Source organism: Protopterus annectens, chromosome 6.part0 (genome assembly GCF_019279795.1).
Source record: "Protopterus annectens isolate FY-2018-M chromosome 6.part0, PAN1.0, whole genome shotgun sequence".
Classification (NCBI taxonomy): Eukaryota; Metazoa; Chordata; order Ceratodontiformes; family Protopteridae; genus Protopterus; species Protopterus annectens.
Window position 1 is genome coordinate 549,848,001 of NC_056737.1, and position 144,179 is coordinate 549,992,179.

A 144,179-nucleotide genomic window follows, 5' to 3' on the forward strand; every position below is an offset into this window, starting at 1 on the left:
CCAGTTGACAACCCATTGAGTGATGTAGGGATTAATGCCCAGCTTAGTAAGTTTATATATGATTCCAGAGTGGGGGATGGAGTTGAAGGCCTTGGCAAGGTCCAGATAGACTGTGTGGACTGCCCTACCCTCGTCCACAGCTCTGGAGACTGATTTGAAGAAGTCAATCAGGTTCAGGAAACAAGATCGGCCGTTCACGAACCCAGACTGGGTGGGGTCCAGTGTTTGATGGTTGCCAATGTCTTTGTTTATAAGTTCCATGATAATACATTCCATGGCCTTGCAGATCAGGCTCGTCAGACTGATGGGATGGTAGTTCCCAGGATCCAAGGTGGATCCCCCCTTGTGGAGTGGGATAACTGTAGCTGTACGCCACTCAATGGGCATGAAACCTGAGGTGCAAATCCCTGATTCTGAAATTCAGAAAAATGTTCAGAAGGATATAATTAATTTGTAGAAGTATGTATGTAGTATCCTGAATCCTAAGGTAGCATGTTGATCTAAGCACATGATATGTTATGCTATGTTGTGATATAGATTCAAATTGTAGTCAAGATGACTTATGACTGGATATGGTAATAGAGTGAAAGAATTACTTCAGCTAAATCATGTGTTTCAAATGTTGTTGAGGATGTTACATTTCTCACTAGCATGTTTCAAATTGAATATTAAATTGTGTAGCATGAGCATAGAAAATACATGGGCAAATGTGAGTACTGTTCGTTTGTAACATGAGCTCAGGAAATGCATGGCTAACAGTGCATGTTGAGTGTTTGGTTGTTTGTGAGGAGCAGCCATTTTCTAATGAATGTAGACTTAAACATTAGGAATGGTAGTATATTAGCCATACCTCTCAGCTCTGCAGTTTTTCACAGAATGTCCATATTTTTGCCTCATAGTTTTGGTTCATTTAAAAAAATGTGGTTTTCTGGCAAATTAGTGGCAGATCATTAAAGATTAAAGTTAAAAAATAATGACAGACATTTGAGTTTCAGATGTTATACCATTCAGGAAATCCATACTAATGTGAAACCTGTTTTTCTATTAACTTTCTAAGTTTGTAAGAACAATACTTTAAAATTGTCCCTATTGTTGGGGCTTTGTCCCACTTTTATTTATGGCTTTGTCCAGATTTTTTGCTCTAAGAGGTTGAGAGGTATGATATTAGCCATGGAACTTTCCAGGTCTCTGTGTCATGAAAATGAAATAATGAGGTAATCAAAAGAAATGCTCACATGTCTGCCTCATAAAGGTGTTGTTTTATGTTGTCAATCTGGCATGCATTCTCATTTGAAAACACAATTGAGTCAAGCTATGCTTAGAAGAAGAAGATAGGCGTTAGGTTATCAGGAGGGATGGCATATGAGTATCTCATTCAGAAATAATTTGATGAACACTCTTTATGGTAAACAAGTAAAAATATTGCATTTGATATAAACAGATGTGAAACTACGCATTTCAGTAAATAATAAACAATGTCTTTATATGTTTCCATTCATCTCACTGACAGCCAGTGAGATGAATGGAATCATATATATTGTTTATTATTTACTGAAATAATAAACAATATCTTTATATGTTTCCATTCATCTCGCTGACAGCCAGTTGACTGTTTTCTAATTGCCTGAACAAACCATGCCAAATTAACATTAAATTGTAAATCTGATCCTAGGACTGCTGTTTGTACATTATCACTGTACTCTGGTATGGGGAGTTTCTCCTTTCTCCTCTGATAAATGCCTTTGGAGCTCATATTTATGTGTTATTTAATGGGTAGAGGTTGTGTTTTTTTTTTTTTTACCCTGCTAAAATGTTTTCTTCAGGCTTTGCAGGTGTGTTGAAAGGTTATTTTTTGTCAACCTAATGACAACAAGCAATGTTTGTGTGTGTTTAATGTACATAGGAGAATCAAATTTATAATTTCCATTAGCAAGGTGGACAATTACAAAGATCTGATCACCACAATCTACAAATCTTCCTCATTTAAACATACTTTGAAATATATTTCTCTGATATTGCTAGCATTCAAATCTGTTTTGAAAGTAATTTCTTCAAAGAAAGTGCTCATGTTCTTTTATATACATCGCTAATGAGATCTATTATGGAACATAATTCCTCATTTTTCTCTTAGTTCTTTCCATGTAAAATTCTAGTCAATATGCCAACTTGCTAATGTGTGCTAACCCTAATGCTATATATTAACTTATGAAAAACTGTCCACTAACACTACCTAACAACACACACATTTTGCACACAGCAGCACTCATGTACAGCACTCAGTCTCTTTCCTTTCCTAGCTCTTATTTACTACACATGCACTTCCCCTAAAAGAGTCAGTATCGAGAGAATAGGAGCATACTGCCATAAAGTAACACAGCTTCCAGCCTAGCCATAAAATATTTACAGCTCCATCTTCTTGCTACGAAGACAGTCTTCTTCAACTCCACAATGGATATTCTACTCGCACTGCTTGAACTGTTACGGGATTTATAGAAAGGAATATTCAGGCAAAATTTTATCTGTACTTATTGAGAAATCACAAATATTCAATATTCCTCCTTTTAACATTTGACAGAATGCTTACCATCCATTTTCACAGCACAAAATGCTGCCATTTGAGTTGTTGTTCTAAAGAATGATAGACTCTCATATAATAAAAAAGTGAATAATTTGAATATTGCTTGAAAATCCATCTTCTGAAGTTAATGTTATTGATTGATGAAATAGTTTCCAAGTGTTATTTTTACCTTTGAATGACAGCATTTTAAAACAGCCAGGAGTCACTTAGAATAATGAGCTAGAGTCTGGTGAAATATTCCTCTTTGGGGGGAGTCACAGGTTTATAAGTGATTAGTAGGCTAATGACCCCAAGGGACCTTTTTCACCATAACCATGCTTCCCAAAGAAAGAATCAAACCCTGTACCTTGTGTCTCTAAGGTAAACACTTTAACTATTACTCCAACACCCCAAATGGCTGATTTTGTCCTGCTATAAAAGGGGGAGTGTTGCATTTAGTATCTAAATGATTAATGTTAGCTTAGCTCCATGGATGTGATGAGGTCCTAATTCTTACCTTACAATATAAGAGCAAATGGTGAATGACTTTGCAAGAATATGTTAAAATGTAATAGTGCATTGAACATGGAATAAATAATAATTCTGATCAACAATAGGCAGTGGGGAAAAAGTGCATTTATCTAGTATGATGTTGCTGTAGTTTTGACAGCAAGTAGTAAGGGATAGTGGCTGATATATGTGAACTGTAATCAGCAGTCATACAAAATAATTTTATGTGAGTGAGTCAGAGGAAGGCATCCAATATAGCATCTCAGAATAACTACAATGACTAATAGTTACACTGACCATCCCCAGATTGCATATATTTTCAAATGCAATGGTTGCTTTCAAAGTGTTTGGTAGAATCAATTTCTAACAACTGAAAAAGTCAGACATTACTACTAAATGACCAAGAAAAAATAAAAAGGAACTAGTAACCAGAAGCCACAATCAGGATTCTTCTATAAAATAAAATATATTATTTATTTATGACAAAACCGATTAAGCACTTTCTTCCTTAACACAAACAGGACTTCATCAGAATCAAACCATATCAGCAAAATGGCCTTTTTTATACAAAACCAATTAATAAACCACTTTTCCAATTAACCTAGAACAGTGGGGAAAAATAATTACACAATAAATAATAAAATTCAAGCAAAGCCTTTCTCACACAAAATACAAAGCATAAAACTTTTAGAACTTTCAACTCATTAAACATTATTCATCCTCATAATTAAAACAGACTGAAAAGAAGTACTATATATTTATTTAAACCTGGGTAAGAGGTTGCTAGCAGTTGTAACTGCCATTTTAATTCTTTGTTTCCTAGCAACACTTTGGCATCCCCACCCCTTGGATTATAGCCGAATGAGTCAATAATAACAAAAGAAAATTGAGAAAATGAGGAACAAACTATTGAATGTTTATGCAAGGCATTATTTTCTTTTTTGTTCTTAATATCATAAAGATGTTCATAAATACATTTACATAAGGTTCTTTCTGTTTTACCTTCATAAAAACTTGAACATCCTTCACATAAAGCAATGTATACAACCCCTTTAGTTACACAATTACCTTTTACAAAAAACACCTTTGATCTTAGGGTAATGTTTAAAACAACTTCCTCCTTTTTACATATATAAGGGCATTGATTCCACATTCCACATTTGGTAGTATGAACTGTTCCCCTACACCATTTTCTCATGTTAAAATTACCTTTATCAAAAAAGTCTTTCCATTTTTTTTCCAGTCTTGTATGTAAACAAAGATTCAGTTCCAACTATCCAGAAAAATGTCAGGGTTGGTTTTGAAAATATTCCAGTTATTCCTAAAATATATTTAACTGTCACTGTTTGTCTGGAATATTTTAACACCATGACATTCACAATTTTTTTTTCTAATGGGGTTTCTCCTTGTTCATCTTTGTTAACCTCCTGTTGTAGCTCTACCCCCAACAGTGGTAAATATTTATTTCCCCATTCACCCTGAACATATTCCCTAATACTTTTAACCAAGTGAAGGGGTAATTTATATCTAAAAACATTTTAGAAACCTTATCACATTCTGTTTTGAAGTCAACCCTATGTGAAGTCATCCTAGCAATTCTAAAATATTGCCCTTTGACAAGGCTCTTTTTTCTGACTAAGTAAATGAAAACTGTTAAAATCCAGTCAATCATGATGTCTAGTTTGAGAAAGGATGCAAGAAGTTACAGCCACATGCATACACATGTGTTCACACACACACAGACAGTATAACTGAATCATACCTGTTTTCAAATCAGGATAAGAATGTCATGTTACTAGGGTTCACATCTTAGCCAAGTTGATTATTACTATGGTTCATTGTGAATCAGAAGAATCAAAAGACAGAAGTCAATTAACATTCTTAGTACTAAGCCAAGACTTTATAGTCCTATTTGTCATATCTCCAAGAGATCTGCTCCCTTCCTTGGTGTGATGCTGTCCTTCTGATGCTGTAGTATATAGTATACAACTGTGTATTATGTGCAGAGGTGCACCATTCAGATAACACATTTCCTGTCATCATTACTGCATTCCATGTCTGTATATGAACCTCTGCATTGGTATAAACCCAGAGTATGTGATTATTCTAAACAACTGTGATTTATCAAAAAACACTCAATAGCAGCCAATAGCACTACAGTCCAAACAAAGCTTGAAATAACGCAGTATCTTCAGGATACCAAACTCTTTAATCCACAGAAACACAAAATAAACTCCAGTTGGTGCTTTCGTCTCGATCAACAGAAATAGAGACTTCTTCAGGTTGAAGTTTAAAATATAGTCCACCTTTTAAATACTACAAATTCTGTCACATGATCAATATTAAAACATGACATCATCCATCCCATACTTTTTCAAATATTAATAAAATGAATACAACAATTAATTAAAAAAGAAAACATCTCATATAATAAACCAGACTTTAAAATTCATTAAAAAAATCAGAGAGGAGAATAGCTCACAAGCACTTAATGTTTCAACCTTTTTCTCATTAAATACATTATCAATTCCTCTGTATTGTTAAGTCCTGGTGGGAAGCAGGCATTCAATCTGACTTTCCAGCAATACTCCAGCCATCCTAATTCCTCCTCTATATTAATTATGTTATGAGTATTTACCAAAGCCTCTAGAACAATAAATGTATAATTGATTTTACACCCTTTATTCTTATAATGCTTACTCATGGCATTTTTCTCATCTCCATTTTGGATGGCATACTTATGCTCATAGATCCTCTTATTAAGCTCATGAGTAGTTCGACTAACATAAAAGGATTTGCACTCTAAACATATAATACAATAAATTACATTCTTAGATTTGCAACTAAAAATTCCTGGTATCCGTACTCTACTGCCCCCACCTCTGACTCACTGCCTTTTATATATTAAAACTCGCACATATTATAATTGTAACATTTTGTCATTCCCTTTGTATGTCCCCTGTTTTTAGTCCTATTGAATTTTCCTTGGAAATAATTTTTGAAACTTTTTGCTTTTTTTTTTTGAACAAAACTAGGGCATTCACCTATCTTACTAAAAAGCTCACTATTGGATTTGAAAAGTCCCCAATTTTTCCTAATAACATTTTAATAGCTTGTGAGTCAACACTATTATGTATTGCCATTGATGTTTTCTATTTATACCTACCTGTCTTACCATCATTGACAACTTCATTTTGTTTTCTTTGGTCTAACTGTTTAAGTAAGTAATTATTTACTCCAAGCTCAGGATATCCCCTTACTTCAATTTTTTTCACACAAAAAAGATTTGCTTCTTCTAATAAATCTCTGTCATTCTTAGTTAATCTACTTATCCTATTTAACTGCCCCATTACTATATTCGTTTTGGTGTTTTTTGGATGCATGCTGAAATAATGTATATGCATATTATTCTGGACTTCTTTTTTTATATATCCTAGATGTTAACTTACTATTTTCTTTAAATATTTTTATATCTAAACAAATAATTTTGTTGTCATCATAATGATGAACAAACTTCAGATACATACTCACACTATTTATATACTCTATAAACCCTTCTAATTCAAGTGCAGAACCTCTCCACACCAAAAACAAATCATCAATAAAATATATCAACTTAATAATATTCATACTGTACCAACTTTCCTTTATGTTTGTTAATTCCCAACTATGCATAAACACATTTGCATAGCTGGGGGCTAATGCTGCCCCCATCACAACACCATTCATTTGTACATATATATCTTCATAAAAGGACAGAAAATTATAACTAAGAACAATTTCAATCATTTCCATTAGTAAACCAACTGTACTATTAGAAAACATTTATGTTCTTAACAGCTCAAGCCTCACAATGCCCATCCCTTCCTCATTCGGAATCATGGTGTACAGTGACAACATCTAAAGTCACTAACAAATCTGTTTCAGTAATAACTACTTCTTCAATTTTCTTCAGAAAATCATAACTATCTTTAATGTAAGTAGAATTATTCACCATGACTTTTTGTAAGTGTTTGTCTACAAACACTGATAGTCCTTCTGTTTTACTGTTCATACTGGCCACTATGGGCCTTAGTGGGGGTTCATCTAAATATTTATGGATCTTTAGTATTCCAAAGATCCTGCTTACTTTAGGATTAGTATTTATTAAATTTTTCCTTGTTTTATTACCTATTCTACCAGCTAGATACCGATCTTCTATACAGGAATCAATCATTGCATATCCTGTCTTAACTTCTGTCATAGTTATTTTCTTATAATAATTCATATCTAATAACAATTCATGCATCTTTCTTTCATAAACGTCCCTATCAAGCATTACTAAAGCCCTCCCCATCAGCATTCAAGAAAAAAATGTCATCATCTTTAAGTAACCTATCAAAACTTATGAAAGCATTATTTTTCATTCTTTGACATATTAAAATATCTAAACTGATTTTTAAATTAATTTTAAAGTATGGTTTATTATATGAGATTTTTTTTCTATTTTTTCTGATTGTTTAACTGTTGTATTAATTTTATCAATTTTATTAATTTTTGAAAAAGTATGGGATGTATGATGTCATGTTTTAGTATTGGTCATATGACAGTATTTGTAGTATTTAAAAGGTGGATTGTATTTTACACCTCAGTCTGAACAAGTCTCTATTTCTGTTGATCGAGACAAAACTGCTAACTGGGGTTTATTTTGTGTTCCTGTGGATTAAAATGTTTGGTTTCCTGAAGATATTGCATTTTTTCATGTTTTGCAAGTGTGATTTATGTTTATGAATATAGTGGCAATCTTTAATGTTCTGACAAATGTCTTGTGAATTACAAAGTTTCATACCTCTTCAAATGCTCCAGAAGTTTGGTGAAATCTCTATCTTAAAGTTTAATCCTGACCAATCCATAACTTATCCATTATATAGTAATAGTCTTTCCTTTTCTGTTTACCAGGTCTCACTCTCTAAAATGTGCTAACTCTGTAAAGTGAGATGGTACTATTTTTTTTTCAGAATAATGTACCATCCAAGGAAAATAACATTATTGTTGCACTGAATATAATTAAAATTTTAATTATGAGATGAGAGGACTAATGATTTTTTTGCATTTTTCTTAAACATCACCTAGGATTCAGAAAGATTATGAGCAGTGTAAAGGCCTTTTTACCACTAGCAGTAACTATTTCTGATTCAGACGCAGCCCCACCACAGTGCTGTACCATGAAGAGGTACAGCACTGTGGTAGGCTGTCTTTTTGGCCTACTGCAAATGTTTTTTGTTGTTGGTTGTCTTTTGGCTTTTTCCCGGTAAGGGGTCGCCACAGCAGAACTCCCATCCGCTAATGATTGGCAGTAGATTTTTACGAAACGCCAAGGTGCCAGCTCGACGCCCAACCTTCAATGAAGGCACGCCCATTTACACACGCATGTCTTTTGAATGCTACCCAACCACGGGGAGGACATGCAGACTCCACACAGAAGGCACTCCAAAGCCAAGCCGAGAATCAAATGGGAGAACCTCTTGCTGTGAGGTAACAACGCTACCGCTGTACCACCGCGGAACCTACTGCAAATAGTAATGAAAAATTCAAGAAGGGTGGCCTATGCTGATTAGCTATGTGTTCTACTCCATGACATCACTGTGGTAAGGTGTTTATATGGCTATGCTGGGTAAGTTAAGTTAAGTTAGACAGCTGAGTTAACAAAAGGTACCAAAACTGTTAACTGAAACAAAAAAACAAAAACAAAGGGCCCAACCAGCACTACTACCAACCATTGAAATTGAAATAAATACAATAAAAAACTGAGTGCTTACATCTAAAATCAACTTCACATAGACTTCATCTGAGTAGTTTTTGTCTACCTTTGATGATGCATTTAAGTATAAAATAACAGCCAATCAAATTGAGTGCATACCACAGAGAAGGTGATATCACAAGTAGGAATTATGAGAGATGTAGTATGTTACATTCATAAAGCACAGGAACATAAAATTCACACTCACACTTTCTTTGAACTGTTCATCGCCTTTGGCTGTAGCAAATTATTCTCTTTCAGTCTATGTCTACATTGTGACCAGCAAAAGCTTTCACCATTTCATGATTTCTTTCTTTCTGATGTTATCTTTCCTACTGCTAGCATCTGGTGGAAGAAAATGAGCTCATTCACTCCTTCTAACCTGCTCCCATTGTTATGTGACAGCAAAGTTTTTTTTTACTCTCTCCTGCTGTCTCATTGTATTATCTGCTTCGTTTATTGCTATTTCCCTCTCTTCTGCTATCTCATTGTTTATTATCTGCTTCTTGGCTTTGATGGCAGCAAAGGCTGTCTTTCTCTCTCTGTTTTAATGTGTTTTTGCCATTGCTGACATTAAAGGTGCTCTCTCTCTCTCTCTCTCTCTCTCATTCATTTTCTCAGCCATGATAATTGCCATTAGTGGCAGGCAGGATGAACTCTCTTGTGTGTCGCCCCTTCTTCATCAGTGCTGGGTGCTTTCCTCCAAATGCTTTCCCTGCTAACATAGTTTTATCACACTCACTAAACACATCCATGCATTTCTCACATTTGTCTCTTTTTTTTTCTTACAATAATCTCTTTACTACCACTGCTACTGTCAGTCCTCTCCTTCTGCATATGTATTCTTCAACCCTAATCCCACCCCTTTTCTCTGATTGGTTACAGCTTTGCAATTGTTTTTAAGCCTCAACTATTTTACCTCTTTAAATACCCTCATCCAATATATGTAACAGTCCTTTAAAAATAGTGTGAATGTATTTTTATTGCAAAATTCAGACTAAAATACAAAACATTTAAGCAGGCTACTACTTAGTCCCCACAAACACCTCTAACACTATATTTTCTCCTGTAAGCATCTCACCCTAGTTAGCTCTTTGAAATATAGCCTTCTGCTTGCAAAACAGTCTAACTATGGACCCGAAGGCCCCTAAAACTAATTCCTAAAATGGCCTCTCTTATAGCCCACCTTAACTCACACAGTAGCCAAAATAAATAGGACATCTTAGAGCCATGGATAAACCTGTAGAAACATAGCATTCCTGTTTTAGCTGAAGGTTGACTGAAATTTACTTTCCCTTCCACTTTTTTATAAACAACCCTTGCACCTTGCTTAACTGTAACTGCACTGAAAACAATGGGTGATAGATCAATGTTAATGACCCATAAGTCATGCCCTGCAACCTCCATATCTTACTCAGATTTGAAAATCCCAAGAGATTCTATCTGGATCATGACTACATTTACTCTTGGTAATGCACTAGTTTTTATATCAGTTCTACTTACATCCTGTTTCGGCATTATTTTACAAACTAAACACTATATTAGAAGCACCACCCACAGAGATCTAATAACATATTCATGGTGATTTCAAGACTGGATTAGTAATTTATGCTAAGGTCTTCAGTATTTTAAAATGTGCCAGTGAACCAAAAGGCCTACTCCCCTTCCTTCAGGAAGTACCTTGTTAGACCAAATACTAATATTCAACACATATTTTAATTGATTTGGGAACTACTAAACAACCTATCTGGCCACTGCCTAGTGATTATTCTTTGGCCATTCAAAACACTTACATTCTCCCAAATCATATGATGTCATCAATCTCCACCTTAAAAGAAAAACCTTTTAATATTCACAGTCCAAAATACAGGATAGACTTAAGAGTACATGAATTTTGACACCATTCTATAATTTTTCCGCGCTGTACTACCACCAGTACAGGATGAATGTTTTACTACTAACAAACATAGTGTAAAGTACTCGTGCTGTCCTTGGCTTGCCTCAGTCATCAAAATGAAAATAAATTTCAGGTACAAAACTTTGTCCATTTGGAAAGCTACTGATAACACAAAATTTCATTCTCATCATATAGATCTCAAAGGCAGATTAAGTGAGGTATTAACAAAAAATATATACCTATTGTAGAAAAAACATCTCCTTGAATTCACTTAATCGTTTTGGGATGAGAAAAAGAAATTGTCTGATCACAATCAAACCAAAACTTGTAGTATTACATTAAACAATAAGTAGACCATTCATGTTCAATAAACATAGTAGAATATTTTAAAGACTTAAAACTAAAGAGGACCAGCCACGGTTAGGTATAAAACAACTTTAATAAACGAGTAAGCGCTTTCATGGTCAACATGGACGATTCCTTATGATAGAAATAGGGAACTTAAAGACTAGTCTTTATAAAGAGGAATTGAAATATCCTTAAAGCCTCAGAAGAGTTGTCTGGTATAATCTGTGAGGCCCCTCTGTTTTCCTTTAAAAATAATATGTCTCTAAGGAGACGATTATGTTACAGGACGAGTGCAAGTAAGCCACTAGTTAAGTCACAGAGACAAGGAACATACTCATGTAGGAATTGTGCTGCATGTAGTTCAGTTTATTTATATCCTCCTTTCTGCCCATGTGTAAAGGAGTAGCTTTAGGACGTAACCTCTATGCAGACTGCTCTACTAGGAATGCCGTACACTACAGTTTCTGTATGGGAAGCAATGCATATAGGTAAAATGAATCATTCCCTAAGGGAATGGATTCTGGAGCATTTAAGGGATATCATAAATAGTAGCGACAGCAGTGCATTAGCTAAGCATATTAAGGAATATGGTACTAAACATGAATTTAGGTTTTTAGTACTAGACATTGTCAAAGAGAGCCTTAGGAATGGAGATAATAAAAACAGGACAGAGATGGCTGAACTAAGATGGATTTTGTATTTTAATGCAGATAAGGTACCAGGGATTAATGACACTGTCTCCATTAAACTAGCCCTATGAGCATGTAGGCTCCTCCACTGATATGATTTTACAAGATGTAGTTTAAATGATGTTTTCTATGCACTTTTTTGAATTTGCGTTGTTGTACTGTTTTTTAGTTATTGTATAGTTTTATATATGTACGTTTTAATGTATTTTTTTGTCTGAGTGTTTCTTTAAATCATTTGAAATTTGAATTACCTGGAATGTTTATTGAATGAGTTGATACTGTTTCTGATTGGTTTGCACATTTTTTAAATACTGAACTAATGACATTATTGCATTTGACTCTGAAGAAGTGGCCGTGTTGACCATGAAAGTGCTTACTCATTTATTAAAATTCTTTTACACCTAACTTTGGCTGGTCCTCTTTAGTTTTATTTGACATTGACTTTGCTGTGCTTATAGAGGACCTTTACCTGGTTTCACCTACTTTGTTTGCAGTTATTTTAAAGACTTCTTTCATAGCCCACTAAACAAAAAACACAACTCAATACACCTACCGTTCAATACTCCCATTAACACTGACTTGTATTATCTACATTTTTACTTTCTTCTTGTCTCTCATACAGCTGTTCTGGACATGTTAAAATTTCAAATAAATATTCATTCACCTTTCTTCCTTCTCCTTCTTCCCAGATTCCTCAAAAACTCTGCAAACTGTATATCTTAACTCCTCTCTCATATATTTAATCTATCAAAATTAATGGGTGCAATACACATAGCACAGATATTTGCCACTATAATCTCAATTCCTAAAACATTTCTCACTGACATACATGAGCAATTCCCCCAATAACTGTTCCCTCACCAACAGCTAAAGTGCTAGATCATTTGCTTTAAAAATAAAATATTCAGTATCACCAGAATATGAGTATACAGTCCCAAAGCAGCACACCTTCCAGCCTAGCCATAAAACATTTATAGCTCCATCTTCTTTCTACTAAGACAGTCTTCTTCAACTTCACAATGGATGTTCTACTTGCACTACTTGAACTGTTATGCAATTAATAGAAAGGAATATTTAGGCAAAAAGTTATCAATATTAATTTAGGAATGACTCCCTGTGCCTATTGTCTTTTTATCAGCTCTGCTGTCAACCTAGCTTCCTCTCAAAAGTCTCCCCAATACATCTTTTGCTAAGTATGTAAGTGGTTCTTAGACCGACACCTCATAATGAATGAGTAAAGCTAAAAGTTATGTCACTCAGTACCTCCAACATGTTACTCATTTCAACACCTTTATTCATTAGTTACCCCTTATCATCAACAATTGATCAACATAACAGCTACAAGTACCTTGGTGTGATGCTTGAGCTTTCCTTAACACTCAGCCTACACACAGAATTCAAAACAATTTCATTCCAAAACTTAACTTTCCTATAGAATTACCAAGCATTCCACTAAAAATCAGGTCAACCAGATCAAATACATTTATTTATTTATTATTTTATTTTCATTTCATAACTGTGTAGTATCCAACTGGGCCAGAAGCCTTTACATTGTTTTTACATTTGGCATATGAATATTATTGTGATTGGAGTGCATAAAATAATAGAAGTAGAGGCTCAGTTGCAGAGTTCCTAACATAGTGTCTAAAAGCAATTAACAATGGTAGCAATATACAAAAATACAAAAAAAAACAATATATAAACAGTTGTACAATATTAGGATTGATTAGTAGCAAATTTGGCAATTTTGTTATAGCAAGATCCAAGACGAGGTCAGTTTTGTGAAGACTGGTTAATATTTGGGAGGAGTAAAGAAGGGAAGATAATAGCTGGGTTCAAGCTGTTGTGAGTCTGGCATGGTCAGTGAGATATGTTTTTGCCTTATAGAGAAAACCCAGTTTGACATTAACTTTTTTAATTGTTAGAGCAAAGTGTTTTTCAAACTTAAGTCTGCTATCAATTGTGACACCAAGAAGTTTTGTATGTTCAGTGGGTTCTATATTTGTACCATTGGCAAAGGAAATATAGATAGGTGGTTGGGTGTTTGATATTGAGTTATTATAGAAGACAATAATCTAGGTTTTTTTGAGGGTTAACTCATTTTCTCCAGTACAGCTCTTTTGAGTGTGGACCTTTAACTCCCAGTGGGTGTGGCTTGAGCCTTTAAAAACTGAACTTATCACCTTACAGTTCTAACAAATATTCATAATCAGAGGTCAAATATCAATACAATTGTGTTTGCCATCATTTATGCTTCAAGATTCAATCTTCTGATACTCTGCATGTTGCATGGTTTTGGAATTATTAATGCTACTATGAACAAGCAATATTTTTGTCCTCAAATATTTTTTTTTTATTTTCAATTAAAATAACATTTACATAATATTTTTAAATATCATTTTAAACAACTATATACAATGTTTACAATGGCCTGACTTTCAATTATATACACTGTATGTTATTAAATATAGAATTAACACATTAGTTATCAGAGATACAATATTGATTATTGCAGAGTGTCCAACAAAGATATAACTTTCTTCCAAGGATTATTTACCAATGGCCTGGGATAGATTCTTAGTTCTTTGATTTTTATTTCCACCAATGCAGTTGTCTTCAGTAAAGTGTAGAATTCTTCCAAGGTCGGGGGTGTATTTGAATTCCATCTTCTGGTTACGCATTTCCTAGATATAGCAAGTATTGTCCATAACAAATACATATTTGTCTTATTCAGGTAGGGACCTTCATTTACATTTGGAATTATCAGTACTTTAGTTAAGGTAAAGGATTCATTAAATAAAGCTTGTAAAATGATTGATTCCATACCAATATGATTTAATTTTATTACATTCATAAAAAATATGAATCCAGTCTGCTTTATTTGACTTTTCACACCTCCAGCAAAAAACATTTGTAGTAGTACTGATCTTTTTAATTCTATCTGGTGTTAAAAATGCTCTATGTAAGTATTTCCAGTTAAATATTTTCTGGTGCTTGTGTTAGAGGTGTAATTAACTGATAGTAAGATGTTAGTTTTAATTTCTTCTGTTAACTGCAATGACTGACCTTTTGTTAAGAACTGCCAGTATGATGGTTTGGGAATTTTTTTTTATATGTTATTAAATCTTTATATAGATTTGAATTGGAATTTTTCTTTTCACAACTATTATTTCTAAATTCATACAGAAAAGTCATTAGATTTGGAATATCTTTAAATCAGGAATTGTTAATTAATATGCATAAATCTTGAGTGTACATTAGAATGCTTTGTAAGGTTAACCAGTCCTGTGCTGGAATATTGTAAGCAGTTTTTATCATATGTATATCTAAAACATTTCATTTGTTTACACATTGAAACCAGCATAAGAATCCATTTTGTTCCCAGGAGGTTACTGTTTCCCTATATATTTTGTGAGGAAAGTTCTTAGTGATGGTAACCAAAGTTTTAGATCTATGTTTGCATTGATCAGTGTTGTTTTAGAAGGTTTTGTTATATTATATTGTATACTTATGCATAGTATGTACCAGGGTTCGTTTGATTTGCTGCTATTATTTTTTAACAGATTAAATTCATTTGTTAATATAGCCATTGTTAAGTCTTTCTAGTTGGCAAAATAATCTGGGTTTATCCAGTCTATTGTAGTTTTAATCACATATGCTTTTATACATGTTTCTATTTCTGGAAAGTTCAATGCTCCTTCTTTCAAGGGTCTAATGTGATGAGTTAGAACAACTGTATTCTTTTTGGGATACCATAACAATTTTATTAAACATGAGCTTATTTCTTTAAGAATGCATCTTTCAGGAATTAACTGTATTGCTAATGCTACATATAGTAATTTTGGCAATAAGGCCATTTTATTCATTGCAATCTGTCTTCAAAAGTTAATATAATTTTGTTCCACTTTTCTATATATTTCTTATTGCTTCAATAATGTTGTCATAATTTATTAATATTGTTTTGTTTATATTTTTGCATAACACTATTCCTAAATAATTTAGCATAAGTTCTTGTTTTCCTATGATGGATTTATCTGTAACTTGTAGTTCTTTTTTCTTATTTAAAAATAGAAATTTTGATTTTGATCTATTAAAGTGTAGACCTGAAATCTTATAAAATGTCTCCATTACTTCTAGCGGTGGTGGTGCTGCGGTAGCGTTGTCGTCTCACAGTAAGACGTTGTCCTGTTCGATTTTCAGATAAAGCGTCTTCTGTGTGGAGACATGCGTGAATGGGCATACCTTCATTGAAGGTTGTGCGTCAGGGCTGGCAACTCGGTACGTAAAAATCTACTGCCAATCATTAATGGACCGGAGTTCCGCTGTGGCGACCTCTAACCAGGAAAAGCAGAAAGATACAACAACATTACTTCTTCTGGCTCTCCTAATAACTCTCTGGAGTTTGATAGGGTTAATAAAATATCATCAGCAAAAAGCATTATTTTAGATATGTACTGGTCATAGACTTCTATTCCTTTTATTCTTGGATTATTATGTATTATTTCTGAAAGTATTTCTATAGCCAAAGCAAATAAAATAGGAGAAAGGGGGCATCCTTGTTTACTACCTTTTGTTATATGGATAGACTCTGAGGTGAAAGGACCTAATTTAATGTAGGGTAAGTTATTAATATACATATGTTTTTAGTAATAACATGAAGGGAGGAGGAAATTCAAATAATGCTAAAGTTTTAAATAGATATTCCAAGTTGAGGGAATCAAAGGCTTTTTCTATGTCTAATCCGATTACAAGTGTTTCTCTATCTTCTTTATTCACATAATCTATAAGAGTATGTATCCTTTTAATATTATCATGTGTGTGCTTGTTATATAAAATTCCAGTTTGATCATTATTAATTGTCTTTGAAAGTGGGATTTGTATTCTGTTAGCTAGTATTGACATGAATATTTTGTAATCATTATTCAGTAATGATATAGGTCTGTATGAGGTGCAAAGGTCTGATGGTTTATTATCTTTTAGAACTGGTGTTATGAGAGAATATTTCCATGAGGGTGGTATTTCTGCTTCTGACTGGACTTCTAGAAAAGTTTTATGAAAAAGGGAGATTACTGTTGATGGGAAGAGTTTGTAAATTTCCGTAATTATATCATCTATCCCTGGAGCTTTGTTAGATTTACTTTCTTTTATCTTGTCAACAATTTATTTGTAGGATATAGGTTTTTGTAGGTCTAGTTTTAAGTTTTCAGGATTTTTTTTATATTGATAAGGTTTGTGTCAAAGTTTATTTGGTTAGTATCTAAATCTTCTTTTTTTTAAGTGTTCCATATAATGGAACCAAAATGCTTCAAGGATGTCTCCTATCTCTGATACTTTTTTCCCTTTCTTTTCATGATATATACTACTAATGTTATTTGCTTTAGATTGTATTTTAATTTTTGTAGATAAGTTATGTAGATATAGGGGGGATGTGCCTAATGAGTTTATTTTTAATTTTTTTAAGGTTAGACAAGTTTTGTGTGTTAGAATTTCATTTTTTTTTTGTTTAATTCCTCTATTTCTTTTTTGACTTCTGGACAATTCTGATTTTTTTTTTTAGATTTTGCTGTCAAGGGTCTGATTTGCAAGTATAATGATTCAGATTCCCACTCTCTAACTTTGTTTTTGTACTAGCTAAGGATTTTACCAAATAAATACGCTTTTAAAGTGTCCCAAACCATGACTCTACTGATTTCTGTTGTATTATTAATTTCAAGAAATAATTGTAGTTCTGACAACATCCAGGGTCTGAATTCTTTAATTTTTGTGATATATAATGGAATTCTAGTTGAGAGGATTAAAGGTTTAAACTGAATTTGGAGCTTCATTATCTGACAGTCATGATCTGAGAAGGGGCATGGAACTATTGAGAAGTTGAGGATTTTTGTTTGCAAATCTTGAACTATGAATAATTTGTCTATTCTGGTTTGTGTTCCAAATCTATGGTCTTTATGGGAAAATAATAAGGATTTATCAGCTTTTTCTTTAAAAGTGTCAATTAAATTAAATGAATCAATCCATTTTTAAGGATTTTGAAATAGTTGCTATGCAAAAAGACGTCTTGGTGGTTTCAGAAGCTTCTAAGGTATAATTTCCTTTATAATTGTTGAAAATAAAATCCAAGTGTTTTTTAACCATTCCTGCTCCAATTCTTGGGAACCAATATAGAATAGCTAAGGTCCATATTCTGTTATTAAATTTAATTATAACAAATTCTAGTAGACCTTCTTTGTCTTCATATTAATAAATAACTTTTGGACTGATTATGTTTTTCTTCCAGATAATTGATACTCCTTTTGTCTTTGTTCTATAGGAGGATTGAGCTAAGACTGTATAGTCCTTAGGGTTCCAAATAAAGCTATTGTTAGTCTTAAAATGCATTTCCTAGAGAAATACTACTTGTGCCTTATTTAGATTTAAATCTTTTAGTAAGTTTTATCTTTTATTTGCATTATTTAAGCCATTAAACAAAAAAATATATATCCTTGTTTCCCTCCTTTCCTGACCTAGAGTAGTCCAAATACAGTCTTTGCTGTATTCTGGACTTTTGGAAAGTTCCTGTGTTGCCCATTTCCTTTCTTGGATAAAGGGAGGCTTCTTTGTTCACCAGTGGGAGTGGGGAGCTTAGAGAAGCCTATCTATCCCTGGAGGAGTGTCCCCAGCACAAGAATCTGGTAGTCTATTGGCCGTTTTGGGCCAATTTCTAGCTCTTTCAAGTCCATCTGTATAAAACCCACTCTGGTGCGGTTTTTGCGCTTGTTACTACTCAGCTAAGCTCCTCGTGGTCCTGCAGAGTGGTGCTAGCAGCAGAGAGGCTAAAAGAGCAACTGCTTACCTGATAAAAGTGTTTTTTTCCTGCTACTACCTGGGTGACTGTCCAATCTAGCTAAATAGCAAGTATTTCTGCTTCTTTAATTGTTTTAAACTGTTTAAAGTTGTTTTTGCACCTGCACTTTTAAAGTTTGTCCTGTTTGTTGCATTTACCTGTTAAGGCTTCACACTCAAATGCACTAGCCTGTGTTACATATTTATTGCATTTTCCTGCTGTTTATTTGCAAAAAAAGAAAAAAAAAAAACATTATCCTTGTTTCCCACCTTTCCTGACCTAGAGTAGTCCAAATACAGGCTTTGCTGTATTCTGGACTTTTGGAAAGTTCCTGTGTTGCCCATTTCCTTTCTTGGATAAAGGGAGGCTTCTTTGGTGACCAGTGGGAATGGGGAGCTTAGAGCAGCCTATCTATCCCTGGAGGAGTGTCCCCAGCACAAGAATCTGGTAGTGTATTGGCCGTTTTGGGCCAATTTCTAGCTCTTTCAAGTCCCCATGTATAAAACCAGCTTTGGCACGGTTTTTGCGCTTGTTACTACACAGCCAAGCTCCTTGTAGACCTGCAGAGTGGTGCTAGCAGCAGAGAGGCTAAAAGAGTGACTGCTTACCTGATAAAAGTGTTTTTTTCTGCTACTACCTGGGTGACTGTCCGATCTAGCTAAATAGCAAGTATTTCTGCTTCGTTAACTGTTTTAAACTATTTAAAGTTGTTTTTGCACCTGCACTTTTAAAGTTTGTCTTGTTTGTTGCATTTACCTGGTGAGGCTACACACTCAAGTGCACTAGCCTGTGTTACATATTTATTGCATTTTCCTGCTGTTTATTTGCAAAAAAAAAAAAAAAAAAAAAAAAAATGATCCTTGTTTCCCGTCTTTCCTGACCTAGAGTAGTCCAAATACAGGCTTTACTGTATTCTGGACTTTTGAAAAGTTCCTGTGTTGCCCATTTCCTTTCTTGGATAAAGGGAGGCTTCTTTGTTCACCAGTGGGAGTGGGGAGCTTAGATCAGCCTATCTATCCCTGAATGAGTGTCCCCAGCACAACAATCTGGTAGTCTATTGGCTGTTTTGGGTCAATTTCTAGCTCTTTCAAGTCCCCCTGTATAAAACCCGCTTTGGCGCGGCTTTGAGCGATTTTGCGCATAGCGCAGCATTGGGTAGCGCCGCTTAATTGGGTTTAAATCATTCTCGGCTCCACAAAGTCTGCTCTTCACTTTTTCCCTTAGAACTGCTCTAGTTCTCATAATAAACACCATATTCCTACTCTAAAGCCTGGCACTTGCTCACTAAAGCAATTATATAAGTCAACACTAAACAATTAAAAGCACTACACCCTCACAAACTCCCCTTGAGTACCTTACTCCCCATTGGCCCTTTTTTCAATTTTAAAGGAGTTCCCTGTACTATTCTAGCATATCCAAAGGTCAGTTGGCTGTCTCCTCTCTGGTCCAGCTGGTGAAGCTGGGAATCTTGAGGCAATGTTACAACTGCCTCATGTACACAGACAACCCTCTCCTCCTCCCAACAAGTTCCAACATATGTGAGAGATGCAACCATATAGCCAAACTGGAGGCTAAGCTCTCTCAACTCAGTACTGGCATAACCAGTCATTAGCAGAAGGCATCCACACTCACTACAGTTCCAGTCTCACATAGACCTATCACAACAGCAAACCATTCACATAAACACACAAAAACATACTCGGAGGCTCGAAATAAAAATCTGCCTAAGCAGCAAAGACCTCCAAAACAGACACCCAAGCAACCGCTACCCCAAAACAAAACACATGCAACATATAGTTCACAAAGCCAGTGTGCCAAACAGTCACAGCCCTTAAGGCTAAACAACACACATGATACACTTGTAATAGGTGATTCTATCATCAGGCACACTGACGTCCTGCTCAGCAGGCTGAACAAGGAGAAGGTCACGGTGAACTGCCTGTTGGGCGCTAGGATCCGCCTCATAACACAAGTACTCAGGTCACTCCAAGGCAAGTACAAATATGACTCAGTCATTGTCCATGCTGGTGTGAATGACCTGAGACATACCTCCCTGGACTACATGAAAAGAGACATAGAGGAGCTCTCTGAGCATGTAGCCCAAGCCGGTATGACCCTGACCTTGAGTAGCATCTTACCCTCACCAAGAATGATGCCACAATATGAAGACAAGATGATCAATTTCAACAATTGGCTTAAGTATTGGTGTCATTCAACGGGGATCCAATGCCTGTCAGCCTGGGATGACATGCTCAACAAGCCACATTGCTTCGCTAGGGACGGCTTGCACCTGTCACCCCTGAGCTTTTGGATATTGGCAAAGGCTCTTGCCACCCCCATAGTGCCTTTTTTAGGCAAGGCTGAAAAGACAAACCCACCTCCATAGGTATCACAAGGGATAAGAAATTAAGAGTAATGCTACTCAACGCCAGAAGTCTAAACCTCAAGATGCACGCACTCAAAACTCTCCTTAGCATGGAGAGCATCGATATCTGTGCAGTAACAGAAACCTGGTTCAAGGCTCTCGTGAGCACCCCAGCACTACCAGGTTATACCTCATACCATGATTTTCGGACCCAAAACTCGGACAGAACCACAAAAGGAGGGGGAGTATCAATATTAGTCAAAGATACACACACCTCCAGGTCGGTGGCACAGCACAAAGCATCGGAGACTATCCATGTGCAACTAACAGTGGGTAAAACTGCCTTCCTGTTTATAGCCTGCTACAGACCACCCTCCCAAACCCAGGAACCCCACTTGGCCTTCCTGAGAACACTGGAAAATATGAAGGTCTCTCCAAACACCATTATATTGGGCAACTTCAACTACCCAAACATAGAATGGGAGCATTACTCTAGCTCGAACACCCAAGCCCAAAGGTTCCTAAAATTTATAAACTCAAATGCTATGGAACAAGTTGTGACCAGTCCCACAAGAGGGGAAAACATACTGACCTGATCATCACCAACATCGGGACTCTATGCTCCAGACCAGAATTGTATCCCTCACTGGAAAGATCAGACCATAAATTAATCTCACTGGATATCCACATCCCGACCACATCCCCTGCCCATAAAACCACAGTGAAAAACTTCTCTAAAGCAAACTTCACACTACTCAAAACTGAGGTGGAACCCTCACAGCCCCCGGGCCTGTGGAAAATACGGCCCAGACTGCAGAATCCTTTATAAATGCATTCTATGAACACCTTCAGGATTGCATGGATCATGCAATCCCAAATAAAACTAAGACCCAATCCCCCAAAGGCAGGCGTCTTGTCTGGTGGACCCCAGCTATAAACAAACTATACAATAGAAGAAGGAAGTTACTACATGATAGAGCAAAATCCCAAAAAGGGAAGGCATCTCTGATCAGTATTAGCAAAAAATTACGGACACTCATAAAATCATCTAAGGCCAGCTTCGAGAGAAAAATTGCACAGGACACTAAAGATAATCACTTAGGAACCTGGGTGGGAATTCCCAGATATGCTCACCAACTTTGACTTACACTTATGAAAAGACATGGCTTATCAGTGGTTTCTATCCTGACTCTGAGTAGAGGCGTCCTACATTCTAGTGTGCAGTGCTTTTACATATTTATAGATTTACAAAGCATAGTCTAAGAATGAACTATGATCACCCTGACAATTCTTATCCTGCATAGGGCACCTCCTGGTTCCAGAATGGGTAATCACATTAGGTCTAGAATGAATGAGAAGGTACCTATATGGTAATCAAGAATTACCTTAGGTAATTATTAATCAAATAGTATTTAAAGCATCTTAGAGAGTTCCCGGGGCAGTTAGAATACTCTTAAGCCTCTCCTCCTTTGACCAAAAACAGAGATTTCCCTTCCCTTTCTTTCCCTTGTTTTAAATCAGTACTAATGAAAGAAATTCAGCAAACATAGGTAAACAAAAATAACATTCAGTAGTCCATCTTGTAGAGGACTCACAATCCATTAAATAACTCCGTGACTAACATCACTTTAGCAAACATTATAAAGACAAATTAGAAATAATTTCCTAGCTCTTTAAATTTTCTGATAAAGCAAAATGTTAACAATAAGCTATTTTAACTAAAAGTATAAAGCATTTAAATTTTTCCTTACATGTATACATTTCTACTTATATTGTAGTGTCAATAGCTGTCTTTGAAATCTGTACAATACTTTACATCTTCAAATAATTCCTTTTTAATTCAGGTTTTGTTTTGTCAAAACTGCAACAATATTTCAAGGGCACAATTAATATTTACATTGATATTTCAAATAAATAACTTGCCAGTTGCCAATTGAATTAGTTTAGAATGTATGGTTAGTGCAAATATAGCATGTTGCAAAAATAATATGTATTTTTTTGTGTGCTCTAGAGACTGTCATATGCAAGTAACATATATATTGTAGCATATATAGAGCAGATAGTTTGGGCAGCCATGGTGGTGCAGCGGTTAGCATTGCCACCTCACAGCAAGAGGTTCTCTGGTTCGATCCTCGGCTGGGGTCCCTTCTGTGTGGAGTCTGCATGTCCTCCCTGTGGTTGCGTGGGTTTCCTCCTGGTACTCCTGTTTCCTACCACATCCTAAAGACATGCTGTAGGTGGATTGGACCCACTAAATTGGCCCTAGGTGTGAGTGTGTGCATGTGTGTGCCTTCTGTGGAAGGTTGGGCGCTGGGCTGGCAACTCAACACTGTAAAACTCCACTGCCAATCATGAGCAGACAGTGATCCGGTGTGGCGTCCCCTAACCGGGAAAAGCCAGAAGAAGAAGATATAGAGCAGATAGCTTATGGATTCTGGTTGTTAAAGTAAATTATGCTTATTTATCAGGCAGTTTCATTTAAATTCACAAGTAATATGGGGACATTTCAGTTGAGTTTCCAGGAATGTGTAGTCCAGTGTGAGTAATTGAGTCCACTTTTCCTCATAAACATATGTCACAATTCATTAAACTAAGCAGAGTCTAACATCTGTCTAGTAATCATTATAAAGACAAAAAATAGTTATGTCCTAGCTCTTCAAACTTTCTGATATCGCAAAATGTTGACAGCAAGCTATTTTAACTGGCAGACTAAAACATTTCAATACTTTCTTGTGAATATATATTTTTACTTTTACTGTAGTGTCAAAAACTGTCTTTGAAATCTATGCATTGCTTCACTTCTTTCAAGTCATTCATTTTAAAGTTCAGATTATATTTTGTCAAAATGTCAATAGCATTTCAAGGGTACAGTTAATATTCAAACTATTTTAAATGAATAGCTATCAGTTACCAAGTGAGTTTGTACAGTGTATGAGGCAACTGCCAAGATAACATGTTGCAAAAAGTAATATGTATCTTTGCATGTGCTCTAGAGACTGACAATTTCAAGTAACATACATAAAATGTAACCGTTACAGTGCAGACAGCTTGTGAAATCAGCATGTCAAAGTGAGCAATACTTTTTAATCAAGCAGCTACATTTCAGTGCACATGTAGTTTGGGAACATTTCAGTTGTGTTTCCAGGAATATGTAATCCTGCGAGAATAAATCATAAAATATTTACAAATAATCCTATTATGTATTTATTTTACCTTGTTTAGGTTGTTTTTCATTTTAATAACTAAACAACATTACTTTTTCTTATTATTTATCTGTGAGGTTAAATGCACTTTGCAGATTCACAGTGTCCTTAGAAACTGCAGCAGTTGGGGCGTGGCCAAGGATGAACACAGGATAGCAGCAGATTTCTTCAGCTCCACCAATTTCATTACACTGACAGGAATTAATTACTTAAAAAATTAATTTTTGAAGTAATTTTCTTTCTAAATATGTTTGTTTTATATAGTTCTTGAACTATATCTAAAAAAGAAAGGAAATCTTAACAATATTCCTGTCAGGAATCACTTTGGAAATTTTCCTGTCAGTTTATCAGTCTGAAATGAGTTCCAGTAAGACAAATTCTCAAGACTCCAGCATCAAGAAAGAACTTCAGTCTCTGATAATTATAATCCAGCAACTTACTGCTAAGATGGATAAAATGGATACTAAAATAGACACCTTCATAGAAAAACTACAAAACAAATAGACTTGTTACATATAGACCTGCAACAACAGAAGATCCAGATGACAGGCATAGAAGAAGCTGTGAATGACATGGAAAATAGAATACAAGAAGAGGAAATCAACATTGAGTTTCTGCTGAAACAAAATACACATTTACAAACAAAGCTGGATGACCTGGAAAATAGATCTAGGCAATAACATTAGGATTTTTGGACTGCCAGAAAATATTGAAGGTAACAATATTACTTCTTTTTAACAACATGGCTCCCTAAAACTTTAGACTTACCAGAAGCATTCTCTTTTGGTATCGAAGAGCACATAGATCTATAGCTAATACTAACTCTAACAAAACTATCCTAGATCAGTTATAGTTAGATTTCTATCATCTTTTGATAAAGAGATGGTTCTTAAATCTGCTTGGGCTAAAGCTCCTGTTAAGATTAATGAGACAACTGTGCGTTTTGACAATGACTATTCTTCCATGGTAATAGCTAAAAGAAAAGTTTTTCTGCCACTAATAAGGGAGCTTAAAAAGCACAGTTTAAAACATACCTTCTGTTTCCTGCCAAGCTTAAAATCTTCCTTCCTGATGGTCCTAAAATTTTCGATGACTTAGACTCTGCTTTACTGTTTATCAAAAAAATAAGATTTTGGATAAAATAGAAGAAATGGAATGGGCTAGTCCTTCATTAAAGAGACTGGCAACTGAAACTTCGTGGAAGACTTCAGAGAAGAAGAAGAGACTAAAAACAAATGATTTGTTCTAGGTTTTTTCTCTCATCATTTTATTTCATTATTAATCTTTTAAATATAGTTCCTGCATTTCCAAGAAGCAACAAATATTTTGAAAAGATTTAATCAAAGTTATTCTCTGTGTGCAAAGAAATGTTTTGTTTCATAACTAGTCAAAATATCTGGAGATTTAATGGCAAGTTGTGATTCAACTTGTTTCTCTTTCTGAAAAGGAGAAGTAAGGTTAGTAATTTGATACATTTTTTTCTTTATCTTTTTTTTTTCTTCTCCTTTTCTTCTTTTCTTTGTTTAAACAATGACATTCTATTTAGATTATGTAGTGGGTGAAGGGTGGGGGAAGGCAGGGAGAGAAGAGTAATGAAAATATGATTAATAGAATAACATATTTATTCCTTGTAAAAAGTTTATATGTTCTTCAAATTCTATTCCAAATTATACTTTCTTGATTACACTGCTTATGCTTGTTTGTAAATAATCTGTCATGCTTTAACTAATAATAATTAGAACTAAATAATAGTAAATAATATGTTTTATTTTTAACTCTATTAATATAAACAGTAAGCAATATTCCATTGTATATACTTCTTATAGCTTTCTCTTACATTTTTATTTCTGCCTTACACCCTTTTACTTTCTACTCTCTTTTTCTTTTCTTTATTAATATATAGAAATGCTTTTGATCATATAGACACAGTAAATAATAAGATTTGCATAAAAATTGAGTTGGGACAAAAATATTGAGTTTTATTACTTATTAATAATTTTGGGCTTAATTTCACTTACATAGAGGCTGTAATAACCTGTAAAATACATTGTGAAGGTTTTGTCATGTTTAGATGCATTTACACTGCTAAATGAATGTTTGTCACTAGTTTTTAATAAGTTTCCCGCCAAAATGTTAAGAGAGACAATCTGGGATGTGGGCTGTCTCATGCACAGTGTCCATGAGCTACTTCAAAAGCTTCAACTCTCAGAATTCTCACAGAAAAGCTGAAAGCAGCTAGTCTCACCTTTGACCTAGATATCACACTGACACATCACAGATTCAGCAATGACACTCTACCAGGAAATAGAAATGATACAAATGCGACTATGTGAAGGAAAATGAACTCTTTAACATCTAAATGTGAGTTATTTTATATAATTAATTAAATATCTATGTTATAATTCATAAAATATGTCAGTTATAATGAGTTTAAATGATACAGTTTCTTGTAGTAAGTAAATGTCTTATTTTAGAAGGCATAGAAAATGAAACATTTATTCAAGTGTTTTTGAAAATCTACTTAACAGCAGCTTAATAATCTGTGTTAAAAACTTATGTTCCAAACATATACATTACTATAACTCATTTAATTCATCTGATTGACAAGCATAAACAATTTTATAACTCTATACTGGAAGAAATTGTCATGTGATATATTTTAAAGCAGTAGTATAGCATGGTTGTAAAATCTGGTTACTAAAATGTGTTTGCTGTGCATTATTTTGTATAAAGCAGACAGATTTATTGTAGGGACAGCAAGTAAGATAGTGCTCAGTAAGGACATAACTCAGTGAGATCAGATATATGTGTGTGTGTGTGTGTGTGTGTGTGTGTGTGTGTGTGTGTGTGTGTGTGTGTGTGTGTGTGTGTGTGTCTGTGTGTGTGTGTGTGTGTGTGTGTGTGTGTGTGTGTGTGTGTGTGTGTGTGTGTGTGTGTGTGTGTGTGTGTGTGTGTGTGTTTGTGTGTGTGTGTGTGTGTGTGTGTATGTGTGTGTATACATATGTATGTATATATGTATATATATATATATATATATATATATATATGTGTATGTGTGTGTGTGTGTGTATGTATATATATATATATATATATATATATATATATATATATATATATATATATATATATATATATATATATATGTGTGTGTGTGTGTGTGTGTGTGTATGTATGTGTGTATATATATATATATATATATATATATATATATGTGTGTGTGTGTGTGTGTGTGTGTATATATATATATGTGTGTGTGTGTGTGTGTGTGTGTGTGTGTGTGTGTGTGTGTGTGTGTGTGTGTGTGTGTATAAGTGTTTCTGAGAATCTGCATAACTATGCAGTATGATTTATAACAATTTCTATGAATACAATACTTTATTGTATTGACAATAATGAGTTTGAGTAAATGCTCATATACAAGCAATTCAAGTTTTTTTTTGGAAGCTATTAATTGCATTTACATGACAGAAAATAGATGCATCTTAATATATGTAATGTCTGAATCATATTAGCCAAAGCTTTTGATTTAAATGAATGTTAGAACTTATTTTTCTCTCCTCTTGATTTCTAACATCAAGATTATTTGAATGCTATTTGAATACAAGTGTTTTATATTACATGGATGTATATAGTAGTATGAACAGTTTAAAAAAAAAAAAAAAGTTTATTTTAGTTTATATGATGCTGTTTTACCAAATGTGTAGTCTTGTCTTGCTAGATAATTGAACTGAAAACTGTTAACCTCAGTTAAATATAACTAGTATTAAATTGATAAGGTGGTAGCTGAGGTACTGCTGCTTAGGGTAGGGGTTAACTTGAGTGGTAAATACTACTCTAAGTTGGAGTTTATAACTCCAGGCTGGATGCAAGGTTTAATCCTTACATTATTTTCACTTGTTCATTGTTATTTGTATATAGTTTTGACATCCACAATATATTTTGTACATACATTGTCACTACAAACAAAATTGAATCCTATACGAAATCCCATAAGAGATTCAATAAATACAGATATATTTAAAGGTACACCTAAAGGAGGCGATGTAACATTACTTATCTTGTTATTTGTTATTTTGATCATAAGATTCTTAAGTTTTAAAAATGCCAAATGACATCTTTAAAAGGAATTTCTTTAAACATTAATGGATTGAATAATCCATGTAAAAGGGCAAGCCTAATAAGATACATTAATTTACATAAGGCCAACTTAGTCTTCCTGCAAGAAACCCATCTCTTGAAAAAAGATATTGATAAACTAGCCACAAACAAATATACAGTACTGGTTAGTTCAGAGCACACTCAGAAAAAAAGAGGAGTTACTATTTTATGGAATAAAAGTATGCCCATTCCTAAAACCATTAAGTCTTATCAGGATGACAAAGGAATGTTTTGTATGGTTACAATACAAATTAATGGGAAGACTTACACTTTAATTAATGTATATTGGATACCTGGAATTGGTATTAATACAGTGAAACATCATCTTGATAAGATCATATCATTCTCTATAGGAGATATTATTTTAGCTGGTGACTTTAATTGTATACTACATGAAAGTGATACTACCACTATAGGGAAAAGAAGAATTACATCTAATGCAAAACATTTAAATGATTTTGCTAATTCTTATCATTTGAATGATATTAATAATCAGATAGATTCAAAGTCATTACCATACACCTTTTTTTCTAACAGATACAACACTTATTCAAAAATAGATAGGGTCTTTATTTCTAACCAGATGGTAACAGATTTAATTAATTCCAAAATCATTTCATGTCCTATATCTGATCATAATTCAATTGTTTTTGAATTCATGATAAAAAATACTCATAATGTTCAGATCAAAAGGATACCAGCATACTTAACTCAACTAAAAGACTATAAAGAATATATACTTTCAGAAGTAAAACATTTTTTAGACATAAATAATACTCCTGAAGTCTCCATTGTTTATGTTTGGGATGCCTTAAAATCATATCTATATGGACAAAGTATCAGATGGTATAATAATAAAAGGAAATCTTGGGATAAGGAATTGTTAGATATTCAAAGAAAATTAGACTCTTATAAACATGATAATAAAGAAAATATTATGGACAAGAAAGTTATTGAAGAAATAAACAAACTAAATGAGAAATACAAAGAAATTTTAACTCATAAAGTTAAAATAACTTTAGAGAAATACAAGCTTTTGTCTTATTCAATAAGCCCCAAATACTTACATAGACTTAAAAATAAAACAAAAAGGTTGAATAAACAAAACCATATCAAAGAATCTTTTCTCTAAGGAAAAAGAAGAATGTTTCTAGTATACCAGAAATACTAGATGAATTTAGAAATCACTTTCACAAAATTAACCATAATAACATTAACATGGAACCTAAAGATAAAATAAAGGCGTTTATAACCACAAACATGAATAAAAAGCTTAATAAACAACAGATTAAACTATTGGACAAGAGTATTTCATATAAAAAAGTTATTACACAAATAAATAAGCTTAAATCAAACAAAGCACCGGGTAATGATGGTATTATACCAGAGATATATAAAATCCTTTCTAAAAGTACATATTCATTAATACATAAGGTTTTTATTTTGGCCCAATCTGAGTTAATAACCCCCCCATCTTGGCAATATACATTTATTTCGCCAATTTTAAAACCTAATAAAGATCCAACTAAATGTTCTTCATATCGGCCCATCTCATTACTTAATGTTGATTATAAAATGTTTATGAGTATCTTTGCTGATAGATTGAAGACAATCATTCCCGGCATTATAGATATAGATCAGACAGGCTTCATTGTAAATAGAAATACTTTTGATAATATTAGAAGAACTTTAACATTAATAGATTTTGCAAATAGGAAAAAGAAAGATTTAACACTTATTAGTCTTGATATAAGTTCAGCATTTGATTCAGTAAGTTGGGACTATCTGTTTACCTTAATGAAGTGCACAAACTTCTCAGATGCATTTGTAAATCTAATTGAGCATTTATACAAAGGAACGTTGGCTTATATTAATGTAGGAACATATGTTTCACAAAAAATACCCATTCTTAAAGGTACAAAACAAGGATGTCCACTTTCTCCACTATTATTCACTTTAGTAATGGAGCCTTGGACTAATTTGATCAGAAACAGTACTGACATAGAGGGTTTTGAAATAGATGAAAATACAACACCCAAAATTCAACTTTTTGCAGATGATGTTCGAATTACATCAGCAGGATCTAATTCTTCTATGCAGTCTCTATTTGATAAAATGATGAATTTTAAAAGTATTTCTGGTTTAATATTCAATGAAGAAAAAACTAAAATACTACCTATATATACACGAAAAAATATTCTCATTAATGATTTTACTAAATATGTACCCAATTCAGGTCAGATAACTTATTTAGGTATAATACTATCTAAAGATATTAAATCTATTATATATAATAATTATAATACCTGTTTTCTTAATATACAAAATCTTTTTAATACCTGGAATAATATGTTTTTTACTATGGAGGAGAGACTTACAATTATTAAAATGATAATATTCCCCAAGATTTTATACTTAATACAATCAATAATACTTCCACCTACAAAAATAATTATCAAGAAACTGAATACATTAATGTTAAATTTACTATGGGCACCTAATAGACCTAGGATTGCATTAAAGAAACATACTAATAGCTGGTCTCAAGGGGGTATTTCTTTTCCAGACTTTAATTTATATACTATCTCTTCTATTGTAAAAGTTATTACTTTATTAATAGATCAGTCATATGTCACAAAATGGAAAGATTATTGGGAGCTAATTAGTATGCACTTCATGAAAATCTCCTTAACACATAAAAATATGATTGTAAATAACTCCATGTTATGGTTACTAAAGGAATTTTGTACTTCACCTATTACACCTAAACATATGGTTTGTTACCCATTAAATATTATTATTAGTTATCGTAACTTTATATTCATGCACCCTAAGTATAGGGAATGGAATTTTATTGTATTCCCTATAATGTATACTCAGGGTATGCTTTTGTCATCTACTTCTGAAGGAACTCATTTAACTATAGATAATGATCTAAAGTACTGGTATCAGTTGATATCTGATAATAAAGTTAAAAATCTAGATTTCTTAAAACAAGAATTTGATCTAAGAGAAACTTGCTGGTTAGAGGTTCAGACCTTTAGACAACATCTCATTAATAAAATAGATCTAATGTCTATAGCAGTTAAAGAATCTATTCCAACACTGATTGATTACTTGATATTAAATTTACAACATAAAGTTTCTGATAAAGGTAAACTTTCATACATACATAAAATTATCACACAAGAAACTTTTACAGTGTAGATTCATACTGGAATTATTTCACTTCTATTAATGGGGACCCACCAAATCAACAAGATAAACAATATATATTGGAATCTGCTTATAGAACTACGTCTTCCATTGTCTGGAGACTTTATACATGGACATTTTACATAGATCTTTTTATACACCTTTGATGATGAATAAAATAAATAATAAAGATAATTTATGTAAGAGATGTAATGTAGAAATTAATGCTGACTGGGCTCATATGTTTTATGACTGTATAAAATTGAAAGAATACTGGAAGTCAATTAATGAATTTTGCAGGCTCTTTTACAGATAATTTCATTATTTCTAAATCTCTTATATTATTCAACACACCTGTACCTCAAAGTGTTAAAAGGTTAAGCTTCCCTTGTTATGGTCTATTCTAGCAGTGGCTAGGAAAATAATAACTAGAAATTGGATTTCAGATACACCTCCTTCGTTCAATGAATTTAAAAATGTTATGAATATAGTGTGCCATATGGAAATAAACACAATTAGGACAAGAACAAATAGAAAAACATCTTATTATATTGTATGGGATAATTTACAAAATTTGTTAAAAAAATTTTAATTTCAATAACATGGTATTTTAGTTTAATTAATTGATCTGATTGTAGTGGATGTCTTTGTAAATACTTTAGTTATTTTGTTGAATATTATAATAATACCTATTTTTAATTACTTGTATAAAATTGTTATGATATTTCTCTTATATGTTAAAATAATAAACCTGTTTTGAAAAAAAAAGAAACTGCAGCAGTTGTTTACTGTTGATATGGCAACACCAATAGAATGTGAAGAAAGCTTCATTTCTTTTAACCAACAGTACAGTTTCCCTCCTTTTTTAATGAATTTGTTAATGCTAAAAGGAAATAATTCAAAGGACATATGTACATGAATGGAACATTTCAGAGTTAATCACAAACATGTCCCCAGTCCCAATAAGCATAACAGTGACTATCATTAATCTAATAAATATTGCAATAACAATTAATTAAGTTCACTATTCCAATTAGTCTACCTTAAAACTAGATTATTTTAGACTATTATTTATCTATGTATAGATAGTGAGTTATTAAATATATACAGACTATATTAGTATAGTAAATTGGAAATAATTTAGAAAGGGAGACAAGATGCAGTTAAAATAAATAATGAGAAAAGAGAGAAGAGAGACAGAAAAGAGAAAATTAAGAGAAAATACACATATACTATGTATGTTGATTTCCAGTATAAATATTTTATGTGCTATGTAACCCTCCTTCTGTGAAAGAAAAGTACCCTGTTTTACATACCTCAGGTAATGTGAAAACTCTCATGTGTCATCTATTTTCAAAAAATATAAAGACTCCAGTAGTTAGTTACCTTTGTTTTAAAATTCCAAGCAGTAAAACTGATCCTTTAAAGTAATGTTAAAACAATTCATATCATAATAGATGCTTTGAGAGATTTGGCTGTAACAGTATCAGTCTTTTGCTTCTTTTTTTTGACATCTGTCCAGACATTTGTTTCTTGTTCTCTTTAGAGAAGGTGACATCCAATCCATATCTTCTGGTAAAGTAATCACATTATTAGTTTTAATAAATGAAGAGGCTTCCTCTAAGTCAGTAAAAGTCCTCATCTCGTTGGCACACAGTATTCTTACCTTAGCTGGATATGCAAGTTGTGTCTTGTTGTTATATTGTTTCAGAAACTTTATCATTGGCCACAGTTTTTTCCTTTGTTCAATTATTCTAGATGAATAGTCATTATCAAATCTTATCAGGCTGTGTTTATATTTTAGAGGTGCCTTCCTCCAAGCAGATCTTGAAATCAGTTCCTTGTCCAAGTATGAAAGAAATTTGATAATTATTGACCTAGGAGGAGAGTTTGAGTTAGTGTCAGGTTTCCCAAGAGCTCTGTGTGCCCTTTCAATGCCAAAGGAAAGTCCTTCTTTTAAATTTAAAAAATCAGGGATCCAACTTGATAAAAAGGAAATAATATCCTCACCGTCTGTGTTTTCAGGTAGTCCGAAAATCCTGATGTTATTTCTCCTCTACCTATTTTCCAAGTCATCTACTTTATTAACCAACCAAGTGTTTTGTTTAAGAAGCAGTTCTTTCTGTGTTTCCTCTTCCTTAAGTCTGCTTTCTAAGTCATTTTGAGAAACCTCTATTCCTGTTATCCTTGTCTGGTGTTGTTGCAGCATTTCTTTGAGGGTGTCAGCTTGTTTTTGACTGCTTGTTTTAAGATTTTCCAGGTTCTCTTTAAAATCATCCATCTTCAAAGACAAATCTTGCAGGGTAAATGCCACCTGTTGTAGTTACTTCTTTAAGGCAGCATCCTGGTGAGAATTCTTTGAGTTGCTCAATTTAGCAAGTGAATATATCTCCAAGCTTTTTGATTACTTGTAAAACTTCACCAAAGTTTCTAATTATGCAAATTAGTCATTCATCTATAAGATTTTATACTTTGAAGAAAAAAAAGAATATGTTTTTCCTGTCTTATTTAACTAGTTATATGGAGCTCTAAAATACTGCTGCTTTCAGTTAGCCATTCAGGCTCTGCCCCAACAAGCAATATTTGACACCTAGTGGCGAAGTAGAAGGTAACTGCAGATGCACCTGGAGGCATCACTCGGATGTAATGAGTAAAAGTTGATGAGTTGTTAGTTAGTTTTCAATATTTTGGAGAGCTGCCTGAATTTTTTCTTGAAGTTCTTTGATAGAGGGGGCAAACCTGATTAGGGAAGCATCATCAGCATATTGCACAATTGAGGCTGGGTTTGTGGAGGTGCTAAGGTCATTGGTAAAAATTGTGAAAAAAAAGTGGGCCAAGGATGGAACCTTGTAGAACTCCTACACTACAGGGAGCTGGGGTGAGAGTTTCTTATCCCATAAAGTGGCTTGTTTCCTATCTGACAGGTAACTATGAAACCACTTTAGCGTTTCAGGGCTGGAATGATAGTTTATTAAGAAGTATTTGATGCGATACAGTGCTAAATGCTTTTGACATATCTGGGAAGGTAGCAAAGACTAGTAGGTTTTTGTTTTTGAGTTGATTTATACTATTAGTAAAGCTGATTAGAGCTGTACTTGTATTATTCCTGGGCCGAAAGCCATGTTGTGTATTAGATAGTAGATTATTTGACAGGAAATGGTCTAAGATCTGTTTGTGTATACATTTTTTCTAAGATTTTGACAAGTGGAGGCAGAATGGCTATGGGTCTATGATATATCAGTAGAGGGACCACCTTTATGTAAGGAAATTATGTGGGATATTTTCCAGGGGAGTGGTATATACTATTCAGAGATAGATTGGTTGATGAGAATAGATATAGGGTAAGCGATGGACATCTTGTCTCTCAAAATTGAATACTGTCTTCCACTTCCACCATACCTCTCAACTGTGTAGATTTTCACCTCATATTTTTGGTCTGTTTTTCATAAAGTTGTGGTATTCTAGCAAATCATTGGTAAATCATTGAAGGTTGAAGTAAAAAATAATGACAGATATTTGAGTTTCAGACTTCATACTCTTCAGAAAATTAATGCTAATGCAACACCTGTCATTGTATCTACTTTCTAAGTTTGTAAGAACAATATTTAAAACTTGTCCCTATTTTTGGCCCACCCCCATTTTTTTATAGCCTTGTCCAGATTTCTTGCTCTAAGAGGTTATGAGGTATGCTTTCACATGTTGTCATAGGCAACCTAAAATAAATAAACATTGACCTCTTGCAGAAATCTTTAAACAAAAGGTGGTATTTCATTAACTTAGTCTACAACAGAACAAATCACTGCAACATAATCCTCATCACATGTCACATCAAACTTGCAGCAACCAGTCTCTTTTCAACCTTTGTATACAATCCAGTTTATTTCAGACTTCTGTCCCCTTGCACAAATTCTTATTCCTAGGAACACTGACTCCAAGCTATTCTCCTCCAATACTTACAATTCACATTACTCTAAACAGATCAAGATTTTATTAAACTTGTTCATCTCTCACCTTTTAAACTTGTTGAACAGACGTACAACTTCACATCACAAAAAATGATGGCATTCTGTTTGCATGCTGTACAATGCTACTGCTTTAACAAACCATCCTAGATCCATCATTTCTACAATATTTAATGCTGTATATAGTCGGTAGCCAAAGATGAGCAAATTCTTCAACGCTGTTGTAAATTGTCAGATATAAAATGAATAGAATATTAGTTTTATATGAGATGTGACATGCATCTGTCTTTTTGAAAGGGATTTTGTATTATAATATGTATGTAGATATATATATATATATATATATATATATATATATATATATATATATATATATATATATCTGCAGTTACAAGTCAGCCTGCCACAAGATGCATGCAGTCAGAATGCCCTTGAGCATATGAAAATGTTCTGTTTGATTTTTGATACACCAGTGAAGATGATAATAATGAAGATTTGAGCAGACATAATGCCTGTGCTGACAAAGATAGGTTAGTCTAGTAGTTTTGATGCTGTTTGTTTTGTGGATGTGCAAAAGGTTCATCAAAACAGGGTCCAGGGATGCCTTTTAAGCAAGACAAAGATCAACTGTCAGAAGTTTGTATAATACCAAGTAAAGAGACATGGCTTTGAGGTGATCAGTGCAGGACATTGTAAGGAAACTTTGTGGATGTTCCAATTGCTGCATGTGTCTGGTCATGTCACACCGAAGGGGGCATTATACTCAATGATGGGTCTTATGAGGGCCAAGTACAGTGGTATGATGTCATCTCTGGATCTAAGTGCCATAAGCTTGCTTAGAAGTTGAGCAACATATAAATAATTTCTTATTGCCATGGACACATGTTTGTCAAAGGCTAGGTTATCTACATGAGTTCCCAGATCTGTAATGAGTGAAGCAAATTTTAAGAAAGTTTTATTGATGACATAGTTACCAAGGTGGTAGACTTCCCAAAAGATACTATAATGCATTTCTTAGTACTGAGTTTTAAGCCATGGCTTTAGGACCAAGCATATTTCTGTATTAGGTCTCCCTGAAGGCTGTTCTTATCTTGGGGGATTCCATGACTGCTTCCAGTTTGCAATAATCTGCGCACTTGGTCAGCCAGAAGACTGTGACATTCTCTTTGACATCTGAAAATTAGATGCTAAAGAAAGACAGGCCCAGCACAGAGCCCTGGGGTGGGGGGGCTCCACTGGTGACCAGCCTGTTTGTATGGGTGGTCCCACCAATTCTAACCTCCTGGGTCCTATCAGTGAGTCAACTACCTATCTAACATGTTATAAAGGAATGTATACCTTGTGTCATAAGTCCATCGACAATGCCAGAGTGGGATATTATATCAAATACTTTAACCAGATCTGGGTAGGCAGTATGCACTATTTTCCCTTCATCCATTTCCTTACTGACCTTTTCAGAGAAGTCCCCTGGATTAAGTATGACCTTCCTTTGATAAAGCCAAACTGGGATGATACAGTGTCTGGAGGTCTCCTATGTCCTTGTTGATGATTTCCATGAACATTCTCTCTGTGGCTTTGAAATAAGACTAGTCAGACTAAGTATTTATTGAAGGTCCTCACTTATGAAGAGGGATGACTGTTGCAGTCCTCCATGTATGTGGCACAAAACCTTTTTAAAGACTATTCTTAAATAATGGCTTCATGAGTGTTGGTAAATCATATTTTAAACTATTCAGGAGGCATTCTGGGATGTTATCAGGGCTCATTGAGGTCATGCTCTTCTCTTTAGTAAGTGCAACCAGTATATGTTACCTAATTATAGTTGGAGAAGTTATATTTGAGTGAATGTTTAATGGGATGAGTGTGGGGAGGGAGTAAAGTTGGAAATAAATTTGTCTGCTAACAGATTCACTATAATGCCAGGCTCAGTTAATGCAGCACCATCAATCAATCAGTTCAGCACATTACTGTGAGCTGACCCTGGGGTTTCTGAGATAACTGTAGAAGGTCTTATGGTTGTTTTTCACCTGGACTGTTATCTTAACCTCAAAGTGGCTATGCAGCCATTGACACAGTTGTACAGAGTTTCTGAGAGCAATTCAGCATAGGCTGAGTTTGGAGGGGCATAGAATTTTGACAATCCATCACATAATAAAAAGTAATTTACATTAAAATAGTTCCTAACTTTTACTAGTTTTAACAGGATTACAAAGTTGATTTTGATTTCAAAGGAAACAGCTATATGGTTGGACCTTACCAGGGAGGATGAGACATTGAGAGTTGATGCAGCACTCTCCCATATTTGTTAGCATGAGGTCCAGGATGTTGGAGACTGCAGTAGGTGTATTCACTATTTGGTCAAGGATGTTTGTATTTATGAAGCGCAGTAATCTCTGTTCCAGTAGATCTGAGGCCATGTAGGTTCCCAGTCTAGAGAGGGTAATTAAAGTCTCCCATGAGTAGGGTTTTCAGTTGGATAATAAGTGTATCCAGTAGGTATAAGTATGAATTGAGAGCTTCTTAGGACATGGTGGGTGACCTATTGTTGGCTAGGATATGGTTCAGGATTTTGCCTAAGGTGATTTGCATGCAGAGGAACTCAATTGTATCTTCTTGTTTGACCACCCTAGATGGATGCTTGTTACTGATGTATAATGAAACATCTCTTCCTTTAGCTCTTGTCTGTACAGCTATTGGTCCAAAAGTGTGGAAGGCACTGAAACCATGCACTGCAAGGGTACTCTCTGCTGCTTTAAACCATGTGCTAGTAATTGCACGGATGCCTATAATCTTGTGTGTGAAGAAGGTTTGGAGGGCATGTAACTTTTCTGTTTAGGTTCCTGGCACTGATTAGTAACAATTGATTTTGATATGTTGGTAGGTTTGTCAATGTGGCATTGCCTAAAATAGGTACTATGGAGGTAGATAAAGTTTTAGCCAGTATTTGAAAGCCTAGATGGGAGAGGTGCAGACCATCCTTGGCATAACAATGTGGTCTGTTTACCATGTCATCCCAAGTTGACAAATATTGGAACTCCTTAGAATGATACCAGAAAGACAGCCAGTTGTTAAAATCATTTTTTGCTCATATTGCAGCATCATCCTTTGTGATGGTAATATGCTGCTCATTGCTAGTCTCATACAAGCCTGAGACACATAGTCTGAAAGCTCCATAATATTTCCCTTCATGGAGTGCATGGAAGTACATCCCAGGTCACTAACACCTACGTGTACTATGATGGAATCATACTGTTACCTGTGGTGCAATGACTTGAGTGCATTAGTGAACTGAGGGATTCTGGCTCCATATAAGCAACTAACACTTATATTTTCCTTGTTCAGCCTGGTTAGAGAGGCAACAGTATATCTTACAATGAAGTCCCCTATGAAGAGATTCTTGGGAAGTGTGTGTGTTTTCCTTAGGGACTTAGAATTTAAGGCTCCACTGAGATTGACAATACTTGTGGTGTTAGCTGTTATTTTGTCTGAGTACCTTTGGAATTGATGAGGAACAACTTTGACAACAGGTGGTTTAGGTGATCTTTGTTTAGGAAAATTGCTTTTAAGTGCCTCAGCATATGCTAGTCTATGTGTGTGTTGTGTACAATGTGAGGTGGGTGTTATGTGCATGGTTTCGATAATTTGAAGTGTGCTTGTATGTGAGAGTTTAGCATCTAGTGTCCGCTAACACATTTGCTATATTAGCCAAATCTAGTTAAGCAGGCATCAGTCTGACTGACTTGTGTTCCAGTTTATCCATGTAGGAAGTTGTAATTGGTGGGAAGTACCATGTTTTATTGGCACTAGTTGGGGCGCAGTCTGATCCAGAGGTCTGTATTGATGCAGTTAGGAAATCTGTATGTATACATGTTTGAGGATATAGAAATTTTCCAGTTAATGGAAGGCTAGTTGAAGTCTCCTAGAAGAATGACACTTAGTGTAATACATAAGGACTCCATATTGGTTAAGTAGTAGGTATGTGCCAATGGGTACACAGAGGTAGTCCTGTAGGTTGGTATGATGTGATAAGGCGTTGAGTTCATTCTAAGTCAGACATGGAGGAATTACAGATCATTATCTTGTCTAATGAGTCAGGATGTGAGATTTTTTTTAATAATACAGACACCACCAACTTTAGTAAATTTGTCTAATGTGGAAGCTCTGAATGAGAGATAGGCATTGAAGTCCTGCACTGATATAAAGTGTTTTAATGGTCATGAACCAGGTCTCTATGACAATGCAAATATAATCATTTCTAAGGTAAGTAAGGCTTGCATGGTGCGTTTTTTTTTTCTGTTTTTGCTCCTAGCAATAACTTAATGCTGTCTTTCTGTCTGGATTCTGTATAATTATGTTGGAAACTTAGAAGAATAGCATTGCCTAACAAAGGCACTATGGGAAGAACTAGGTTTCTGACCTGTATATGGAAGACTTGGGGGGAGATGAGCATGTCATCCCTTGCAAAGCAGTTAGGACTGTTTCCCTTCACTTCCCAGGAGGATATATACTGTACTCTCTTTGAATGGCACCAGAAGTTAAGACAATTGTCAAACTCAATCATGTTTTTTTTTTCCAAATTGTGGCTACATTATAAGTGAAGACAGAATATTTCTCAGAAAACTTCTCAAGTCTAGTTAATACATGTGTCATGTACATATTCTGAAAGGTCCAGCATGTCTTTATTCATATAATCCAGCAGGTATGTCTCAAGACATTCATAACCCCACGTACAATAACTGTATCATATGTGTGCTTGTGATAAAAGGACTTGACTGTATTTGTGATTGGTAAGTCTTTGTACATAACAGGTAAATTATGATGCTCTCCTTGCACAGCTCAGTGAACAGTGCATCTCAGTATGGAGTCACCTATGAATAGGATATTGGACTATGTAGAGATTTCCGTTATGGGCTATTGAACTGATTCGCTGTAACACCTAGATGCATGTTTCATGATGAGTGTCATTTTTGCTCTGTTTTTTGTGATGTGTGATTTGCTAGGGACACTTATTTCTTAGGCTGCATTTTGGAGGCCTTTGACATTTAGGTAGGTTACTTTTGAGATCCTCTGCATTTGCAAGTCTGTGTGATTGGTTTAGTGTTTTGTTGTGTGGCAGTGACAACCTGCATGTTATTTGTAGTAGTTATGTGATAGCTTTGCCACCAACAATATTATGTAGCTACAGCTCTTAAGTGTTGCGCCAGTTTGCGTAAGTATAAAGTAACTGTCATTAAGCATGAAAAAATTGCTATATTGTCTCAGGAAGCCTATTTCAACCAAGTCAACTGCAGAGACAAATGGGATGTGCAAATCCATTGTTCCAGATAATTATTAATGTGGACCAAAAAAGAGGTGAGGTAGTGCCTATGCAGTTTAGAGTTGATATAATGGAGTGCCTTCTGTCTGAAAAAAAAATCTACTTTTCCCCACAAGGATTCTCTTTGTACAACTGCTGAGAATGTTTCTGCTCATGATTTTAGGTATACTAATAAGTGTGGGTAGAAAATATTTGGTTTGAGCATAACACCAGGTAGGTAGCAAATTATTTATTTTCTAGGCTGCCTAAGAGATCTCCTTTGACATGCAACAATGTACCTATGTGGTTTATACAGCTATAAGTTCCTAAGACAGAATTTCAATATGAACAAGTTTACATCTGTTGAACAAAGAGTCGTGCAGCATTATGAAGTGTAACACCAGTCACTGTTTAAACTGAATGGCAAAAGTGAAAGAATCAATAGGAATTTAATTGGAGGTCAGTCAGTAAAGCCTATCCCTCAGACAACAGCAAATTACTCCTTGCCACTGAATAACCACTGCTATCCTCAGCAAGTTGAAACATGCAGTAGAAAAACAACCATAAAATGTACCTTAATGAAAAAAAAAGTTGGTAATGTAGGAGAAACTGTGGAAAGCTGCTGCTTTTGTTAGATGGAATTATATTCTAGCAAATTTACAAAGAACACACATTTTAACAAAATGGAGGACATATTAGCTACACAGCCAACCAGGAACCAAGAAACATACAGCATTAGCTATTTTAACTAAGATGCAGTTTTATGTAGAAAGAAGTGGTATAAGCACTGACACAAAATGACCAGCTAATTTGTATAACACTGTCAATGCTGTAACAGTATCATACTTGAATGCACTGACAAAGCTGTCAGTTATCAGATCAGCCTAGGCCACCATACTCCTCTACGGTCATTAGTTTTTATAGTGAACAGAGGATGAGATCATGCTGCAGACAGCAGTACACACACTGTGATATAGTGAGGACATTAAAAATCCAGTAGGGCCGTGAGAAAATCTACTACTCCACCATGCTGAGATGAATCACTTGAGGTTGCTTGTCATTTAAGAAGTATGATCCCTGGGTTCCTCTTACCAAAGGTTTACCAATCACAGGCCATTGGGCACTGGGCACATAGAAGAGCCAAGAATTTTGGAGAGTTATATCTCTCATCATGACTATGCATGCCTGGATCCCACATAGTGGTAGAGATTGTTGCTAAAGATAACAAAGTCCGGTCTACTCTGTTCAGCTCACTACCCCTGTAACACTCACCAGCATGAGTTCTCTAAAATGTGTGGATACTGGTGGGGAGTATTTTCTTTTTGTGCTTATTTATGGATATGCAATTGATACAAATATTAATTTTACAAAGTTTCTATAACTTGAAAATGTTCCATTTCTTGATTGCAACTATCAAAGATGTATTAGCAGTTAATGCATTATAATGGTAGTAAGCTGTTTTTGAATACTTAATACTTGGGTGCATTTACCACTTAATTTTTAAGGAACAATACAGTTAAATTCTAAATTCATGTAAAAGCAATTTATTTGAGCATAGGTAGCAATTGAAGTAATAGACATGCAGTATAATATTTAACATCTGAGTTGGTATTATCTGTGTCATTTCATTGACTTTTATTCTTAAATCTCACTTTCATGGAAGGTTTTTGTTATACTAGCTTTTCAAACTGATTGTTAGTAATACAAAAGTGTACTCATGCTAGTACTAAAGTTAGTATTAAAGTCAGAGATATTTAATTTAGACAGAAGCATTTCTTCAGTGGTGCTCCACAATTCTCTGTCCTGGGTCTCTTCCTCTTTGGTATATATATCAATGACGTTAATGCTGATATCATGGGGTTATGGCTAACCAAGCTGTTGATGAATGTGAAATGGAGGTGATTGCCAAATCCTTTTTGACCCTCAAATTATCCAGCATGAGCTAGACCAATCAGATACTTGGCATAATCATCATGAATTTAACATCAAATTCATGGAATCCAGTATTGTCTCTTTTGGTAAATACAACATGACTAGTGTTTATCATACAGCTACATTCCCCTTAAATTTGACAAAGTCTCCAAGGACATACATGCTCACATTGATAGCAGATTCTCCATTGACCACCATCTCTTTGTAGTGGTTAGAAAATACTTGTACCATGCAAAACGTATCCTTTGTGATATCTCGTCAAGATCCAGAGATGCTATAGTCCTTCTTTATTTATCCTGTTTTAGGTCCATCATTGAAGATATTTCACTGTTTGGCATGAAACTCACTACACACCTTAACTAGCTTGAGAGACTTCAAAGTTTCCTCACCAAAAAGATCTCAGATCTTAATAATTGTATCTACACTGATCGACCAAAAGCTTTGTTCCTCTACTGTTTATTAATACAGACTCCTAAGGCATGATCTCTGCTTACCCATGCATGCTATGAATGATGCAGCAATATTTGAACTCCTTCTCTTAAATATAAGTGGTGAGGCAAACACTCATTGTAGTCACCTAAATCATACAGCAATTGCACCAGATGGCATGACAGACACCTAACCCAACTTATACACAGTTTCTGGAATAGGATTTCCTTATGTATCAAGACCAGTAATTCCTTTCAAAGCAAGCTGGATGACTGAATAGGTAATCACACATTTTCATAGGTATGTGGAGAAAATCTATTTCTAGTTATTGTGGACATTGTTAGTCTCCCATCAGTACCATGTGGTATGTCTGTGTTTTTTTTTTTTTTTTGCAATAATCTTAGTAGGAACCTATGGATTTATACAAGTTGTTGTAAATGTATAAGAAAAATCTTAGTTTTGCAAATATACAAACTGTAAGCATTGTATGGTTATAAATATTTTGTCTACACCTGTAATTCATTTTGCAGTGTAATCCTTTCATCAGGTTAAATTCCTTATGCCTTTAATCATTAGCCATGATTGAAAAGGGTCATGAACCATTTCACACTATTGAAGACAATAAGTAAAGAAATAGATACATAAAATTAGTGAAAAGTGACAGTAGTTCATGAAACTCATATGCAAGTTTAACTTTCGCAGAAAGGCAAAGTGACGCTAGTGCATTGGCCCAGTAATCAAAGAGCCCCAATCCTCACCACTAGCACCTGTGAGGGGCATCCACATTGGGAAGGATAACAAGTACACACACACAGTAAAGTACAATTTCTCTTAAGAGCACACAGAGATCACAGTCAGCCTGGGGCTGGATTTTCCAGATCCCCAAAATGATTCCCCACTGGCACAGCTATAGGGTTCAGATCTCAGGAAAGTAGTCAAGCCAAAACCTCCAGTACCCTGTCTGTCCAACCAATGCTTCGTGTCCCTAACCAAGTAGCTGACACTCACACACTTTGAGATTTGGTTTATATACAAACTCACAGACACTCCTGGGGAAGGCTGACACAGGTTCTCCAGCTATGCCCCCTCCTGCCAGGCTATAAGGTAGCATCACTGCCACCAACTGCTCTTATCAGCTACTAATAAGGCCCTTCCCAAATGGTGACCAGTTTCACTGTGTAATATTACTGTTATCCAAATAAGTGTGACCCAGGGCTAAAGATATTGGAGTGGATGGAACAGTATCACCAAATACATGCAATGTACTCTAAGAGCTTAAATTACCTTTACACAGAACATCCACAGTTGAAAGGTTTAAACATATTTAATAATAAATAGCAAAAACACAAGACGATACTTATTACTTCAACACAATGGCATTACAGAGTTCAGAGATTACAGGAAACTTTTAAAATAATATTGTATGATAGTCTGACATAAATATAGAAAACAGCTAGACTAATCTGCCTAAATTTCTACATAATTCTAAGAGAAATACTAAGATCTAATACCCTACTTACAGAACAAAGGCAGAGTGCTGGTGAGTTGATGTGTTCAGGTTCAGACAAAACCAAAATGTTCTCTTCTCTCTCTGAGAAAGCCTTAAATTGATAATACGGTACTACTGAGTCATTAGACATTAATCCATTCTTGACACTTCTCTGGTTTAGTTTCCCAGGCTCACAGCACTTAAAATATTAAAATTTCTCTGATTTTGCAGCTTCCAGGAAACCACAGCAATAAAAGACATTATACATGTAAAAACTTAGTAATTATCTCTTAAATCAAAACAATAGAAAGATTTTCCTGGCCCAGATATCCTGTCTCCAAGCTTGAAATGAAACAGTCTACAAGACTTGACTTATCAGGTTTCTTCCAGCAGAGTGCACTGTGATTACATTTTTGAAGCTCATAACAACACACTTTCCTTACATTTGTTACACAAGCCTGTGCACCCTACTAATATTTACAATGACATAGAATTATTTACAAAATTCTATCTAGCTAGGCTGGCAGCCTTCACAGACAGCATACAGAATACTGAGAGAAATATGAAAAATAAGGGTGAGCAAAATATCTGCATGTTTAAGGATTACAGATATAGTATTATATAATCCATGTGAATATTATAATAGTTTTGCCATACTGTTACTATTTTTACTTTTCAGATTGTTATTATAAGTATTTCAGTGTCAATAAGAGATTTCTTTAATATAAAACACTGGCAGAAATTGATTCACAGACAAAAAGAAAATAATATTTGGTAAGAAACTTGAATAAGGAAATGTTTGGATGTGTCTAGCAGCACAATTTAACTCCATGTTTTGAAGAGTTTCCACTACATTTAATTGTTTCATGTTTCATTCAATTTAAACATTTTTATTTATATCTAGATGCTCATTATGTCATGTTTTATTAATGTCAGTAATTTGTAGAGTAATTTAGAAATCCTGATTATATATGGCTATGCAGGTAGTAATAAGACCTATCCAGTCAATTTAGTAAGAAAATGAAACTATGCATTCTTTCTGGATAAGCAATTAAAACTGCAAGGGGAATTCTACTTCCCACTGCAGTCAGGCATCACAGTACAAAAAAGCCTACTGAACATATTTAGTTAACCTTGTTAAGAGGAGAGACAGTGAATGAGTGAGTGAGAGAGAAAATAATGCAGTAACACTATTTTTCTCTTACATTTTTGGATTTGCTGCCAAATAAAGATTGTTCTATTTTGCAACATCTTTATATAATGTGAGATTTAAATAAATAAAATTCCTATCATTATTGCATGGTGTAATATTGTAATGTGGACTATAACTCCAAAATATCCGGATTGTAAGAACAGGATAACTAAATCACGTGGATGATCTGGTAACAATAGTCTAGTAATGAATTAGCCATGAGTAACTATAACATACAACATAAATAATGTTGTTCTGGGTCAAGTATATTTAACAGTTAAACATTTTAAGTAAGCCAGGTCTTAAGAATGAGGTCTAATGTCTGTTGTTTCCTGAATGTACATCAGCTTCAGAAGCATTACATAAAAATGAAGCTGAGAAAAATATTAAATTAAGTACTGACAGATACCATCCAATAAAATGCCTTGAAACAAGAAAGGAAAAAGCCAAGTCTCTGAATGTGACTTTTTTATATTCAGTCTAGTAAATCTAAAATGATCATGCATTCTACTAAGAGGAAGCAGCCTTTATAAAATCAAGATGGCTTTCATTCAATTATTTTCTTCTGCAAGGTAAAGCCTTTCCTCCATTTTTTGTACAGAAGTCTGTTTTCTGCATGCAGTAAATTAATACAAATCAACTCCAAGCACTACATATCAGTGTAAAAGGACATACAAAACAGTTTTCATAAATACTAAAGCATGACAGGACAGACCCGAGAAACTCTGGACCATTAACTCTGTAGAAGTTGGATAGAAAACGAGAACAGACAACACAGATCTCCTTACAAAATGAAAATCATGTCATCTAACACTGCTTACACACTATAAAATCATGTCAGCAAGCTACCAGATGGTCCAGTTCTTTTACCAGTGTAATTTCACTCAGTAATGAGGTTTGTGTCATATTTTCTTGTTTGGACTGAGCTACTATGGCTTTATAGGAATTTTGACATCTACCAAAATAGCTCTCCCATACTATAATTTGAAATCTTGATTGTCATCAAATGACCTGAAGAACTATGTTCATTTAAAGATTAAATATATATTAGATAGGAGTTTCAGTCCTAACCAACCAATGTTCTGCTAAATCATTTTCTTTTAACTAATTTGCTTTATTTACTTCTCCATTACTATAAAATGTAATGCAAAATGTCAAAATTCCATGACAACTACCAAATATCACAGCTCCAGTGAAAGCAGAACAGTTCAGAAGTAGAATATTTTACCACAAAATTATGCTACACTGTGTCTCATAAAATGGATGGTAGGATTTCAACAGTCCTGACTAGAAAGAAGAGTACACTGTCAAACGATGCTCTTCATTCCTATTTTAAAATACTGCATCATGTTTTTCCATTGTTATAAAGTGTGAATAAAAATCTTTATGGCTGCAGTCAGACAACCTATTCCATCAGAGAAGCACAGTTTGGGTATTTCATAAGTTCATAGGTGTTTACCAGGCTAACAACCACACTTTTTAAGCCTAGCCATGCATCCCAAATCTCTGACAAGTTCTGATACCCTTGATAAGTGTAAGCATGGGCCTGGGAGTTGAACCATTTACAGGTTACCTATGTCCATTACAGATATAGGTGCCAAACCAGGGATGAATTTCTGGCTCCCCATCCAATTGTCCAAGTTGTACTTGAATTGCTTTAGGGAGGAACTCTGCTTCACATGGATGGGGAGCCTATTCCATAGATGGGGTAGTCTCTGCGATACATACCTATCTTTCCAGCAGGTGCTATTTATATCACAGGCAAGGTTTAAGTCTTTGTAATGGGTAATTCTGGTGCTGTTTGTTTTGCAGATATGCAAGAGTGAGGTCTGACAATGCCCTGTATGCCAGGAGACAGAATACAGGGATAGGGTCTTGCGGTGGTCTGCATAGGACATATTACTTATGCCCTGTATTATTTTAGTGAGGAACCTCTGTGGACATTCCAGTTGTTGGAAATGCTTGGTTAGGTACATGCCAAAGGGGGCATTGTACTCAATGATAGGGCTGATGAATGCCAAATACAGTGGAACAATGACTTCCTTGGGCTTAGATGCCATACTTTTGTTTATAAGTTTTGCAATATAGAATGATTTCCTCACCATTGTAGATATTTGATGATCAGAGGCTAGATTACTATCTATGGATGTCCCTAAGTTCCTAATTACTGGGTCAACTCTAAGGGGTGTGTTGTCAATATGATAGTTTCCAGGGATGGATGACTTCCCAAAGGATACCATTATGCATTTATTGGCATTGACTGACAGTCTGTTCAGCTGCACATTCCATGCTCACATTCTCAGTATTAAGTAAAGGATTAATTACCTTCTATTTGTAGCATACAATCCACTCAGTCCAGAAATGCTAGGGAAGTAGAGCCATTTGGATTGTAATCAAGTTACAGAGATCCACCCTCAGCCATGGTCCGTGGCCCAGATACAAAACCAAAAAAGAAAGACAAGCCAATCTTGAAGGTCAGGAGGTCAAATACATGCAATTAACAGGAGATTTTGCTGATTTTCAAAATGGTTGCATATTTTCATGGAGTTCTAGGAGACACTCTGAGAATGAGCATTACCTTCTCAAATGATGTTAGCTCTGCCTGTGAAATTATTAAAAAATACTGGCATGTCCTTACATGTGCTGATAGAAACAGAACTATTTTAGGTGAGGTTCCTACATTTTGTTTTAAAAAAATAGTTCTTTGGGAAAAATGTGCTATAACCTGTTAAAAAGAAACCAAAGATTACTGATAGAATAGGAACTCACCCTTGTAGAGATTGTAATATGTGTCAGTTTATTGAAACTACTGATAGATTTGAGTGACTTGAGGCAAAGCAGGTTTATAAATTCAATTCCTTTGCAAATTATGAGCTGTAATCTTGTTTATTTAGCTAGCTGCACTGTTTGTAACAGTTTTTATGTTGGTAAAACTAACAGAGCTTTGAAAGACCATGTATGTGAACACATTTATGATGTGTCTAGATAAAATAAAAGAAATACACTGTCTAAACAGGAGCCGTTTATAATCTCGAAATACTGAAATGTCGAATTTCAGTATCTCGAGACTATAAACCCGAATGTTTAAAATAGCGAAAGTTCATAATCATGAATTAGAATATCTCAAATTCACGGTTATGGCCTTACGCTACATGACGTCCGGGATTGTGTGTTTATGGTGCGCGGTGTCATGTGTGGATCTAAGTGTTTTGTCAGGTAAGTGAGTGTTTTGTAAGGGATTTGAGTGGGGATTAGAGTGTGTTTGAGTGTGCTGATATTTTTGATGTGTGTGTGAGGGACTGGAGAATGTGCGTGTGTTAGTTTGCTTTTGTTTCCCGTTTGTGCGATCTCGGAGTTAGTATATATAAGTAAGGGTGTGTGGGGGGCACAGCTCCCCACATGGGGGGTGCAGGGTAGCTTGCCCCCTGCTTATGTGTGTATGAGTTGTATATGTGTGTAGTTTTTGTTTGTTTATGTTGTGATGTGGGTGTTGTGGTGTATGTATGGTGTAGTGTATGCGGTTTGTTCGGTCTTTTGAATTTCGTGGTTTTGGGCTCGGGTTTTGGAGTTTCAGTGTTTTGTGGATTCAGTTTCATAATTTCGAGATACTGAAATTCGATGTTTCAGTATTTTGAGATTATGAAGTGAATCCGTCTAAACATCTTTTAGTTGCTGGAAGTACCTATAAGTTTAAGTTTATCGTGCTACAACTTTTTAATGTCAGCATTTGAGGTGGTGATGTCAGCACTAAAACAGAATGTAATGAAACTAGATGGATTTTAGAATTACAAAGTGACAGAGGGAAGGGTCTAAATTACTATGTTCCCTTAAGACCACTGCTTGGGGCATGTAACCTTAAGAGGTAGACCTGAAACTGTGTATTTAGCAGCATTTTATACCTCTTTTATTAGATTTGAAGAAGCGCCTGGATAGGTGTGAAAGCAGTTGTCTTTTTCTTGGATGTTTTTAACATTTTTATGCTGTTTTAGTTAATATTTTTTATGCTGTTTTATCAAACTTTGGAACTGCTGCCTTATTGGATTCAGCAGTGTTGTTATTTTTCTACTTGGATTGTTTGGCATGTGTTTAAGCAGTCTTCATCCACCTACCTTGGTTTGCCTTTCTTGGCATTTCTACTGATCATACAATAAAAGCAATCATGAGGAATCTTCCCTTACATGCCATAATGTCTCTTTCCTTTTACAAAAAGGGGGAGCATTGGATTAGGTAACCTATCATCATTAATATTCTTCAAACTCTATTTTTTTATGACATTATATTCAAAAGCAAGGTAAAATGGTGTCCATTGTCTACATTCCAGGCTCTAGAATCAGTTTAGGAGAATGAGAAAAAAAATATTATCCCTATAATAAGCCTAGAATAGGCTTTATGCAAATATATGTGTAGAAAATAATGCAATATTTATGTATGAGATATTTCTGGATTAAAAGAGTAGTGTGTGTGTGTGTGTGTGTGTGTGTGTGTGTGTGTGTGTGTGTGTGTGTGTGTGCGCGCGCGCGCGCGTGTGTGTGTGTGTGTTTGAGTAGAGTGGTTGTGCATTTGTGGATTTGTCAGGTAAATTTACACCAGACTTATCATATAAGGCCGTACTCAGCTTTGTAAGGTAAGCAGTATTAAGTGCATGACGTGGTTGACAAGAACATTTATATTTATTTACTTAAAGATGTATATGACTTGGCATATTATGATCACTGTGATCACTTGCCATGCATTATTATGTTCCAAAAACTAGACATCTGCAGTAGCATATATAGCAGATATACAGTAGATGACAGATCCTCTAGGACTATAATGAGTAGACTGTGTGTGTGTGTGTGTGTGTGTGTGTGTGTGTGTGTGTGTGTGTGTGTGTGTGTGTGTGTGTGTGTGTGTGTGTGTGTGTGTCTATGTGTGTATGTGCGTGTGTGTGTCACTTTGACTGGTGCATTGTTAGACAAAGTCGAAGAAGGAAAAATACACATACATGTATGTCTTGGCATCGTAGGGTCCCTCTGATTTCTTGCCTAGTACTATTCCAGTGTTCATAAAGGTAGACATGTCTGTATATTCAGTAGTACACATAGCAGATATATAGTACATGGTAGACACCGGAGGGCTGTAACGAGAAGACTGCATGTCTGTTACATTTTTTTGTTTGTACACTGTCAGACAAAACATAGCTGCATAAATATGCATTTTTATATAGATAGATGATAATAGATGCGTGCTCACACAGACATACCCATATGAACATACACAACAAATGTCATATTTCTTCAAAAAGAAGATAGTTTAAATGGAAAATGCTACTCTTATTTAGTTCTTAAAGAAGCTTAACAGTTTTATTTTGCTTAGAAATGAATGCAATGCAGGATATTGGTTTGTTTTGAAGATCCAGAATATACATAAAATATATCGCCACCTTAATTAGAGGCCATACTTTTATTTGGAGGATGACCCTTTTCCTGATTCATTGACTGGTTCTGATATGACTTAGTAATCTGATCCTCTGCTGACAAAGCTTTCCATAAAAATTACTGATGCTTCTATGTGGAAGACTAGCTTGGAAATTGGAGTCCCCTCCTTTAGTCTATTTTTGCCTCAGTTTCAGGTTTTAAAGGCAGCATGTTTCTCTTCAAAGCAAGCCACTGCATAATGGAATTTAACATGCCATTGAGAACAATTAATTGACATACTCTGATACCTAGCTATGGTTCTCTTGAAGTGTAACTTAATTGATTAGTAATGAGGCAATTGAGCAATAAAAGGTACAAAGGAAAGCCGATGCAGACAGGTAAACAACACATTACGTATTTTGCATTACCAAATATTAGTTTATAAAACAATAATAAAAACAAAATTGAAAGGGCAAGGAAGCTAATGAAACATATGCAGTTCTAAACTATATTTAATTTATACATGACGTAATGCCAAAGTTTGAACAGGTTCATTTTTTATTAAAGGAGGCTGTTTAAAATGGTTTCTATGTAAATACTGACCACGAGAGTGGTGTTCCCATGAAAAGTTAAGATGAAACTGCAAACACAAGGAATACATCTGAAGTACAGGGACAAAATTCCTCGGAATATTTGACTTTGAGCTACAAAAATCTCAGAATTTATTTTTAGCAGTAATACCAGCGTGCCTTTGCATCAGGTTTTGAGATATCTGTTTTGCAAATGCAATTTATTTTTCTTAACTGTAGGACTCACAGTAACACTTTCATGTTTCTGAGAGAATTACTGCATACAGGTTTACTATCACAATCGTGAATCTCACAGCCTCAAAACCCATAATCCAGAGACGGAAACATCAAAAGATGCCTAAAAATCTTGAATGCTGAATTCTGAACCTAGGAAGAAGTGCTAACATGGTCCCAAAGGGAGACTAGTCTAGGAGTTCAATATTGTGGTCTTCAGCATTTTGGTCTTTCAAAATTATGGCCTCAGGATTATGGGCTTCAGGACTTTGATAGTAAACCTTGCAAATATATTCATGCAGTATTTATAATGATGAGCCTATGCAAGGTATAGGGACATACAGACAAAACTCTGGAAAGAATGTTGTGATATATGAAGGATAACAGACTAATGTGAGACCTACTCAGGGCAGAAGTAAATGCACTGTGAAAGACTAAAGCACATAGCAAGGAAAGGAGACATTACTTCTATCTGGTCTGTTATTTTTGTTGACTTTTGACAGTCGGTAAAAATGTATCTGTGGTACTTATGTATTATCGCAGCCAGATTTTTGCAGTAATAGCGGTTGCTTACTGTTCCTTGAATCTGTTCATGAATATTGAAAAATGTAATATAATGTGTTTTCTTTACTACAGCAGTTTGTTTTGGTCAGTGTTAGCAATAAAAAGTAGAAAACCTGGTGTAATTTCTTTATGCACTTTACTGCCAATATGTCGCTTATTGCAAGTCCACATAATGCACGTTCCTTTTCTCGTGGCAACAAATGTTGTCAAATTATTGTCATACATTTCTTTGGGTACCACAATTGTATCTTTATTTTCCTTTAAGTCAGAAAACACAGTATTTTGTTTGACTGAACATGTGTTTGTGGGATTTGCCTGCTACAGAGAGGGAGTCTGTAAAATTATTTCAAAATTAGGGAATTATTCCAGAAATTCAGGAATGCAGTTCAGGACATGTCATGAAATTATACTTTGGCAAGCAAATTTTTTGGAAGTGTAATAAAGATAAATGCTATCAACATGCTGGGGTTCAGGCAGGAAACTGGTTTGATGGTAGTAGGATAAGTTTTACTATCGTGGTATGTTTCATTTACTACTGGTGTAAGCAGTTGACATCAATTACTTTCTTTCAGGAAGAACATGACATGTCAGACAAGACTGTCATTTACTGGAATAATTACCTAAGAGATGTCTGTATAATGGAAATGGAGAAGCAAGAGAAGAAACAAATCAGAGGACCAGGGCATGTAGTATAAATAAATGAAAGTCTGTTTACCCGTCGGAAAAGTAATGCTGGACGTATCCTCCCTCAACAATGGATTTTTGGAGGGATCTGCAGGGGGACAAAAGAGACTTTTCTGATAATGGTCCAGATAGACGTGCCGCAACATCGTTTAGTAAAATGGTACCCTATTACATCCTCAAAGACGCACTTACCCGAATACATAAACACAGACACATCTCCATTGAACCACGCAAACATCATCCTGAAGCACGAAATCCGAAACGTTGTATCGTCATGGTTGGCCCTTCGGTGGTATAGCACAGTAAGGTAAATGTGCGATAGTTACGGACCTTAGGGTTAGGGTGCAGGTTAAGGTAAGTGCATAGATGGTAATGTATATGAGATTTAGTGTAGGATTAGATGTAGGGTTTTGTTACATGTGTGTGTGTGGATTATTTATTTTGTTTGGGTATAGCTTGTTAAGGTAAATGTGCGATAGTTACAGACCTTAGGGTTAGGGTGCGGGTTAAGGTAAGTGCATAGATGGTGGTATATGCGAGATGCAGTGTAGGGTTAGAAGAAAGGTTTAGTTTAGGGTTAGAAGTAGGGTTTTGTTTGGTGTATGTATGTGTTTGTTTAATTTGTTTGGGTAGGTAGTATGTAGCGAGCGGTGGGGTGGGACAAGTATGACGGTTCGAGCTTTTGATTTTCGTGGTTTAGGGCATTCAGTGTATTCACGGTTCACGGAATATGTGTCGGCGTTTTTGTATTCGGTTATTAGGGCTTTCGAGCTTGCAATATAGACCCCAGTAAAATAACTAAGTACATTAAAGAGGGCAGTGCTATTTATTCAGACTCCTGGTGAGCTTATCAAAACAAGCAACTTGAAGATACTGGCTTTACCGATGACAAAGTTACCAAAAGTAAAACTTTGTGGATCCTGATACACAACATGTCGAAAAGGATGTGGGGTTCAGTAAAGTAGAAGAATAAAAGACAGAGAGTGACTGCAAGCCACCATTGGGACTAATTTAGTGGAATACATCTGGCATGAAACCCAGCTTGCCCAGAAAAAAAGAGTGTTTCAAAGCACTATTAACTGCAATTGCTAACAATATACCCCCACACAGAAAGACAAAACCAGTGAATGATCACTCCACATTATTATAGCAGTACAAAAGTCCGTAATCAGTGAAATACAATTTGTATGTCTCTGAACATGCCACCAGCACAAAACCAAACCAAACTACTAATGCCAACTTCTTCCATGACAAACAACCACAGAATAAGCTGCCCACATAATCCACCCTCCCTTTAGAAAAGCATCACTTATTGCAAGTTTCTCACTGAAAGGGTTCTTTTCAAGCATGTTTACAAATTGTCAGAAATAAACAGTTTACCAAAAGCATGATACGTGTGTCTGTATTTTCATTCTCAGGATTCATTCCTCACAGTAAATAGTGTGGGAAGAAATAGCCAGGGAATTGTTATGGCTAGGCTTGTATAGGCCCTAGGGCCGATAGCCTAGTACCAACCTATGAACCTATGAAGAGTGAAAATATTCCTCTTGTTAGTAAGAGAGTAGTCATGGCAATTGAAGGATGCGTTTGTAATGCACACAAAACAGGAAGTGGAATTTTTCAGTTAGTTTTCAACCTGAAGGTAATCCAAACTTATTCTTTAACAGTAATGACTTACAATAACACCTTACAGTGTTACTGCACTCATTTGGATTTCAGTATGCGAATTTCGCAACCATTAAAATTTGGTTGCGATAATACATAAGTGCCGTATTAGTAGCTGTGATGTGTATCTTTTTAAATTTTGTTATACAGAAGACAACAGCTTTCCCTTTATACACCATACTTCAAAAAATCTATGGTGAATAAGTAAATTGCACCCACTCTGCTCAGACATTGTTTATGGGCCGGATTTACGAAAGCTTGCATGGAGTTGTAGAGTAGTGTAAGACATCAAACAGGCAATATGTCTGCCATGCGATCCAGGAACAGCCGGCAGGGGCGTGCACGAGAGCTGCTAAAACTACTTTTGCACGGACAGCGTCATGGTATGCAAATTACCTCATTTGCTGGTGAAAGCTATGCAAATGAGGTAAATTTGCAATCCAGGAAACACTAACCTGTCCATGGAAGATTAGTGTTATCTGCAGAAATGTACTTCGTTGGTAACAGAGTACTGTTCTGCAAATAGCTAAAAGGAGCTATGATAGCTCCAAATAAAGGATACATACAGTTGAGGAAGTATGCCAATAGCCAAGTATAAGGCCATTGGCATTTATAAATGTTTAAAAATATAAAAATCTAACCCCCCCCCGATCTCCGATGTTTAAGCATAGCACAGCACCGCGCAAACATGCAGCGCTTATAAAAACAAGAAAATAATAAAAAAAAAAGCCAAAAATAGGCATTTTCACTAAATGCTTATTCTGCCATGCAGGTGAAAGGCAGGCTGAAGACAACATGGCCACTGAGTAGTGGTTGCTAAGTGCGGGGGGGGGGGGGAGCTCAGTGTCAGAGATGTAGCCAAGCATTATTAGCAATCCTATGCAAATAAGGATAAGGATAGTGAATCCTAATTTTCCCCAGCATGTGAGCCATGTCCCAAGAGTGTAAGAGTAGGAGTAGGTGAGTAGTAGAGTAGAATATAGGTGACACCATGAGGGGGTGTGTCAGACAGGCTGTAAGCTAACTGGAGCACAGTGGCTTATGTTTGCTTTGAGTTGCTCAGGATTGCAAGAGGCATGCCTACAGTTGTCCTATTTGAAAACCTCAAACCAAAGGTGCACAATGTTAAAAGATAGGAAACTCCTTGCAAACATGCACAGCGTGTGTGTGTGTGTGTGTGTGTGTGTGTGTGTGTGTGTGTGTGTGTGTGTGTGTGCGCGTGTTTTTGTGCTTGTTTGTGCGGTGCTTCCCCCCAGGCAGAAACAGAAAGGCAAAAGGAAGGAAAAGAAGTAGTAGGAAGTTAACCAAGGAGAACTAGCAGAGCTGCCAGGTGAAATATATCAGAATCAGCCAATTACACAGGCAGCAGACTAGCCCAGCCCAGCATTTTAAACTCTGCAAACAGCATTCCACCCTGTTTTTTCCCAAGAACTCTTCAACACTGCAGTATGCAAACATGGAAAGCTTAAGTCAGACAAAATGTTAGGGGCTGCCCTTGCTATCATAAACCAACATGTGCAAGGTGCTGAGGGTGGTGATGTTGTGAATGCTGCTGAGCAACCCACAGTGAGGAGATGGAGAAGAGTGTACAGACCCAGGGTAACCTATCAGGGGCTACATGAGCTGGAGATAGTGGAGCGCTATAGGGTGGACAGAGACCTCCTACAGCAAATTGTTGAGCTGTGCCGGCCACGCCTCACATACAGAACCAACAGAGGGGAACCCATCCCATTGGATACCAAGGTATGTGTTGGCATAAGAATCCAAGCTACAGGTACCTTCCAAAGACCAACTGGTGATATGATGGGGATTTCACAGGCATCATCATCCTTGGTACTCTACCAGTTCCTGGATGGCATGTCAGCACATGCCGGTGAGCACGTATATTTCCCCAATTCCAGTGAGGCATTGGCCAGCAATATGCATCTTTTCCACCAAATAGCAGAATAACCTGAGGTAGTGGGTGCAATAGACTGCATGCACATATGCATCAAAGCACCACCCGGTAAGCGGGGTAGGGTCTACATCAACCACAAGGGCTTCCCCTCCATCAACTGCCAGGTCATGTGCGATGCCCAGGGCATAATAATGAATGCATGTGCTGGCTGCCCTGGAAGCTATCATGATTCCCACATCTGGCATCTGATGCAGCTGTACCAGAGATTTGCCAGTGGGGACATCCCTGATGGTCACCTAATGGGGTTGCTGGATACACACTTGAGCCATGGTTGATGACACCCATCAGAAATGCACACAAACCTGAGCAAGAACTCCATAATGAGACACACGCACAAACAAGAAACATAATTGAGCATGTGTTTGGGATGCTCAAGTCACGGTTCCAGTGCCTGGACACATCTGGTGGAGCCTTGCAGTACTCACCAACTACATGCATCCAAATTGTTATGTTATGTGCCATGCTACACAATACCATCCTGCAGAAACAGCTGCAGCAGGAACAGTATGGGGTAGGGCCAAACAGCCCCCCACCATTGCCAAGGCCTGCACAGGCACTGCATGACTCGGAGGAGGAACAACCTGAGCCTGCCCCAGTAGGCAGAAGGAGGCATGCCCAGTATGCCCTGGCCTTGGCAAAGAGGCAATGCATAGCACATACACTGACTCAGTAGGAACCCTGGAAATGACACTTCTCTCTGACTTGCACATACAGTAAAAGGGATGCCTAACTTAACACTACCTGTTTTCAAACATGTATAGGGAGTGTACTATGTGCATCCGACATAGGCAGCCCTGCAGCACCACCTGAGGCATGAGTGCCCTATTTTAAGCAATATAAAGCACTGCTAAGCACATTTTACCAGTATCGAGCATATTTAAATCCAATTGAGCATAGCTGCACACCACGCTAACCAGTGCAACGTTGGGCAAAGTCAGGCAAAGTTGGGCAAAGTTGAGCAAAGTTGGGTAAACACACTCACACCTGCATTACTGTTTCTTAACCAGTCAGGTCTGCCCAGCAGGAAAGTGACAGGGCTCAAACTCAGGATACTGTGCACTATAGTCACAGTACTGAACCACTAAGCCATGACAGCATTTCACTGGCACAGACACAACTTAAGTCACTCACACATACCAGTTGGAGGGGTCACATACCTAACAGTTAGTCAGCAGGACAATTGTAGACAAATGCAAACACAAAAAAATGATGTATCATGCCCTCTGAAGAGGCATATGAGTAACCTCCCCCAGGCCAATGCAGACAGATAACAGCAGGCCAGGCAGTGTGATGTGGGTCGGGTAGGCTATGAAGTCACAAACTATTATGTGTGTAATTGGAAGCTAAGGTCTGTAGTATAGTGGTATGCCTCAAGTCAGTATGATAGGCAACAGTACAGAATGAAATGGAGTACCTGACATAGCAGTGCAGGCCTAGCAAATGTGTATAAGTGTCAGGTGTACCCCTCATCCTATGTACACCCACAGTAACAATCAGGTGTGACCCCCCCGGGTAGAAATGTACAAATAATAGCTGTCCTCCCTGTATGTAGAAATGTTGATAAGTCTATGTAAATTGACTCATGGAAGCCCTGCAGGCACAGTGTGCTTCCTGTTGATGTACAACACAAAGGTGAGTCCTGAAGTAAAAAACAACTTGAATTTTCACACACATATATAGTATATATATGCCCATAGTGGGCATGCTCACACACTTAAACAAATTTAGCAAATGTCAGTCAACGACATACTGAAAGGTCATACTGGGCATGCTCACACACTTAAACAAATGAAGCAAATTTCAGTCAACACCATACTGAAAGGTCATACTGAGCATGCTTACACACACAGGCCATGTCTGAGTACAGCAGTGGGCCACACATATCTGGCAGTTGCAATTCTTACTCCAGACACATGTCACTATTCACCAATCCTGCCTTACACACACAGTGATATGAAAACAGACCCATATAATATATTGGACCCCTGTCATAATCAAACTATGTAATACAAGTACTTAAGTTGTTCAAAGAAAGTGAAAATCCAAAGAAGATCAATAAATCTCCAATCAGTATCATCAAGAAACAATGAGCTCTCCTAACATTATCCAAGCCATGTTCTGGCAAAAATATTGTCAAAGAGTCCATAGAGAACCATGAAGCTTTCTTTAGCTATGTCATAAATATAAATGTAAAGTCATATAAGTTCTGAGTCAGTGCAAAGTGTAAATGAATACATGTACATGACTGACATTGCCAACATCTTGTCAGACAGGTTCATACATATTTACCCCCCTTTCACTGACAAAAGGGCCCATTACCATACCTGGAGATTGTGAAAAGCCAGAAATCACATATACAATGGTTAACCAGCTCTATCCAAACCTAAAAACATGGTGAATATGGGATGACATGGTATCCCTGGCTGTGTCATTTGGAACTCCAAAACAAACAGACCCTGCACCTGAACAGTCTGTTGAGACTCACCCTCTGTACAGGATATAAAACTATTGAATGGGTTACAGCAACATTTGGCACACTCCTCAAGTGTTAGTGCACAACAGACCATGGGAACTATTGTCCTATAAGCCTAATAAGCCTGATCTGCAAGACCATGAAGTCCATCATTATGGAACTCATAAACAGAGCTATTGGGAGCCTATAAACATCCAACCCTACCCATTTTGGTTTGGTCAGGGGCAGATCATGGTCCCTAAACCTGCTAGGCAGTCTTCAAGGAAGTCACCCAGGATATACATCAATGAAATGAGCTCCACATGGCCTACATAGACATTGAAAAGCCCTTTTCCAACATCCCACATACATGTCGTATCCACAAAATCAACAACCTGTGCATAAACATGTATGTCATCTGATGGATTGCCAACTGGGGCACAGATAGATCCCAGAAGGTAAGAATTGTGGTGTCCCTGTTAGACTGTAAGCTGGTAACAACTGCTGTCCCCCATGCTCAGTCCTGCGACCCCTCCTGTCTGGTGTATACTTTTCAGAAATACAGTCAAATACATGAGGGCTATGGTTAGCAAAGTTTGTGGATGACTGCAAAAAAGGTTGTCATAATCGATGTTTGGGACAACAGAGACATCCTTAAAAGGGGTCTCAGTCAGACAGATGTGGTGTCAAAATTATGGCCTCAAGCTACAGTCATACAAATGACACATAAGTGGCAACACCCTAAATATGGAGGTAATAATAAGGGATTTATGGACACATGTGAATTGTCATCTGTACTTCCAGAAACACATTCACAAAGTGGTTAGAAAATCATGCTATGTGTTCCCACAAATTGCCATGGTCTTTGCATGTAGGTCAAAGGAGGTTCCCTCTACTCATCAGTCATCAGACCCATCAGAGAGTATCACGGCACACTTGTGATGAATCTGACTAGGCAACTTCAGCAGCTGGAAAGACCACTGAAGTACGTCAACAAGAGGATTACTGGCCTCAAACAGTTGCCCCATGCAACATGACTGAAGTTAACTCAATCTGTACTCTGTTGCATACTGTTTACTCAGGCGATCTCTACCCAACAGACAGGTCCATGTCGAATGCAGAACTGATGTACATGCTCTAACTGAAGTAAATCCAAGCTGACTGTGCCACATGCTCTAAGGATATCATCATCATCACAACAATAAACAGAACATGTTGGAGGGATACATTACTAACTCACAGACTTCCCTTGCTTTGGAACAGGCTCCCAACCTACATTAAGCTGAGTCCCTCACTGACACTCTTCCAGAGGAGCCTTGATGAGTGCATGTGAAACTGAACTGTCACACCATGGATCACTTCATCAGCTCTACTACACAAAGGCCTAGGGAACTAACCCCATGCGTGGTGATAGCTGCACACTCTGGCAATACTACTATATGCCTTCAGGCAGATAGCCTATTACCTACCTATGGACCTATATATATGTAGGGGGAACACAGTATAATAAGCTAAAGATGGATGGGCAGAGCTGTGTGTAAGAGGGTGACCATGACAGGGAGCCATCCAGGACTGTCCCACCCAGCACACATCCCAATGGCACAAAAGACATGAGGTGCACATCTCACCCACTGTACATAATAGCCACCAGTATCTTTAAGCATTACATTGTATGTGGTGCATGTGTCTGCTGTACAACATGACTATACAATGAAGTACACATCTACCAGCTGTAGACATGTACCTGTCACATAGGTTCATAGGTATGTAGTAGACTATCTTCACAAAGGCATATATTAGCCTAGGCAAGTTGTGCAGCTTTCACCACCCCATTGGGTAGTCTCCTAAACCCTAGTTCTAATAGTTAGTACCCTAATCCCCTTCCTAGTGGGGCTGCTGATGAGATGCCTAGTGTGAATTGTCTGTTTCCCATCCACTCATCAAGGTTCCTATTGAAGAGTGTCAGTGAGGGGCTCTGTCTGATGTACATTGGGACTCTGTTCCACAGTAAGGCAAGTGTCTGGGATTTTACTCTATCCCACCAGCATGTTGTATTCATTGTTGTGATGAGGTTCATATCCCTGGAGTGTAGTGAGACTCAAGTTTGTTATCCATAGATGGAGCATGTTCAACAGTTATGAGCTGACATGGCTCTGTATGTTAGGCAGAGTGTGCCTCTCAGTAGGTAGTATGCACCAGAGAACAGATTAAGTTATACCAGTTGTGTTGCATAACACAACTGTTTGAGGCCAGTAATCATCTTGGTGAGGTACCTCTGTGGTCTCTCCTGCTGCTGGATATGCTTAGTCGAGTACATCCAAAATGATGCATTGTACTCAATGATGGGTCTGGTGACTTAAGAGTAGAGGTCAACCACTACCTCTTTTGATCCTGATGCAAACCCTTTGTTGATTAGGTGGGCCACATAGGATTTCCTAATCACTTTGGTAACATGGTTGTCAAAGAAAAGATAACTATCTACATGTTTCCCCAGATCCCTTATTACCTTGTCAGTTTTTAGGGGGTAACACCTATATGGTAGTCTGTGGGTACTTTGTTTTCCCCAAAGGGGATTACTATGCATTCTTTCACACTGAGCTTGAGGCCATGATTCTGACACCGCACATCTGTCTCATAGAATCCCTTCTGGAGAATATTTGTGTCATCCGGGGAATCTATTATGGCAAACACTTTACAGTTCCCAGCAAAATTAGTCAACCACGACCCTCCTGTGTTGGCATGTACTTTTGAAAAGTCAATACCAAACAGGAGGGACCCCAGGACTGAACCCTGGGGGACACCAGTTGTTACCGGTGTAGAGTCTGACATGTAGCCAGCAACTCTTAATTTGTGGGATCTATCTGTGAGCCAGTTTGCAATCCATCTTGTGATGTATGGATTCATGCCCAGGTTGGTGAGTTCATCCATGATACCTGACTAGGGAATGGTGTCAAAGGCCTTAGCGAGGTATAGGTAGGCTGTGTGGAGCTCCTTTCAATCATCTGTAGGCTAGGTAACAGTCTCAAAGAAATCCATCCAGTTCAGGAGGCGTGATCTGCATTTGACGAAGCCAAACTGGGTGTGCTCAACTGTGTGAAGGTTCTCAATGTTTTTATTGTTGACTTCCATTATGATTGGCTACATTGCCTTGCAGATCAGACTTGTCAAGCTCATAGAGCATTTATGGAAGGGTCTTTTGTGGACCCACCCCTGTGGAGTGGGAAGAATGTTGCTGTGTAACATTCTATGGGTACATATCCTGTAGAGAGAGGTGTAGGTATCCTTAATGAATATGGATACATCCCCACCCTATGTTCTATGATATAGGTTCTGATGCTGGAAGGTATGGAATGAGTAGTATCCTGATAATGCTGGTGTGCTCTCTGGAGCCTTGAACTAGGTTTCTGTTACTGCACAGATATCAAATATTCTCCATACTGAGAAGTGCCTCGAGTGTGTGCATTTGGAGGCTGAGACTTCTGGCAATGAGTAGCATTTAGCTCACTTTGTGGTTATTTGTGTTGGTTATGGGGTTTGGTTTGGCCTGACTGACCGGTGTTCCACACCTGAAGTCAATGCCTCATTGGTCAGATCTGACCATAAGCTAATTACCCTACAATTCTACATTCTGCCCTCACCCCCCATTAAGGAAACCATGTTAAAAAGTGTATCCAAAGCCAACTTCATACTTCTTAAGATAGAAGTGGCGAACTTCATGACACCCATGCAGATGGACAATACAGTTACGACTACTGAATCCTACAGAATTGCACTTTATAAGCACTTACGTGAGTGCATGGATCGTGCTATCCCAAACAGAACCAAGATACTATCCTCCAAGAAAAGGAAGCCAATCTGGTGGTCCCCTGCCATAAACAAACTGTACAATAGAAGGAAGAAACTGTTGCAAAAGAGAGTAAAATCCCATGAGTGGAGGAGCTCCCTTGTCAGCCTCAGTAAGAAGCTGCGATCCCTGATAAAACCCTCCAAAGCTAGTTACGAAAACAAAATCACCACTGATTCTAAAGACAACCACAAAGCATTCTATAGCTATGTCAAGAATCTCAATGGCAACACTCAGATCTGTTCTGAGTTACAGCACAATGGCACTAAATATACAGACCCGACTGATATTGCCAACATCCTGGCAGATGGGTTCAGTGCTAACTTTACCCCACCCCTCCCACCCATAAAAGAGCCCATCTCTATACCGGAAGAAGGCAAAGCTCCTGTCATCACAGATGCACAGGTAAAAACCACTGTCTACACAGCCAGGAACACAGCATCCATGGGACCAGACAACATCACAGGCTGCATTCTACACAAACTACAGAATGAACTGGCACCACACCTAAGTACCATGTTCAATCGTAGCCTCACCTCAGGCTTTGTGCCTTCTGAATGGTGCACAGCGATGGTTAGCCCACTACAGAAGGGGGGAGCCACCACAGACCCTGAGAACTAGTGCCCCATTAGCCTGATGAGCCTGGTCTGCAAGGCCATGGAACGTATCCTCATGGAACTGATAAACAAATACATTGGTAGTCTCCGAACTCTGGACCCCAACCAGTTCAGGTTTGTAAAAGGCAGATCATGTCTCCTAAACCTGATAGACTTCTTTGAAGCAGTCACCAAATCTGTAGCCAAGGGTAAGGTGGTTCACACAGCCTATTTAAATCTTGTCAAAGCTTTCGACACCATCCCCTACTCTGGAATTATAGATAAACTCACTAAACTAGGTATAACTCCCTATGTCACAAGATGGGTTGCCAGCTGGCTCACTGACAGAACCCCACACTGTGAAAGTAGCAGACTCCAAATCCAACTTCAGACCAGTGACATGTGGAGTACCACAGGGTTCAGTCCTGTGTCCTGTCCTGTTTGGTATCTACTTCCCTGAAGTACAGGCTAACACAGGAGGTCTTTGTCTAATGAAGTTTGCAGATGACTGCAAACTAGGAGCCATAATCAAAACTCCTAATGATGTGGACATCCTACAAAAGAGCCTCACTGAGACAGATGGCTGGTGTCAAAGCCATGGCCTCAAGCTCAATGCCAAAAAGTGCATTGTCATCCCCTTTGGTAAAAACTCTGTACCCATGAACTACAACATAGGCGATAGTATACTTAACACTGAAAGTGTGATAAGAGACCTTGGGACACAGGTGAACAGTAGTCTCTCCTTTGATAATCACACCGCCACAGTAGTCAGGAAATCCCTCTACGTGGCACACCTCATCACAAAAGTTTTCTCATGCAGAAAAAAAAGAGGTAATTTTCCCCTCTACTCATCACTCATTAGATCTATTATAGAGTACAATGCCCCTTTTCGTATGCACCTCACAAGACATCTACAACAACTGGAAAGGCCACAGAAATACCTCACAAAGAGGATTACCAGCCTCAAACACATGCCCTACACAGACCGTCTCAAAAAACTCCAGCTTTACTCTGTCACATATCGCCTACTTAGAGGTGATCTCTGCCTAACATACAAAGCTATGTCAAACCCAGAGCTGTTGGACATGCTCCACTTAAAGAAATCCCAATCCCTCTAAGCTACCTGCTCTAGGGACCTAAACCTTGTCACCACAATAAACAGAACATGCCAGAGGGATAGATTCCTGCTCCAGAGACTTCCCATACTCCGGAATAAACTACCTATCTATATCAAACAAAGCTCCTCATTAGCACTCTTCAAGAAAAATCTTGATGATTGGATGGGAAATAAGAAATTCACCCCGGGGATCACTTCTGTGTCTCTGCTTGACAGTGCACAGGAAAATAAATTTCTTGGGTGGCAAACGCCAGGGTACCTTTTTGGCTGGGCTTGTATAGGCCCCAGGGCCGATAGCCTAGTACCTACCTATGAACCTATGAACCTTTGAGCCTTGCCAGTATTCAGAAGCATAGGGCGACAGGTGCAAACCATCTGTAGCGAAGCAACAAGGCTTGTCTAGCATGTCATCACAGGCAGACAGAGACTGGATCCCCTTTGAATGACACAAGAAGCTCAGCCAATTGTTGAAGTTTATCATCTTTCTGTTATATTGCAGTATCATGTAGGTGAAGTTAAGATGCTACTCAAGGTCAGGGTCATACCAGCCTAGGCTACACGATCATAGAGCTACTATATATCTTTTGTCATGTTGTCCTGGGAGTTATGTCTCAGATCATTCACACTGAAATGTACAAAGAACACATCATATATGTATCTGTTCTGGAGTGATGTAAGTGCTTGTGTTATGTGGCGGATCATAGCACCTGACAGACAACTGACAGTAACCTTCCCCTTGTCCAGCCAAGTGAGTGGAACATCTGTGTGCCTGACTATGACGTCACCTATTAATAGTGTGTTGGGTATGTTGTTTTGCCTTAGAGCCTGTTGTGAGGCACACTGCTTTGGTGTATTATGTGTTTTCTGGCATGTGCTTGGAGGTGCATGTTGCTTGCTTGTCTGGTTAGGAGGACACTCTCTCTTTTTCAGATTAATATTTGTATTCTCTGAGTATGGTAATGTGTATTTATGTGTGTGTTTTGCTGGTGCTTATATTGTAGGTCTATGTGAGACTGTTGGTGTTGTGGTTGTATGACCCTACTCCTCTTGACTGTATTGTCTAGGATTGGGTTGACAGAGCTTATCCACCGGTTTGACCCTGTGTGTGCCAGCCTATGGTGCATCAACCCATATATGATATGGTCATGGCCTATGCATACAATACACTCACAATACACCTAATATGATAAGCCTGCTGAGGTTAGCAAATGTGAAAAAAACTTTGGGCAAACTGTCAGCAAGTAATGTCTGTATTGCACCCTGCAACTCCATATTGCTTGCTGAATTGTAAAGACGTACTTAGTTTGGATTAAGAACCCTGCACTTGCCAACTGTGTGTGTGTGTGTGTGTGTGTGTGTGTGTGTGTGTGTGTGTGTGTGTGTGTGTGTGTGTGTGTGTGTGTGTGTGTGTCTCCCTAGGGAAAGAGCAACCTTTTTGGAGACTGCTCACACCCCTTAAAAGTGGTATACTCATCTTTGTCAAGTCTGATGATGTCACCATTCTACAAATATACCTGTGGAAAGGTGAAATCCCAGTAATGTGTATAGTGCGTTGTGTAAATGTGTACTGCTGAAGTATCAAAATTTAGTTAGGTAGGGATTTGAATCCTGCACTTGCCAACTGTGTGGGTGTTTGTCTCTCCCTGGGGAGGAGCAACCTTTTTGGAGAATACTCACAACCCTTAAAAGTGGTATACTCATCTTTGTCAAGTCTGATGATGTCACCATCCTACAAATATACCTGTGGAAAAGAGAAATCCCAGTAATTTGTATAGCGCGTTGTGTAAATGTGCACTGCTGTAGTATCATAATGTAGTTAGGTAGGGGTTGGCATCCTGCACTTGCCAACTGTGTGTGTGTGTGTGTGTGTGTGTGTGTGTGTGTGTGTGTGTGTGTGTGTGTGTGTGTGTGTCTCCCTGGGAAGGAATAACCTTTTTGGAGAATACTCACACCCCTTAAAAGTGGTATACTCATCTTTGTCAAGTCTGATGATGTCACCATCCTACAAATATACCTGTGGAAAGGTGAAATCCCAGTAATGTGTATAGCGCATCATGTAAATGCATACTGCTGTAGTATCATAATGTAATAATAATCTCGCACTTGCTGACTGTGTGCATGTTCCAGGTGTGTGAGAGTGTGTGACACCATTGGTCAATGTGAAGTGGGTTTTGATTTTTCTAGTGTATGACATATCACAATGACAACTGTATGTGCATTACACATGTAAGGTAGCTGTGGGGCAAAGCCATATACATACGTGACCTTAATTATTTCATAGGTGGTACTCTGTTTTCTTCATGAACGCATCTGTTATCTTTGCCAGAGCATGCTGGCACATTCCAGACCTTAGGTCACTTCTGTATGCTAGTGACAAGCTTAACCACTGCAGTGATCCCTGGGCTATGTCTTCTGTTTCACATCCACTCATCACGGTTTCTATTGAAGAGTGTGAGTGAGGGTTTATGCTTGAGGTATATTTGAATCCTGTTCCAAAGCAAGCAAAGTCTGGCAAAGATGACTACTCATGATAGGTGTGCAACAACCTCTGTGGATCTGCATGCAGACCCTTTACTGCTTATGTGCTCCACAGAGGGATTTCCAAAACCCTTTGATAATGTGATTATCAAAGGAGAGATGACTAAACACATGGCTCTATGTATACATTAGTACCTGTTCCACATTTTGGGGGCTACTACCTATGTTGTACTCTGGGGATACTTTGTTTTCTAAAAGTGGATTACTATGCTTTCTTTGGCTTATAGCTTTACAGCATGACTTTCACACCAGGTGTCTGTCTCTATGATACCCTTTTGGAGGATGTGTGTGTCATCTGGAGAATAAACTATAGCCCACAGTATGCATTTTCATCAGACGTGGACAGACATATCCCTACTGTGTTTGCCTGTACCTAAGAAAGCTATATGCCAAACAGGAGTGGTCCCAGGACTGAGTGCAGGTGAATACCACTTGTTACTTGCATAGAATTGTACATGGAGTCTTCAAATGTTACTGTGTGTCCTACATATGTGCATCAGTTGTCAATCCATCATCTAACAATCGTTTATGGTCAGTCTGTTGAGGTTATCTATAATACCAGAATGTGGGATGGGTATGAATTGCTAGGGAGCTATAGCTTGGCTGTGTGGATCTCCCCTCCCACATCTATAGCCTTGTTAACTGGCTTGAAGTCTACTAGGTGTAGGAGCCATGATCTGGCCTTTAGAGAACCTAAGTGGGTATGGTGCAGTGTTTGCAGGTTCATAATGTCTCTGTTAATGAGTTCCATAATGCTGTGCTCCATAGCCTTTGCGATAACATTTGGCTGGCTTATAGGGTGAGAGTTTCCAGGATCTGTTGTAGTTCTACCCTTAATCAATTTATGTTACCATTTGCACTGGGTGTGACGAGGGTGGACAGGTTAAGGAATAAGTATATTAGAGGGTCAGTCCAGGTTTGAAGGTTAGTAGACCAAGCTAGATAGGCAGGATTAAGTTGGTTTGTACATGTGCTGAGGTGGGATGCAGAGTATATTGTGAAATAGATGCTAAGGATGAAGCCGCCAGGTAACAGGAAAAGAGGAATGCCTAAGATGAGGTTTATGGCTGTGGTGAGCGAGGACATGCAGGTGGATGGTGTGACAGTGCAAGATGCAGAGGGCAGGAAGAAATGGAAACAGATGATCTACTGTGGTGACCCCTAATGGGAGCATCCAAAAGGAGAAGAAGAAGACATTGTAGCTCAACCCTTGTGGACTATGAACACCATTACCATGCGTCATTCCACAAGTATGTAACCTCTATAGAGGCTGCATCTGGACAGAGTGTTTAGGTGAGTGGTGACTTCATATGTCAGCTTATGTATGACACAGCAAAGTACACTGTCCAGTACCATTGCCACTGTGGTTTGGACTTTGGTAAAGAGATGTTTTAACTAGAGTGTCTGTGAATCATCAGGTTTTACATTCTTCAGGTCTGGAAATGTGGCCCTTGTGTAACGACAGGGTGGTGAAATCCGCACTCAAACTGTCTGACAAGAAATTGGTAATGTCAGTCAGATAAGTGTACTTTGTGACCATTTACATTAACTGTGAGCCGATCTGAGATTTCCCCTGTAGATTATACACACCACTAAAGAAAGCTTTAGTGTTGTCTTTGGAATCCTTGCCATTTTGTATTTTGAAGCTTGCCTTGTATGTTTATTGAGGGATTGTATTTTCCCAATGATACTGACCAGAAGGTTATCCCTTCTTGGTATGTAACTCTTTTTTGGTACAACTTCACACCTTCTATTATATATTTAGTTTATGGCAGGGGTCCGTGAGACTAATGCACTTTGCTGTATAAGTGAGAATTTCTTGTCTTTGTAATAGCACGGTCTATGCAACCCTGTAGGTGAACAGTGTGCATTACTAAAGGATTATGCAGCTGGGACAGTGTTAACCTTAGTAATGAAACCAATGACAGATAGCAACAACAGCATCACCCACAGCACAGTGTCAACCCGTGTCATACACACACATGCGTACTCATGTTCCAAAAGGTGTGTAGTACAATGCATACTGGCCATCAATAGAAACTATGGAGTGTTAACACTGGCCAACACAGGGTATGTCACCCTGCCCATGTGTCCAGTATGCATGTACATGCAGACAGTGCACCTCCACCATGTTCACAAATGGACACCTGCAAACCTGTGTTGCACACACCCCACACTTACTGTACACTGTATAATGCATGCTGACACAACTACACACATCAGCCAAGAGGCACATGGGCAAACAAAACACAATTGGAATAAACACTGGTGAAAACAATACAACATTGCTAATTACAGCTTTAATGCATCATGCCTTCTCAGCTACTCCTTCAAGGATATCATTACACTTTACTGCTGACAACATGCTACACATCCAACCATTGCTATACTTTATTAAAGTCACCCTGTGCATCAGCACCATGTTAGCCTGCATCAATGTTACAGATGACAGGAGGTGGCACAGTTTTTATCATATGCACAGGGTGTGTTGTTGGTTTGCCAGAGGCCTACACTGAGCCATACAATCGACATGTGTGCATGAGTGTGTGTGTGAGGGCCATGAGTACTGTTATGGGCCAATGTTGATGTAATGTGTGCAGGTATGTGTTTGCCCTATGTTTCTAGTTTATGTGTGTGTGTCTGCATGCACACAGTTTCACCATGTGGCTGCCATATACAGGGATTTGTGAGACAGCTACAGACTGTACCTGGTAGGCTTTACAGATCACCGTCTCTGGCCACGGATACGGAACCTGTGCCTGGCAGGGGTGCTACAGACAGTATGAAGTACTAATCCAAATTGGATACTATCTGAAGAGGTTGACATATGTCCACTGGATCGAGGTCCCTGCTGGGACTGGTCAGAGCCACATGCACGTGGTCTGCTAGGACGGTCCATGGACAACCCCCCCAACATTGCTGGGGCTGGTACTGGCACTACAGGAGTGGCTGTGACTTGCTGGACATCCACAGCGACCTCCAGCTGCTGATGTTGCTGGCATACATCCACGTCAACGTCTCATCTGTCCTGCACTGTCCTGACACATAGACATGACATTTTGGAGGACATCCAATGTCTCACCCCAAGGTCTATCAATGACCTCAGTGTAGTTACGTATGGCACCTGCTAGGTCACAGATACTGTCATTTACAGAGGTGTAATGAGCCTTCTGTGCCCTTAGCCCCTGTCTGGTGTACCACTCCATTTGTGTCTGTGCTTCCATGACAGCCTGGAACATGCACGTGGTAGAAAGAGGTGTGGCACATCTGCCAGGGGCATGATGACCAGCAGTGCTCTGATGAGAATCCCTGGGCATCTGCCTATGTGGTACCATTCCAGACATCTGGCTATGGCTGCTGTGTCCTGATACATGTGCCACAGATACCACACTGTCCTGGCCAGTGCCAGCCGTACACTGTCCCTCAGCTAAGGGTAATGGTGAGGATGGATGTACAGGCAGTATGACTGTGTGCATGGATGGGGTGGAGACTTGTGTACTGTCAATTGGTTGCCCAACAACAGACCCTGACAATCCTTCCTGTGTCTCAACACACCTATCTTCATCATCACTGTCTGTCTCAAGGTTCCCTGCTGTACTGAACCAGCCCCACCTCAGCACCTGTGAGAGGAAAACAGGAAACACACTTTAAGTCCTGAACATGACTTCAGACCACATGCACAGATGCACACACATGCACACATGCACACATGCACACATGCACACACACACAAAACTACACTCCTCCCTAAAGCAGACACACACATTACCAGCAATCACAGAACATACACAATAGCAGGTGATGGTGGGGTACAGTATCACAAGCAAAACAATCATATCACACATGTGTTGCTCAACAGCATGCAGTTCAAGTGTAGTCAGTCCTTGTTACTAACAGTATACATGGCTTTGATGCATGTGTTTTGTTATTAGGTGATAGCCCTCCCCCTGGAACACAGTGCATACATGGACACAACATTGCTGTGCAGGTATTCATAACCCTGTAATGTACTGTGCGCTATAACTCACAGGTGTACATACCATTGCTGGATGTGTATCTGTGTGTCAAATAGGTATCCAATGCTGATTACAGCCTCTGTGTCTTTAGCAAATAATTGTGGACACATTTTTAGCACATGCATGATGAGTATTCACACAACATCATCAGTGGTGCATGGATAATTGATGGAATACCATTCGGCCACATACCCAATGTACGGTACTTATGGTGAGTGTAGATCATATTGTGGACATGCCAGTCTCATCCATGACATGGCATGCTAAAACACAACTGCATATTTAAACACTACACATACCCGATATGTGTCATATGACCTAGCCACTCAATAGCATCTCAAGACATATATGTGTCAGTTTTGCAAACGGTGATTGGTATGCATACTGTTTAGAGGTGCATATGTGTGCACACACAACATTAAGATGTATAGCAATGAAAGTTATGTGTAGTACTGTGGTTGCAATAAATGGATGGGGTATAGTACCATAGGCCATCATCATGAAGTATCAGGTGGTCACTCAAGGCTACAAATGTTTCACAAACCAGCACTAATCATGCTGTGCTGGAACTGTACTACCTTGGCTAAATTCACCATTTCACAACCAGTTGTTACATGAGTTTATAAGGAGGCCAATAAGGAGCATTCCCTGACATGAATGTGTAGTGTGTTGCAGAGTGTTTAAATGCCCCATGATAGGCCTCTACCCCTCATGTATATTATGTGTAATGTGTGGATGAGATTTTGGATATTGGAGTGTGTCTTTACAGAGGGTTTGGGAATCCTTTATGTGTAGCATGTTAAAATGCTCTTGTATGACATAGATGTGTATGTTATGTGCATGCTGAGTATCAACTGTGCCTATCCAATGGTCACTACAGTCTAGCCACATTTGTTTGAGATGGTCTGGGTATTGCATGTGTTTGAGGCAGCTAATCACATTAGTGAGATGTGCGTGATCTTATACCAAACATACACAGCATGCATTATGGGTAGGTGTGTTACATGTGAACATGGCCTACACCTTAACTATGACATGCACTTTTTATTTACAATAATAATATATATATATATATATATATATATATATATAATATAATAAATAATAATAAATGTAGAACACACTCATGAGCATCTGTCCGCTGCCTTGATGTCACCCCAGAGGGACCTACATAGAGATAAGACAGTTTGTCAGTGGCCACAACTTTAGCATTGCAACTGTGTGTTTGCAATCTTAAAGTACAACAACAGTTTACATTCAGAGGACTACATATTATGCTCCAAATGATCAGTAATGCACAACAACAGGCTCCACATCTATGCCATGTTACTTCCATGTTCCATGTGTGCTTGCTGAGTGGCTCCAACCTCCATCATGGTATATGTCTGCTGCTGTTATTGTTGGGCAGGTGCCACCAGGCTCAGGAGCAGCTCCTCCACTCTGGTGAAGGGGGGATGGATATTAACACCACCTCCTGTTGCAAGTTGTTGTCTACGCACATCAGCAGCACACTGGCGGACATGTCTGAAAAGATCACTGCAGTGGTGGTGTACCTGCTCATATGTCCGATTATGCAGGCCTACCTAATTGACCCTGCGGACAACATCTTGCCACATTGCGGTACACTCCTGCTGGTCCTGGCTGGTTCATGAGAACATGAGACGGTAGTGCTGAATCATACTGCTAGTAATGATATCATCTTTAGCATTACTGTAACTGGGGTTCCTGCAATGGGCCATGATGGGCCATGATCCCTGGAAGACATAAATACAAAAATATGTCTGAGCAAGTCATATGGCACATTTAACATTATACAGTACAGATATCACTGAACTGCCATATATAGCAACCTATAAGTTAACCAACAGTGAAACACTGTAACTGCCACTAATCACTGCTCATCCCACAACTGCTTGAAAGTGCCTTGCTCACTCTCTATCTAATGAACCATGTTCTGCACAGCAACAAAATAAAATCACTATATAAGACTATACAAGAGTACCTGGCACACTGTATGCAACACGATGCACCACATAACCACAGCAGATATACATGAAGCTGATGTGTAAAGAAATATATCATCCATCACAATCAGTGTAAGGTCCAGTAAATGTATTACTATTATACCACACAACTTGTTAATGCCAAATCCGTGGCCAAAATATGTGCACAATTGGGAATATAGGTCGCATACTGCTGTAGTACACTATGAATGTTGCTAAATACGCAGTGATATGTTTTACCACACATATGTCAAAGGACATGTTACAGACATACCCACACACACATCAGACAATTACAGGACACAAAGGTATGACAACCCAGATAAGCTTTCAGTGTGTACTATACAGTACTGTGTGTCAGTACTTACACAACCTTAATCTTGAGAAATGTAATTTGTGATGAATACTGGCACTACACAAAACAGCATATGCAAGCAATGTGGACATACACCATACTTTGCTGTAATGGCCCAGAGCTTCAAGTAGTACTACAGTACACACAGGATTTGCATTCAACATTGGTAGCGATCAATAATCATAGCTGTAGTGCTTTAACCTCCAATGACACACCCTAGTTAAAACTAAGGGACTTAGTCACACTGTATGCAATAGCACTTGTTCTGCCTAGCAACAGAATACACAGCTTTTGCTAGGATCAAAGCAAGGACCCATAATACCATGACATAAACAATTTCCCACTATGCTATTCCACAGATACATATCTTTGATGTATTCACAAACATATTGACCATCACAGTCAGTCAACAGTACAGAGAATCTATTGCAACAAGTAGATGTAGGTGTGCATGAATATATATATATGTACATATATATAGATATATATATATATATATATATATATGTGTGTATATATACATATACACATCCATTGGTCTACATATACATATATATGTAGGCACTTATACATTTCACCTTTCATAGTGAGAATATCAATTATACAAAGGATGTAAGGTGTACAGTAATGTAATAAAATCGCACAGTCTTGGGATAAATGCATTGAAGTTGTTCACAGCCCAGGTAGCTTAACAGGCCTTACTGGCTTCAACATTGCAAACTGAACAAACCACCCACAGTGTTTAACCACCACATGTCATATATCAGCACTGTATGCTGTCTTGTTTGTCACACTAAAACCTACATACAAATATGCCCATACTAACCTTCACCAACATATATATCTGACCCCTTCACAAACAGTTGCAATATGTCCCCTGCTCTATGCACATATACAGATGTGAATATATATGACACATATATATTTCTCTGTATGTGTGTGGCATACATACACATGGTCCACAAACAGGTGTCACATATGAACACACACTAACATTGGGGGGGGTATATATGGCAACAGATGCTAGATAAGCATACTAGACTGCTACAGCAGTTGCCAGTGCTAAGCTACACTTTAATATGACTATCATGCATGTGTTGTTCTGTCAGACCCATGTTTATATAATGTTAGCGCTAATCCCCCCAACAGCCATTGGCCACACTACTGTACAGAACACAGATAACATGGATCAGATCTTTGACATTTAATGCTGAGCTACACATTTCACAGGTATGTCCCACTGCCCACAGGTACACACAGTATTGTCCATAGCAGTAGTTAAGCAGAACATCTGTGCATAAAGAAGTACTGCTGCCACATATGAATGGTTTACATTATGTAGACTATTCTTCAATAAAATCTACTACATGACAGTAAATACATATGTGTCACATACCTTTCCTTTGTATGATTTGGTAATATTTCTTTTTCCTTTTCTCTGTCTCCCTCTCTCTGTCTCTCTCCCTCTATCATTCTCTGCAATAGAGTTATTGAGTTTGTTGGCAGAGATTGCAGCCTTCTTTTGTAGGAATTTGCAGATGGGCATGTGATGGCCTCTGCACCAATTAGTTGCCACTATTTGCTAACTGCATGCAGCCTGCTGTGTAGTAATTGCAGTAATCACTGTCATAGCAACCCAGTACTATAAATTGCTGACTCATGTAGGCGTGGCCCTTTCAGCTTTCCAAGATGGAGATCATCCTTGTTTGGTGTGGACATCATTGTTTAAGACAGAAGGTTGGTATAGTTCTTATATCAGAAGCCAGGGGTGTAGCCAGAGATTTACATTTTGTACTCAGACCTAATGTTGCTGCTTCCAGTACCCACTTGTCAGTGTAGAAATGTACTCACCCCTCAAAATGCTACTTCAAGATACATGGAAAGATGTACTTTCTTTTCAACTGTTACAATTAACTGCCATACAAAGCTAGTTATTGAGATGTATTCCTTTGGCACAAGAATTGTTTGTGAACTGCTATACTGTGAATATTCATTTACTCAGTTCTAAACAGTTTGCACTTTTTTTAGTGTTGACATTAGCACGAGCTGCTCAGAAAAACTGGACACATTTCAGTACTGTGAGTATGCTTACCTACATCCTTGGTAGCCCCTGCACACACAGGTATATTCTACATTTGGATAGGGTTGCAGAAGTACAGAGAGTGTAAGTACTATTATGTAGATTTTATCTTACTGGACTTACAGGGTTGGTGTGTACATGTTAGTTTATCAAGGCAAGTAGTCTGTCTGCGTAACTCCCAACTGTGGACCTATCCACATGATAGCCAGAGACTAGCCTGTTATTTTTTGTCTGCGCACCACACGGGTCTTTTCAGCAATAGAGCAATGGCATTCTTACAGTTGGTTGCTACCAGTACATGGCTACATCCATTTGTATTTCAGTGTTGTATTCCTACATAAGGGTATGCTTCTGAAACTCCTTCCAAAGCTATTTGCACAGTGCGTAACAGCAGAAAGGCTGATATGCCTCTGTGTTTCTGCCTCTGCCAGACCTCTCAACCAGTCAGGTACATATTTGAACAGACTCAGGGAAAAGTCAAGAAAAAGTCAGGGACAATCAGGGACACCTTTAAAATATTAATGCCATTAAGTTGAGACATTGAGAGAATCAGAGCATATGAATTAATACACCTTTTCTGAAGTAAAAGAAGTGTCTAACTCTTAATTATTGTCATTATTCATTAAGTGTAATTCACTACCTTTCTGGCCAAAGTCAGTAGTTTTTGGAGGGATTCAGAGGGACAGAGCTAAAATTTGTGTCAAAATCACAGACATCCCTGAAAATTAGGGACAGTTGGGAGGTATGGCCTCTGCCCAAAACAGATATGCCAGTGTTTGTCCTGCAGTGATACTGTGTGGGGTTGTAAAGTGATGGTGTAACATTATTTCCTGCTAGAATGGCTGCTTCTCTTATCACAGTCATGTAATGTAATCCCACAACAACTGTTGGTCAACATCCACAGAACAAGTTATGTGGTATGGTATTCCTATTTTTCCTTTACATTCACTCATTCTGATGCATGGTATATTTTTAAGCACCAACATGAAGTATATATTCCGTGGCTTAGTGGTACTTCATGTTGTGTAGTGGGTGTGTAAGGTATGGGGTTCAAAACTTCCAGAGGTGTTTTATTTTGCTCCTGAGCAGAACAATGACCCTCACATACAGAGTGACTAAGGCACTTTTAAGCAGTTGTAAGTGGGTTTGCATGGGTTTGCGCATTGCTGCACATTGCTTAGCCAAGCACAAACAAGTGCAAACTCGTGCAAACCCGCTAACTACTGCTTAATAGTGCTTACTCCCGCTAACCCCAGCGCTCATTTCTTTGAAAGAAAAGAAAAATGGGGTGATAGGAAAGTGGTGAAAAAGGGGCAGAAAGAGGGAAAGACAGTATGGAAAACAGCTCAGGATGTGCAGGACAGGTGTAGGGAAGGTCCATAGCTGCTCATTTCTTCAACAGCAACAGCTGTGCATATGCAATAAATTTGGAGGTAGATATGAAACCTTCAACCCCTGAGAGAGGGGTGAGGACAACAAAGTATGTTGTAATGCCAATTAAATAATATTTCATGTGTCCAGTGGACATGTGTGCAAAATGGGCAGCTATGTATGGGACGTAATGTTTTTTTTTTGGGAGCAGATTGCCCTTTTTTTTTTCAGGTGAGAGTGGAATGTGGGGTAGGGGAAGTAGGCATATTTGGGGAGGTATGTTGGGGAGGTAAACAGACAAGACAAACAAGACACATACAGGGGCAGTATATGACACATGTGATGGGTGAACACCTTTGACGGAGAGGGATGTTTGGAAATCGCAAGCCCATGAGCCCCCAGATGGAAACAGTGGGACTGAGGTCCCCAGCCATGGGCAGTCACCACTGCACCTTCACGGCCCAGAGGGTGGTTGTGCTGAGGGCTGTGTATGAGGGGCAGGCTGACCTGGGATTTGCGCCACTTGGGCCTCAAGCTGGCGTAGAGATTCTGCAACAGAGCATTCAATCTTTCTACGCACCACAGCCCGGACCGTTCGAAGGGTGATAGGTGCCCCTCCTTCACCCACACTTGCACAGGGGGGCAGAGCCCCATTGCCTGCAGTGCTTCCACCCAACACAGGGCCAACGGAGGAGGAGGTCCCAGGCTGGGTACCAGATCTGCTCATGCCAGGTGCCATGGCCAGCTGAGGTGGGACAAGTGGGTCCGCTGGGACCGGCCTTCCCATACGAACTATGTTTTGGAGAGTTTAATAAAGATATGGGTTAGTAACAGTCAACAGCATTCCCAATTAGTTATAACAGCATGCAGAAGTATTCCCATTAACCCAACACACCAGATTTTCAACAGTTGAAATTCAAGCATAACACATTCATATATAAAACAATAGTGGACATTACAACAGCATACAGGTTTAATTGATGGCAACAGGCCAACAATATTGTGGTATTTTAACAGGGCACATGCATAGAAATAAATGCAAATATTTATAAACCAATAGGACATGTGTCCCAACAAATGTTTTGAGATTAGACATACCAATTGAGGTGTGAAATTGCATTTGTTATGCACATACAGTAGGGTGGAAAAAGATAGCTCAATTAACAACTTATATATCCTTCTAGTTTTCACTACATTCCTATTAACTGCAGTTATATGTCCCTTGTATGTATTATTATACTACCCAATGTCCTTATATTGTGCAATTGGATTTTGCTAGATCATTATATACATGAGCTGTATCTTACATATAAACTGTCCAAGATGCATATGTTACTGCAACATATTTTGAAAGTTGCTCACACACACTACTGCTAAAATGGTACACTGACAGCTCTACTTTCATATAATTATCTAGATATGTTCAGGTGAAAGTATCAGTTATATGTTAACAGCTCCATAAATTTCTGGCAGCAGACTGACATTTCTGGGGAACACAATACCAAGTTACTCATGTGCCAGATTAACCTGTGCATGCTGGGCATGAACCAACAGTTGAGGGCTGTAAATATGCATAAAAGCTACTGGCACTCCCTTCACATGTTATATGGGTCTACCCAAGTGTGGGTTGACACTGCTTAATATAACACCACTATTTGTAGAATGCAACAGTACAACAACATATCAAAGAAAATGACACAGACACACTTCAGGAATTATACATTTATTAATGGATTAGTACACCTTTATTTATTAGGTTAAAACACTTTTTGAAGGCTCTCTCATTTATTTAATATAACAGTACATGCAGAATAACAACTAACCTGTCTAATGATGCAGCCTTTGCAGCCTATCTTCATGGCCTTGCTGGATCATAGCCTGGACACCTGCAGCTGTGAAGTAAATGCAGTGATATTGAGACATGCCTATCCATAGTATTGACATGCATAGCAATTCTTAACTACTTAATACAATGGCTACTTACTCAGTACTGGGGCATTAGGCATTGCACGGGATTCCTGGATCCACTGGTCCAGTTGATCCTCCCTACATCACTTCAGGTCAGAATAATGGTGCCTGACCTGCTCACCAGTCCGAGGAACACCAGTGGCACTGGTGAGATCATGGGCAAGACTGTTCCAGGTCTCCATTTTATATTTGGTACCCTGGTACTGGCCCCACAGGCATCTTTCCTCATGATTGTGGACAAGCAGCCAAACCATTACTTTGGACTCCTCAATGCCCCAGCATTGCACTCTAAATCGAGTGTCTTCTCCAACACCGGCCATGCTGACTGCAGAAGGAAGCTACAACCAGTTATAGCAAGTATTCCCACTTGTGGAGCTTAAATATGCCTCATTTCCCACACTTATTTGTGATTGGCCACTTTTGGAAAAACTCAGCTGTAGGCACGCCTGCTTAGCTGATGTTGGCAATGTTTAAAATTCCTTTGACAGATATGTATCTGTTGAAAGTGTATGTTTATGAAATGCTGTCATGGCTTAGTGGTTAAGTACTGCGACTACAATGCACAGTATCCTGAGTTTGAGCCTTGTCACTGCTTTTTATTTTCCTACTGAGCAGACCTGACTGGTTAAGGTACAGTAAAGGAGGTGTGGCCATGTTTAACTGACTTTGCTCAACTTTGCCCGACTTTGCCCAACGTTGCTCAGCATTGCTCTACGTTGCTCAACGTTGCTCGATGTTGCTCGACGTTGCCTGACGTTGCTTGACATTGCCTGATGTTGATCAGGTTAGAGCGGTGCACAGCTACACGCATATACGTTATGATTGCGCTGGTTAGCACATTGCGCTGGTTAACGCGGTGCACAGCTACGCACAATTGGATTTAAATATGCTCAATACTGGTAAAATTTGCTTAGCAGTACTTTATATTGCTTAAAATAGGGTACTTATGCCTCAGAATGCATAACCATTTCACCTTCATATATATATAATTCGTTCACTACTACATTTAACATTTCAATGCTTTTTACAAAACTTATACATAAAAAATGTCAGGAAATATTTTTGTATACAGATTTTCAACAGAAAAAAAACGTGCAGTAGTGGGACTCGAACTGGGAATGCCTCCTCTTTGTGCGAAGGCTCTAACCACTACGCTATCGCTATTTTGCTTAATTTGCATATATTTTTCTTATTATCCTCTTGTGGTGTCTAACCTGCTAACTATAGCTAAGCAATGGGCAAACTTGTGCAAACATGGGCAGCTATATCGGATGAAATAAAAAAATAAATAAAAAAACTATTTTTATTTTTAATTTTGTCAATTGTTTAACATATGGGGGAGTGTAGTGTTACATTGTGCACATGTAAGCGGACTCGATCATGTAACTTGAAATTGCAGCATTTCTTCATTGCAGGGGCATGGATTTTTGGACTGCTCGACAGTCCGACATGCCCCCTACACTCATCCATGCTCCGTGTAAGCTTTAGAGTTAAGGCAGTGTGCCCTCATTAATATGCATGGCGCGCTGCCGTCATACTCTTAGACTGGCGCTTCCGTGTAAGACTAATCTAGTCTTACACAGAAGATTAGTAAATCCAGGAGTATGTCTTTTGCTTCTAGAAATGATTTATGGCCTCAGTTTTGCAGATTTTGTTCCTTCAGAGCCCTTGAAGTCACAGATGCAAGATTTTTACAATAAGAAACTATCTGTTTCTTTACAAATATTTTAAGATTGAAAAATTACAGTTTTTCAGTTCAGCAGCCCAACATGGCATATAGCTACAAAATGAGATAAAACCATAGCATGTAATGTTATATTGGATATAATGCAGTCATGTATAATAACCATCATCACAGCAATCTATTACCTTGAATAATTCTGAAAGACATATCTATGCAATCTATAGCAACAGTAGAGAATGCCTTCAGTTTGCACTATTTAGCAATGTAATGAATTATGAATGCTGCTTCTAAAATCTGTTCATATAAAGTAGGGCAACTAGCAGTTTTTTTCTGAGTTCTAAGTGTATTCATATGATAGTTCTCAGCTGTACAGAGACTTGTGATAAATAACCAGATATGAAAAATTGAGTATGTTTTTCAGAACATAAGTTTCCCATCAGCTACTACTACACAAGAAGAGAGACGTATGAACAGTTATCTTTTATTTTTCCCTATCCGTACCCTTTATAGCTGTGTGCAGGGTAATGTGAAATGCAAAAAAAGGCAAAAATAAGCTAACCACACTGTTAAAAGAGACTCACAAGCAAAACAACCAAACTGAGAAAAATAATTGTGAGTCAACCAACACGGTCCAGGCAGGATAAACTTCTGTTGAACACCAAGAATGTATAAAACAACTGTTTTAATTAAGTTTTTTATACATTCTTGATGTTCAGCAGATGTTTATCCTGCCTGGACTGTGTTGGTTTTCTCACAATTATTTTTCTCAGTAATGTGAAATGCAGCAAGTGCTGCTGAGTTCTTAGGATGACAATAATAAGACCTACTCACCTGTGCTTCCCTTTGGTGGTACTTGGCGTGATATGCATATTTTGTACAGAACTTAAATTGTGCATATTGTTTGCCACTAAAACACTTAATATTGTTAAATTCCTTTAATGGATTAGTTATATAAAAGACTTTTAAATGCTGCCTGAATATAGGTATTCCTACTCTAAGTCTTAGACTATATTGTGATTACTCACCAAACAAAGGATAAATCCGAACAGCCAAAGAAAAAAAAACAAATAATTTATTTAACTTTCCAACCCTCTAGTGCCTCGGCAAGAAACCTTCAAGGAGTAAATGCACAGTACAAAAAACAGACAATATATATTCAAAAACTAATCAAGCAATCTATGCAAATTAATTAATTAATTAATTAAATATTTCTGATTGCACTCAGTATTCAATCCAGTTGGAACATATGCATTATATTTTAAAATATACATAAATTCCTTATACAACAGTTTATCCTTAAGGAGAGTCAATTCACCCATATTAATAGGAATTTGTTCCAAAATACTCTCCTTTAAACACTCTGGATCACTTTGACAGTACGTGTTAAAATGCATAGCCAGAGGACTTTCAACACATACATTTCAAATATGCCTGACATGTTCTTGCAATCTAACTTTAAAAGTACTCTGGCTTTCCCCTATGTAAAACAACTCACATGGACATTTTAAAATATAAATTATTCTTTCTGTATTACAGAAAAATCTCGTCAAAGGTATAAAACCCATCCCATTAATTTTAGAAAAACTATTAACTCGTAAACTGCATACAGAGCATTTGCCACACTGAAAGGTACCCCTTCTAGAAGAAAGTAATGTACAAATTCTATTATTTGGCATAACAAATTTACTATGGAGTACCATGTCAGCTATGTTACGGCCTTTTTTAAAAGAGACATATGGCACTGTGATAATTATTTTAGATAATTCTGTATTCTTTAAAAGCATAGGCAATACTAATACAAAAGTTGAGTATTTTGTTCACTCATAATATTAATACCTGTCACAAAATGAATATGCCTTTTATCACTATTATTTCCACCCATATTTAAAAGCCTCTTGGGATTATAAGCAAGCTGTGCAGATATTTCTTTATTACAATTATCTGACTTTGTAACATATTTCTTAGAAATCCCCCCAAAATAGTTGTTACGTTCTGCTGAAACTTTTTGAAGAGCTTCTATTACTTCTTCTTTATTATAAGCCCTGCCAATAAACATATTTTAAGATATGGTGCTAGAGGGTTGGAAAGTTAATTGTTTTTGGAAAGCTAAGTAAAGTATTTGTTTTTTTATCTGTGGCTGTTGTTCAGATATATTGTACATAGTTTCATAGGTGCGAACTAGGCTAATGGCACTGGAGCCTTTACGAGCCTAGCCCATAGAAGTGCCCTGGTTATTGTCCTGGTGTTTTACCAATTTGGCCAATTAGGGTGGATATTATGAGAGTATAACCACAGTTTCATTGTTGAGAAGTTGACAAGGTGAGTCTAAACATTTCAATATCATCATATAAAAACAATTGCTAAACTCCCTCCTCCCCACACAACATGGCTTCCATTTATCCCATAGTGCTAACACTGCACTTATAACCTGTATAGATACCGTCAATAAAGCTAAAGATAACAGCAAGCTAGTTTCTTTCTTATTTCTTGACATGTCTAAATATTTTGTCACAGCAAACCTTTACTTCAATTGTTCTCAATAGATCTATCTCAGACCACCATTCTGTGGTTCTAACACTACTTGTCCAATAGTCATCAGTAAGTAAAATGGCAGTCCACAATCCCCACCATACCTCACAGTCACCACCGGTGTACCGTGAGACTGTATCCTTGGTCAACTCCTCTTTGAAATGCTCACCAGCACCCTCCACACATCCACAAAATAGGTCTCCCTAATACCATACTCAGATGGCTCCATACTCCAATGCACATTAGGCAATCTGGCATATTTTCAAAAAAAAAAATACTCAGGAAGTTTTAACAGCCACTAAATAACTGAATTCACTGAATAACTATATAATTCACTACTCATGCTCAACTCCCCAAATAACAAACAATTACCTCCCCAAAAAACAAACAATTACTTTTCCCCCAATCTCCCTCCCTCATATAAAAAAAACAAATCTTCTCTCTTGATATTACAACCATTGGTGTCATGTCTCATAGCAAATTATTAGGGATGATAATCTTAAATTTGACTTGTACATAAAAAATTGCAAAAAAAAAATTACCAAAAATTAACGATGTTTCATGGGGCCAAAAACTTTCTCACCAACACAACTAAAACTGCACTTTTCACTACTATCCTCCTGCTCTCACTACTTTATGGCACACCCATCCTTACTAATCTGTACACATCACAAAAAAGCAAAACTTGAACAATGCTATAATAAAGTGGCTACATTTTCAGCAAATTCCCCTTTAAGAAGCCACCACTGTATAGCACTAAAAAGACTAATTCAGTTCGAACTACACCATTAACTATCAAAGGCACAGCTTCTTACCACCTATAAAATTACCCAGAATCCATCTGCTTGTTAAGCACTAAATAACATTCTGCACAGCTATGTTCCCACTCAGTCATTAAAATGCAGTGACTAAAACTTCTCTCTCTCCGCAAAACTATGAGATCTGCTGAGCATGGTCTACAGTCTTACCATGTTTCTAAGACATGGAACTCCTTATCTATATCCACCAGGCGAGTATCCTCTCTCCTGTCTTGTAAAACCATTCTGAAAGAATTCTTAACCAAAACCTGTCTCTGTTCTTCCTCAGCTCCCGGGATAAACTATATCCCTAAATGTGAACAAGTACCTATTCATACTTTACACTTCCTTACTCCCCCTTCTTCAATTACTTCCTAACTTCAGTAATTTTCTCTCTCCTATCTATCTAAATATACTGACCCTATTTTTCTCTCACTTGATATTACTATTATTGTTTATATTATATTAACACCTCTAATTTCTCTAAATTGGCTAAAATGTCTCTAAGTATTAAATCATTCTTATATAAACTGTACCTATTTGAACCAATTTCATCACATTATTTCTAATTTAGTATAATTATTTAAACTGTAGATGTCTTTGTGTTATTTGTGAGGATTGTAAAACTAATCCAAACAAACTGTGCACCCTGGGTAAATAGGAAGGAATGTACACTACTTGTGAAAAATACCAAAGTCATCCAGGGGACCAAAAACATAAAACAAACAAAAACTGCAGTAAGCCTATGATAAAAATCCAGTCATAACAAAAATTAAAAACAACCTTTAAAACAAATTATAAACTCAGACTATGCAGTTTGTTTGAATTACTGGTTGCTTTTCCTGTGTACTCTTTCCTTCAGTGATTTTTTGTTAAGACTGTAAAACTATTGCTCCTAAAATGTTTTTCTAGCACTTTGGAGCTTTTTACCCCTTGGCCTTCATAGAAAATGAGCACTTACCCAGTTGGACTTTCCTGGCAGTCAAATGTCAAAAAATAAAATCCCCTCCGGTGCACCCTAATGACATTTATTTCATTTGTGAGTGAGTGAGCATGTATATTTTTGTCAACATTAAGTACCATCTATTCAACAACCAACAGAAGAAAACGTTCCCACTCATGTTAGTGAATTCAGAAATGAGCACTAACATGAGCCTTGCAGGGAAGATTATCCAGTCTCTCAATCCTTGAGTTTGTTGACAGTCCCAAACTCAGTAAGGGAACTTGATTAAGTGATTGTAGACAAGAACCATAGTACACATCTTCTTACATCTATATTTATGCAATATGTATAGATAAAGTCATATGTATAGATAGAAATACAGATGTCCATACATGGTGGTAAATGGTTTAATAAATGAAATACTTGGCACTGTGAATTTTAGGAAAACATTTATTTGTATTTCACTCTGCCAGGAGTGATAAACTGCATTCCCATGTTCTACAGTACCATATATCTCATTTATTATGCCCTAGTACTCTAAATATATACTTTCCATTCATTTCAAGGGATGCAGTTTTGAACTTATTTTGGTATAGGCACACAGGTCTAGTGCTGTACATAAATTGCAAATCCAGTTTTGTCTAAGACTGATATAAAATAATATTGGAGTCTACTTTCAGAAGTCCGACTTTAAATTCCTAGTTAAGTTATTCTTTCTACAGAGACAGTGTTAGTTAGCTTCCTCAGGATGTAAACTGAAGCCTCTAGGTTAAGTTTTTCAACCGGTGTTTATAAAATAAGATATGCAGACACTTGTTTGAAAAGTAGCTCTGCAAGCTCCATTAAGGCAACATAATATGTTTGGTAAAGCTATTTTAATCTTTAAGAGAATTTATTAAGAGAATGCATGGTGCACAAATTAATAATGGTCATAAAATGCAAATGGCAGTCATTGTGAATATAGTCCTGTAGTTACAGAGTAGATACTTAAACAAATAAGCAAGAAAGTGAGAGATTGTAGGATAACAATTTACATGTTTATCTAGACAGCAATTATAATACTGATGCTAAATCTTTCTCTTTAGGTATATGCTTATTCCCAAAGGGCTCTTTTTACTGTAGATGAATATATTTATCTGTTAGATGCTGTATATCTGTGCAGCTTTATTATAATGTCTGCCTTATGTCATTATTGGTACTACTCCTGTAACCTGCTTTGTCTGATGATCTTAAACTGTGTGTCATTGTTTGTATATTCACTCAGAGACAGACCTTGAATAGTTCTTGATGGAGAAATGTTCCCCCCTCATCATCAAATTTAAATAAATAAATACATGTTTACAGATTCTCATTCAATCATAATGCTAGAGAGAGTGAGTTCAAAACTATATAACAGAAACAAAGAAACAATTTAGAGAGAAAGACCTTTTAAAAAATGAATACGTGTTCACAGGCAACAGCATAAGTGATTAACCATGAGCACCACTTAGGTGTGAATGTTAAGCAGTCTGAGCCTGCAGAATGGGAAAATTAATTAGAAGCATGATGTAAGACAAAGAGTAAATCAATATGACCCTACATGACCTTAGCAATAGATTCTGAGGGAACATTTTCCATTTTATACAGTAGTAGTAGTGATATACACAAAATTATTATCAGTGTTTCATGCTAATGAGGGATTTTTGACAAATTAAAACAGATTAAGCAGTTTTTATACTATGCAAAGTTTTTTTTTCTCTAAATCATTTTTACTGAAATTACATACTTCACAAGAGAAAAAATGCATCAGCTCAATCCTTGCAAAATCCTATCCAGTTCCATTAAGTCCCATTGCTTGCACCAATATAAATTTAAAGACAATTTTTTTTTGTACTTATAGGTTCATAGGTGTGTACTAGGCTAATGGCCCTGGGGCCTTTACAAGCCTAGCCATAGGATTACCCTGGCACAGTGCCACCCGACCTTAGTTCCCAGTACCTCTGTCAAGTAGAGCCACTGGTGTTATCCCCGGGGTGAAATTTCTGTTTCTCATCCACTCATCAAGATTACTCTTGAAGAGGGTCAGCGAGGTGCTCTGCTTGACATATATGGGAAATCTGTTCCATAGCATGGGCAGTCTCTGGGTTATGAATTTGTCCCTCCAGCATGTTCTGTTAATTGTGGTAATGAGGTTGAGGTCTCTGGAGCATGTGGTATGGATGGATTGAGATTTCTTTAGATGCAGCATTTCTAACAGAGCTGAGTCAGACATGTTTTTTTAAGTCAAGCAGAGATCGCCTCTAAGTAAGCGATATGAGACAGAGAATAGTTGGAGATTTTTGGTCTGTCCATATATGACAAGTTTTTAAGGCCTAAGATCCTCTTTGTGATGTACTTTTGCACCCTCTTCAGTTGTTGACAGGTGTCTAGTGAGGTACATGCCAAATCGGGCATTGTACTCGATGACTGGCCTAATGAGGGAAGAGTAGAGGGAGACAATGACCTCTTTCTTCCTGGATGCAAAACCCTTAGAAATGAGATGTGTCACATAGAAGGACTTTCTGACCACAATGGCAATGTGGTGATCAAAAGAGAGGTTGTTGTCAACCTGTGTTCCCAGATCTCTTATAACATCTTCTGTGTTCAGTGGACTACCATCAATGTGGTAATTCATGGGAACTGGGTTTTTCCCAAAGGGGATGATGACACATTTTTTGTCTTTGAGCTTAAGGCCATGGTTCTGACACCATTCGTTGGTCACAGTGAGGCCATTCTGTAGGATGCCAACATCACTTGGGGCGTTAATAATAGTTCCCAACTTGCAATCATCAGTAAACCTTGTCAGCCAGAGTCCCTTTGTGTTGGTCTGGACTTCAGAGAAGTAGTTACCAAACAGGAGAGGACCCAGGACTGAACCTTGCGGGACTCCACTCGTGACAAATCGGCAGTCTGACTTGGAGTTAGCTACTTTCACACTGTGGGTTCTATCTGTGAGCCAGTTTGCAACCCACCTAGTGATATAGGGGTTGATGCCAAGCTTAGTGGGTTTTTCTATGATTCCTGAGTGGGAAATGGTATCAAAAGCCTTAGCCAGATCAAAGTAGGCTGTATAAACCACCTTGATTTCATCCACAGCTCTGGTGACTGACTCAAAGAAGTCGACCAAGTAGAGCAGGCATGACCTACCCTTCACAAAACCAAACTATGTAGGATCCAGAGTTTGGCAATTCCCTATATCCTTGTTTATTAGGTCCATGATGATGTGTTCCATTGCTTTGCATATCAGACTCATCAGGCTAATGGGGCAATAGTTACCAGGGTCTGTAGTCACTCCTCCTTTGTGGAGATGGATGGATGTAGCAGTGTGCCATTTGGCAGAAATAAAGCCTGAGGTGAGGCTGTAACTGAACAGGGCACACAGGTGAGGTGCCAGTTCACTCTGTAGCTCATGTAGAACACAACCAGGGATATTGTCAGGTCCCATAGAAACTGTATTCTTGGCCTTGGACAGTGCTGTTTTAACCTGCGCAGCAGTAATACTGGGTGCCTGGCAATCTACTGGTATTGTGATTGGTCCTTTGGGTAGGGTAAACTTAGCACTGAAATTGTCGGCCAATGTAATGGCAATATCTATTGGCTCAGTATTGGAGGTACCATTGTGCAGTAGCTCAGAGCAAATCTGGGTATTGCCGTGGAGATTCTTTACATAACTATAGAAGGCCTTGTACTATCTGTTGCAATTCTGTTTTCATACCTAGCTTTAGAGGGTTTGATGAGGGATCTCAACTTTTTTTGAGTTAGATAATGGAGTTTTTCCCAGTCTTGGGACTTCACCTTATTCTGCATCAGTTTCCTCCTTCTGTTGCAGAGTTTGTTTATGGCAGGGGACCACCACATTGGCTTCCTTTTTTTGGAGAAGTGTCTCTTGATTTGATTGGGTATGGCGAGATCCATGCATTTGTGTACGTGTTCGTACAGTGCATTGGTGTATGATTTTGCAGTCATGCAACTATTCTCTATTTGCATAGATACCGTGAAGTTAGCCACCTCTGTTTTTAGGATCCCAAAATTAGCTTTGGAGAAGTTTTTAATGGTGTTTACCTTTGCGGGGGGGGGGGGGTTGAGAGGGATGTGGATTTCCAAGGTGATTAGTTTGTGGTCGGATCTAACCAGGGAGGAGCTGACTATTAGTTTAGAGCAATGGTCGCCCATGTTAGTAATGACCAGGTCAAGGATGTTGCTACCTCTAGTGGGGGTAAGAACAAGCTGGTCCAGGGCATTGGAATTAATGAACTCCAGGAAACATTGGGCAAGTGTATTGGTACATGAGTAGTTTACCCAGTTAATGGAGGGGTAGTTGAAGTCACCAAGTAAGAGAGTGTTAGGTTGGACCCTAATATTCTCCAGGATGCTTAGGAACATGAAGTGCGAGTCTTGAGACATGGTTGGGGACCTATAGCAGACTACGGCCTGAATCACTGTCTTACCCAGTGTTAGCTGCACCTGAAGTATATCTGATTCATTATGTTGGGTGACCAGTCTGGAGGTGTGCGCATCCTTTATGAATATGGAAACACCACCACCTTTGGAGCTTCGGTCTAAGTTCTGGGCCTGAAAGGTGTGGAATGAGTTATAGCCTGGTAGTGCAGAGGTGCTTTCTGCTGTCTTGAACCAGGTCTCTGTTACAGCACAAATGTCAATGTTCTCCATTTTAACGTGTGCCTTGAGCGAGTGCATTTTGAAATTTAGACTTCTAGCATTTAGCAACATGACACTCAGATTGCATTTGTTTGTAGCTGTTACTGTGGTAATTTGTTCTTTGGAACACAGTCTAAAAAAGGCACTATAGGGGTGACAAGAGTCTTGGGCAGTATCTGGAAGCCCAGGGGTGACAGATGCAGGCCATCTCTGGCAAACCATCGGGGTCTGTCAATCATGTCATCCCAGGCAGACAGATACTGGATCCCCTTTTGTTAGTATAAGGCAGCATCCACATACAACACGGCATGCCTTATAAAAATAAAGTTTATTTATATCCATTCTCTCTCTCCATATCCACTGCAGTGTTTTTACGACTCAAAATGTATCCCTTACCCTTTGCCTTTTTCATGCTATTCCTTTTATTCTCTTTTGCCTTCTCCCAATACTATATCCCATTTCTCCTTTAATGGTTATACCCACCTTCATTTTCCTTCACTTACTGCTTTTTGACTTATAAACTCTTGTATCACTTCTTCCATGATACCACTAATATCGCTTACTATCTATTCTTTTGCAAGGTCTTATTTTTCACCATCCTGTCATTATTTACTCCTCATTCCTTTCTTCTATCCCATATCCTCTGCTTTTCATAATTTGTAAATCAGCATAGCATCCTCCTTTACCTCTTTCTTGTATACTTTACTCCATACTGACCTCATTGTCTGTGTATCATCTATGTTGCTTTCTTTCCCCCACCCATCATCTCCTTAGATTTTTGGGATCCTATACCATTCTATGTAGCATATACATCTGTTAATGCCTGTGCATTCGCAAATATAACGTTTGCTCATGTAAAGGGATCGTGGTACAGTGCGGTTAGGGAAATACATCCGTTTCCTCACTGTAGTATGATCTCGGAGTTGGAATAATAAGTTGGGGGGGTGAAGGGAGGCTTACCCCCCTGCATAAATGGGATGTTAGGTTAGCTAGTTACGGAGTTATGGGAAGGGTGGGATTGCTGTTAAGTGCTGAAAATGTCATGATCGACATTTTCGGCATTAACAGCTATTTTGCGACATTAGGGACGTTCGGTAATGTGTACTTTCGGCGAAACACTTCGCTAATAAGTACACTTTTTTTTTCAAATTTCGAGATTATTTTAGTAAACCCCTGATACTTTTAAAAGCTTTACCTTCACTGGTAAATAAAGTTTCTCATTCATTTTATTTATTTTATTTATTTTACATTTGTTTACCAGGATAGTCCGACTGGATATATGTCTATTTTCAGCAGAAGCCCAGGGAGAAAAGCTCCACATAGTCAAACACACAAAGGGTTACACAAGAAGTTAGAAAACAATTAGAATATATAAAAAAGTGGTAATATACCTTATGTACATTGGTTTAGAAGTGTTCCCTAGTAGGGACTCACAGTTCTCATGGACAGACATACAAAGGTTACACAAGAAGTTAGAAAACAATTAGAATATATAAAAACAAAATGGTAATATATCTTATGTACATTGGTTTAGTAATGTTCCCTAGTAGGGACTCACAGTTCTCAAGGACAGAAACAATTATAAGAAAGATTGTAATTCACAGTTAGTCCCTAGTAGGGACTCACATTTCTCATGGCCAGACGCAATTACAAGTAAGATTGGATACATAGCATGGTGATGTAGTTAGATGTTATGATAATTACTGATTATGCTATGATAATTACTGATTAGGCTATTGTTTTATAACTTAATCCGAGTTGGTACATGGGCATAGCCAGTTCAATTTGAGATACTATTTGAGGTTTGTTTTTGAAGAGACTTTTGGAGGATTGTAGGGTTATATAGTTTAGCAATGTATTCCAGGTTTTGCCAACAAAGTTGCTGAACAGGGATTCACCAGCTGAGTTATTAGCTTTGTGGGTTTGGACCAGTAAATTGTCCATTCATGCTTCTCTTGGGCTCTCTAGTTCTATAAAAATGATCCCTTTTCTCTCTTTCCAAAATATACATCTAACCTTGTATTTTCCCAAGCTTTTCGGACTTTGTAGAATACTCACTGACACAACATACCTCATACTCAAGCATTCCCCACTCTTCTTCCACCTTTCAGTTTCATCACTTTTTATTTCCGTATCCCATTTCTCTTCCTCAGTAAATAAATCACTTATTTCTATAATTCCTCAGAAACACCATTTATGGTTTAACTTGTACATGGTTGAACACATAAATTACCAGAGGTAACACCATCACTCTCAGTACTTCTGTTCCCCCACTCACTGTGTTCATCCTACTTGTCCATTTGTCTATTATTCTATGTATCATTTCTTTTTTCTCCTGTTTTTTATCTAATTTCTCATACTTTCAAATAAAGGTTCACTCTCAAGTATTTTTCCTGTCTTTTGACCATAGAAGCCCTGCAGCATGCTATACCTACTCACCCTATCCCTACTGCTAATAAGTTTTTTGGAATAATACCTAAGGAGTGACTCTTTCCAGAGCTTGTTACATTTCTGCAGCACCTGAAGTAGTAGCCCTTCAAGCAACCTACAATGAGAATATGCAACCCTATGTGAATAACTTTACTCTACTCTGTGTGTCTATCTTAATCTCCAGGTTTCTCTCTATATATTTATTCCCTGTGCCAGTTTCTCTATAACCAGAGGACAATTTCCCAAGGATTGCTGACATCTGTGTCTTGTTCCTCTCCCAAACCTGATCTTATCTGACAAGCTTTCATCTACTCTTATATGAACATTTGGCCTTGTTGTAATACTCCATCTTTCCATCTTACAATATAACATTAAAGAAACTCGCTAAATATCCCCCACCAATAATACCATCATTTTATAGTAATCAGCTGACAAAACATTTCGCGCCCCTGTTTTATACTTTTTCTCATGCAGAACTGGTGTTACTAAGCCTTTCATGTCTTTTTACACCTACATGTCGTCCTCCTGATTTTTAGCCTTTTCCATTTCTCAAACTTCTTCCCATTGATTCTGACGTCAGGCATAAGTCCCCTCTTAATAAACAATATGAGATGGAGTAAAGGGATAGGGCCTTTAGTAAGTCAGCATAGGAAGCATCTTGCGCTTTGTATTTTTTTAGTGAGATACCTCTGGGGCCGCTCCAGCTGGTGTAAGTGCCTGGGCAGAAGGGAACACTGTGCATGATTATGGGCCTGATGAAGGTGAGTACAATGGCATTATGACTTCCTTTGATCTTGATGCCATGTCTTTATTTATAAGTTGAACTGTACAGAAGGAGTTCCTCACTGCCTTAGCTACCTGGCAGTCAATGTTTAGATTATTATCTATCTGTCTTCCTAGGGCCCTCACCACTGGATCTACTTTTAGGGGTGTGCTATCAATATATTAAATTCCAGGGATATCTGATTTACTGAAGGGTATGATTATGCATTTTTTAGCAATTAGTCTCAGACCATGGTTTTGGCACCAGTCGTTTATCATTTTTAGGCCTGCTTGTAGGATGTCAGCATCATTTGGGGATTCAATGACTGTTCTCAGCTTACAGTTCTCAGTGAACTTGGTGAAGCAAAGGTCCCTAACATTGGCCTTCACTCCTGAGAAGTATATACCAAACAGGAAGGGCCCCGTTGTATTGCACATGTGCAACAGATCCATCAGGGCTGGTTCTGAGGAAGCCCTGTAAGCCAAGCAAAGTTTTCCTCTTAGCAGTCTGTAGGAGACTGAATGCAGAGACCAGTCTTTAGTTGGTCAGTGTAGAACAGGGTATTCATTCCTGAATTGTCCTGGTGATTGACCTTTGTGAGTGTTCCAACTGTTGCAAGTGTTAGGTTAGATACATGATAAACAAGGGCCTTGTATTCAATGACAGCTCTGATAAGGGCTGAGTAGAGTGGTACCATAACTTCCTTGGACTGACATAGATTGATTTTCTTATTAACTTAGCTACATGTTGGTCAAAGGCCAGATTGCTATCTACATATGTTCCCAGATCCCTTAATACTGGGGTGATTCTTAGGGGCATTTTATCTTTTCAGTAATTAACTTCTATTGACATCTTCACAAAGTACAATATAATGCATTTTTTGGCATTGAGTTTTAGGCCATGGCTTTGGCAGCAATCATTTGTCTGTGTTAAACCAACTTTCAAGATATTTGAGCCTTGAGCAGACTCTAATAATAGCTCCCAGTTTTTAAGTCATCTGCAAACTTAGTGAGCCAGAAACCTTTAATGTTAGCTTTGACTTTCCAAAAGTAAATGCCAAATAGGAGAGGCCCCAGCAGTGACATGGAGTAATTCAATGGTGACTCGTCTGTTAGAGGAGGCTGTCTCACCCATCCTGACTTCTTGGGTCCTGTCAGTGAGCCAGCCAGTAATCCAGCAAGTGATGCAAGGATTTATGCGTAGCTCGTTGAGCTTGTCAACACTTCCTGAGTGGGGAACTGTATGAAATGCCTTAGCCAGGTCAAGATACACAGTATGCACTGTTTTACCCTCATGCATTGCCATGGCGACCCTCTTGAAGAAGCCTACCATGTTAAGTAGGCATGACCTTAACAAAACCAAACTCTGATGGGTCCAGCATCTGTAGGTTGCCAATGTCCTTGTTTACATGGATTTGCATTTCAGGCTTGTTAGACTGATGGGTCTATAGATCAATGAGTCAGTTAATGGACCACCCTTGGGGAGGGAAATGACAGTTACAGTCCTCACTTCCCCTGGAATGTAGCCTATTTCAAGGCTGTAGTTGAAGAGTGCCTCAATTGGTCCTGATAGGTCAAGTTACTGTTCAAGAGGCAATCAGTAATGTTGTTGGGACCCAAGGAGGCGGTGTTCTGGGTTTTAGCAAGTGCTACCAGCACTTGGTATCTGCTGATAAATGGGGGAAGTATGTTGGAGGGGATTTCACCTGGTGTAGCTGGAGTGTGTGTCTGTGTGTGTGAGGGAGGGGGGGGGGTTTGAGCTGAATTTTTCAGCCAGTAGATTTGCTATGTCATCGTGATCAGTGTAGGTGGTACTGTTCACCATCAGTTCAGCACACAGTTGTGTGTTACTTCTAAGGTTTAGGACATAGCTGAAGAAGGTCTGATTCTTCTTACACTGAGAGGCTATTCTGACATAGTTGGCCTTGTTAGACTTAATCAGACTTCTTGGTTTCTAGTTTCATTGCACAAGAGAGCACTTGTATTTAAGGGAGCTGCTTTTTTCTGATTTTTGGTCATGAGTTAGTTGCTTTTATTATTAACCCTGTTTTGGTAAGGATTCTACCAGTGGGGAGTTGTTTTTAGTGTTTGTTTTGAGTTTATTACTTATTGGTATGGCAGTCTGTATGCAGGCATTCATATGACTGTAGAGTGAGTGTACAAATAATTCTTCATAGGTTGCTATATTCTTGGGGTGAGGAGAACCTTGAATTTTGATAAACTATCACTTAACAGGATGTAGATTGTCTTTGTATAGTTCCTAACTGTTACTGGTTTAGCTAGATTTTCTAGACTGATATTTATTTCAAATGAGACAGCTTTGTGATCCGACCTCACTACTGAGTACATAACATAGGGCATGTTCAACACTCTCATATCTTGGTAAGTACCAGATCCATTATGTTACAGATGTTTGTTTTATTAAATTCCAGTTAGGGCTGTGTCTGTGAATATGAGCCAGTAAACATTTTCCAGTCAATAGTGCAGTAGTTAATGTCACCGATGAACAGGGTTTTTAATTGGATGGTGATTACCTCTACTAGATTTAGATAAGAGTTGTAAGACTGTAGGGGGCATAAATGGTGACCTGTAGCTAGCCATGATATGATGAGGAACCTTTCCTATAGTGACTTGAATATGGATGATCTGCATTGTATCATCCTGTTTGTTGGTAATACAGATCAAAACACCTCCACCTTTTGCCTCAGTCTGTGCTATTGCTGGTCTAAATGTGTGAAAGGCACTTTAGTCTTTCACGTCTGGAGTACTTTCCACAGCTTTAATCCATGTCTCAGTCACGGCACTGATATCTACATTCTCCAGAGTGAGGAGGTTTTGAAGGGTGTGGAGGTTTTGTTTACGCTCTGGGCAGTGAGCAGTAACACCTTAAGGTTGCTTGGAGACTCGTTCGCTATCTTGGCAGTTTTGTCATTTTTGGCATTGTCTAAAAATGCTCTAAGTGGGTGGATAACATTTTAGCCAATATCTGAAAGTCAAGGTTAGGCAGGTGCAACCCATCCTTGGCAAAGCAGAACAGTCTTTAAACCATGTTCTGCCATGCTGACTGTTATTGGATCCCACTGGAGTGATACTAGAAACTAAGCAAATTATTAAAACCAATCATTTTATGTTCATACTGTGGCATCATCCTCAATGAAGGTAGATGCTGCTCAATGCAAGGCTTATAACTATCTGTGAGACATATTCCAAGAGATCCATTATATCTCTTTCATACAGTTTAATGAGGTATGTCTCAGGTCATTTACACCCACATTGATTATGATAGAATCATATTCGTACCTGGGGTGCAGTAAATTGAGCGCATGCATGATGTGGTGGATTTTGGTTCCAGATAGGCAACTACTTGTCATATTCTCATTTTGTCCAGCCTGGTGAGTGGGACATATGTGTGTCATACAATGGAATTCCAATGACAAGAATATTAACTAAAGTGCATATTTAACTTGTGGGCTTTGCACTTGTGGGACTATTAGGTGTAGACTTATGTGAGATGTTTGATATTGCTTTTTGTGTGTACTTTACTGATTGCTGAGGAGCAGTGTTGCCTTTAGGTGGCTTTGGAGGTCTTTGAGATTTGGAAAGGTTTCTTTTAAGCAACTCAGCATAAGACAATCTGTGTGTGTTGAACGGTACATGTGAGGGGTATAATACCAATATTCCTAACAGCCTCAGTTGTGTGTGAGATTTTTGCCTCCAAAGAAGTTGTGTATTTACATCTCTTGTACACAGTGTTATTTTCTTTAATTTTTAACTGGTTGTCAGAGAACTGGAGACAATTGTTACAATGCCTTAGGATGCCCAAATCTTCCAAGCTGGCCACAGAGGCATTTGGAAATTACATATCCATGTTGACTGGCTGTAATAGCATTTGCTGTTTACAATTACAGATTAGCTTTTAACAGTGATCATTTAGGGAAATTTCTGGGGTTAGGAGCAGAATTTTATATAATACTAAAATGTGGTTGTGCTACTCAATGTACAAGCTACCTGTTCCAAGCTTATTTCTGCACAATGCCACACTCTTTGACAAGTTTCAGATCTAATCGTAAATTTATCTGTAACTTTTACTAGCTAGGCATTTGCTACTTTTCAGGGCACTGCTAACCACTGTAATCCAGTAGGTAGTTCTGCCCCAAGGAAAAAAAAATGGAAAACTAACTCCTATGCCCTCTAGCCAATAAAATAACCATAGTTTGAGTTTCATCCAGTGCTTCCAAGCTCAGAGATACTAGGCATACCTTTTCTGCCTCAAGATGTCTGCTCCTGGAATTTCTTAATGAAAAAAACATGGACAGCAAAATCAGCTCTCAAGTGCAGATTAAACAACAAAGCACTACCAAAAAACTACATTTGTTTCTAATTTGCACTTCTGCAAAGAGATTTGGAGGCACACAGATAAAAAAGACAACAAACAGAGAAATGACTGTTTTTGCCATAGGATTACAGAAATGCTTTACAAATGCTCTAAAACAGTAGCGATCACAGTATAAAGCAAGTAGAAGTGCACTTACTTAAGAAAGCAGTATTATCTTAGCTTGGATGACTGTTAATGCAGCTGAAACCTAGAAAAGCAGTAAAGAGGTTTCTGTAAGTGAACAAAGAACCTTGAAACTTGCCTGATTTGTACCTAAAAAATCTTTCAAACTGACTGCTATGCCCCCAGTCAATGAAAACTGTGATGTTCTTTCGGTGCTTCCCAACTCATTGAGCACAGGTAAACACCTTCTGCTACAGGTTGTCTGATCCTAGAATTTGTTAATGTAAAAGCATAGCAAAAGCAGTACTCAAGTATGTTTTAAACAACAAACAACTAGCAGTGTTTCCCAACCCAGAGAAACCAGATTGACACCTTATTCCAAAAGATGTCTAATCCTGAAATTTCTTAATGTAAAAGCATAGCAAAAGCAGCGCTCAACTGCTGATTAAAAAACAAAGAACTACCAAACAACTGCAAAGAGATTTGGAGACAGGCAGACTAGAAAAGCCAAACAGAGAAATGACTATTTGCCACAAAATTAAATAAATGTTTTTAAAAAACACTCAAAACATTACTGATAGCGGCATGAAGCAAGTACAAGTGCAATTAATCAAGGAAATAGTCTTATCTTGGCCTGAATGCCTCTAGATGAAGTTGAAATACTGGAAAAGCATTACAGAGTTGTGTGTTACATTGAAAAAAGACATGTGTCTGTTTGGACTTTCCCAGTAAACAAATGTAAAATAAAATACAATAATAAAAAAATAACGTTAAACTTTTCTGAAAGAGATATAGAGGCAGATAGTCATGCAGTACATATGGTATAGCTTAACCTGGCCAAGACCGAAGCACCTTATGCCATGCTGGCATCATACCAAAGCTAAATGCTTTAAAATCAATCCATATGCATTATGATCAATAGAAAACTGACTGAAAGACAGAACCCATTCACTCTGAGTAGTAAGCATTTAATTAGAAAGTATGAACGTGACTAGCTTTATCCTTCGGGGCTTTGTGCTGGGACCTTTCCATTTTTGCCTTCAATCTCAGATCTCCAAGCAGAGAACAAAGACCTCTGACTAAAACAATTTTAAGATGACTGCAAACTGGGGGTTACTGTTAATTCACCATCTGACTCCCAAATGATCCATAATAAGCTCTCTTTAGTAAACTCTTTGGTATACTAAAATGGGCCCAAACAAAATACTAAAAAGTGCAGCATGCCCATTCTTGGTAGACAACATCTCCCATCATAGTACTGTATAGACAACACACCACAACCAAAGGAACAAAAAAAGTAATTAGATACCAAAGAGTGTGAGAGAATTATTTTCTCTATTTTGGCCACCATACCATAATGGCTGTCAGGACGTATTTCTATTTAATACTTCTAACTGTAAAAGGAATATCTACAAGGTCTGATGAATCAGTTATTCTCTCTCTTACTATAGCACGGCTTAGACCAATTATTGAGCGCAATACCCTCTTCTGAATACATTGCATTAAACATATCAGATAATTAGAAAAAAAAAACAAAGCTTCCCAATCAAAATGATCACAAGCCCAGAGTCTTTGAGTTATCAAGACAGGCAAAAAAGTTAATCTCTTTTATACATATGGGATGGGAAATGTTTGTTTTGCTTAGTATGCCATTAGACACTCATTTATCCAGGACCTCATGTATGTCAGCAAGTCCATTGGTAACACAAGTACAAGAATCTGGGACCTAAATCTCTTCCAACAGATAGATAAAACACGTGGACAGATGGTTTATAGCCCAATCTCTCTCGCAGCTCTAGAATAAATTCCTCTATATGTTAGAGGTATGAATCATTGGGTCTATATTGAAAGACCAAAAGTTATGAAGTGTGAACGGTGAGATGAGCGAAAATGCCACAAATCGAAAACGTTATTGTGGGGGGGGCTATGCCCCCAAACCCCCCTGCTAAATATATATTCAAACTCTGAGATCGCACTACAGTGAAGCAAGGGCAAATATTCCGATCGTCGCTGTACTGCATTAAAAAAAAAAACTTTGATTTGCGGCATTTTCACTCACCTGAGCATTCGCACTTCATCACTTTCGGTCTTTCACTATGTAACCATGAATCACTATATTACTTTCTAGATAGAAACCTAACCAGACAGCATTCCTGGGCTGAGTCTGACAAAGGTCCATGGAGATAAGTGCTTTATCATAGCAAACAAACAAAAATAAAATAAAACAAAATAAATAAATACATAACCTAGATGTATGCTTGAGTATTCACAAATTTACACAGGATTTGACTACTGTAGGAGGATACTGGAAAGGTAAAAAGAGTCTGCAGCCTTGGAGTGTCCATTTATTTGTAACAAGTTGATCTATAACGCTTTTAAAAGTTCAAACATCTAAAATGGGTCAATATTATTACTTATTATTATATTATAGGGTAACTGCCTGATAAAAAAAAAAAAAAAGTTTCTTAACATTGTCTTTATGCACTCATCGATTAGAGAAAAACAGAATGTATCACAACTGTGTCCTTGGTCTTCATTATACCCACATGAGCAAGATCAAATATTTTAAATTACCCCCATTTGAAATTCTCGTTACACCTCAGTAAAGATCAAATATTTTAAATTACCCCATTTGAAATTCTTGTTACACCTCAGTAAACGTTTCTCATTTTCTGACACAGTTATTCCTTCCCTTTACTTTTGATATCAATACAGTCTGTCTGTATCATGGTCATTGTGTGTAATTTTGTGCAAATAATAACAGATACTTTATTCTTTCAACCTTTTTAAAGTGCCCCTTTTTGAATCACTCCAAGTCCTTTAATATCAGTTCTCATGCATGACACAGACAACAGTCGCGTTATGATTATCATCAGCAATTCTATCATGCCTTAACAATTTTCTTTTAACTTAACAGGATGTCTAAAGAGATAACAGCTACATTAGTTTTCTCTTTTCAGGTACTGCAGTGTGAACTCGTAATACTTCAGACTTACCTGTCTATCATAGGCTGGCTTTCTGATATGGAGCTGTTGGATGCAGTTTCCAAAGGGTTGTGTCTGTGCTAAGAGTAAAGTCTATATCTGAACTGTACTTGCAGAAATGTTTGCATATCTAGCCTGAACTTCTTTTTTCACTTAGAATGCATTGTTTCTCTATTTCAGATATTAGTCTTGGTAATGCAACAAGTTTCTCATACCAGTCTTGCAGCTGCCTTAAATATTGACTATGCAAACAAAAAAAAAATCATAACAAATAGTACAATATCCAACTAGGGCTGGTGATTTCTTTAATAGTATACCGACAAATCGAGGCTTCTTCTGTTTCCACCCATGGTCATACTCTCTCTTCAATTACCTTGGAACCTTCATATTTAACTTGATGATAAAATCAAATCCTGTCATAAATCAGTTATACTTCCCAGACATTACCAATGGAAACTACTAAACAATAAATGGCAAACTGATGAATAGAGAGTTAAATATCTTCATCACCTCATGTGTGTTTCCCCAGAATATCATTATAGAGTTCAATGATATTATTAATGTCTACATTCACAGACATCTACTGATAAAAGAAAATACAGAGGTAAATAAAAACATGTTAATGGGATCACAAAATTAAGAAAACATGCAAAACAAAAAAGAGGCACTACACAGATTTCAAAAGTGCTTCTATTAATATAAAAATCTGGATTAAATAAAGTGCATAAACTATTTAGTTTGTTTATTAAATTGTCCAGATCTTACCCTGAATTCAGCATGGTCTCAGTTGAAAAGCAGCAATAAAGTATGTCTTAATAACATTAGACAACTGAATGGGAAAACTGGGATGAAACATGTTATCAATAAAGGAAGTGAACAGACAGCCACAAGATACAGTGAATGTGCTTGCTGAAAAAAATATGTGTGAACTTCAGAACAAGCAAAAAAATATACAAGAGTGCTATAGAGTTATGGGAAGCATATCACACATAACGACAAACATGTTAAATACTGCCATAAGTAAATATAACAGCTTATGTTGCACAGGACCGGATCATGCACAATACAGAATCAAGATAAAAATTGTCTAAACATCCATTAGTCATGTTAAGTAAAATATTAGCATAGAGACACAGCTCTGACCAGAATCACATATATTGTTTGAATTTACTTTATCCACAAGTGCATTCGCCAGAATAATCCTGACAAGATACGTTTTTGGTGAAACTCATATAATATATGTAGAGCAGGGCGTGTGTGCTGTATCTTTAAGAAGTGTTTCAAGGACTGAACGTGCATATAAATAGCAAGCACGTGTTAGCTTCAGTGCCATTTTGAGAGTGCAGCAAGAGAGTGAGCATGTATGAGTGTAACAGCTTGTTTGTATATAAGTTTACCCAAGTTAAATTTAAGGCTCAATCCTGATGTGTTTCTACGTAATAAAGCTGTTTGAACAGAATCCACAAAGTCTCATCTATTACATCCTGACTACACAAGCTCCATGGTGTCAGAACCAGGATTCCAAAGACTGATATCCAGAGCTTCCAGAGCTACAAGGTTCAGAGTTAACAGTGAAGAAACAAGCACAAAAAGAGCCAGAAAAGAACCAAAGGTAATGAAAACTTGCATGAACAGTTTATTTTATAAACAAGATCAAACAGAGCAATACAAGGGCACTAGCTGCGTTATTAAACAAACGGGAGGCACAAAAGGTTTGTTGATTAAACAAAATGTTTAAAATTAAGAAATATGATAAATCAAGCATCAGAAAAGCCCATAAGTGATTTGAATTACTTCAGAATTGCAAAACAGACATCTTTAAGGAAAAACAAGCATGTTTAAAGCAAAACAGGCATGTTTCGAGTAAAATGAACAAAAGAAAAGTATAATGGGCATGAAAAAAGATTAAACAAGCAAGACAAATATAAAAAGGGTAAAAAGGGCACATTAAGTGTAAATAAAGCAAGGCAACTACATGTTTTTTGGCAAAGTGCTGTGTTTTGCCATAACTGCTACTTTGTCTTGTATTCAGGGCATAACTAGAGTTATTCAAAGTATCTCAAAGTGTGTAAAAGTGCTTACAGTGTGTGCTTATTACTGAGCATGTATTCTGAAGAGATTATTTGTATGCAAAGTGCAGCTATTTCGTAAAGTACAGCCATTTCGAAAAGTTTCTTGTGCTGGGTGTGTTTATTCGCAAAGTGACGCCATTGCAGAGTGTTTATTGCACTGTAAAGAATTATCTAGCAAAGTACCACTATTTTGAAGACGTTTCAGTGTGCCATCTGCTCTTTATTGGCAAATTGCAGTTACTTCAAAATGTTTCTTACCCTGAGCTTCTTCTGTCCAGTTCATTCGTACAGTGCAGTTATTTTGAAAGGTTTCTTAAAATGATGAAAATTACTTTTCCAATACAGTAATTTCAAGAGTATTACAGTGCCTTACAGACCTATTTTGAAAAGTTCAGCCATTCAGAAACTTGTGCTACTGGGCATAGTTATGAATACTGGCATATATTTCTGTCATATGTATATGTGTGTGCATATTTACAAAACCTTCCACTGGTATGTGTTGATATGGCATTCAGATTTCGAAAGCCCTCACCACTTGTATTTGATCCGAATATTGCAGAGAATTGGAGAATATTTGAGCAAGAGTACGATTTTTTTACAAGCAGTTTATTCTGACAAAGATGCATGCACCAAGGCATTTATTTTGCTAAACCTAGCTGGGTCAGAGGCCACTGAAAGCGAGCATTCATTTGTGTATACACCAGCAGTATATGAGGGAGAAGGTGAAAACTGCCATATTGAACAGGCTGAATAAAGAGAAGACCCCAAATGTTTGAAGCATAAATTCAGAGACATGTGTTACCCCCAGACAAATATTACATTAGAGAGGTATTTGTTTTACACAAGAAATCATAAACCAGGGGAAACTTTTGCAGCTTATGTTACTAACCTGAGGAACAAAGCTAAAATGTGTCAGTTTGGTGACTTAAAAGACGGGTTGGTAAAGGACAGGCTTGTGTGTGACATTAATAGTGCTGCTGTGAGAAAGATTTTGCTTTGTGATAGTGAGTGAATGTTAAGTAAAGCTACTGAGATTTGTCAAATCCATGAAGTTACAGAAAGGCATACAAGTATGCTTGCAAATGATTGATTTGTCAGGCTCCAGAGCAAATGTAGAGAGCATGCAAAATGTGGCAAACAGAAGGAGGTCTAAGCACATGGCAACCACAGCCCCTGTGGGTTCTCTGGGGAAACCACGTAGTTTCCAGCAAGTTCTAAGAAAGGAGCATGCTCAGTACATTATAAGCATGAATCAGCAAAGCCCAAATCTAGCTTTATCGTTAACTTTCACAATTGTGGTACCAATCAAGAGTCTAAAAGAGAGAAATGTTTGGCATTTGGCCAGCAATGCCACAAGTGTAAAAAATGGAAATTCAAAACAAAGGCTTAGTAGTGCTTTCATGTTATTTGGCTAGTAACTGTTACAGCTTAATATTCTATGTAGTCTGAAGACCTGTGCAGTCATTACTGTGTATGAGATACAGTTTAAGAATTAATTTGCTTTCTTTTACCAAAGAAGTTCATCATATAAGCACATATCCTAGTTCCAATTTTTCTGAAGCTATTTTCTCAGAGTATGCTGATGTTTTCTATGACAAGTTGGGAAAACTTCCAATTGTATATTCTATGAAGTTAGACCCAGAGGTCAGTCCAATGGTCAGACCAGCAAGAAAAGTTCCAATAGCTATGCAGGATAAAGTTAAAGCTCAGTTGGATAAAATCATGCAACAAGGTGTAATTTGTCCAGTTACAGAACCAGCTGAATGGGTGTCATCCATGGTCGCAGCCCACAAGAAAGGCTCAAATGAAATCATAACATGTACTGACCCGAGAGATTTGAACAAAACATTAAAGAGACTGCATCATCCAATGCATAGTCAAAGAAGGTGCAGCCTTAATACTGAATGCCACAGTTTTTTCTGTCTTGGATGCGAAACGTTCATATTGGCAAGTGATGCTTGATTGGAAGTCCTCATTACTGACTGCTTCAAGTACCCCGTTTTGCAGATACAGATTCCTAAGGATGCCATTTGGGATAGATTCTGCAAGTGAAGTGTTTCAGTGTGCAATGGAGCAAATTTTTTCAGGTTATCCTTGTGCCATAATAGTAGATGATTTCTTGGTTGGGGGCAATGGTGAAGCAGAGTATGACAGAAACCTTAACAAAGGTCTAGAAAGAGCATGTGAAGTGAAGTTAAAGTTTAATCCTCTAAAGTGCAAATTCAGACTAGCAGAAGTTATATATGTAGGTCATTTATTTACCAGCACTGGGATGAGACCAAACCTGTCCAAGCAAGCAGCTATTCTTGAGATGCCAGCACCTGATAATGTTCAAGCTCTACACCATTTTCTTGGCATGGTCAACTATTTAGCAAGTTTATATCAGATGTCAGTGAGTTGACAGCACCTTTGAGAGAGCTGATGCTCAAAAATGCTACATGGTCTTGGTTGGAACAGCACCAGAGAGTATTTGAAAGCCTTAAGTAGAAAATTGCCACCCCACCTACATTAAGATAGTTTGATGTCAATAAGCCAGTAACTCTTTCCTGTGATGCTTCAAAATTTGGTCTTGGTGCATTTATTCTTCAGGAAGGTAGACCAGTAGGCTATGCATCTAGAACCCTTACCCAAACTGAAATGCAACAAGCTCAAATTGAGAAAGAACTTTTGGCAATAGTATTTGCATGTTCAAAGTTTCATGATTATATCTGTGGTCGAGCTATTCAGATTGAAACTGATCACCAATCTCTAGTCACTATTCTAAAGAAGCCTATGCATTCACCTCCAGCAAGATAACAAATAATGATGCTCAAATTGCAAAAGTACAACTTCAAAATGGTCTATACAAAAGGCAAATATCTTTATATGGCTGATACCTTATCCAGATCTCCCAGAAATACAACAGAACAGCTTGATGTACAGAATTTTAATGTTTACTAAATGGAATTGCATCATTTTTCTACCACAAGACTTAATGAGCTGAAAGATTATACAAAGAGTGATGCAATTTTGCAAAAGCTCAACTACTTCATTAATGTTGGATGGCTGCCAAAGCAATCTAGTGTTAAAGCTGAAGTGCAAACTTATTTTCCTTACAGAGGTGAGATGTTGATGGAAGATGGCATTATTTTCAAAGGTCATAAAATTGTTGTTCCTGCTTCCTTACAACATAAATATATCCAGATTTTGCATTGTGGTCACCCAGGTTCCGAATTTACCAAAAGAAGGGCGAGAGAACTAGTATTTTGGCCTTCACTAGTAAAAGACATTGATAAAGTACATTCTTGTTCAGTATGCAATAGTACTTCCAATAGTATTTCCAAAGAGAACCACTTCAGCAAGTGAAGTTCCTGAACTACCTTGGTCAGCCGTAGCCAGTGATATATTCATGTAGAGCAATCAACATTACTTGTTTGAGACAGATTTACTACATAACCTAATGCACACTGCTGTTGTCACTAAGTTGAAACATCATTTCTCAGTCCATGGTAGTCAACACAAAGTTATTTCTGACAATGGTACTCAATTTACTAAGTTGATTCAGAAATTTGCAAGAGAATGGGACTTCTTCATACATGTTACTGATAGTCCAGAATAACCACAGTAAAATGGACTAGCTGAACGTGCAGTACAGAGTGCAAAGCAATTACTTGAAAGGTCAAAGCGTGACAATACTGATGTATTTTTGAATTTACTCAATCTCAGAAACATACGCTGTGACGATATACTTGGCTTGCCTGCTCAGACACTTCTATTCAGGCAAACCAGAACAATATTGCCTATTAGTTCCAGTTTGCTGAGGCCAAAAGCTAAAAACAACAGAACCATTATAGCCTAATTATTCATGAAGCATTCTTTCCAGAAGGCAAGCTATGATAAATCGAGCAGATTTCTTCATCCATTGAAAGAAGGAGAGACAGTGAGGATACAAATGCTGAAAGGTTTCGAATGGAATGGTCAAGTAAGAATCTGAGGGTGTGGAGTACAGGAGAAATCGCAGACATCATCTTCCTGTACCAGAATCGATATTGCAGTATTGTTCCTGTGATATAGACTCTATGTCTCAGAGCAATCCAGAGAATGTTCCTGTTGCAGAACGTGTCTTAACTTTTACTTCCATTCCTGATGATGTTCCTGATGTTCATAAGGTTGAACATTCAGCAGAAAAAACCTCAGTTGCTAAATCTGATTCTACATTTTATGTCACACATTTTGTTTGCCTTCCCAGACCTAGTGTGAAATACACAATGATCTGGACTTGATTGTATACATGTGTATCTAGTTCTGTATACTTGCATGGCAAGGAATTATTTGTATTGATTGCATGTCAGCTGATATAGTCAATAATGCATAACATATTTCTCAAAGAGGGAGGATGTAGAACAAAGAATGTGTGCTGTATCTTTAAGAAGCATTTCAATGACTGAACATACATATACATAGCAAGCATGTGCTAGCTTCAATGCCATTTTGAGAGTGCAGTCAGAGAGTGAGCATGTTTGAGTGTACTAGATAGTTTTATATAAGTTTACCTAAGTTAAAGTTATTAATCCTCAATCCTGAATCCTGATGTGTTTGTACATAATAAAGCTGCTTGAACAGAACCCACAAAGACTCATTTATTGCATCCTGACTAAATGGGTGACAATGTATTTATTTTTTTTAGGGGTGCTTTCCCCCTGTACATGCCATGTTGGTGGAAGTACCCAGGCATCCAAGAATGGAGAAAAGAGAAAATTCCATTGTTGATGAACATTTTTGGCACGTTTTCCTCAGACTATTGGCATTCAAAGAAACAGCTGTTGACAGTTTAACAGGCTTCCTGATGACCTATGATGACATGCTCCATTGGTCCCAGTTCACAACTTGGGAGACCACAATAGATCTAAACAATTCTAGATTTATTAGCCTGGGCAGTATTTTATGTAAAATCCTGGAAAGCCATACCAGACTGTGTTCAAAATAATAGACTGCATGTATTTCTAGTAAATACAAAACAGTATGGCTTTATTAAGGTAAGGTCTTTACTTTTGAATCTTGCAAAATTCTCTGAAGAGGCAACAGAACTTGATAATTGTCGTAAAGTTCATATGACATAGCGTGACCTTGTTAAAGCTGACTGCACTGTTCCATAAAAGGTGATAAATGACAAACTAAAACCATTAAATGTCAATCCATACTTAATCCTAACCTATTTGATCTAGGTTTGCTAAGTGGCTTTGCATCTGTTGAGGGTGGCATAAGGAGGAATGAGCATGGTTATTACAAGTGGCTGATGTGACCACTGGATTTTTAGAGTACTAGCCAACCATACCTGCACTTGTAGTAACTCCATGCTTTAGGAGTAGCATGAGAGGTGACAATCAAGCTTATTTACCATCAGAAGTATGTTGTGGAAATGAAAATTATGACTACATAATAGCAATCTGTCTATCCTGGACACAAAATTAATGGGCTGTAGATCTCTCACCTCATCTGTGGAATTAATGGGCATGATTCTAAATCCATTAGGTGGAATGAAGGGGTTAGCAGACTGGCTGAGAGGGCCACTTTGCAAAATGTGTCAATTCTTGCATAATTCCATAAATAAAACATGGGCTAAAAAGGACACAATAAGCTCAGGGACATATTGACCTTGACATTTGTCCCTTGTGGTATCCCACTGGGCCCTGTCATAGGGCCACTGTTTTTTTTTTTTTTAGTTAGTGTTATTCTTTAAAGATATGAAACAGGAAAATGGGCTGTGGATAACTAGATATGCTGATGGAAACATATTTACTTCAGTAAAAAGATTTGATGGTCTTCAAAAATATCTGCAAAAATGCAGTCATGGTATATTAGTAGTATTTAAGTAGACCTTAATTTTAACATCACTAGGCATAGCTCAAAAACTTTCCAAAAGAGCATAAAATACTATTGAAAATCAAATGACCATATCACTGTCATTAAAGATGGACTATGGTAAGAAAATGAACTTTGGCACATGTGAATCTATAAAAACTAGACAAGCATAGTCTGTAGCTCATCTAATTTTAAAAGGCACATCAAGTTACTTTAAGAAAATCTTTCTACCTTACTGATCAGACTCATTGGAGTCTACTACTGTATTTTATACTATGTGACAAAGGTATCTGAGGGAATCTGAAAAGGTACACAGACTCCTCAATGCAAACTCCTACATATGGAAAGGGAAAGTGCTGGGATTAGTACTTCAGATTTTCTATCCCCGTTCTGAGACCTTACATTTTAAAAAAAGGAGGGCATGGATGCTGGTGCCACAGAGTTTGAATACCCCAGTCTGAAAATATTGTGTGAGGTTATATGCAAAATAACTGTCATCAAGTTTAATTACAGTTAGTAAGATTGCTCTAGAAGTTACTGGACTCAGTCTCATCTGGGTAACATCCTGGAGATCAAGTGATTATAATTCTTATCTGTAGCCAAACCGTGTGAAGCTTATTTAGATAAGTCAGCAGGTACTTTGGCTGTAGACTGGCAGAAATAGATATCGCAAGTCATATAATATTGTTTATGCCTGTGAGTCCCTTTTTTCTTGACACAGCATTCCTGAGCATCATGCTTAATAGTATAGTGTTGCCTGAGTATTTTAGAATGTCACAGTAAACCTGGAAAACTTAAATATGATATAGAAATAGCACTTCCATTTGACCATTTTATATCTTCAATGTTTACTGCTACCTTTACAAAAGTGCAAAAACTGTGTATTACTCAACAAGTAAAAGACGTCAATTGTACTCAGCCAGTATTCATAGGTTCATAGGTAGGTACTAGGCTATTGGCCCTGGGGCCTATACAAGGCCAGCCAAAAAGGTACCCTGGCTTTTGCCACCCAAGAAAATTATTTTCCTGTGCCACTGTCGAGCAGAGCCACAGAGGTGATCCCCGGGGAGAATTTCCTATTTCCCATCCAATCATCAAGATTTTTCTTGAAGGGTGCTAATGAGGAGCTTTGTTTGATATAGACAGGTAGTTTATTCCAGAGTATGGGAAGTTTCGGGACAGGAATCTATCCCTCCAGCATGTTCTGTTTATTGTGGTGACAAGGTTTAGGTCCCTAGAGCGTGTAGCTCGGAGGGTTCTTTAAGTAGAGCATGTCCAACAGCTCTGGGTTTGACATAGCTTTGTATGTTAGGCAGAGATCACCTCTGAGTAGGCGATATGCAGTGGAGTAAAGCTGGAGTTTTTTTAAACGGTCAGCATAGGGCATCTGTTTGAGGCCGGTAATCCTCTTTGTGAGGTATTTCTGAAGCCTTTCCAGTTGTTGTAGATGTCTTGTGAGGTACATACCAAAAGGGGCTTTGTACTCTATAATGGGTCTAATGAGTGATGAGTAGAGGGGAACAATGACCTCTTTTTTTTGGATGAGAAACCTTTTGTGATGAGGTGTGCCACATAGAAGGATTTCCTGACTACTGTGGCGATGTGATTATTAAAGGAGAGACTACTGTCCACCTGTGTCCCAAGGTCTCTTATCACACTTCCTGTGTTAAGTATACTACCGCCTATGTTTTAGTTCATGGGTACAGAGTATTTACCAAAGGGGATGACAATGCACTTTTTGGCATTGAGCTTGAGGCCATGGCTTTGACACCAGGCATCTGTCTTAGTAAGGCCCTTTTGTAGGATGTCCACATCGTTAGGAGTTTCGATTATGGCTCCTAGTTTGCAGTCATCTGTGAACTTTGTGTTAGCCTGTACTTCAGAGAATTAGATACCAAACAGGAGAGGACCCAGGACTGAACCCTGTGGTACTCCACTTGTCACTGGTCTGAAGTCAGATTTCACAGTGTGGGTTCTGTCAGTGAACCAGTTGGCAACCCATCTTGTGACATAGGGATTTATACCCAGTTTAGTGAGTTTATCTATAATTCCAGAGTGGGGGATGGTGTCGAAAGCCTTGGCAAGATCTAGATAGGCTGTGTGAACCACTTTACCCTTGTCTATGGCTTTGGTGACTGCTTCAAAGAGGCCTATCAGGTTTAGGAGACATGATCTGCCTTTTACAAAGTCAAACTGGATAGGGTCCAGAGTTTGGAGATTACCAATGTCTTTGTTTACCATTTCCATGATGATACGTTCCATGGCCTTGCAGACCAGGCTCATCAGGCTAATGGGGTGGTAGTTCCCAGGGTCTGTGGTGGCTGCCCCCTTGTGGAGTGGGATAACCATTGCTGTGCGCCATTCAGCAGGCACAAAGCCTGAGGTGAGGCAATGATTGAACATGGTACTTAGGTGGTGTGCCAGTTCATTCTGTAGTTCATGTAGAATGCAGCCTGGGATGTTGTCTGGTCCCATGGATACTGTGTTCTTGGCTTTGGAGAGTGTTGTTTTTACCTGTGCAGCCGTGATTACAGAAACGTTGCATTCTCCTGGTATAGAGATGGGGGGTAAAGTTAGCACTGAACCTATCTGCTAGGATGTTGGCAATATCAGTTGGGTCTGTATATTTACTGCCATTGTGCTGAAACTCAGAGCAGATCTGAGTGTTGCCATTGAGATTTTTGACATAGCTATAGAATGCTTTGTGGTTGTCTTTAGAATCAGTGGCGATTTTTCTGTACATATGAACAAAATACAACTTTATAGCAAAACAAATGTAGCTAGTCTCATTGCAGTTGATCAACTATTACTTACATTAATACTATCAGCACTTATATTAATACTAACAGTATTAGAAACAAATGTCTCTACCAGAGGAATTGATTTCAAACTCAGAGCCTGATATTGTAGCACTGTCAGCGCCACAGCTTACTAGATAGAGACAACAAAAGTAATTCTGCCATGGTACTCCATTATACAGAGACGATAGATAACATTATAGTGCAGGAGCGATAGTCATATTGTATCTCACTGACAATCGATTTGCTTAAAGAAATCCAATTCCCTTTGCACATACAAGAAAAAAATACTTTTAAAAGCAAAGAGGCCAAAAATGGTTATGTTTCATTTAAATTCCCATGGCTCAAAAGGAGAGAAAACATTAATGTTGGCATCTAATAACATTAAATGATAAGACACACTAATGGGTGTGGAGAAAGTAATCATTTCTAAAATATCTTTACCGTCTGTTTTAGCATCATGACAAACATTCTGATGTGCTCAAGCATAGAATATAAACACAGTACAATTGATGGCTGTTGAGCCTTGTGCATAACAGAATATGAGATGGGTCTTAGAAAGTTTCTAGGCTACAATAAAATGCTTTTCCTTATACTCCTAAAACAACATTACCATAACTGTTTTTTTTTTTATTGTCTTTTTTTAATGTGAGTGGTGCAGTTTTTGTGGTGCTGATATGCTGAGATGAATCTAATTGGTAATGAGACTATAGAATGTACTTTATCACAAAGCACTTAAGTAATGCCAATAAATGGTTAGTCAAAATACAGATAATAGAATGATAACAGAATACTAAAACATGTAAACAAATTTAAAAACTAAAAAAAAAAAAAAAGATATATAAAAATTCATACTGACTTTACTAAAATGTGAAATAGGTAACATTTTTTTTCAATTATCTTTAATGTAAACCAGAGTGGAACATATGCAAATCCATCAAGGTTGTAGACTCCTCAGAAACTGAGCCTAGTAAGAAAAAGTATGAGTCCCATGTTTTCAAATATGTGTGCAGCACAGGCTCTGATACAGAAAAAGTGGGGGGGTGATATGGAGATAGAATGGAAAAATAATCTTGTCTAGATAAGAGGGACCCAACCACGCTGGGACAAATTAACTCCAAGATGTAAAACAGTCCAAAATGAAACAGGAAGTCAATGTAGGCTCTGCATTTCAAGTGTAATATTTGGTAATCTGATGCATCAGTAAGTAGCCTTTACAGCAAAAGAGTTTTGCATTAGCTATAAATGATTTAAATCCAAGTTGGAAAAATCAAGGAAAAGGAAATTGCTATAGAAATGCTATTTCTTCAAAAAACATAAATAATACATACATTTCCATATGAAAAACAAGCCTTGATTATATATTTGTTTATATTTTTTAATTGTGTAAATGAGATGGCACAATGGTCATTTTTGACTGCATTCTGGGGCAGAATGATATGAGCAAAACATTTAAGAATCAAAAAACATACCTTGATAATACACAAATAAATGGTTCAGCAATAAAGATAAAAAAGGCAGTTAAACATACACAGATAATACATTATTAATTTTAGGATTCTAGACATGCTAAGAAGCAAATATTGCAAGTGAAATGATCATACTGTTTACTTTGAAGCAAGATGGTGTCTGGAGTAATATAACATTATAATCTTGCAGTTAAATGTGACAAGCATGATTTTCAACAGTTAATTTTTACTGTTCATAACCTACCTACTTGCAATGATAAACTTTCAAGCTCATGATATGTAAAGTGTAAAGGCAGTGTGAGAAGTGAGAGAAAAAGAAAGAAAAGAGAATGTGTTTGTCCATATACATACTTACATATGAATCTGGGTAATATATGGCTTAGAAGTAGTTCTGTGTTGTCCATTTACCCCTCCTTCAAACACTATAACTACACTGTATTGTGACCATCTTTATTGCCAAAGAATAACTGCAATATGTAAATCATCAAAATCATATATACATTAACTTATACCAATAAAAGAACCTCTAGCTTGCAGGCACATTACCATGACACTCACCTTCCTGGCAGTGATTATCAGCATGGTATAATTCTCAGTCTTTTAGCCAAAAAGCCTGGGCAAAACCAAAAACAGCTAGGGGACAAAGGCTTGGGATTAGGGATGGATTTTAAATATTGCTCTTATAAACTCAGAAGGTTACTTGATTAATAGTTTTTGAATTAGCATGCATTTTATGAAGGATACAAAGTCTGAAATTTAAATATCTGTTTTTATTTAGTGATTTCAACTCCTCAGTGGTTTTCCAGAAAACTGAAAATGTTATAAGGCAAAAATCTAGGCATTCTGTACAAATTCAGACAATTAAGATGTGTGTGTGAAATATCTATCACTTACTCTCCATACCTAACTCATTCCAGGACAGCATCTTATACCACTCACTCCTAATTCCTTTGACCCAGGAAAGAAAAAAAAAAGGTGTGTTGCACTTCCCAACAAGAGGCCTTCGCTAAATGCCCTACTCTGATTACCAAAACATAAAAAGGGGTGGGCATCTCAATTACCCATGTCAAATGATTTAAAAATCCAGCAATCCTCTGTTAAATACCAACTCCTGCAATACCATTTTCTGTCCTAAACTTACCTCATATCCTGTCAAATAGACAGGCTATCACCCACTTCCTGTTTTACTATTTCAATTTTCTACCTGTCACTGCATCTTATCTCAATTCACCCATTTCTCTTCATATATTTCTACAGTCTCCACTTCATACTATTAAATTGGCAGGTACCACAAGACAAAATTGTCTGCCCTGGCAAACAATGTGTCCATTCAAAACTTCCACATCTAAATGAATATACAAATAATAACATCATATGACTGATAGGTACATATAGCACACATGAGCTAGGCACATAAAAAGTTATTGTATTTATGTGCCCCATTCATTTTCTCAGAGCAAACACTGCCCATTTCTCTTACACATATCCCTTTTCCCACTGTATCGGATTGCTCCCCATATCCATCTAATGACTAGCATGTGTTTTTGTTTTTAAACATGCAATGCCATTTATACAGTAAATGTAAAGTGAGTGCAAAGTACAAGACAGTTATGAAATGTTGATGTTGTTAAACTATGATATGATATATTTGTTGTATCCAACATACAGAAAAACATTACACTGAATTTCATCATTGTATAATGAATTTCATCAATGTATAAGATATTACAATCACTGTTACAATGGCATAATATCACAATTACTAAAACTAGAATTGCATGATCATGCTTGTAAAGAAATTTAGACACATAGACTTAATATTTATACATATCTATAACTATTATATTTACTATCCCTATATTAGGATGTGACAAACAATTTTACAACTGTATAATACCAGAATTGGTAATATTTTGCTATAACTGTACTACCTTGCTTGCAGTACTTTTTCTTTTAAACAAACTACCTTGACATGTCAGCTGTTAAAATTTACCCATTATTTTGTTCACTATATAAAGTCTGACTAATACCAGTTGAAAACTAATGTACTGTATGCCTATTCCTTTTTAAGGTGAGTTAAAAATGAAAAGTATATGTATTGCCTTTTGGCTTGCACAGGTATGCAGATGGAGTTAACTGGATTAATCCTAACCACTCCTCTCATGGCCCGAGCAAAAGTATTTTTTCTCAGTTTTCAGTGAAAGCTTGCTCATAAAATGCAGAACAATGTGGGTATAAAAACTCAAGTACACTTGAATGTAGAAAATAACCCATTGTTGTGTTTGCATGTATTAATTGCTCAGCATTACAACTAGTACACAACCATGCATCCTCAAGGAAGCATTGATATAAGCTAGAGAGATCACAAGGATTGGGGGAACTAAGGGTGATCCAGGCAATATTAGAGTATCTGTCAGAAATGATGAAGACAACAGCAATGGATATACAACAAAAAAAGGTATTTGCAAATCATGATCTGCAATTACAAGCAATCAAAATTTCAGTACATCATCAGTAAGAGGAGATTTTGGAGCAGCATGCCATTATCAAAACAAACTCCAAGAAAAGGAAAGATACTCAGGTACAGTCAAAGAACATGAAGTCAGAGTTGAACAATTTAGAAAATGATGCTATGTGCAACAATGTCCAGGTGATTGGATGACCATAGAAGATTGAGGATGCTGACCCACTGCTCTTTATCCAGAAGGAATTAGTATGGTGCTTAATATCACTACTCCACCAATTATAGAAAGGACACTCCAAATAAATTCCAACGGTAAACGTGGAAATGTACTAAGGCACTTCATTTTCAAGTGTTTGGACTGTAATGATAGTGAGTAATTTTACAAAAAATGTGGAGTCCTGGCCAAAATGTTAGGATGGGTGGACAATGTGTAAAGCTTCCCCTAGACTACAGTACCTCAATATATAAGAAAAGAAAAGCACTTTCCCCTTTCTGAAATAAGGATGGGGAGAAGGGCTTTCAAGTGCGGCTGAAATATCCAGCTATGATACGTCTAACCAAGGTGAAACATTATGTGAGCACCTGCACCAAAAATGTAACAAACTCCTACACACAGGTACTAAAAATGCAGATGGAGGGCCTGCAGTAACTACAAAATGTGTGTGCTCTGTGAACAGACCACATAATAAGCCATTAATCATCAAGCAAGGAAAAGGCATTCCAACCTAGCAAAGGACTCCAAGGATTGATATACAAGCAAAAGCATGCACCAAATTGTTTTGCCCTTTCCATTACTTTGTTCAATAACTGCCAACCAATAAAAAGACTGGAGTAGTCTGGAGATATAACCATGTGGAAGAAATGGCCTTTCCTACCCCCAAAATTGAATCTGAAGAAATTGTGTACATTGAATAGGTTGGGAGAATACTGTTAATGACACAGACTTAATGAACAATGCAGATGAACAGCAGCTGAAGGAATAGATATGTTCCATAATACAATTTGTAAGGGATAACAGCTGTGGGTTATCTAATACATAGTAAGCAACCTATGAAAGCTGAGATGTAGCTATGGGGCTATCAGTTCCTGCAATGGCTGGGTGGGAGGAAGGATTTTGTTAGGTATCTTATCCTCTGATACTGAGCGACTGAGTTAAATTTAGTTTCAAAAAGATTGAGGAAGTAGATTGTAGGTTACATATCACAGTTGTCTCATTCAATTATATTATGAGGGTTGATTGTACATGCAAACTGTAATCAGGTAGGTCACAACCAGCCACTAAAAATGAACTAGGGAATGAAAAAAAGAAGAGACAAGCTACTCAGTTAATAATATAGAAAGGGGTTATCTGTTTTGGGAAAAGTATGTTCACCCCATACTGGCCAAAGTTATAATTCAGCATTTACCACAATAGAAACCAACATTTTACCTGGTTACAGGAGACAGAAGTGAAATCTAACTATATGCAATCTGTTTTTTGCCAAGTGGCCAGTTCTGTATTTTAGCAGCTGTACCAACTCAGCTAAAATGAGGGGTTACAATCCTATTAAATAACAACCTTGGCTGGATAGTTAGGGAGGAATTGAAGGATAAACTAGGTAAACACTGGATTTAGCTCCATCATATTAGTAAATAGCTAAAGCCTCAATACTGATAACCAACAATTGCAGCATCTTCTATTCACAGTATTTTGCTAAGTGTGTCCTGTACCACCTAAGATTATTATGGCCAGAGATTTTGATGTAATGATTGACTCATGGTTTGATAGAATACCAGTGGTGATACTGCGTCTCCCACAGGTCACAAAGTTATTAAAATCAATAATATCAGACTTAGATTTGCTTGATATTTGCAGAACTCTGCATCCCGAAGAAAATGTTTACACTTCACTTTCTATGGTAGTAATGAGGGCATTGTGAGAAGATTAGAAATGTGGCTAATCTGTAGAGTCGCTTCATGCTGTCTTATGACATATAGATTACCCCTAGTGCCCTTATAGGTCATGTTTAACATTATAAGAAAACTCTAAGGTCACCATAATTAAAGCTTGTCATTTGAAGCTACTGCATTTAAAGATTAAGCCAAGAACTCTGAAAAGATTTAAAATGTGTATGGGTGAGGACAATCATCAAAAAGGTGATGGGAGGTGGTGATGGCAAAGGCTCAAAGCTGCATGTAGTATATGGATTTAAGTGTATGTTATAAGAAAATGGAGTAGTCTCAATGTATAGAAGAATTGTTAAGGATACACAAGGATCCTCTCTGCCAGAATAGTAGGTTATTCACACTCTCAAGGCATACTAATGACTTCAAATGGGAAGAATTACTGATCACTGGGAGTGGTATAAACTCATATTTGGCCAAAGGTGTTGTATCACACAGACTATTAACATATAAATGTAAGGGATGTGCCTAAGAGATGGCTATTAATGCTCTCATAGACCAATAAGAGGCTCTTACTACAAATCCCTTTAACATTGTTGATTTTCTAAGGGAAGAGTACTATAAAAATACAAGATGAGAACATGGAGAGAGTAATGCTCTTGTAACTTCTGTATTAGAGGGGCTTGAGGAAAGGGTGTCTCATAAGCAGATATTACAGAACTGAGAAAACTAGTTAGAGTAACTAAAGTGATAAGTGTGATTGACAAGTTACCAATAAGCAAAGTACCAGGAATAGACAGTTTTTATATCCCACTGCACCAGATGTTCCTTAGAGGCCATTAATTATGTTAAATTCTCAAAGGAATTGAATATATCTAAAGTTATCATGTTCCCTAAACCACAGAAGGAGAAAACAGACCAGAGTAATTACAGACTTATCTCACTTTTTTCCACTAACCTAAATATTTTCACTAAAATCCTAGCCAAATGATTGGAGAAAAGCATCCTGAAACTGAGTTTTTTTTAGAAAATAGAACAGGTAGCCTACAATTAACAGTGTGGCCGAATATGCAAGCAGACCGTAGGAAATATAATCAGCCACACACAGCCTAACTGATTGATTTCAGCAAAGCATGAGATTCAGTAAACTGGCAATATATATGGTATTCCTTGCTGAAGTAAGGTTTTCCTACAGTTTTACAGAGAGTTCTGTAAACTGTTATAAACACAGCCAATGGACTGAATCACCTCAAGTATACTGTTGTCAGATAGTCTAAGGCTGGAAAGGGGGTACTCAGCAGGACTAGCCACTCTCTTCCTCTGTGTTTACAATAGTTGCTTATATCATAGATAAATATTTGCAACACCATTTTTTATACCTACCAAAAAAAATCTTAAAATATTTGTAACACCATTTGTATGGAAAAAAAAACAATGCAAAAAATCTACAACAATGCAAAATTTAGCTAATCCATTGTCTCCCCCTTTACCCATTCGTCAGATGGACTGGCCCAGGACGGGACGATCAGCAAGTCGAGGAAGAAAGCAAAGGCTGCCCTCGCAAGAAAGAGTTTTGAATTGGACAATAAAATGGATGTGGGAGCAGAAACAAACTTGAAAACATTAGTATTCAATTTATCTAAATGAATACTGATGCAACATGAGAAGACTTTACTCCAACGTGGATTAAATTTCATACCAGCTACTAATACACAGTATGTAGATACCATTTTGGACATTAAGTACTTTGTTCATAATGTGATGTTAAAAACTATGTATAAGTCAGAAGAGTCTATTAATATGATTAGAAAACCTAGTACATTTGTACCAGAACTAAATACAACTTTAGAAACTTTTTGCAATGTATGTGAAACTGATATAAAATCTATGTTCACAAAAAGCGAAAAAAGTATTTGACAATCTAACAGCCAGTGAATATAAAGCATTGCCTAAACTGCAGGAAGATGATTCGATATGTATCTGACCAGCTGATAAGGGAGGGGGGATAGTCATACTAGATACAGCACACTAAATCAATGAAATGACCAATATGTTGAATGATGAGCAGGTATACAAAAATTTTACGTTACTTGACATCGACTTGATCTGTGGTCAAGTATTTAATATGTTAAATGATTGTTTTATGAGTCATATCATATCTAAACAATTATTGGACTATTTTTAGTACTCCATCCAGTTGTACCATTGATTCAAGGTCAACCGAAACTACACAAGGATCTGAGCAACCCACCACTCAGACCCATAGTATCAGGTCGAGGATGGGTTACCCATCCATTGTCAGTTTATGTTGAGAAATTTCTTGGACCAGTTGTCACAGTCACAGTATGTACTAAGAGACACCAAACAGCTTCTATGTGATCTATCCTTGCTTACTTCAGGAAGCCAACATAAGCTGAATGAACGTTGGCTAGTTACCTTAGATATAAGCTCTTTATTCACTGTTATACCTCATGCCTATGGCATAGAAGTAGTAAAGCTCTATTTAAGTAAAACCAGCACTTATGATGCAGTACAGATAGATTTAATATGCATGTTGCTTGAACTCATTCTGGATAATAATGCATTTTTGCTTAATGAAAAGTATTATTATTTTATCATTTATTATTTAGGCACACCCTGTGCGAATAGCTTTGCTAATATAGTGCTAGCACTATGGGAAGAAAATGAAGTTATAACGAATAGTACTTATAATATATATTTTTATAAACGTTTTGTAGATGATCTTTTTTTAATCAGGACTGGGTCTTATGAACATCTGTTGCTGTTTATTACATATTTAAATGCTAATACTAGTTTTTTAAACTATACATTTAAAGCTTCTAGGGTAACGATAGAATTCCTTGATGTTGCCATTATGAAAGATCACAATGGTGTTTTTTCTACCACTATATATAAGAAATCCTGTTGTAGAAATAATATTCTATCACAAGATAGTATGCATCCATCCTACATTTATAAAAATATAATTAAGGCACAAGGAATGCGTATATCTAAATAGAACACTGATGAAGGGGCATTCTGTACGAACTTGGACAACTTCAGAGAGGAACTGGTTGAACGTAAATATACAGTGAAAGAAATAGACTCAAATCTTAAACAAGTAGAGAATTTAAGGGAAACCATAGCCAGACCATATTTGAATAATATTATGTATGATATTAGTGTCTCAGGCAATAACATAAGATCAGAGATATTGTGAAACGGAATTGGTTTATTTTACAATCTGATGCACAAATAAAAGAGATAGTGGGTGATGTACCTTGTTTTAGGTATAAAAATAAAAAGAACCTAAAGAGACTGTTATGTAATTCTAATAAACAGTCATATATGACAAATGACATATCTAAACCTTATTTGAGACCATGTGGGAAGTGCAATATATGTAAGGTACTAAGACCACACAATGTTTTTATACACCTTATAACCAATGTTAGGTATGAATTTAGAGTAAATGCTACGTGTACTACAAATTATTTAATTTATTTGGTAGTATGTAATGACTGTCATTCATATTATGTGGGGATGACGAATGCGTCACTTCCATAACTCTCAACCTGGAAACATCAAAAATCTGGACAAAGCCCATGAAAAATAGGTACAAATCTGTACGCTGATTAACATAAAATTTGCATACATAATTATGTAACCACACTCACTCCAACAGAATTGTGGGATACCAACTTTCAAATGCAAACTGAAGAACAGACAACCAAAATATGGCACCAGAGTCCCCCTGCAGCCTTTCCAATGTCCCCATTACCTGGCAATTTCACCCCATTTACCAGAAAAAACAGTGATGTGTGCATACTGCTTTACTTCACAATGATTATTTGGATTTTATTTTTACATTTTATAGCACAATGCACAAACACTAACAGACATCTGGTAAACAAACCAATACTGTCTCACAAAGAAAATAGACTTAGCATTATAATTTCTCTGCCTTTGAAACTCACACTCATTGAAACAGCATTTAAATCTATCATGTACCTATTCTTGGAGATATGTTTGATTTACCACTTCACATATTGAGAGGTATGAGGAGAGAAGTGTGCACCATTCTGTACAGCAGCCTTTCCATATTTGGTTAGAATGTATGTTGCTAATGCTGTTAGCTATGATCTGGGCCAAAGAAACATAGAATATGTAACATACATGATTTGCAATACAAGAAATAAATCTAGCAGCACATGGACTATTCAAATGCATAGTACAACAACACTAGCTAGTAAATAAATGATATAATGGCAGAAATAATGCTGGCCAAATATTCCATATTCTGCCATGAAAGTAGAACTTATCTGTGCCAAAGAGCTGCTAAAGTTACCTGCTAGAATGCTGCACCATTTAGACTGAGAACTCAGAAATAATTCTTGCTGTTTGATTTGAAATAATAAAATAAACCATTGTGCAGATTTTTCTTCACTGTCTTACACAAAAAACATTAATTTCAGCATCAAAACAACCTGGATAGTCTCAGGTCATGGTTCAGAGGTCATAAGAATAATACTTAAGAAACCACTCTCCAGCGGCTGATTCTCGAGAGAGAAATACATAAGCATACACACACATCCGCATATATACATATATGCATACAAACACATGCATGCTCATATGTCCCAGTTACTAATTGTCTGCAAGTTGTTAACTTGTCCTATACAAAATAATCAAAGAGAAAAGCCTTTTTAAGTTAAGGAACTAACATGACACTTGACAAATGTTTTACAGGTTGGCTCCAACAAGCCTTAAAGATGAAAACAATATATCAGTGCTCACTCTCTCCTCTTTCATTCTTTACATTGTCAAAAATAAAGTTACTAAGTTAGCAAAAAAAAAGATAAACCCCCTAAATCTCTAAATCTGGAGTCTTGAGGCCAGACATTAAAATTAATTTATTTACATTTGTTAACTGGGTACATGTACTGGTCTGAACTCCAAAGATATTTTGCAGGCATGACCTGGGCCAGAAGGCACGTAACATTTCAAACAATAAAAAAATTAAACACATTTGTGAAAGAATAATTTAACACTGATTATTATAAACATTCTGAAAATGCACACACAAAGTGTTATTACAACAATCTTAGAAGTTTTTAATACACTAAGAAAAAAAAAAATCTAGCTCAACTTTTGGCATTCATTCTAGGACTTACGTCTCAGGAACTCAGGAAATAAGACTAACCAACAAAGCTTCCCAATATTGCCACACTATATCAGAAAGAGTGACACACACACACACACACACACACACACACACACACACACACACACAAACACACACACCCTTTTGCTGCATAAACTCCACTATCTCTACCAAGTAGGAAATAAATCAATTTCTCTCTGCTATGTAACTCCATTCTCGGAACACTGTAACCTTTCGTTGTATAAAAGCCGTTCTCTGCATAAACTCCATACTGGAGTAATACTCCATACTGAGTGCCCCAGTATACAGAATCTCCCTTCCCTTGAAAATCAGGTGCCTCACTACCTACCGCTCTCAGGCCTTGTAATGCAGGGTCTGAGACCTGAGCCTGTCTCAACTCTCGCTTTGTAACCCTTCCCAGCTCCCCTTCCACAGGAAGTCTGGCATCCTCTGACAGCGGTGCCTCACTGTCAGCCTGGGCACTGGAGTAATAAATGCATTTATACACACACACACACACATACACACACACACACACACACACACACACACACACACACACACACACACACACACACACACGTGGGTGTGTGTGCGTGTCTCCATGGACTTAACATATAAAGGTATGCTTTGGGACATGGGGTGACATTTATATGGTCAACTGGTGCTATTTCAAGCTGCAACTCATTCAGCCTATTTATAGGTTCATAGCTAATGGCCCTGGAGCCTTACAAGCATAGCCCATAGGATTACCCTTGCATCATGCCACCCGACTTTCGTTCCCAGTGCCTCTATCGAGTAAAGCCACTGGAATGATCCTGGGGGGAATTTAATATTTCCCACCTACTCATCAAGATTTCTCTTGAAGAGGGCCAGTGATGTGCTCTGCTTGACATGTATGGGAAGTCTATTCCATAGCATGGGCAGTCTCTGGCATATGAACCTGTCCCTCCAGCTTGTTCTGTTGATTGTGGTAATGAGGTGCCATTGACTATTTTATGTAATCAATGGCACCAGTACCTGAGATTAGTGAACACAGTCTTACCACTTCCTTCACAACCCACATGCTAGAGATTAGTTCTAAGTTTTGCTACCACACAATCCAATTGTTTTCCTTAGTCTCCTTGTGTTTCAACAGTTCATAATATAATGAACATTTAAATTACCATTCTATATGGGTCCTGCAATCTAAATCAAATGCACTTTTGCTCAAACAAAGCTTCAGTATGTGTTTTACTGAATGTTCAAATAATCATCTGTTTGTGTTAATGGTAGTTTTGTCTAAATAGGTAAGTGGTCATATGAGGGGTGCGTGGATTTATGCACAAGTGTATGTGGGTTAGTGTAAAGCTTAGGTAAAGGAACAGGCTTAGTATGTGCGCGCGAGTGTGTGTGTCTGTGTGTGTTTGTGTGTGTGTGTGTGTGTGTATGTCTGCTTGTGTGTGGGGGTACATGTATGTGCAGGCGCGTGTGTGTGTGTGTGTGTGTGTGTGTGTGTGTGTGTGTGTGTGTGTGTGTGTGTGTGTGTGTGTGAGTAAGTATGTGTATGCAGTTACTGGTTAGAGTTAGGGTCAAGTAAGAGAACAGATCAAGTGAAATGAGTGTGAGTGTGTGTGTGTGTGTCTGCACATTTATGAAGCTGAGCCTCTCTTTCATAATGGTAGCGTTAGGGAAGGTGTAGGTCAGGTTTCCGGGCAGAGGAAGGGCTAAGCCCTTCTCCCACATTAGTAATGCATACAAACCCTAACCCTACACTTTACAATAAAATCCTTTTGGTAGCTTTACCCCTATTCAGAATAATCTGGGCTAGTGTTGTCAAAGAGATTTGGTGTAAAGATTTCAGAAGGAAATTTGTTTCCTTTTGAGATACTTTGTATGTTAAATGTTAAAAGTTTTTCAGTAATATGAATGTTTGAACTGTCTTTGACAATGTTTTTCTGTTCTGTGTTTAAGAAGTTTGATCATTCATACTATAATTTATATATATATATATATATATATATATATATATATATATATATATATATATATATATATACATATATATATATGTGTGTGTGTGTGTGTGTGCGTGCGCGTGTGTGTATACGTATACCTATACATATATGTGTGTGTGTGTGTGTGTGTGTGTGTGTGTGTGTGTGTGTGTGTGTGTGTGTGTATAGCTATGCATATGTGTGTGTGTGTGTGTGTGTGTGTGTGTGTGTGTGTGTGTGTGTGTGTGTGTGTGTGTGTGTGTATGTGTATTTGTATATATACTTAGAGAAAGGTGTACTTATTATGATTGCAATTACAGAACACTGACATCCAAAATGTTATCCACAAGCCATTGATAACAGGAATGTTGACACATTACTATACGTTCAGCGCATGTAAACCTAAACAACAAAAAATGAGAATACTTATTGTTTTTTACAGAGGGGAGGAGCTAGCTGCACCTAGAGCACCCACTGCGATTTATATGTACTAACTCTTAGACTACATAATATGTAAAAAAGGCATATTCCCCAACACCGTGAATTATGTTGTCTTGCATGCCTGTCAACATTCTGCTTAGCGGACACAATTATCTTGACTAAACAGATATTGAGCAAACAGTCTCACTCATATTCACCCCCTATATAATATAATATACATGCACACAAACACACACTAGAGAAATAGATTATTTCTATTTTCACCTTCACAGACCATAGACTGAAAATTTAAATCACTGCACAGCACTCTTTAACATGCGGGACAGTATCTCTTAATCAGTTTACTTATTAAAATGCTGAGTATTTTTTATGACATGGCAATTCTCTGCTCTAAGTACAAAACATTAACGTCTAAATACTCTTTAAACATGCGTTTATCTTTGAGCCTGCTTCTCCGTCTCTCTTTCTGCTGCTGCCATCCTAACAGAGCTGCACGATTTGTCTTTATATGAAAGGTTTTATGCTGTTTTACATGTCTTGTATGATTGGTTTCTCAGCCTGTTCTCATTAACTGCGGCCTTTGGTACATGCTGTTCTTCTGTCTTGTTTAACTCACCTGTTTTTTAATCCATTTGAAAATCATTGGGCATGACAGCTTCAGAATTATTGTTCATATTGGTTGGATTTTCACTTGTGTAGTGCACAAAAGTCAGTTCAGAAAGGTTTCATAAAAAGGAGGTCAGTGCAATTTATTTTATTTGACATATACATTCATGAAACAAACTTTTAAAGGGCAATTTTGAGTCTAGCAGCTTGGTCTGTAATCACTTTCCCAAGCCTTTCAGCTCTCTCTAGTCATCGATGTTTTCAGTGATAGCTTTTGAAGGCAACATATTAGGAGGAATGCTCTGTTTTTGATAATGTACCTTCTCATGTAATACTTTTGCTTAAAGTATATGAGTTACAGTCAGCACAGAATTCTATGAGCAGAACCAGACATCTAGGCTTTTCCCCAAGAACCTGAGTTAAGATACAACAAACCACTTAGAAAGTACAAGAATTGATTTAAAATGTTATTTAAAGTCACAAAATGAAGTTTCTAATAGTTTCTAAATTTGCTTAGAAAACTTGTGTAAAAGACAGGCAAATTCTACGCTTCTCTAGATTTTTACATTTTCTGTTAATAATAATAATAATAATAATGATATAAAGACATTCATTATTGCGTAAATTTGCACTTTACTAATAGATGTGTGCAACATTTTCTTTAGCTGTATTTAGAGCTCTATTTGTTTAATAAAACATTATTTATTACTATGAAGAATATTTACCAGCTGAAGATGAATTAATTTTCTCGCATGCAAAGTATGCCATTATTTTATGTGTTACAAAACAAGAGGCATACCTCTAAACTGTCCAGATTTTCACAGAATGTCCTGATTTTTGACTCAAATTTTCGATTAGTTCCTCTAAAAGTCACTGAGTAGTAACAGATATTTGAGTTTCAGAATTCATATTCTTCTTCCAAAAATGCACGCTAACACAAAGCCTTTTAATCTAGCAATTTTCTACGTTTATAAGAATGATATTTTAAATCTGTCTCTAATTTTGGACCTTTATTACCCCTCCATTATGTTTAGCTTTCTCCAGATTCTTTTCTTTAAGAGGTTAAGGGGTATGACAAGACAGATAATGGTATACTACAGAACACTCCAGGACTAAATATTGTCTTCTTCCATCTTAGTTGTAAACTGTAACATTAAATTAGATGAATAATTATTATTTCAGATTCCTTTATGAGTCCCACAGTTGACCATTGTTTTGACTTACGTCCTCTCCTCATTTAATAAGTCTACTGTATCCACCTAATTCTTCCTTGGGCTTTAACCTTGACCTACGTTTGGGTTTCTGTGGGGACTGATGTATTTGGTACAGTATTTTATTGCTGCCACAATTGTTTTTTGCTTATATTCTAACATTTCTGTGACTCTCGTGCATAGTTCTAATATCTTTCTGATGGAAAGGGTAAAGGATGCACTTGTATATTGTTGCAACTCGACAATAAAAATAAAATCAAATTTGAAACCCATGCTATGACAAGCTGAATACAAATGTTTACCCACTACCTGCATCTTACCACTAGTTGACTTCTATACAGGAGTATTCATCCTAACCCTATTAGCCTACCCCCTCACCAAATCACTAAGTAAACTTTTTTTAAAACATTTTCAATATGAGTCTAAGAGATATACAGTATAACTCACAAACCTACATGCATGGATTTCTGACCACTCTCAGACAACCTGCCCTGTAGGTGAAGCTCAGCTAGAACCAGAAACCAGAGAAAAGGAAATACTTCCTCCAGGCTACTGCATGCTGTCAGGGAAGTTACAGGAAAAAAAAGTACAGTTTTTTTTTTTTTTTAATTCTATGACATACTTCAAATTAGTCCCTACCAACTCAATATTCCCTAATTTGGTAATGTTGAATAATGATCTCCTCATTCAAACTTAACACCCATAAAAGCATCTGCTTCACTGATGTATACATTTCCCAGACAATAATATTCCCACAGATGAACTAGGTAGTTAGTAACAACCCCTAAGAGACAGTTATCTTAGGTGACTTTAGTGTAGGCTGGAATTCAATCAGTGTGACCTCATTTCAATGGTCAGATTGTTATGGCTTCACACAAATTTTGTATTACAAACACCACTTATAATAAATCAAACAATAATCAATAACCTGGATTCTAACAACCAGGCATATTAAAACTAGATGTGCTGTCACTCATTCAAACACTCTTTGTGACTATCTAGCACTTATGTCTAGAGGCACACCTTATGAACGGCAAACATCACTGCAACCGCATCTTATTTCACACCACCACCACCGCATTACATAAATGTTCACATCTATGCAAAACTCATATAACTTGAACTTTAAATATTTACTGTCAGAGGATGCAACAGGAATTTGATTAGATTTTTCTCAGCATACTCATTAATATGGCACTCACAAGAAAAAAAAATAGAAAGCACAGGTAAATCCTCTCCCATTGTAAAAATAAACTAAAGAACCAATCCATAAAAGAGATATAGCCTGGGTATCCTTGCTAAAACAGAAAATACAGAGAGCCAATGTTCACTAAGGCAATTCTGTAATCTCACTAAAAGTAGTGTTACAAAATAAAAAAAAGATAATATTAGAGCCAATCAACCAACCCTCCCCAAAAGGTATCACTACCAACCTAAACACTTCACTCAAACTTTTAACAAACTTATTAGACTGTCAGTACTAACCCTCCTAAGCTATCCGCTCATTCATAGCCACAATACATTTTACTGTAAAACCACTTCCAACATCCATAATCAAAACATTTCTACACAAATGAAAACTCTTAGCCCTAAGCATACTTAAATGCCAAGTGGAATACCTTAACATTGTTGCAAATGCAGTGGCCTAGATAAAGGATACTCTGTAGAGCTATCAAACTGCAGTCCAATTGCTATCCTTCATCCCTTCATTCATGATGACACACTAATAGCGCCAGTTAGGGCTGGTTCTGCTGCCCCATCACCTGCACGAGCCGTCCAAGAGGACACTTCAGGAGATAACTTCACCACACCACCAGAGGCTCCTATTATTGCTACATCTATAGCGGTCACTTCCACACCACTTCCAAATCAAGAAGCGAACCGCATCAGAGCGGCTCAAAGGGATCTAAGAGCCGTACCAAAAAACAGCACACATACTGCTCCTTTTTTGCTGTATCCAATAAGGAAATTCGTCCCAACGAGAGAACGACGGAACAGCTGGGACAACAGGAAACGCAAGCTATCGGAGGAAAACGAAGCCTTTCAGAGAAGGCGACAGAAACTGTAGAGACTCAGCTCTTTTTTAACATGTCAAGGTATGTTTTATCTGTACATGATGAAGAGTTACTTAACAGAGGGTTGATGTTTGTACCATCACAGGGCAGCATCCTCTCTGATTTATTGATGGATCTTAGAATGTTCGGATGCTCCATAGCATTGAAAATATTCTTTAAATCAAAATGTTTTGATAATGACAGTAGTACACCAAATGAGGTAACTTTGTTCAAAAGAAAAAGTTCTTTTTCCCCCATACTACCGGGGCATGTTGAATTATTTATAAAACTTTGTGAAAAAGACATTTATGAATACTGTACTAATACAAAGAAAAAATGCATGTATTTTAATATGTCCAAGGAACTTCTTTATACGCTTTGATTAACAATCCTTCTATAATTTTTAGGCCTGTTGATAAGGGAGGAGGGGTGGCCATTTTTGACAGTATGACCTATCAGTCTTTAATGTTGGACTTGCTAAAAGACGAAACTACTTATTTGGAAATAGATGCAGCAAAAATGACAAGAATTATAGCTGGTATAAAAGATGAGATATATGACTTCCTCATGTGTGGCCAAATACCACAAGATTTATATGAATATTTTTCAATAGATAATCCACAGGTGCCCATAATTAAAGGATTACCAAAAATGCACAAAGGTGTTCTACCCCCACCGCTAAGACCCATTGTAGCTAGTGAGAAATGGGCAACTGAGAAAATTTCTGTATACTTGGAAAAGACTATGAGACCTTTAATAAATGAAATTCCAAGTATACTTAAAGACACCTACCAACTATTGGAATCCTTAAATTCTATTGATAAAATATTGGTTAAAGGGGAACACCTTTTAGTTACTATGGACGTAAATAGTTTATTTACGTCCATACCTAACGCTGAGGGGATACAAGCTGTAAGAGAATTGTTATCAGTTTTCCCACACTTAAAAAGGAATGATGTTATTTTGATTTGTCAACTTTTGGACCTTGTGTTGAGCAATAACGTGTTTGCCTTTGAGAGGTGCCTGTATTTACAGACCTCAGGGGTAGCTATGGGCACCCCTTGTGCAAACACGTATGCAAATTTAGTAATGTATAAATGGGAGAAGGATTATGTTTTTACCCATCCTTTGTTTAAGAAAGTTGTGGCTTACTATCATTTTGTCGATGATATTTTATTGATTTGGGAAGGTTCCATAGAGGAATTTTATGGTTTCAAGAATTATTTAGAAACCACCACTACCTTTCTTAGATTTACAGCACAGGTCTCATATGAATCAGTTAATTTTCTGGATGTGACTTTGGATATAAGGAATGGCAAATTAAGCTCTACTTTATTTAGAAAAACTTGTTGGAGGAACACCATACTACGCTACGATAGCATGCACCCACGCTATGTATACAAAGGCATAGTTAAAAGTCAGTTTATCAGGTTATCAAAAATTTGTAAAGATCCAGCAGACCTGATTTTAGAGGCAGACAAACTGGAATGTCTATTTTTAGATAGACAATATGATGCAAATTTAGTAAGAACAATTAGGGCGCAAGTACTGAAAGATGTAGAGTTACCAGTACAAACAACATATGCTTGCTCCTATAGTAAAGGCACCAAGAATGTTTTTCTTCCCTCAGGAAAGTTGAGTTTTGTTACAACTTATACGAATGATAGCTGTAACATTAGGGAAATAATAAACAATAATTGGAAGGTGTTAATGACAGATGCTTTCACACAACAACTGGTAGGTAGAGTCCCTCATTTTACATATAGGAATAATAAAAATCTTAAAAGATTGCTTTGTGACAAGTCAATTAATATCAAATCGAAGCCTAAAGAAAAATTAGGGACTTTCCCTTGTAAACATTGTAATTACTGTAAGTTTATTACCAAAGAACAAATATACACACATCCAGAAATACAATATACCTTTAAACCTAGGTTTTCAGCTACTTGCGATAGTTTAGGATTAATTTATTTAGCTACATGTGTACATTGCCCTGCATTTTATGTAGGCCTCACGAAACGTAAGCTTAAACACAGAATTTACAACCATACATATGACATAAAGAAATTGAATGAATTGAATGCTTTGGCTAAACATGTGCAATGCTTTCCAAGTCATTCTTTTGTGTTTAGGGTGTTAGAAATTGTAGAACCTAATAGTAGAGGTGGAGACTATCTGAATCTGTTAGAATTAAAGGAATTAAAATGGATATTGAGGTTAAAAGGGCATTATTCTCCAGGTTTAAACCTCTATATTTCTATAAAACCCTATCTTAACGCACGCAGATGAACCTTATAAAGAACGTATACACAGTATTTATGACATTATACTATAATAGAAGCATACACCTCACACAAGGTTTTTTTCCCCTTATTTATATTTCGTTTAGCTTTGTAAGCCCATGGTTTTACCTAGGTCTATTTACTTACATATACATGTATATTTTTATTGATACATCAATTTATTTTGTTCCATTTTTACATTTTGAAAAATGGCATATATTCGATATTAGTTTTGTTCATATTTAATCCAGGTGCCCTTTTCATTTGTCATAGAATGTTTCTCAAACTGTTTGTTAATCCACTCTGCTTGCACCTTATTTAAACACCTTTATATATATATGTAAATAAATAATAAATGTTTCGAGATGAATTCAGTATGAAAATATAGTAATTAAGTTTTTTATTATATATATATACATATATTCTATATTTATGTTAAAGGTTTTATACTGTTTTTTATACAGTTATTCTTATACTGCTCAAACCCTTAGTGAGTATATGCCTTTAAATTGCAGTGCAATTTTAAATTAAGGTTTTTAATTGTTCTTAATTAATTGCTTATTGAGTTAATTGCTTTTAAATAATTAAAGCATTTTTTGTCACTATATAAGAACACACTGTTTTGTTAGCACTTTTATGGTCTGAGGAAGCGTACTGAAAGGTACGCGAAAGCACTTACCAAATAAACTTCTAATTTTATTCTACAGTCGTGCTGAGTCCAAAGTTTTTCTGTTTGCTGTAAACTTATTAGACTGTCAGTACTAACCCTCCTAAGCTATCCGCTCATTCATAGCCACAATACATTTTACTGTAAAACCACTTCCAACATCCATAATCAAAACATTTCTACACAAATGAAAACTCTTAGCCCTAAGCATACTTAAATGCCAAGTGGAATACCTTAACATTGTTGCAAATGCAGTGGCCTAGATAAAGGATACTCTGTAGAGCTATCAAACTGCAGTCCAATTGCTATCCTTCATCCCCTCTCACAAATCATAGAAAAATGGATGCACTGTCAACTGTTCCATCAACTTATAGATTACAGTGTCCTCTCTACTACCAAACATGGATTTAGAACAAATCACAGCACAACAACTTCAGCTTTTGACTTTGTCAGTGTCATCACCCTTAACAGAAACAATGACAAAATAGTTTTCTCACCATTTTTGAATTTGTCAAAGGTTTTGACATTGTCTCATATGGCAAATTGCTCTAAAAGCTACAGAGGTCTCTCACACTCCAGCTTCCAATGGTTTAACAGTTATTTAATCAACAGACACTGAACTGTAAACTGGCAATCAGGTCCATCTTCCTTTTTTTCATTTACTGTCTTAGTACCTCAAGGGTCTATCTATAGGCATCTACTATTTTATTTATTTATAAATGACCTCCAAAAAGCCTCCATGGCATGCATCCCTCATTCAGAACACAGGTAACTTGGCTTTTGCCTGTGTAGATGACAATCAATCCAAACTCCAAATTACCACTCAAAAGTCCATCTCTTCTATACAAGTTTTGCAAGGCAGCTTTCAACTTTTGTTAAATCCGGAAAAAAAAAATAGATCTCACTCAAACTTCAATCTGAACCTCTTAATCAATTCCTTAAGAAACACAGAAATTCAAATTGTTAAACATAGTTAAATGCCTGGGGTCACTAAAGGCAAAAACCGCAAATTTCATGTGCATATACAAGTTGCAGTCAAAATGATACCTGAAAAACTTGGAACACCACAGTGAAGAAAGCAGTACATCAATGAATCTAGTGGAGAAACTACAGTATCTATCTTCTACAAGCTGTCCTATCATTGTAAGTCTCCACGCTAACCAAGCCTTCAGGCTACAACAATGTTGCAATAAAACATCATTTGCCTGCAGTATCTCCTTTATGGACCATTATGACACTTCCCTCAACAGTCTTAACTGGCTAAAACTACCTTATCACCTCAGCTATCCATAACTAGTTGGAGCCCACAACCTAGTGCATAAACTCAAGAAGTGTCATAGCCTAAAAAGTATCCTCCGACACTACCCCTATTAAACCTACTCTGAACTACCCACTCACAACACCATTACATTCTGCTGGAAAGCCCTTTATTTCATTCAAATTCCCAAACTATGTGACTCACTTATGTTAACACTATGACTCAATAACAATTTGTCTGCTGTAATAGATCAATTACAAGAACACCTCAAGGACTCCTGGTGATTCTCTTGCTCCTCACTAAACTAACTATACCACAAGCTACCCTCTCCCTTACTACCAATTCCAAACATGTCTTCATTCCCCAAAACAGTTGTGCCTTAGTACTAAACAGGAAAGACTAGCTTATAAATAAAATGCATATAGGGTAAGACTCTAGTAAATACATTCTATTTACTCCTCTACCCCCAAAGTGCAGACGTTTACAATGGATCGCTGAGACTGCAGTTCAGCAAGAGGTGGAGGAGTACAAATATTTTCCTACTGGCACCATGGCGCCAGCACCAGTAATGTAACTCAGCTGCATAAGTGTCCATGATGCACTAAGTGTAGCCTTAGATTAAAAAAAAAAACATTTAACTAAAAATAATAGGTGTGAATTGAGAGACACAAAACTTCAGAATTATTACTTAACGTGGCCTTTGTAATGTTACAGGGCTTAAATCTCTGCATGCTGTCATCATAACAGTGATTTGTATCTCATTCAGTAATATAAAGGATACATCGACCCTTGCTGGTCTGTTGCTTAGAATCAGAAAAAGGTGAATTGCTCAGAAATTGTGAACAGCACTAGGATGAATCTGAATTTACAATGTACTGCAAAATAGACAGTATCACATTATTGCAGTTTAACATTTTTAATACTTAGCATTTTCAAGAAGGTTTTGGCACATCACTGATTGCTTTGGACTATTTTGGGTGTCTGTATGTAAATGTCTGTATTACCAAAGTGGTCTGATATAGTCTCATGAAAACTGTAGAAAACTATAGTGGGAGAAATAGTGAAAATTTCCTTAAACCCTGTGTAGGATTTAGAGCAAAGAAACACATGAATCCTAAATTGCATTGTAAAAACTGGAGATACTTTAATCCAAAATATTTTAAAATACTTTCATGTGGCCTGAAGACACAAAGCTATGCTTTTTTTTTTCCTGATAACTACATGTCATTTCAAAGGGGAGCGACAGCTATACCTTTATACTGAACTGAATATTTTTAAAATGTTGCTGGTACCAATCTGTAATATCAATTCTGACCTTAATTGTACCTAGAAATGCTGAAATAATGTATTTCTTTCAGATTTTCTTATAAATACTCTGGCACAAGATTTTTGATTACTTGTAGAGCACACTGCTTGGGGTACTAGCAGTAAAAAAAGGTGAGAATTGCATATCAGATATGATGATGTGTGTTGTTAATTATAAAAATGTTCTTTTTTAGCTGCAGCACTTAAAATAAGAGGTTCTGTCCTTATTTCTGAAAAGTAATGAAGTCATTTATTTTAATTTTGTTCTGATGTCCCTCTAACATGCAAAGATGAACACCAGGTTGGGGGATATGACTGGGTATTCAAAGATGCAGTCTTTACCAGCTTAGACCTAGTAGGAGATTATTCATCACCATGGGAAACATCAGCACTAGGTTCAGCCCCAGAATGTGGAGTCAGTGCTGGGCAAGGATGTGACTACGTAATTAGGGCATATTCTCCATGTAACTAAGGCATGTGTACAGCCTCCTATCATTGCTCCTGATGAGTGACAAAAGTGTCAACTCCACTTATTGTGCTAACAGTTGGTGCTACTATACAACCATCTGCTGCAGGGGTACCTGATACAGCTCCTACACATAGGGCAGTAGGTGTGGAGGCAACTGTGGTAGCCTGAGACTCAGATGTGCTTGATGCCTCCGGCACGGTGGTTTCTGCTGACTCTGTGGGGGAACTACAGGCCTCATGTTTAGGTGCAGGTTGCCATGTTGTTGCTGCATGTAATAGAAATGGAGAGAAAAAAAATAAAATAAATGTAGAAAAGAAAAGTATAGTGACAAATCAATGAGCACTGCATTCTTAACTTTGATGATACCGATACAGTGAAGCATAACACATTTAATAGCTGGACTTACACAGGTATATCATCACCCAGATTGTAAGATTAAAACATATGGTCCATAGGTTGGAACTAGGCTATAGGCACTAGGGCCTATACAAGCCTAGCCATAACAATTCCCTGGCTATTTCTTCCCACACTATTTACTTCCCTGGACTTCTGTCTAGCAGGGTGACTGATGTGATCCCCGGGGTGAATTTCCTATCTCCCATCCAATCATCAAGATTCCTTTTGAAGAGGGCCAAAGAGGCGCTCTGCTTGACATGTATGGGCAGTCTATTCCACAGTCTGGGGAGTCTCTGGGTCATGAACCTATTCCTCCAGCATGTTTTATTTATTGTGATGACTAGATTTAGATCCCTGGAGCATGTGGTTCTGAGGATTGGGATTTCTTTAAGTGTTACATGTCCAACAGCTCTGGGTTTGATATGGCCTTGTATGTTAAGCAGAGATCACCTCGGAGTAGACAATATGCGACAGAGTATAGCTTGAGTTTTTTTAAGGCGGTCAGCATAGGGCATCTGCTTTAGGCCTGTGATTCATTTAGTAAGGTATTTCTGCGGCCTTTCCAGTTGTTGCAGATATCTTAAGAGGTACATACCAAATGGGGTGTTGTATTTTATAATGGGTCTAATGAAGGATGAGTACAGTGGGAAAATGACCTCCTTTTTTCTGGATGAAAAGCCCTTAGTGATGAGGTGTGCCACATAGAAGGATTTCCTGACTGTTGTGGTGATGTGGTTATTGAAGGTGAGACCACTGTCCACCGATGTCCATAAGTCTCTTATCACACTTTCAGTGTTTAGTGTACTGCCACCTATGTGATAATTCATGGGTACATGTTTTTCCCAAAGGGGATAACTATACATTTCTTGGCACTGAGCTTAAGCCCATGGCTCTGGCACCAAGCATCTGTTTCTGTAAGGCCCTTTTGTAGAGTATCCACATCATTTGGGGATTCAGTAATGGCTCCCAGTTTGCAGTCATTTTCAAACTTTGTTAGCCAGAGTCCCTTAGTGTTGGCCTGTACTTCAGAGAAGTAGATGCCAAACAAGAGAGGTCCCAGGACTGAACCCTGAGGTACTCCACTTGTCACTTGTCTGGAGCTGGATTTGGAGTCAGCTACTTTTACAGTGCTTGTTCTGTCATTAAGCCAGTTGGCAACCCATCGAGTGATGTAGGGATTAATGCCCAGCTTAGTAAGTTTATCTATGGTTCCAGAGTGGGGGATGGTGTCAAAGGCTGTGGTAAGGTCCAGATAGGCTGTGTGGACTGCCTTACCCTCGTCCACGGCTCTGGAGACTGATTCAAAGAAGTCAATAAGGTTCAGGCGACAAGATCAGCCCTTCACAAACCCAAACTGGGTGGGGTCCAGTGTTTTAAGGTTGCCAATGTCTTTGTTTATAAGTTCCATGATAATATATTTCATGGCCTTGCAGATCCGGCTCTCCAGACTGATGGGGCGGTAGTTCCCAGGATCCAAGTTGGATCCCTCCTTGTGGAGTGGGATAACTGTAGTGGTGCGCCACTCAGTGGGCACGAAGCCTGAGGTGAGGGTATGATTAAACCTAACACTTAGGTGAGGTGCCAGTTCATTTTTTAGTTCATGTAGTACACAGCCCGGGATGTCATCTGGTCCCATGGATGCCCTATTCTTAGCTTTGGAGAGTGTGTATTTTACCTGTGTGGCCGTTATCACCAGAATTTGGCAATCTTCCAGTATTGAGATGGGCCATTCAGAGAGGGAGGTGAAGTTGGCATTGAGATGGTCTCCCAAGCCAAGCGCCATTCTCATATGTAGTCTGACATAAGGGAATAATATCTGCATGAGATATTTATCAAGATAGTTCATCTGTGTTTGTGGTCAGTAATGGTATTTAACATTTGACAATAACAAAACTGTACAGACACATAATAAACATGCTGATTACTCAATAACATGTCCAGCACACTTGACAGACAAGGACCAGATACTTTTATTGTGTATTGCGAAATGCCCAGCAAAGTACTACTTATGGATATTACATGTATGCATTTTGTAGTGATGCACTGATATTGGTGGGATGACACAGATGCTTTGCCATGACAGTAGAACCTTTTTGTTTTTTTGAGAATGGAGGATGGGGGATTGAGTGGTAAACATTTCACTCCCTTATCCCCTCCTAACTTATCACAAACCTTCCCCAAACTCCCCCCTCCCTACATATCTGAAGAGAAGGTCCTCAAAGCCTTGTCGAAGGCAAAAAAACACAGCCTTTATGGAACCAGATGGAAACCCAGGCTGTTTTCTAAACAGGGTAAACATGAACTAGCATTGCCACTATGTATCCTTTTCAATCATAGCCTAACCACAGGGTTTATTCCTACAGAATGGAGAAAAGCAACAGTTATCCCCTCCACAAAGGTGGCCTATCAACAAACCCTGGGAATTACAGACCAATAAGCCTGATCAGCCTCATCTGTAAGGCCATGGAATGTATCATTATCGACCTCATAAATAAAGACATAGGTGAACTTCACATCCTGGATCCTACCCAATTTGGCTTTGACAAGGGCAGATTCTGCCTGTTAAATCTGGTGGCTTTCTTTGGCAAACGCTTTTGACACAATCCCACATTCAGGCATTACCGATAAACTTAGAAAGCTAAAAGTAAACACATTTGTTGTAAGATAGGTTGCCAACTGTCTCACACTCTGGACACAACCTATCAAAGTGGGTGACTCCACATCGACCAGTATGCCTGTTACCAGTGAGGTGCCACAGGGGGGCAGTGTTTGGTATATACTCCTCAGAGGTTCAGGTCAAAACTAAGGGGTTGAGACTGATCAATTTTGCAGATGACTGCAAACTAGGTGCAATCATTGAATCCCCAAATTATGTCAGTATACTCCAGGAGGGTCTCATGCAGACCAACAAATGGTATATTAGTCACGGTCTCATACTGTATGCAAACAAATGTATCATCATTCCGTTCAGCACAAACAATGTCCCTTCACACTACCAAATCAACAACAATACCCTAAATACCCACAAAGTGGTAAGGGACCTGGGATCACAAGCTGACACCTGAGATTTTAGTGAACATCACAACTCTTTAGGAAAGACATACAGCCACTGACCATCCTCATCTGATGAAGTTTGTGATGAATGAAAATGTATTGCATTTGTAAAGTGTTAATGTGCTTGTGGCACGTCTGTTTTGGTTGAAAAAACACGCTTCACTGTCACCTGGCTGGTGGTCTTCATATCCCTTGGCACCTATTGTGTAAGGTAAGGTAAGCTGCATATTAGGGGAAAGAGCAGGTGTGGACACAGAGTCCATCATCAAAATGGCTTTGCACCAGATGAATGGAGCACAGCAACTGTCATCCTCCTACACTGCATTAATGGACCCTGATAATTATAGATCAATAAGTGTGATAAGTATCATGTGTAAGGCTATGGCAAGTAACATAATGGAATTAATAAATGAGGCAAGGGTAACATAGAAATACATGACCATTGACATTTCAGTTTGTCAAGGGCAGATCCTGTTTACTTAACCTGGTCAACTTATTTGAGAAGACTACTGAAGCAACGGATGAGAGAAAGTCAGTACGGAGTGCATATCTGGGTCTTTCTCTTACCAGCTAATCTGAGTACATAAGGATACTGCATACACCACACACAGTAGATAACCCTCTTCTCTAGGCATCCTGATCCACTGGTATGAACCTAATAGAAATGTATGCTCCAAATCCGTAAACCTAGTTCAAACTAATAAATCTAGCAATTTCTTGGAGACTCAGTATTCTCAGTCAGTATCTCTAAAACTTAGAAAAATCTCCTAACTACTATCAGACTTCTGAGCAATGTAGAACAATTCAAAACTGCCAGGAAGCATGCCTCTCAACTTCTTAATGAAAGAAATTTAGACAAAACCAAAAATAATGGGAGACAAAGGTGCAAAAATAGCAGATTTCAAGTGCTGCTTTTATAAACTTAGAAAATTGTTAGAGGAATAAGTTCTGTGTTAGCACTCATTTGCTGATGCTGATCCTGAAACTCAAATGTTTCTCATGACATCAGTCCCCAGTGGTTTGCCAGAAAACCACAACTGTTATGAGCATCAGACCAAAAATATGAGACAGAAGTATGGACATTCTATGAAAATCTGGACAGTTGAAAATTATGCTCTGAAAGGAAGGATCACCTAAGCAAAGCAAAATCTGCCACTGTACTACCCCCGGAGGGTGACCCCACACACTGTTTCTGCCCTCCCTTACAGTTTGTACTCTATCTTTGCTGTCACCCATACCTTATTCTTTCGCCAACACAATTCCCTTAACTCCTATAATCATGCATTCTTTTACTACAGAAACAAATCCTAATCCCTTTGCCTTGCATGATAGCTACTCAGCAGACTTCTTACAAATGCTTAAACTTTGTTCTACATTATGATGAACAACCTGCAGCCTTTTTTTTCTACTGTATGATCGATACCCATCAGACTCTTTTGCAAATACCTAAACTCTGTTGAATTATTTCCTATATCTGTAATTGATATTTGAACATTTTAATGCACTAATTGTCTTATGTCAACAGAGCTCTTCTCCCTCTCTCTGGGTCTCTGCTGCAAATAGTCTATTAGTCCCAGTCAGACTTTCCTGGTAAACAAAATGAAGTAAATAAATAATAAACAGCACTATCTCACACATGGTTAGGTGGACAAACTCACCCAAGTAAATGTAAAACCCTATGTAACTCATTGAATTTCAAACTGATTCACTAACAGAACCCAAGAATTTAGGGTAGGCAACTGTATTTCTCCAAAAGACATGTCACTAGCAGCGTACTCCATGGTTCAGTTCTCAGATCACTCCTCTTTGGCATTTATGTCTGGGAAGTCAAAACTAATTTTAAGGGTTTATAGCAGACCATGTCTAGCACAGACAGTAAAACTTGGTACCATCATAAACCGTTCAGAAAACACCAGGATTCTCCAAGACTGCCTCTCCAATAGGTTCATAAGTAATTATGCTAATGACCACAGGGCCTTTTTAAGCCTAGCCATGCATCCCAAATCACTTACAAGTTCTGGTACCCTTGCTAAGTATAAGAAGGGGCTTGGGAGATGAAACATTTACAAGCAGGGGCCTGGGAGATGAAACATTTACAGGCTGCCTGTTTCCATTAGAGAAAGAGGTGCCAAACAAGGAATGCATTTCCTGTACCCCAACCAGCTGTCCAAGTTACACTTGAATTGGGTTAGGGAGGAACTCTGCGTTACATGGACAGGGAGCCTGTTCCAGAGAAGGGGTAGTCTCTGGGATATACACCCATCTTTCCAACAGGTCTATTTATATCCCAAGTAAGGTTTAAGTATTTACAATGGGTAATTCTGATGCCGGTTGCTTTACAGATATGGAAAAAGTCAACCAGGGTGGTGTCTGACAATACCTTATATGCCAGCCATAGACCTTCCCTCAAATGCCTGTAAGAGACAGAATACAGGGATAGGGCCTTGAGGTGGTCTGCAAAGGACATGTTACTTATACCCTGTATACTTTTAGTGAGGAACCTTTGTGGACATTCCAGTTGATGGATATGCCATAAAAAGGTAGCTGATGTCAAAATCATGGACTAAAGCTAAATGCCAAAAAAATGTACAATAGCTTCCTTCAGCAAGCATTATGTTCCCTGTAACTACCACATTTACAACACTCTCCTGAATGTCAATCCAGTAGTCTGGGACCTGGGAGCCTATGGAGACAATGAGCCATCCTTTGATCACCATATATCCACTATTGTAAGAACATCTTCTTCACTGTGCAGCATATTTGTAAGGGTATTGCATCCATGTCTAGGGCTGCAATAATTTGACAGTATTTGGTACTTATTAAGCTGATAATTTAGTATAATTCTCCTTTAGGTATGTACCTGTCTAAACATTCAACACAACTCAAATGACCACAAAGCTTTCTCACACAGAAAATCAAGGTCCTAAATTATAAGAGCTGCACTGACCATTTTAAAGCATTCCCCTTCTTGTCAGTTCTTACAGGCTACTGAGGGCTGATCTCGGTTACAGAAACTCAACTGACCCCATCACTTAAGACCTGTTGCACATCTGGAAGTCCACTGGTGGCATAAACACCCACTCAAGAGATCTCATTCTCTTCTGCAACACAACTAGAACATGTTGGAGAGATAGATATACATCACAGAAAATACCACCATTTCTCTACAAAAAGCACATTTTTATTTCTACTCTGTTCAAATATAATACTGCGGTGGTGGTGCTGCGGTAGTGTTGTCGCCTCACAGTTAGACATTGCCCGTTCGATTCTCAGTTAGAGCGTCTTCTGTTTGGCGACATGCATGAATGGGTGTTCCTTCATTGAAGGTTGTGCATTAGGCCCGGCAAGCCAGCATGTAAAAATCTACTGCCAATCATTAGAGGACTGGAGTTCCACTGTGGCGACCCCTAACCGGGAAAAGCCGAAAGACACGATGATGACTCTGTTCAAATATAATCTAGACAAATAGATGGAAAGCCACAAATTCATCCATGGATTAGAACCCTTGTCCCTTATGGCTAGAGGTAATGTAAACATCTGGACTCTGGGATATTCATTCTTATCATACAAGGGTTATAAACTTCTTGAAAATGCTTGCCTAGATGACAATAAGATCCTTTTGCATCAACAGCCTAGCAAGTATCAAGGAAACCTATGTTCATGACAGATATATATTTTATCTCGAAAAAGCATTGCTGATCTACACAAAGTTACTAGATCAAGAGTGCTTCAGTTAATACAGGTGACATTACCCAAAATAAGTGGCTATACAATAAAACACAGACTATTTAATCTTTGCCAAGTCAAGTATACATCTTCTTAAGAAATCAGGATATGATGAAAATGATGACAGTAGGCAGTAGGTACAGATAACAGTTATAGATGAAGGTGCCCCAAATATGCACATATTTTTATTCAACTTCAGCCAGACATGCTTAGGTTAAGAATGCTGTGCTTTAGGATATCATTTATAGGTCTTCATTTCTTAAATAGATAAAAATATATCAGGCAAAATGTCATTAATTTCATCAGCAATTCTGCTGGACTCTCAGTGCTTATGGTATTATTTTATTTTTTATGGATATGCAACAGTTTGTTTTAACATTATAGTTCTACTGTTTTCAATGACAATTACTGAATGATATTTATATGTGAAAAGTGCAAACAAAGCTCTTTTGTACTCTCCCTAATTACTCCTTTAATTTTGTGGATTATAAATCTTACTGACTTAACATATATGACACTGCCTCGATACATGACTGAAATTCAAAGTAGTTATGGTAAATAATTCTCCACCTTTTCTGAATACATTCAGATTCTGTGGAAATACAACACTACTACCTTTTGTTCTTTGTTGTTATTATTGGCAAAGTAAATCTGATGTACCAAGGGAAAACTGTTCCATCCTTACATGTTTCATGACTACAGAACTTTCTCAAACACACTGAATGTTTGCTCTTTCCTTATATACTTTAGCCAATTTACCCACAAGTTATTATTTTTTATTTAATTCCACAAACAGTTTGGCACATATGTGACACAATGGTCTTGGTTAATACAGCTTTAGCTGCAATATGATTCAAATGATAAAAAGTAATAAGGCATTCTTGTTCTTCACAGCAGGATTCCTAATTTTGGTTTCAGTACGTTAACTCCCTTCGCGTTACCAGACGTCCTTTACACAAAAATGTTTAATATACTAGCAATGCAAGCCTTACTCTATTTTCTGCTTAAAAGATGGGTATTCTTTGAAGAAAGTTGTGCTGATAAGTCCTTCTAATTTCTAGGAAAAGTGATCAATTGTTTAACAGTGCTCACAGCTTGAATGAAGGTTATACAGATTATATACCTGAGCTCTTGGACCCTTTGTACTGCATTTTTTTCTGGTGTCCTTAGGACTGTAGATGTTGTTAATGATGACATATATCTGGTACTTATCAAAAGTCATTCTCCATTCAACAATGAGAAATGTAATCTTGAAAAAAACATAAATCCATTCATGTGCTTCTGGAACGACAAGGATGCACATATAGCTTATTTACTTGCTAGAACTCTCAGTATCTGTAACAACATTAGTCTGATAAAAGCAATGAATAAAAAAAAAAAAAAGAAAGAAAGAAAGAAAAGAGAGGTACAGACCAAATTAATCATTTCTAATGTTTACATTCTTCCTGCATACAGAGTACTTACATATTTGGTAGTACAGACTGCATTGTAACAATGAGCTAGTACCACATTTTAGATTTTTAATTAAAACTTTCTTGGTGTTGAGCTACTGAATCTTTTTTTTTTTTTACTTTATTCCTATGCAACTCTGGAACTTGAATATTAATATCACCCATATTTCCTTGCATATGGGCTTGAAATAATTAACATTTTCACTTAAAGCACTGAAATATGTGAACTAAAGTTAAAGCAAAGAAGATCATATGCAACTACAAGTACAGTAGGTAATAAATATACATGTTTGTATATAATACGACCATCATATTATTCTGTTTTGAGAAAATACATATCTGGGGGAATAACTGCTTCTAATTACAAGACCCTTAAGTGTAGGATCCAGAATAATATAAGTGAACAAAAAAGTCCCTCAGAGACACACGCTCCAGGAATCTAAACCTTGTCATCACAATGAACAAAACATGCTGGAGGGATAGGTTCCTGACCCAGGGACATCCCAGACTCTGGAATAGACTGCCCATACATGTCAAGCAGAGCGCCTCTTTGGCCCTCTTCAAAAGGAACCTTGATGAATGGATGGGAGATTGGAAATTCCCCCGGGGATCACATCAGTCGCCCTGCTAGACAGGGGTCCAAGGAAGTAAATACTGTGGGAAGAAATAGCCAGGGAATAGTTATGGCTAAGTTTGTATAGGCCCTAGGGCCGATAGACTAGTACCAACCTATGAACCTATCGGGGTGCATCAGTGTATCCTCTTTTCTGCAAAGTATGGCATTCACATACTTAGTATATCAGTATCAGGGTGCAGGACTGCAGTTTCCACACTGGAGAGTAAAAAAAATAAATAAATAAATAAAGAACACTGATTATTGGTCTTTGCTGTTCCACTCTAGTTTTATATATATATCTATATCTATCTATATACATACCAATAGATGTGTGTGTGCGTGTGTGTGATATATATATATATATATATATATATATATATATATATATATATATATATATATATATATATATATATATATATATATATATATATATAT